Source organism: Neolamprologus brichardi, chromosome 13 (genome assembly GCF_056152115.1).
Source record: "Neolamprologus brichardi isolate AB-2024 chromosome 13, ASM5615211v1, whole genome shotgun sequence".
Lineage (NCBI taxonomy): Eukaryota > Metazoa > Chordata > Actinopteri > Cichliformes > Cichlidae > Neolamprologus > Neolamprologus brichardi.
In genome coordinates, this window is record NC_142116.1 from 14589593 (window position 1) to 14731488 (window position 141896).

At 40.1% G+C, this 141896-nt stretch overlaps 12 protein-coding genes across 17 annotated transcripts in view; 7 read left to right on the top strand and 5 right to left on the bottom strand.

Moving 5' to 3' along the window:
• rps24 (ribosomal protein S24) overlaps nt 1–3574 on the bottom strand; it is a 4436-nt gene extending 862 nt beyond the window's left edge. For 2 of the 3 annotated variants that reach the window (XM_006783812.3, XM_006783811.3), the window contains exons 1-4: nt 3395–3574; nt 2685–2750; nt 2383–2592; nt 655–768 (exon numbers count right to left, since the gene is read on the bottom strand). In XM_006783812.3, the coding sequence (XP_006783875.2) occupies nt 655–768; nt 2383–2592; nt 2685–2750; nt 3395–3574 (570 nt within the window). Of the gene's footprint in view, nt 1–645; nt 769–2382; nt 2593–2684; nt 2751–3394 lie in introns of those variants that run through there. The other variant, XM_087850199.1, reaches the window with a different exon arrangement.
• Nucleotides 3575–4878: 1304 nt separating this feature from the next.
• On the bottom strand, nt 4879–9702 carry eif4ebp2 (eukaryotic translation initiation factor 4E binding protein 2). The gene is made up of 3 exons (XM_006783813.3): nt 9380–9702; nt 7048–7227; nt 4879–6930 (listed from the first exon to the last, which is right to left on the bottom strand). The coding sequence occupies exons 1-3, from the start codon at nt 9510–9512 to the stop codon at nt 6899–6901; spliced, it is 345 nt and encodes a 114-aa protein (XP_006783876.1). The 5' UTR covers nt 9513–9702; the 3' UTR covers nt 4879–6898.
• A 2362-nt stretch (nt 9703–12064) lies between these two features.
• Nucleotides 12065–16884, top strand: ppa1b (inorganic pyrophosphatase 1b). Its single transcript, XM_006783814.3, has 11 exons — nt 12065–12224; nt 12991–13055; nt 13424–13477; nt 15073–15192; nt 15282–15368; nt 15489–15615; nt 15699–15826; nt 16037–16122; nt 16238–16313; nt 16405–16444; nt 16523–16884. The coding sequence occupies exons 1-11, from the start codon at nt 12164–12166 to the stop codon at nt 16552–16554; spliced, it is 876 nt and encodes a 291-aa protein (XP_006783877.1). The 5' UTR covers nt 12065–12163; the 3' UTR covers nt 16555–16884.
• A 6019-nt stretch (nt 16885–22903) lies between these two features.
• On the top strand, nt 22904–28191 carry sar1ab (secretion associated, Ras related GTPase 1Ab). Its single transcript, XM_006783815.3, has 7 exons — nt 22904–23004; nt 23880–23950; nt 25105–25224; nt 25309–25374; nt 25490–25593; nt 25695–25826; nt 27049–28191. The coding sequence occupies exons 2-7, from the start codon at nt 23893–23895 to the stop codon at nt 27163–27165; spliced, it is 597 nt and encodes a 198-aa protein (XP_006783878.1). The 5' UTR covers nt 22904–23004; nt 23880–23892; the 3' UTR covers nt 27166–28191.
• A 1381-nt stretch (nt 28192–29572) lies between these two features.
• Nucleotides 29573–34412, top strand: tysnd1 (trypsin like peroxisomal matrix peptidase 1). Its single transcript, XM_006783816.3, has 4 exons — nt 29573–30830; nt 31351–31481; nt 31604–31789; nt 31971–34412. Exons 1-4 carry the CDS (start codon nt 29761–29763, stop codon nt 32171–32173), a joined length of 1590 nt encoding a protein of 529 aa, XP_006783879.2. The 5' UTR covers nt 29573–29760; the 3' UTR covers nt 32174–34412.
• A 3278-nt stretch (nt 34413–37690) lies between these two features.
• On the bottom strand, nt 37691–75564 carry spock2 (SPARC (osteonectin), cwcv and kazal like domains proteoglycan 2). Its single transcript, XM_006783818.3, has 10 exons — nt 75200–75564; nt 56788–56833; nt 43494–43608; nt 43013–43118; nt 41906–42014; nt 41639–41773; nt 40704–40922; nt 40196–40258; nt 39373–39504; nt 37691–38711 (listed from the first exon to the last, which is right to left on the bottom strand). The coding sequence occupies exons 1-10, from the start codon at nt 75386–75388 to the stop codon at nt 38572–38574; spliced, it is 1254 nt and encodes a 417-aa protein (XP_006783881.1). The 5' UTR covers nt 75389–75564; the 3' UTR covers nt 37691–38571.
• A 9535-nt stretch (nt 75565–85099) lies between these two features.
• On the top strand, nt 85100–86417 carry LOC102783073 (DNA damage-inducible transcript 4 protein-like). Its single transcript, XM_006783819.3, has 2 exons — nt 85100–85348; nt 85591–86417. Exons 1-2 carry the CDS (start codon nt 85189–85191, stop codon nt 86097–86099), a joined length of 669 nt encoding a protein of 222 aa, XP_006783882.1. The 5' UTR covers nt 85100–85188; the 3' UTR covers nt 86100–86417.
• A 2271-nt stretch (nt 86418–88688) lies between these two features.
• Nucleotides 88689–95624, bottom strand: dnajb12a (DnaJ heat shock protein family (Hsp40) member B12a). Its single transcript, XM_006783820.3, has 9 exons — nt 95460–95624; nt 94937–95114; nt 93082–93227; nt 92825–92995; nt 91428–91507; nt 91195–91304; nt 90941–91113; nt 90053–90195; nt 88689–89292 (listed from the first exon to the last, which is right to left on the bottom strand). Exons 1-8 carry the CDS (start codon nt 95590–95592, stop codon nt 90074–90076), a joined length of 1113 nt encoding a protein of 370 aa, XP_006783883.1. The 5' UTR covers nt 95593–95624; the 3' UTR covers nt 88689–89292; nt 90053–90073.
• Nucleotides 94926–98835, top strand: trmt2b (tRNA methyltransferase 2B). The gene is made up of 2 exons (XM_006783821.3): nt 94926–96668; nt 98110–98835. The coding sequence occupies exons 1-2, from the start codon at nt 95814–95816 to the stop codon at nt 98728–98730; spliced, it is 1476 nt and encodes a 491-aa protein (XP_006783884.1). The 5' UTR covers nt 94926–95813; the 3' UTR covers nt 98731–98835.
• A 9605-nt stretch (nt 98836–108440) lies between these two features.
• On the top strand, nt 108441–113129 carry wnt8b (wingless-type MMTV integration site family, member 8b). The gene is made up of 6 exons (XM_006783822.3): nt 108441–108612; nt 109141–109174; nt 110023–110161; nt 110697–110822; nt 110916–111058; nt 112236–113129. Exons 1-6 carry the CDS (start codon nt 108542–108544, stop codon nt 112803–112805), a joined length of 1083 nt encoding a protein of 360 aa, XP_006783885.1. The 5' UTR covers nt 108441–108541; the 3' UTR covers nt 112806–113129.
• A 5556-nt stretch (nt 113130–118685) lies between these two features.
• hif1an (hypoxia inducible factor 1 subunit alpha inhibitor) lies at nt 118686–131729 on the top strand. The gene is made up of 8 exons (XM_006783823.3): nt 118686–119073; nt 122920–123170; nt 124115–124263; nt 124350–124495; nt 127168–127274; nt 130446–130509; nt 130593–130703; nt 131018–131729. The coding sequence occupies exons 1-8, from the start codon at nt 118894–118896 to the stop codon at nt 131072–131074; spliced, it is 1065 nt and encodes a 354-aa protein (XP_006783886.2). The 5' UTR covers nt 118686–118893; the 3' UTR covers nt 131075–131729.
• A 1508-nt stretch (nt 131730–133237) lies between these two features.
• On the bottom strand, nt 133238–137779 carry cuedc2 (CUE domain containing 2). Of its 4 annotated transcripts, none has more exons than XM_087850202.1 (10): nt 137662–137779; nt 137015–137072; nt 136850–136935; nt 136621–136764; nt 136467–136528; nt 136238–136368; nt 135953–136120; nt 135803–135867; nt 135658–135718; nt 133238–135576 (listed from the first exon to the last, which is right to left on the bottom strand). In XM_087850202.1, the coding sequence occupies exons 3-10, from the start codon at nt 136921–136923 to the stop codon at nt 135430–135432; spliced, it is 852 nt and encodes a 283-aa protein (XP_087706328.1). In that variant the 5' UTR covers nt 136924–136935; nt 137015–137072; nt 137662–137779; the 3' UTR covers nt 133238–135429. The 4 variants fall into 4 exon arrangements, with proteins under 4 accessions (XP_087706328.1, XP_087706330.1, XP_087706331.1 ...); XM_087850204.1 differs by lacking the exon at nt 137662–137779 and adding an exon at nt 137222–137634; XM_087850205.1 differs by lacking the exon at nt 137015–137072 and having other exon boundaries at nt 136850–136932.
• Nucleotides 137780–141896: the final 4117 nt, after the last annotated feature.

Consider the following 141896-nt stretch of genomic DNA (forward strand, 5'->3'; position numbering starts at 1 on the left):
GCTATTCCAGATGCAGTGAATTGGGCTAAAACACCATCCAGCTGGGCTGTGACATTCAGAGATCTATTCTATGTGACTGATGCCAAAGAGGGTACAGAAGTATGCAGGGTTTCAAGAGATTACATAATCATTTAAGCACTACTTTGATTTATTGTTTGGGCGATTTCCTGGCTATGTTAACAGGTTTATAAAACTACAACACTATTAGTTTACAGTAGTACTTGTTAGTAATAGGAGAAGGGATGGGTAGTATTACGTATTAACCGGTGGGGTCAGATCCTTTCATATTGGATGAGTGTACATCCAAAGACAAAAGCACTACAGCTTTGGTGAAAAGATGGATCAGGGGTGGTGCAAAAGCAGGAGTTACTGAGCCACTGAATGTAACTCCTGGATTATCTGCACACTGCACTTAAGTCTATTTCTGGAAAGCATTTACCTTCTACAGTTTCCGAAGACAATGAGATATGATTGGAAAGATGACAAAGGAAATTAAAACAACAGAAGAGTTGTGGAGAAACAAAGATTAGCAGGGTAGAATAAAAGGACAGGTGTGTAATGAAAATCAAGAAATACAGAGATTTCACATGGATAATGGTCAAAACTATTTCCCTGTGGAAAACTATGAGGTTGGTCAATGAGTGCTCACGATACCTTTTTGCCAGCAGCGCCAACACTGGCCTTCTTGACGCCTCGTACTTTCTTCATTCTGTTCTTGCGTTCCTTGCGCTGTTTTCTGGAGGTCTTCTTTTTCTCATAGAGACCGTGCTGAGAACACAAAGACAAATGCATTTTATTTTACAGACTGTAAAAAACATGGGAAACCTCCAGACTGTGACAGGCTTTTAAAATGACCTGTCAGAGTCAGAGCTATTAACGATTTATATTTATTATAATTTTCTCATTCGTAAGTTTAATTTAGTTTCTAGAGTGGATTTTCTTGTTTCATCGTTCTTGTTTTTATTAGTTCAAGTGTTCGTTTTTGTCTCTTTAAATACTACTGTATGACAATCACATGTCACAGGCAAAGTTTAGGAAACTCAGTGCAAGTATAAGAACTTAAAAAAAAAAAAGACTCAATAGACACATCCTTTTTAATAACAATGTTATCAAACTAAGAAAGGACATTTCCTCTATATTCAAGGGCTGCTCTGCTAGAGTTCCACCAAAAACTTAAAATCAATCAAATGTAAAACTGTGTTCAGTATCTAGTTTACAGGAGGGCTGAACCAATTCACCGTTAGCACTTCTTTATCAGAGATACTATCATTATTACTAACAGGAACTCATTTTCTTCTTTTAAACACAGGCTACTGCAAAAAATGAATTAGTGGTAGTTCAAGGCATCATTAAACTATATGTCCACCCAATGGCTCTGACCCCACTGTTAATACTCTCTGCTCCACTGCATGCCATATGATGGAGACGTCCTCAGAACTCATTCTGAAAATGCAACAGTGTTTTGCTGCTGTAGATCTTTTTTAGGCAGCATGTGTACTGAAGCTCGACTATCCTTACATGCTGAAAAGGACAGGAAACATCACACACACACAGGGCACAGCAAAAAACTAAGTGGAAGAGTGGGACTAGTGCAACTAGTTGGGGGTACGGAAGTACTTTGCGATGCTTCCTTGAAATACTGGTTGCCATTTAATTTGAGACAGCTTGCCACTGTAAAATCAGCTATGGTCCATGGTATATGGATCGTTAGCCTAATGCAATGTAGCCAACATTATACCTGTACATCGATTAGGAGGCCACTCAACAACCATCCTAATAGTTCAGTGTGTTTTAACAGACTGTTAAAATGTTTCAATAAATGGTCTGCTACAATCAAATCAGCAAACATCTTGATTTAAATACATGGGATAACCTTTTTCCTCCTCCACGGTGCCATATTGGGTACAGAGAATTCGGTACTTCTCGTGATATTAGTTTCCTGAATCTCTGGCATCATGACTCAAGCAGGGTCTTCATAGCAAGGTGCTAAGTATTTTGAAAAACACGTATCCCGATAAGTCAATAGAAGCCCCATCATTTTCCCTTTCTATATCTCTCCAACATACCGCATGTTTATATGCATCTACATGCAGAATATCAGCCAATATCCCCGTCAGATTTTACTCCGTAAAAACATCAAATCTGGTACTAATCTGGCTCTAGTTCAAGATAATAAATACTACTTCCTAATGTCATCAAAAGCTCTTCTCGGGTAAAATAATATTCCATAACATTACACTGGAGGTCCAGACTCGTGCAGAATTTGTGAGATGGCTGAGAGAACATGCATCTCCTGCTCATATATACCAATTTCAACAGACAGCTCTCTGATTTTTGTATAGCCACTCGTGTTGACACTTGGCAAAGTTATTCAAAACTCACCCTGGCCAGTCTGTGCTTGGGCTCATTCTTCTTGGCATAATCTAGGGAGTCGTACACCATGGCAAAGCCTGTTGTCTTGCCACCACCAAACTGAGTCCTGAAGCCAAAGACAAAGACGACATCAGGGGTGGTCTTGTACATCTTGGCGAGCTTCTCCCTGATTTCAGTCTTTGGGACTGTGGCCTTGCCGGGATGGAGGACATCGACGACCTACAGAGAGGAAGGGCAGGCGATAAATGTGCTGCTTCAGGACTAGAGCTTAAGCTCGAGATGTGATCAACTATGAACATGAGAGCCCTTACCATTTGCTTCCTCTGAAGCAGTCGGTTCGTCATGAACTTGCGGGTCCTGACTGTTACAGTGTCGTTCTGAAGACGAAAGGAAATTATGCATTAGCATTAGCGAGAAAACTGCTGTACTTGTAAGAGTCTCATAACAGTGAAGACAGAGGCTAACCTGTCTCATCCTACCTACCTGCCCCTATGTTGACATAACCGTTAAGTCATCGACTCTCCTAACGTTTACACGGTGTGTTAACTTAGAAATAAAACAACTAATTGCTGTAAAGCCTATTTCTGCCCGTTACTGAAGTGTTCCTGTGGTACTTTAACAAACATGCTAGCCTAACGTGTGGGCCGCCATTAGTGTGATTATGCTAACGTTAGCTGCCATAGGTAGGACTGTAAACTGCGCTATTTTTTTTTTATTTTCTAAATTAACGGATTATCTAAGCGTGTTAATGTGGCCATGTTGTGCACAGAAAACAATTTACAACGACTGGAAAGACAAGTGTAGCCGCTGGTGTGTGCAATATGCGGATCGACCTCAGTCAAACTAGCATCCTGACGGTATCTCTGAAATTTGTCTAAGACCGTTTCACACTACAACAATATCAACATTTTATTATAAAGCAGCTCTAAAGGATCACTTGGTCTGAGAGAAATGTGTGTTGGTGAACGGATGGCCTAGATGACCGACAGATTTTACTCGCAATTTTCACCACAAGACTCACCATCTTGACGCCGGCCTCGCTCAGGGACGTAGAAAAGGAGGAAGGACCAGCAGGCAACCGGATTAATGCCTGCACAAAATTGAGCGGGCATGTTACTCGTACTGCCTGATGGAAAAGATGATATCGGCGAAATTTAATTTTATTTCGGTTTCTAACAATATGTAATAAATGTGAAAACATCTTAATTACGCTACAAAGAAATATAGCCTATTATATGATACTTTTAAAGCAAAAATCAGAACTTTCCTCACCATAAAAAAAATTTGGCATTTGAGGTAAAAACTGTGGACGTTTGTTTCTGCCACTTAAAAAATTGTTTTTCATCGGAAAAAAGACTTTTTTTCCATTTACAAATCAAAATTCTTGTTGCTATACAAAATATCGGGTTATTTTTAAAAAAACAAACAAACAGGTTCTTATCTCAAACGCTTAGATCATTAGCTCAAAAATTTTGACTTCATTTACATTTTAGATTCTCCGAGTTTTTAGTAATTTTCGCATTGGTTTAAGTAAGTCAGTCCAACAAAACTTGTTTTCAGTGGAGGAAACAAACTTCCAGAGTAAAATGACATAATGAACAACACTTCTGGCAGTTCTTCAGTTCACTAGACATCAATTCTCATTTTATAGTCTCATTAATTTTAAGAGATGGACAGAAAACACAACACAGCTAACAACATAATACATTTTTTAATACTGTAACATACTGGGCTGAACCTTTTAGGTAGGACCAAATTGCTTTTTGATGAAAACATTTCCAAACTGCGCTGGAAAAAAAGGACACTATAAGTGCAGGTTTTTGTCAGGGTAACTCAAAACACACACCTCTTTTGGAGCTTGAAGATCCATCCACATTAACAATGCCCACCCCTTTAAAAAATATAAAAAAGTAGGGAGATGACTATATAGTTTTTGCATATTCATATGTGGAGTCAAATTAGGGAATAGACTAAGCGTAGAGCTCAATTTCCAAACAGTTTAAAAAGTTGTTTTTTTTTTGTTTTTTTTTTTTAAACCAAGTATATGTCAGATTTGTTTCTACATGTGCATATATATGTAGTTATTGAAGAGATTATGAAATAGCAGTAACAGGGATAGGATTAAGTACATCATCCTGCCCTTTTCCAAACATGTAAAGTGAGTGGTGCAGTGTTGTTGGTGGTAATTCAGTATCCTCCCTCTTATTTATTATGCGCTTTTGAAATAGAGCAATCGATTTACTTATGAACGTAAATACCAACAAGGCACCAAACACCATTTCTTTTTTTTAAGAAAGTACGTTACATGCACTATTGAGTTAGATGGTAATAGGTGGTTGGCTAAACAACACTCAATGAATAAAAGACATAGGAAAATGTTTACAAGGGTAGTCAGATGAGAAGAAACATCAACTTCAGCACACCTGTTTGCACGAGTGCGATTCTGCCTCTCAAAGTTGCCAAAACCACACACAAAGAAGAAAAATAAAGCCCCCAAAATCTTGTTTTTCCTTTGTTACAGAATTTTATTGATCTTGCAGCAACAGTGTCCACTGGCATTGGAGTCTCATTTAAAATAAACGTCATTTAAAAATCAGAACAAAAGATTACAGTAAAGTTGGTTTCAAATTTGTCTCTCAAAGCATAATATTAAGCCCTCTTTGTGAAACTGAAGTCACTGGAAAGAAATCTGCCGTGTAAATTATAATGCCGTAATGTAAAGACTTATCACGAAACATGGCCAGAATTAATAACGGCAAAAAGAAGAAAAAAATAAAATAATCTGACAGACATCAGAGGTTCCAGTCTTACTGAGAAACAAACATCATGTTGAGTCATTTACCGAATTCAGAGCTGCTACTTGGACAGAGTACAGTTAGCAGGTATGAATATGATTTTTGGTGTTAAAAAGAAAAAATATTATTTGAACATAATGAGTGTGCGGTACTCTCACATTGCCAACTTCAATATCCCATATTTACCATTGCACTTCCAAACTTCACAGCTGTTGGAGGATAGAAAGATGGCAAAGAAAATAAAAAGTATTCCTTTTGCTCAATTGCCAAGTACAATGTTACCTGTTCAATGTTGCAGTGAAAAAATAAACATCTGTTGGAAAGTACAAATTGATGACCAGGTACCCAGTTACTGCATTTCATGTAAAGTAAGGCATGGGCAGGCGTGACTCATGAGATGAACAAAGGTAATCTAAAATGGGTTAAGGACACTGGGGGACAGATTTGTTGATTACAGCATCCATCAAGCCTGATGTAAACAGTTTGTTCTGGCTGCTTAACAATTCAACAGGCTTGACAGTGCCCATATCCAAACAAATTCACTCAGTACTAAGAAACCGTATTAAAAAATAAAATGCATATAAAAACATCTGGACTATTTCAAGTTTTCCAAAATCTTGTATCGCACCAAAAACATCAGCGGGATATTAACCGTTTCCATGTTCTTCTAAATGTTTTTATCTGGTTTGGAAAGCTCCCAGCACATGGTGCCAAGTATCCTTCGATTTTATCAAATTATGAATGCAGAGCACCTGCCAACACAACAAGATCAAAGTGTGGTAAAAAAAAAGAAAAAAAAAAAAAAGAATTTTTGGCAGATGAGAAACATGAAAATAAAAATCACAGCGAGGCCACGGTTGTGATGAATTGAGTGGCTTTATATTGTTATACTGAAATGTAACTAAAATCAAAAGCTCGTTTGTCAGTTGCCAGGTTGAAACCTTACATAAGTGGGAAGTACAATCATTTTTTGATTAAAAACAGCTCAATCGCAGGCTAAAATTCATTAAAAAAAAACAAAAATAAAAAACAAAACCATAAAAGCCAAACAAACAAAAAACAAAACATATCTTGGAAATTGGAAACTTGTGCACCCTTGTGTTGGTAATGAAGAGTGAAGTCTTGGAATGGCATGAAATCTTCACCTAATTGAAAACACAGCATCCCTTTACAAACCATCACTGGAAACTAAAGAGTCCAACTGATAATAATAATAGACTGTGGGGCTTTTCAAGTAGTTTCAAAACAATTAAACAAAAATCACTGAAATATCATGCTAACAAGGGTCCTCAAAACCAAAGACTGTGTGGAATTTCATGTTTCGATTGATTCAGAGGCAAAGACTAAAAAAAAATAAATAAAAAAATAACCACTTCCTCTCCCAATTAACGTGTATCATTTCCTGTTTTACGTCTCTGCTGGGGGAATCCCGAGAAATTGGACTAATTTGTTTGGGCATTCTGGGAGATGCTCCCGTGTTGTGAAGTTAATTTGTACTGCAACTGGTAACCATGGAAATCTATTCAAATAAACCGAGTTTCCAGCAATGACCAAACTGTACCTGTATGATAGACTGAATCCCCATGGTTTACACACATTACATCCAGCAGTGAGACAAAGAGCTAAAGAAGATGGCTGCCATGAGGGCTCACGACATTGGTTTCTACAAGCCAAGCCACTGGCACGCGTGTTGCCAGGTTATTTCCTTTTGCTGGTGTGGTTCCAGTCGGTTAGATGTCCATTTCGAACTGAGCATCATCACCTTTAAAGCACAAAGAAAGGGGAACAAGACAAGTAGGTATTGAGATGTGTCTAGAAGAGGCAGCTTGATTAATCAATATGTGGAACGGTGAATAATGAATAGGCTACTATCTTTTACCAGTTGCAGGCTTGCCATCGTGGTTGTTGACGTGGTTGTTGGCTTCATTCTTCTGGTTCTCAGTCAGAACATTTAGACTGGTCACGCCAGGGATGACAGGCAGGTGAGCCGGTGGAGTCTGGGCAATGGGAGAATTGCGCCGATCCAGGAGGAACTTGCGGTCGTAGATGATCCGGGTTCCTGAAATGGGAAACATCAAGTTTCTGCTACTTTTCAAAGAGAGCGTGAATATGGGTGCAGCCTAATTTGTTTAAAGGCAAAAGGTCTTCATCCAGAGGGGCCAGATTCAGGCCAACTTAACTATATGAAATAACATTAGTGAAGCCAACTTCCTGCACATGTTTCCCCATTAGGTTCTGTGTGGTCTCTGAGTACCAGAAAGATACACGTCTCTCTTGCTTAAAGAGTTTTCCTGTACACACTATTGTCTAATCATTTCTGAATAAACGTACTAAAATCTGCAGTCTTGATGGCCATGGTGACATCACAGTATTTGCATTCTTGGCTGACTCAAGATGCGGTTTGACCTTTTTCCTCTTCTCCATAGCAGGCAAACACAGGTGAAACTAATAACATTAACATCAGCTTGTTCACAATAACGGCAGCACAGGTCAAGTTGATTTCATCAGCAGCACCTGTGTGACTGATCAAATCAGCTGAGCTTCTTCAAATTTTAGTTTCACTTCTTCCTCTCAGGCATTTTCTTCCTCCTCCTAAGAAACCCCATCTATTCATTATTCTAGCCTAAAACTAAATGTGCATTTAGAGTGTAGTTGAGCAGTTTCATTTCACTGTAAACTGACTGTCCTTCTGTGGTTGTAATGCTTAATACAGACATTTCCTGTACAAACCGTTTGCTGATAATGAAAGAAAAACAGTGCTGTGTAATACTGCGCACTGTTTTTTTGGAGACCTATAATGTAAATGTTCCTCTCTTTGCCCGTATCTGTGCTAAAGTCCATAAATGCAATAAATGTTACAGTCTACATAAAAAGGTCCAGATATAGTTTTGTAGTGCATCTTTGAGGTATTTTTGTTCATTTCCCCAAAAATAATTAACACAGCAGCTACATACTGAACATAGAATATAGAAACAAAGTATCCAATATTGATAATATTGATATTAGGATCAATCCACCCACTTCTAGAAATGAATGCTTTAACAGAAAGTCTCTATGTAAGTACTATTACTATGCAGAATAAAGCATATCAGTGATGCCAGTCAGGCAGGAAAATTGTGTAAGAATGTCCTTATTGGAAAGGATCCTTTAGTGCGGGGATGTCAAACTCATTTTACATTGTGGGCCTCATTACAGCCCTTTCAGCAACTGAAAACAGTTCAACTACACATTTAATCTGCATTTAAATATGAGAAAAATAAACAAATGCTCATTCTCAACAATACTTCTCTGTTTCTCTGCATGGTAAAGAAATGTTGCTGTAGTAAATGAAAGAAATCTGTCAGCACAACTCTTTGGGCTTAAATTGTAACAAATAAACGTGGAAATTTACAGAAGGTTCTGGTAGGTCATTGCTCATACTGTGCTATAATTACAAAACCAAGTTTCTGTTCATTTACAGGACTTTTTTTACTGCAGACCTATTGTCAAAACATTTAATTCGTTGTTTATCTGTTACTTAATCAATTGTACGTATACACTAACAAAGTGGAGATCTTTATGTACAGAAAAAAAACGTATAAAACTTATTAAAATACATTTAAAAGTCCAAAATTTATGCCCTCTTTCACATTTTCCATCGCCATCCAGTGGGCTGGATTGGACTCTTTGCGGGGCAAATTCTGGCCCCTGGGCCTTATGTTTGGCAACCCTGCTTGAGTCCTTGTAGAAATCACATATCCAGTATTATGAACTGAAGCTAAAACATATGGAAGCTTGTTTCTGCCACTGAAAAACTAAATTTCTTGCGATCCATAAGTCAAAATATCGACTTAATAACTCATTTTGAAGTTAGTAAGTTAATAAGTCAAAACTTCGACTTCCACAGAGACACGCCTTTACCTGTAATCTAACGATCATCAGATTTCTGCTCACCACCGCTGGCAAACGTAACACGTACACCTTTATACACAGTTTCAGGTAACAATGCACTAATGGAATCTCTGCGTTGCCAACGAGCCAATTAGGCAGCAGCTAGAGCGCACGGGGGCGGGGCTAAGCTTTGTTTTTGTTTTCATCTGGATGACAAGGCAGCCTAGGCCAACACTGCCAGGCACAGTTGAAGCTTAGCTGAGACCACAAGCACCACCTCACTCCAAAAGTCCCCTCTTTCCCTACAAATCGACGACAAAGCAGGCGAGCTGCCCTCTCACCTCCAGGAGTGGTAGAGAATAAAGTGCCTCCGGGGGTGGTACAATAGTCATGAGGTAGCTGCGTTGTGTCGTTGATCAACACCGTCTTGGTCGGGATGGCCCTGCTCTCGCTAAGCTGACGACTGGTCGACATTTTTGTTTAGCGCTGATTTGGTGACAAATCCAGCAGCTACAGAAAACTGGGGTGTTTGTTTCCCGACGGACGGTGGAAACCCGGGCCGTTCCCCACTCTCGTATGTCTTCCCTAAAGCTTTCTTGTCTCTCCTTTCGTCCTCCCAGCCGTCAGCACCGTCCCCTCCCTCAGCAAGGCAGGAAGCACGACAAGCTGCGGCCGGATGTGAGGTCAGCCGTGCGAGGCGTCACTGTCAGTTAAAACCTTATTTATACGTTAACGGGGAAACCTGTATGTTCTTCGGAAATCATGCATGCTGGCAAGAAAAGGATGGACTTGTAGGTGTTTCTGTCATGCAACATAAAAAAAACAAACAAATGGGGGGACATGGCTGTACATGCATGTATAGTTTCCTCTTTCCTTGCTAAAAGTGAAAACATTAGCTTTTATTTTATGAAAAAGGGTTTAATAGCAGAATAGGAAACGGTTATAATTAAAATGTATTAAATAATTATAATAATTCTTAAAACTGAGTTTGGTGTTGCTATAAAATGTACGCATCCACGTTAATTTCTATTTTTAAGGTTTCTGAAGAGACAAGCATGAGAAGGATGGCAGCAAACGTGAAAGGGAAGGTTTCTAAGATGGTAGTGAGACATGCTATAATGTATGATTTGGAGATGTTAGCACTGAGAAAAATATATATATTGGACAATAGGATGTTTACGGTGGAGCTGGCAGGCAAGAGGAAAAGAGGACATCCATGAATCTTGTCCTCAGAAAAGATTCATGGATGTAGGGAAGGGGGACATGCAGAGGGTTGGTGTGATAGAGGGGGGTGTGAGGGAGATGATCTCCAAAACGAGCCACTGGAAGCTTTCTCATAGATGATCACTTTGGGATCATCAGAATTGAAGTGTAGTCGGAAGAGGCATTTTAAATCACACAGATATACCTTAATGTTTCTGCGAGAATAGAAATAGAGAATAAAAGCTAGTAAAAGCAGTGTTTCTGGGTGCATCACTTGTTGGATAGAGGGCAGCTGGCAGCTGTATCTGGTCATAATAGGTCTGCTGTGTTAACCTCCTGGAGCTCAAAGCAGTGCAGAAGGTGTAGCATGGTGAGCTGATCCAATGTGAATATGATTGTAAGGTCACCTCTGAGCACTTATGTTGGCAGTTAGCTGAAAGCATTATCTACAGATCAAAACAAGTATAATGGCAAGGCACTTGGATCCAAAAAAGAACGGGCAGAAGATGAATTGGACAGCAACAAGAGCAGGAAGCTGAAGCATGATTGACAACTGACAAGAAATAGTGGAAGGACCTAAGAGTAGTTTGTAGTTATTCATGCAGTTTAGAGCTCCATGCCCAATCCTTTTGCTTAACTATGCACATTCTTGTATGATTCTTTTTCAAAAGAAAAGATGATTCTCTATGTGTGTGTGTGTGAGATGCCAAGAGTTTCCATGTTTGAGAGTGTGTAATTTTGTGTTGTATTGTGTTATAATTTTTGTCAACAGAGACTGGATGTCCACAACAAACTATAAATTCACCAACTATGCATTTGACAAGCCAGACTAAAATCAATGTACTGGCAAAATGCTTCTTGCATGGGTCTGCAGAGCGAGGCCATCTTGTTCCAGTTTGTCACCTGTAGATGGCATTACATGGATTCTCTGTTTCCCCCTTCCAGCAGGTTTATTGGAGAGGAGGCATGAAGTGAAAGTAGGAGATATATGATCATTAGAGCCTGAGGTCATCAGTTCTTCCTGCAGGAGGCAATCAGCTAAAGACATTTTTCCATCTCCTGACAGCAGAGAGGAAGAGTGGTGCCTTCAGACACTGCGCAGGTGTTTTTGTTCAACGTTGACCTGTTTGTAAATTTATGCATGGCGAGGGATCCCCTGCTGTCTGCTTACTGGATTTGAGGCTATCACTTGCACTCCTGTTGCAACTTCAATTTTTTGTGCATATATTTGCATATTGTTATATTTGTTCAACCTGTGCTGTTCCTGCTTTGTTTGAGTTTGTTGATGGGCCTTTTTTTCACATTCCACATTAATTCCACATTTAAGTGGAATTTGGAATACATATATTGAGAATCCAGATTTACACCCTGTTATCAGGACTGTTCTGTCAGGGAACATTTTTTTAAACCACGAAAACAGACAGCTGACATCATTTAAACGCTTAAGTAAGTAACTAAAGCTTGCAAATGAGAAGAAAACCCTTAAGTTAGCAGGACTGTTTAAATATTTTAAATGAATTTGAGATGAACCCCATTTTCTTATCTTTATTTTTTGCACAATTTGAATATATTATGTCAATTTGTGAATCATAATGTCTCATATATGTTTTTTTTCCTCTTATTTTTTGTATAAACGCTCAACCTTTAGTATACATGTATCGTGGATAATGGATAATATTATTAGCACTGATGTTCACAAATAAAGTTCTAGCTTGGTGGTTATTACTAGTAATGAAGTTCAATGGGGGAATTTTTTTTTCTGTTGAAGCTAATATTTCCAATCGCCTATGAAGGCATCATTGGCTAAGTACGCATGCGCGGTGCCCTCGGTGACTGACCACGCAGCGCGAAAGCCCTGCGCAGACTCTTCTGACGCCATCCTTCACCCAAATCCAGCGTGAAACAGAAAGCCAAACGACAACATGAGCTTCTCGGTAGAAGAGAGGGGAAACCCGAACTCCCTGAGCTACCGCTTGTTTTTCAGTAAGTAGGAAATAAGCATAAGTAATAACGTTTCGTCTTTATTCTCTACTTTTAGGACTTTCTTCAAACGCCACCGGCTAGCCGCAACCTCCCACGTGTCACTTATCATTTGTTTTGCATGTTCCCTTCAGTCATATCAGTGAAGTGTGTGTATTTACATATATCCTTGCAGTAGGAATTAATAGAATGTTTTAAAACCGATAGTAAATCTCCTCTCGAGTCCAATAACCTGGCCTAACCGGTCCTTTAGCTTTTGCCCTGTGAAATAATTATGGATCTGACATCAAGTTGCTATACCTGATCGGCGACCTACCTGTTTGTACATGGGAGAAGGAAGTTGTTTTTGGCTAACTTTCGCACGATGCTAAATTACCTGCAGACATCATAAATCCTTGGAGATGGTGGGACTACGCCCTCATTGATTTATTACAACCCCCGTTCTTATTTATTGTGGGTCAAAGTGTATTTAGTAATTTCAGCAAGGGCTTTGACTATCATCACATTATAATCTAGTGTTGTTGTTGTCTCACAGTTTACAGTTTTTATGGCTAGATTACTGCAGGTTTTTCATTAAAGCACGTTCATACCAGCTGCAGTAAAGAAGTAAGGGCAAAAATAAGCTCCGGTTAACTATGCACGGCACAGTCCAGCCTTTGCAAGCAGGGGCCTCCGAGCACGATATGAATGACTTCATTCAGCTGAATGCTGTCATTGAGCAGTTTGTATTTGCCTGCCGTATTCATACAATGTTTAATCTTTGTTGCAGAAAATGCTGAAGGGAAGTACATCTCACCATTTCATGACATACCTATGTATGCTGACGAAGGCCAGGTAAGCCACCTTTACCCTGTTACGTGTGTAAATATGTGTGCATTTATAAGATCAGCCCTCAAGATAAATTTCCCCTGCAGCACAGGCAGTGATGTTCAGCTGCTTTTTTTTCTGTAGTAGCGAGCCAATAATCGATTTGCAAGGCAGTGGCCTTTACCCCATGTTCTCAGTGCTGTGTCAATACCTTTTGTGATTACTGTAGATTATTTATCTTATCTGCCAGCAGCAGTTAATTGAAGCAATACCTGAGCATGAGCTTGAATGCATGATAAAAAGTTTAGAATTGTCTCGCTTAAGTATGAATGAAAAAAACAAACTTAAAATAACTTAAAGACAGTTCAATAGATTTCTTTCTCTCTGTTTTTCAGAACATCTTTCACATGGTTGTTGAAGTGCCAAGATGGACAAATGCAAAAATGGAGGTAAGACTGGTGCTGCGCAAAATGCATTCTTTCTGAAGGTGCAGTTGATTGACGGAAGAAGGAAAACAAACAAAAAATATATATACTTTTGAGGTGTTTTCACTTACTGAGTGCAGCCCTGACATCGGTGTGCGTGAGAATGCAGATAAGATATTACATGCTTTTTAATCTAGTACAAAGTCTGTGCAATACCTGTTGGAACCAATAGGAGAATAGTACAGGTAATAGTACATCTGATATAATTTTTCCATTAGTAGACTCCTGTTCTTGTTGAACCCTGAATTGGTTCAACAATACAAAAAAAAAGAGAGATGAGGTAAAAATGGCATCTATGGCAGAGTTCAAGGAGAAAAGCACAAAAAAACGTGCCTGGATAACTTGCTGTAATTGATGGAACTGTGATTTCAGCTCTCAAACAGACAATCCCGAAGAAGAATGCCTCCATCAGTCAAATACACCACCAAGTATCCCAAAGAGTTGACTTCGTTCATCGTTTTCAGTGGGAGAAATATTTTGTCACTCAAGTCTCGAGACTGAAGATTTCTCCATAGCGATATTTAGGGCTCATTACCAGTTATCACAATCATTTGATTGCAGTTCTTGTTACCAATGGTGGCACGATCAGTTATGAGGTTTAGGTGGTGATTACTTTTTCTCACAGGGCCTTAATAGATGAAATCATTCAAAAACTGCATTTTGTAATTACTCAGCTTATCTCAGCTTTGTCTAATAATCACATTTATTTGATGATCTGAAAAATGGAGATGTGACAAATATGCAAAAGGAGAAAAAAAAATCAGGAAAGAGTTTTTTTCACTGCATCACTTGTAGTTTACGTGTTAATTTCCTGTGCTAGTCATTTCAATACAGTAATGAGCTGCTTCATAGTATGAGACTGTGACAGTGTCTGTGATGTAGTCTGTGACAGTGCTGTAAATGTTTGTGCGCTCACTCCACTGTGACAGTGTGAAGTCATTGTCGCTGCACTGTTATATTCTTCCACTTGCCAAATGTTTGAGCGTTACGATCGCTGTAATTTCTGCCGTTAAAGCGTTTTTCCCTTGGGCTAGAGATGTGAGCGCATCTCTAATGAGCTCCACCGCGGACATTATCTGTGCACCAGTTAATCTGTAGCATTTCATTAACTTGCTGTCATTCAGCATTTACAGAATATTTCCCCTACATCTTTATTTGCCAGCTGCTTTCTTCTGTTCCCTGCTGAAGAATCTCCTAAGCCTCTTGAAAGTCATTACTCCAGATTTTCACCACAGGAACTCTGGTTGCAAACATCTTTACCAGAATCTTGTCTTAGCATTTAAGATTAAATTTTCCCTGAGTTTTGTCATCATTAGTTACTTTTTGCACTGTGATCAACTCTCTGAATTCTGCATCAGATCTTGGAAGATTTGGTTTGAGTTTATTCCACAGTGTATTTACTGTGGCTAATGTATTGTTTCCCAATTTTGATAGCTGTATGAAGAATTATTGTTTCTAGCTGTTAATGTTACATGTGCATGTAACATTAAGTTACAAGTGCATGCCATTTGCCAGGAATGAACTTAATATTAACTGCATTAAAAACGAATTTCTTTCAGATTGCTACAAAAGACCTCTTGAATCCAATAAAGCAGGACGTTAAGAAGGGCAAGCTGCGCTACGTTGCCAATGTTTTCCCACATAAAGGCTACATATGGAACTACGGAGCCATTCCTCAGGTCGGTATTTTGTTCAAAAGAGCTGAAGTATCCACATTAGTAGATTGCTTGAACAGTGAGTGATTTAACTTCCTGCTTTCATGTCTTAGACGTGGGAAGATCCGTCACATAAAGATGGAGACACTGGCTGCTGCGGTGACAATGATCCCATAGATGTCTGTGAGATCGGCAGTAAGGTGCAGTGCACGCTGATGATTTTGTGATTGTGTCTTATCTCATAAATGGATAATACTGCCAATTATGTGATTTCTTCTTTGTTACTGAAAATTAACCATGAGCTGGAATGTCCTGTGTAGGTGTGCTCCCGTGGTGAAGTTATCAAAGTGAAAGTCCTCGGCATCCTGGCCATGATCGACGAGGGTGAAACAGATTGGAAAGTGATTGCAATCAATGTTGATGACCCCGAGGCCAGCGAGTTTAACAGTAAGTGCCTCAGATTTCTCAGTTTTAGTTTTTCTGCATTAGCGTCATGAACTTATGATGATGATGATGTTGTCCATCATTAGACATCAGTGATGTCCGGCGCCTGAAACCTGGCTACCTGGAGGCCACAGTCGACTGGTTCAGGAGGTACAAAGTACCAGATGGGAAACCAGAAAACCAGTTTGCTTTCAATGAGGAGTTCAAAGACAAGGTCTCCACCTAACATCTCATTTAGTCAACCAGTCATTTTTTTAAACACTTTGTCAGCATTTCCTTCTTTGCCAAACTCAGCCTTCAGTTATAAAACAGTTCAAGGAACTATCAAATTAGTTCCTGCATGTTCAGTTATAAAAGCTTTTATTACTTTATAATTACTATTAAAAGTCCTACACTCATATGTAGTTGCTGTTTTATGTTTCAGGACTTTGCCATTGAAGTAATCAAGAACACTCACAACTTCTGGAAAGCCCTCATTTCCCAAAAGGCTAGCGCTGGTGAACTGAACTGGTAAACTGTGACTTTTATCAGCTGCTTTTAGAACACATGCAAACTTGCAGCCATTAATTTCTTGAATATAAGTTGTCATACTTACTATAAATCTCTATATTATCAAACAAAACAGCAAAAACACATGTGTCTCAGCTGGCGACAGCCCTTTCTGCTGCTCTGCAGATGAGGCCACTGCTGCTGTTGGTGAGGTAAGACTTCTATCCCTGCCAGATTTTGCAATATAACATCAGAAATTTCAACTTTGGGCCTCTTTGATGGATGTTTTTTTTCTTTCTAAAGACGTGCCCGTGTGGAAAAGAAGAGCCTGTCCCGTCGTCAGGTAACATTTCATATAATTGTTATGATTCTGAGGTTGAGTGTTCAAATGTGAGATTTACACGGTTGTTTTCATTCGCAGTTGATAAATGGTTCTACTATGAGAGGAAGTAAAAGAGGACCTTCTTCAAGTGGACCAGGAGGAAAGCTCATCTCTCACAGGAATACTTGAAGACAGACTTGGATTAGGAACCAATGGGATGATGGGTGGTGGGGTCTGGGTTTACCTATCTCCTTGTAGATGGAGAAGAATAGCGATACTATTGATCAATAGTAATGATACTGTAGAGAAAGAGAGCACTTATGTCATGACCAACGATTTTTCGCTTATTTAAAAAATCTCTTTGGAGATGTGCTGTAATGAACAAAGTGCAGGTACTGTGCCTAGTAGATGCGTGTGTCCTGTCTGAGACAGAACTGCTTTAATAAAGCTTCTCTGGTTAACTTATCGTGAACGTGTGAGTTTAGTTTAGACCAGTGGTTCTCAAACTGTAAGGTGTTATAGTCACCTGATGATCATGGAAAGATGGAGCTGACACGATCAGTTTTTTTTAAATTTTCATTTATTTTTTAAGAGCACTGCTTTATTTTTATTTTTAATAAATTGGGATCTGGCTTCTCAAGCGATGTAACAGAAAAGATTGAGAACGACTGGTTTAGAACATGGGCTTTATTGTTATTTATGTTTATATGCAATAACTGGGCACGCCACCACATCACATAGGTGTTCTATTGGATTGAAATCAGTTGGTCGTGGAGTTAACTCATTTTCGTGTTTAAGATTATTTGAACTTTGTGATGTGGTGGGTTATCCCGTTGGAAGCATCAGAAGATGGCAGCTTCCAACAAGGTACACCGTGGTCTTTAAAGGATGGATGTGGTCAGCTACAATATTCAGGTAGGTTGTGGTGTTTCAATGATGCTCAATTGGCATGAAATAGCCGCACCCTTTTTTACATCACAGCCAAAAACCTGATGCTTTGACACCAGGGAGAACAGATCCATGCTTTCATATTTATGCCAAATTGTGACCCTAAAATCCAAATGTTGCAGCAGAAATTGAGGTAGAAAGCAAAGTAAAAGCCCAAACTTACAGTGGCTTGCAAAAGTCTTCGGCCCCCTTGAACTTACCCACATTTTGTCACATTGCAGCCACAAACATGAATCAATTTTGTTGGAATTCCACGTGAAAGACCAACACAAAGTGCTGTGCACGTGAGAAGTGGAACAAAAATCATACATAATTCCAAACATTTTTTACAAATAAATAACTGCAAAGTGGAATGTGTGTAATTATTCAGCCCCCTTTGCTCTCAGTGCAGTCAGTTGCCCATAGACATTGCCTGATGAGTGCTAATGACTAAGTAGAGTGCACCTGTGTGTAATCTAATGTAAGTACAAATACAGCTGCTCTGTGACGGCCTCAGAGGTTGTCTAAGAGAATATTGGGAGCAACAACACCATGAAGTCCAAAGAACACACCAGACAGGTCAGGGATAAAGTTATTGAGAAATTTAAAGCAGGCTTAGGCTACAAAAAGATTTCCCAAGCCTTGAATATCCCACGGAGCACTGTTCAAGTGATTATTCAGAAATGGAAGGAGTATGGCACAACTGTAAACCTACCAAGACAAGGCCGTCCACCTAAACTCACAGGCCGAACAAGGAGAGCACTGATCAGAAATGCAGCCAAGAAGCCCATGGTGACTCTGGAAGAGCTGCAGAGATCTACAGCTCAGGTGGGGGGGAATCTGTCCATAGGACAACTATTAGTCGTGCACTGCACAAAGTTGGCCTTTATGGAAGAGTGGCAAGAAGAAAGCCATTGTTAACAGGAAACCATAAGAAGTCCTGTTTGCAGTTTGCCACAAGCCATGTGGGGGACACAGCAAACATGTGGAAGAAGGTGCTCTGGTCAGATGAGACCAAAATGGAACTTTTGGCCAAAATGCAAAACGCTATGTGTGGCAGAAAACTAACACTGCACATCACTCTGAACACACCATCCCCACTGTCAAATATGGTGGTGGCAGCATCATGTTCTGGGGGTGTTTCTCTTCAGCAGGGACAGGGAAGCTGGTCAGAGTTGATAGGAAGATGGATGGAGCCAAATACAGGGCAGTCTTGGAAGAAAACCTCTTGGAGTCTGCAAAAGACTTGAGACTGGGGCGGAGGTTCACCTTCCAGCAGGACAACGACCCTAAACATAAAGCCAGGGCAACAATGGGATGGTTTAAAACAAAACATATCCATGTGTTAGAATGGCCCAGTCAAAATCCAATCGAGAATCTGTGGCAAGATCTGAAACCTGCTGTTCACAAACGCTGTCCATCTAATCTGACTGAGCTGGAGCTGTTTTGCAAAGAAGAATGGGCAAGGATTTCAGTCTCCAGATGTGCAAAGGTGGTAGAGGTGTACCCTAAAAGACTGACAACTGTAATTGTAGCAAAAGGTGGTTCTACAAAGTATTTACTCAGGGGGCTGAATAATTATGCACACCCCACTTTTCAGTTATTTAGGACAATTGACCTACTGTATGCTAATGTGAGAGATGCATATAGAGCCACCCCCCTCCCCTCACTAGGGAAGTCAGACCACAACCTGGTTTACCTACAGCCACAATACACACCCCTCGTCCAAAGGAAGCCTGTCACAACACGCTCCATCAGGAGATGGACCCCAGAAAAGGAGGATGCTCTGAGAGACTGTTATGACACCACAGACTGGAACGTGCTTCTGAGCCCACATGGTGAGGACATAGAGGGGGCGACACACTGTCTTACAGGCTACCTCAACTTTTGTGTGGACACAGTCGCCCCTGCTAAGATGGTACGGTGTTACCCTAATAACAAACCGTGGGTAACACAGGAAGTCAAAGCTGTCCTCAACATGAAGAAGAAGGCTTTCAGGAGCAAAGTGAAGGAGGAGATGAAAGCGGCACAGCGGGAGGTGAAACGCTGTCTGAGGGAAGCAAAGGACACCTACATGAGGAAGGTGGAGCAGAAGTTGGAGAGGAACAATATGAGGGAGGTCTGGAATGGTGTGAAAACCATCACAGGCCACAACACCAAGAAAAGCACAGTGGGGGGGACTGTGGAGAAGGCAAACGAACTCAACAACTTCTTCAACAGGTTTGACCAGCCCACAACCCCCCCACCCTCACCCTCACCTTTACTACAGAGCCCTCTCCCCACTCTCCTACCTCCCTCGCTTCCCCCCCTTCCTGACACTATGATGACACCCCCCTCCTCCAATCCCTCTCTCAGCAGCAGGACATCTCCCCCCCCCTCCTTCCAATCATCTCCCAGTGTCGCAGTGGATCAGGTCAGGAGACAACTGAGGAAGCTTCGCCCCAGAAAGGCAGAAAAGCAGGTCCAGACAAGGTGTGTCCTAGGATGCTAAAGGCGTGTGTTGCTGAACTTAGGGAGCCGCTACAACGAGTCTTCAATCTCAGTCTGCAACTGGGGAGAGTGCCCGCCCTATGGAAGACATCCTGCATCGTCCCGGTCCCCAAAAGGAACCGGGACGATGAGCTGAATGACTTCCGACTGGTGGCACTGACGTCACATCTTATGAAGACTCTAGAGCGGCTCTTCCTCAACCTCCTCCGACCACAGGTACAACATGCCCAGGACCCACTACAGTTCGCCTACAAGGCGGGTGTCGGAGTGGAGGATGCCATCCTGTACCTCCTGCATAGAGCCCACTCACACCTGGATGGGGGAAAAGGCACGGTCAGGATCCTGTTTCTTGACTTTTCCAGTGCCTTTAATACCATCCGGCCCTGTCTGCTTCAGGAAAAACTGAACAGGATGGAGGTGGACCCCTGCCTGGTTGCTTGGATCTCCAACTACCTCACCGACAGGCCACAGTATGTCAGGCTGAAGGACATCACGTCTGACACTGTGGTCAGCAGCACAGGAGCACCACAGGGAACTGTGCTGTCCCCTCTTCTCTTCACCCTGTACACCTCTGACTTCTGCTACAACTCTGAATTATGCCACATTCAGAAGTTTGCAGACGACACAGCCATCGGGGTGGCTGTAGCTCAGGTGGTAGAGCAGGTCATCTACTGATCGGAAGGTTGGTGGTTCGATTCCTGGCTTCCCCCAGTCTGCATGCCAAATATCCTTGGGCAAGATACTAACCCCAAATTGCTCTCCGATGCATCCATCGGAGTATGAATGTGTGTGAATGTTACTTAGAAAGCACTTAGAAAAATGTGCTTGTGCGAATGGGTGTGAATGGGTGAATGTACAAGTTGTGTACAGCGCTTTGAGTGCTCAGAAAGAGTAGAAAAGCGCTATATAAGAACCAGTCCATTTACCATTTACCATCATGGGGTGTATCTGGGATAATCAGGATCAGAATCAGTACAGAAGTCTGGTGAGGAACCTTGTCGCATGGAGTCACACAAACCACCTGCAACTCAACACCTCAAAGACTAAGGAACTGGTTGTGGACTTTGGGAGGTCCAGAACAGGTCCACTGCCGGTTCAGATAGAGGGGGAGGAGGTGCAGCTGGTCAACAAGTACAAGTACCTCGGGCTGTGGGTGGACAACAAACTGGACTGGTCATGCAACACAGAGCACCTGTACAAAAAAGCCCAAAGCCGACTGTACTTCCACAGGAGGCTGAGGTCTTTTAACATCTGCAGGAAGCTCCTGAGGATGTTTTATCAGTCGGTGGTTGCTGGAGTACTTTTCTATGCTGTGGTGTGCTGGGGGAGCAGCACAGCAAAGAAGGACTCATCCAGGCTGGAAAAACTGATCAGAAAGGCTGGCTCTGTGGTCGGCATGAAGCTGGACACTCTGGTGTCAGTGGCAGAGAAAAGAACACTAAAGAAACTGCTGGACATTATGGACAATGCTGGGCATCCTCTGCACACGGCCATAAACAACCAGAAGAGTCTGTTCAGTGACAGGTTGCTTCTCCCAAAGACAAGAACCAACAGACTTAAAAACTCCTTTGTCCCACACGCCATCAGACTGTTTAACTCCTCTCTGGAGGGGAGAGGGAGGGGAAACAGGAGGACAAAGGAGGGGGGAACAACTAAGCTGTAGTGCCTCTTCACTTCACTGTGCAATTACCTTTTGTGCAATACTTTTTGTTAATAGTCAACGATGCAATAGACTCCATACTTGAAATGTGCAATTCACTTGTATTTTTATTTTTATTCCTATTTATTCTATTTATCCCCTTTGTATATTTTATCTATATATGTCTTTGTATTTATATATGTATGTGTATATATATATATATATATATATATATATATATATATATATATATATATTATTCTGTAACTTCTGTTGGTGCTGTGCTTTTTTGGAAACCAAATTTCCCAGAGGAACCCACCCGAGGGATTAATAAAGTTTTATCTTATCTTATCTCTTATCTTATTTGTGAAAAATGTTTGGAATCACGTATAATTTTGGTTCCACTTCTCACGTGTACACCGCTTTGTATTGGTCTTTCAGTGGCTGTAATGTGACAAAATGTGGAAAAGTCCAAGGGGGCCGAATACTTTTGCAAGCCACTGTACATGTACCGAACAAAATAGCCAGTGAGTTTAAAAAAAAAAGGGTAACTAAGTTGGATCAATATATTAGTTTTAAGGGAAATGACGTTTGCTGATACTTTGGAACTGGACTTATCTTTGATTACTTTAATTTCTTTCATTTAAAGAATGTATTAGTGATTTTAAGAAAAATTTTGAGAACTAGTTCAGAGCAGAATAAACTCTCATGATTGTAATGCTGCCACCTAGTGATCACAGCCCTCATCGCCTTCATTTTTTGCTTCAACTACTAGATATCCTCTGAGAACCGAGGAAAAATGAATCTTCCCATTGAACTTTTTTGTAATTTCCTTCCTCTTTAGCGTTAAAAGAGGCCACCCAAACACATGAGATATCAATGGAAAGCCCTCTATTTAGTACATCGGGACTTAGTAGGGTAGCTCAAATAAGTAAAAAGATATTGATCAAAACAAATGTCCATTACAGAGGACATAAAATAATAAGCTGGTTCTATATATTAAATTTAGATCCCGAGGCCCAGTTTTTGTAGCCCAAAGTTATACTAAGAGGCGATTGTGTCTCCTTTATTTTTCTGTTCCTAGTAGGAAAACTGTATAATGTCTGGGTAATTTCATTTTTTTTTAAATAGAATTAATTATTAAAATTTAATCACGTTGATACTATGTATGTCGGAAAGTTACACCGAAAATGTACAAAGATAGTGGCATGACCCCCCCCCCCCCCCCCGCAAACTAAAAGTAAACTACAGTCAGTAGTGCTAAAAAGCAAATTAAGTTCTAAGTTCTTAAAACATATTTTAAATTAATGTTTTCAGGACCGTTTGAAGTGTACTTTTTTATTATTATTTTTTATTGTTATTAAAAAACTAACAAACAAAAAACCCAGCATGCGCACTTCTTACCTTGGTGTGTTAGTAGCTATCCCGGTGACGTACTTCCGGTTAACTGTCAAAGTTAGAGGCTTTGAGAAGGAAAAAAACAACAACAACGGACGAGTTCAGTTCACTAACACTGCTGACCAAGGTAACGCCGCAAATGATGTATTAAGTTGGCTTTGTTGGGGTTTAAACTTTTCCATTCAAGTCTGCTTGTTGAAACCATTTGTCGACATCATGAAGTTCGAGGACTGGACACTGTGGACCCCTCCGCGCGCTCGTGTTTATTAAATTTACCGTTGTTTATTAAAGCTGACGTTGGTACCGCGGAGCTGCACGTGATAAGCTAGACAGTAGTAGTGATTTCACTAGAACGAGCGTTTATAAAGAGTAGTGAGCTAGTCGTGATTTCTGCTTTTAGCCGTGTTTACTTGTTTCGGAGTGCTGATTTGGTCATTTCATCACTAAAACGGCAAACCAAAGTTTGTGAGCAGTGCCTACAGTGCCACAGCTTTAAATCCACAGATGAAGCAGTTAAGTGCCACGCTGACATTTAAGTGACCCTGTGAAAACATTGTATAATAAAGGCATTAACAATTGGGTAATTTCTCAGAGCCCACAGGCCACACTATTCACTTTAAGTTCACCCAGTGACAGGTGTTTGTGTGTCATTGAGCGAAGGCAGGGGGGGGGACTACCAAGATCAAGTGTCCTTGTCGCAACCCTCACAAAAATAGTCAGGGGAAGATCACTGTGAGCGAGTGAGACAGCTCTCAGATCAAACCAGCATCTGAAAAATCACTGAAGGCTGTTTGTTGCCTTGCTTAGCTCCTTTCCTTTCAAGCTTTAAAACTCGTGTGATTACACGGAGCTTACACATACCAGCAGAGTAATCCACGCAGGGTCAGGAATAATGATTAACAATGCGTTCTTTTTTTTTCATTTACAGACTTTATGACTGGTATCTTATGTACATCACCGTCCTTGATGTGTCATAATTAACTTCAGCTTTCTGTCTTTCAGGAAGCCATCAGAAATGTCTTTTCTATTTGATTGGATCTACAGGGGCTTCAGCAGTGTCTTGCAACTATTAGGTATTGAAATAAATATCCACATTTTCATCCATTATCATCCAATATTTGCCATTTATCTGAGTCTGAATTGTGGGTGTGGTAGGCTAAGTAGAGACCTCCCTCTCTCTTGCCACTTCCACCTGCTTTTCCTGAAAGGACTCTAAGGTGGCCTGAAGCCAGACTGGGTCTGCCCCTGGGTTTCCTCATAGAACATACCCTGAACACCTCACCTAGGACGCACCTGGGAGACATTCTGGTCAAATTTCTGAACCACCCCAACTGTCTTTTTTCAATATGGCGGTGTAGCAGCTCTACTCTGAGACACCTTTCGGAGGAAGCCAATTTCTGCCGAGTCTCGAGCTGAGTGTCATCCCAGCTGCTTCACACTCATCTGCAAACTGCTTCAAAGTAAGGTGGAGGTCATGGCTCTATGTTCAGATGAGATCCTGAGACCACCAAACCCTCCACCCCTTGGCTAGATATCCCATAAAAATAAGTCCATAAAAAATCATTAACATACCTGATAAGGGCAGCCCTAGTGGAGTCCAGTATCTGCATATAGCTGGCAATGGAAACCATAATACAAAGACCCTGTAACAACAAGGACCCAGTCCTCCTGTGCCCCCACCACAGGAAACCCAGAGAGAAGCAGCTAAATACAAGTCTCAAGTCTTCAAGTCCAGTCTAAAGTCCATGTAAACTAGTTTGGTCCCATGCACGCACCCTCAAATATCCTTGAGAGGATATAAAGCTGGTCCTGTGTTCCAGAATATCAGATCTCAGCAAAAACTTAGTGTGGGAAAAAAAAAACAGTGCAATTTTCTATGCCTCCAGTTTTCTCAGGTCAAGGACGAAATGCTAAACAATACCTGAATCAAAGCAAAAGAAAAAGGACAAAACAGCTTGACACCGATATTGTTGTTTTAGTGTTGTTTTACAAAATGGTAACTTGGAGGTAGTAACTAGACAGTTTGAAGTAAATTCCAACCTCAGTACTAATAAATATCCAGATTTTCACTTTGTTTTTGGCATTCGCTCTATTTCTATAGAACATATACCAACCAGTTCTCATATAAATATATGTCTTACAGATATTTCTATGACTATTCTGGCTCCCAGTTCTTCTGCCCAAGACTTCTTTTAAACCCATCAATTTGACTTCTTTCTGCTATCAGGGTTGTACAAGAAGACTGGGAAGATGGTTTTTCTTGGACTAGACAATGCTGGAAAAACAACGCTCCTGCAGATGCTCAGGGATGACAGGCTGGGACAGCACATGCCGACACTATACCCAAGTAGATTTTTACTTGTCACATCAGGAATTAGCCATGTGTGTCTTGCTTCACTGCTTATCCTAAAATCAAACCCCTCTTCCCCAGCATCCGAGGAGCTGACAATAGCTGGAATGACTTTTACGACATTTGACCTTGGAGGTCATACGCAAGGTGGGAGTAAAAAAAAAAGAAGTGATTCTCAATCTTATTTTTGAGCTTTTTAAAATATTATTGATGTATTTGTTGAGGTGTTGCATAAAAATACTGAAAATGTGTGTCTTTACAGCACGAAGGATCTGGAAGAACTACTTCCCAGCCATAAACGGTATCGTGTACATGGTGGATTGTGCTGACCATATGCGACTAGCAGAAGCAAAAGTTGAACTGGATGTGAGTTAATTGTACTGATGTCAACACAGAAAGCTGCCCATAGCTGCCACTGATAGGAATGATCTGTATGATATGTCTGATATGATACTTCTTTTGTGTAGGCCATGTTAACAGATGAAACCATTGCAAACATCCCCGTTCTAATCCTGGGCAATAAGATAGACCGTCCAGAGGCCATCAGTGAGGATGCACTCAGGGCAGTACTTGGTCTTCAGGGGCATACAACTGGAAAGGTTTGTACAAGAAATGTGGGATTAAATGATGATGTGATGTCTGGCAGGAGCATTAGAGTCATATGGTGTTCATATTTTCCAAACCATAAACTGTATTTAAAAGGTTAACGTAGCCTCTGGAAAAGTGAAACCTGTTACTTCAAATCTGCATTCTTTTTAATGGCCAGCAGGAGGCGACACCTCTGGTGGGAAAAAAGCAGTCAGATTGTATAGACATATATGAGAAAGTGCTCCTCACTTGATCTTTGACCTCACTAAATACTTTCCTGGTGTCTTTACAGACTGAGTTCTCATTTCATAACTTACTGAATAGAACATGACGTTTTTTTGTAAAGTATGGTCCCTTTTGGAATAAAATACAAGATAAAGCTGGCTACGCTCTAGTAGCAGCCTAGTGTTTCGCAGTCAAATCTAACTTTTGCTTGTTACATCTAGTTTAAAAAAAAAAATCAAGATGTGGCAGCCAGAATGTCAAACGGAAGGCTTCAAAACAGCACTTAAAAGAAAATAAAAGGCGATGTCACAATGCCCGTATCAATTTCTTACTGTTTGTACACGTTACTGTGTTGGAAAGACTAAAACAATCATAGCAACAGTACTTAGAGACAGTCTTCTTACTAGGCTTTTAAGACTTCAATAAATAGTACCGAGCTATTTGACATGGTGTGTTATCCTGCTGGAAGCTGCCGTCAGAAGCTGGGTATACTGTGGTCACAGAGGCTACCCACTTACTTTTGAGGAGCCAGATCGCAGATGGTTGGACTCGGCAGTCAGCCAGCCAACAATATAAAATCTGGTGATGACCTGCTCGGTCTCAGTGTATGCATTGAGTGGCGATCACATTATAAATATATAGATATTTGGATTACTGAGCAGTTCAGGGATACCTAACAAAGTGGCTGGTTAGTCTATGTGCATTCTGTTTAGTTGTCTGTGCAACAAGCCCAAATCGACCTAAAGAAGAAAAGGCTGCCCCACAATGATATTTTACTGCACTTAAATTTTTTGTATAAATCTGAGACATCATTTCTGGTTCAAGACCTAAGTGTCGGTTTATTGATCCATGCTGACGAGTCAGGGAAAACCTTTTCTAATAGAGCTTAAAGCACGGTTAAAGTTTAAGATGTGCGGTGTATTTGTTCAGTGTTCATGGGCTAGGTTGCTGGATGGAGTTGTAGATTTAAAGTTGTTCTTTTTGATGTGTATTTTTGTTTCTTTTCAGGGCAAAGTGCCGCTGAAGGAGCTGAATTTGAGGCCAATGGAGGTGTTCATGTGCAGTGTGCTGAAGCGACAGGGATATGGAGACGGTTTTCGCTGGCTTGCCCAGTATATCGATTGATTGACATTCTTTTAATAGCCTTAACCAGATTTGTTCCACACAAAACTACCTGCAGTAGAGAGAGATTTTATTAAATATGCTAGTACAAAATGTGTTTTGTATTTAAAAGCCCAGCATTATTCATCTGTTTGAAGAATCCTGTATTTTATCTCAGTCGTACCGCTGCAAGTCAAAGATAGGTTATGAATCATTGGCCTGTATTATTCAGACTGAGTGTGGAGAAAAGCTCCATGCTGTGGTTCTTCTACCTTTACCTAAAGCCTGTAGGGAATTGTTTCTGCCGTGTAGGACATGCCATGGCTGTGAACTTGTTTCAGACCCGGGTGTATTTTTGGCTGCTGGTGTTGGCTTACAGCGAAGGTCAGTGTAGTTAACACTGTGTGCTTAGAGCAGCTCTTCTTTGATTGAGGATGAAACATTTTTGTTGGCACGTATGCACATTATTTATTCTGTTTTATTTTTTTTTTCTTTCAATTGATCGTTTTCAAAAACAACTTTTTTTTCCCTAGAAAATGCTGCAAAAATGTGTTGCTGTAATTGTTAAAGTCAATTTGCAAGCCTACCTCGAAGGATGCTGACAGTTCTTGTGATAGTATGTTTATTTTAAGGTTTACATTTAGGTTTACAAACACGGCCACTAACATTAATGTTACCACAAGTGCACTGACTGACTTTTTGCCTCTACTAGATATCTACGCCAGCCAAACACACCGACAGGTGACTGCACTGAAAAGACTTGAGTACTTTGTGATTGGTTGCTGCTAACAGTACGCAGTGATTTATGAGAGTACTTGGGTGGTGCTTAGCAAAAAAAAAAAAGCTTATACAGTATCTTTGGATAAAATTATCTTAAAACATTATAAAATATTTTATAAGAGTGTATTTATATTTTGCAATAAAAACTGGCCTGTCTGTTAATTTGCATTCTTAATGCTTGATATATCTCATACAAAAAAGATGTCATATTCTTGTTGGGTGTGTTGTGCAATATTTTAGCAAAATAAATATGTTTGGTAACTCTTTAAACCTTGTTTAAGAGATTTTAATTCATTTTTGGTTCATCCACCAAAGGAACATCCATCCATCTATTTATCCATTCACATTCACAACACTTATTAGTCCTCCTTGAACAGGAATGTCATACTTATTGAGCTTTAGTGGGGTGGACCGGTGAAAGGCTCCTTTCTGTCAGTGTAAAGAACTACACACTTAATACTGTATAATTATGGAAGGTTCCTGTGGTGGAACTTCAAGGTTTCTGTTATTTAATTGTTTTTCTATTACTTTGGTAATAAAGAGGTCGTTATTAGTGGGGACAGCTGTAAAACCTATAAAAATACAGTTAAAAATCTAAAATCCGAACCTTATGATATTGTGGAAGAATTTCTTAAATTTATGTATTATTCACATTATTTTATTGTATAATGCCTTTCTGCAACTAGATTTTAGCATGTCTCAGTGTCTCTCACACTCATACTCTGATGATCTTCTGCCCTGTGATGATGGCTGCTCTCACCAAGCTTCGTTCTGTTTGTTTTTATTAAATCCAGTTCTAGAGCATTAAGGGCTAACACAGACAGACGACCCATCACATTCACATCGGTCAGCTTAGAATCACCAATGATCCTAAATGAAAACTTTTGGGCTACAAAAGTACCTGAGGAGAAAAATGCCTCACCTTTGATTTGAACCCAGGGCCACAAACCACTGTACTACTTTTCCACAGAAATTAGCAAGCATTCGGTAGAATAAAAACACAATATGGTATTCCATATGTGATAAAATGCTTTAAAATAAAATATTTGATCTGCTAAGTAATGGTGTTAAAAAAGTGGTTGCTGGTATTTAAACTTGTAAAAACAATCCAACATGTCTCTTATGAGCGATATCAAGTCATTTTCCGCAGGATAAAGTATTCACTCCTGTCACAACGTAGAAGCTGCAGTCAGTTTTTAGAAGAGTCACTTTTATATCTTTTATTTATCCAGGTAAAGACCCCCCCCCCCCCCCCCCCCCCCCAACACACGCAAAACAAACAAAAACAAAACAAATCTGGTCAGCCCGATTAAAAATGTCTTTGTCTTTTCCAAGTGTGATAGAATAGAAAGGATATTTTAAGTGACCAAAATGGACTGGATTGATTACACAGTAGAACACAGAGTCATAAACAGGCAAAAAAGCTTTTTTATTTATTTTATATAAAACTCCATAGAAAATGCAGTTGACTTCAGCCTATATGCTGATATCAGCAAAGATATTATACATAAAAACACACATAAAACATCGTAAAACGTAAATAAACTTCTAATCGGGATATAGGAACTCCCTCTAGTTTCCTTGTTTACCATTGGCTACAAGGTGTTTGCTTTCAGACCAATCAGGTGCAGGAACGAAGCAGAACCAGGAAGTTACGAACAGGGCGAAGAAGTTAGACGACACTGTGGGAAATATTTGCGATAAATAGTTTAAACTTAAGGTAACAGTGACTTATCTGAAGGTTTCTTCTCACTCCTGGAATGTACACATTTTTAATGAGCTGCTTTTTCGAGTGTTTTAAACGCCGTTAAAACATTTGTTGATTTGCTTTGCTAGAGCATGGAGTTAAAGGACGTGGAGAGGCGCTGCTGTGTTGTCAAGGTGTCAGAGGCGTCTTCTGCAAAGAAACCGGTGAGCTGCAGCGGAGTTGTTGTCCACCCTCGCACAGGAATCATCATATGTACCGGACTCCCGTTTTCACGTTTTATCATCGACGGAGACCCCCTCTACTGGGACCACGACTTCTTGCCACCTCACAGCTTCAGTGCCAAACTTCAAATCCGCGTCAGCTTTCCAACTGACACCAAGCAGAGCGCACAGAGAGCAACAATCACACCCACCAGAAGCAAAACAGCAGCAGGGCAGAGGGAGGCTGCAGCCGAGCTGCTGATGCTGGTCAACTGCGTGGAGTTTAAACAGGCTTTCCAGGCAGTGTTCCAGGAGGCCGACCAGTGGCGTTTCCATTGTGATGAGGATGAGGAGCTGCTCAGAGATTTCCACTTCCTCAGCTGGTTTGCTGTACTCAGGGCAGGTGTGGTGCTAGACAGCAGCCAGGATTCAGGCACCATCCCCTGGCAGAGCAGTGCGCCTCTCCAGAAAGGCTGCCCTGTTGTTGCCTGCGGCTCACCTTTTGGCTCCCTCTGCTTGGATCTCTTCATCAGCACCCTCAGCAGAGGCATCATCAGTAACCTCGCTGGAGAAGATAACGCTGTCATCCTCACAGACGCCCGCTGCCTGCCAGGCACAGAAGGTGGAGGGTTGTTTGTGGTGAAAGGTGCAGGCAGCGTGCATCTCATCGGGCTGATTGTGTCTCCATTTGGCTGGAAGGCTAATGAGTGGATTGGCCTCACTCTGGTCTGCTCTGCCCAGTTGGTCTTCAGGAATCTCATCAGCTGCCTGAGTGTCCAGGATCCCCTCAGAAATGTTTGGCTTCATCCAGGAGAGTCGGACATCCAGATGTCCACCGCTGCTCACGAGTCAAAATCTGTTAAATACCCCACTGTTTGCTTTGTGGACAGCGGGCAGTTCTGGGGTTCAGGGGTAGTTGTTGGCTCTCGACTGGTTGTGACGTGCAGGCATGTTGTCAACAGGAAGTCTAAAGTCCGCTTGAAGTTCCACCATAGGGACAGGTGATGGCACATTTACTATCTTAAACCCCCTCCTAATTGAAGCAGAAATTAATTCAAACCTTATTAAACACTAAAATGTGTTAATCCACTAATCTTAGTCTTCTTTTCAAACCTAACACAGTTTTGGGTAGAAAAAAAACAAGCATAAACAAGTACTAGGAGCTTGCCTGCAGATTGACCTGGTTTGGATGAGAGAAAATCAAAAATATATTCAAATTTGTGCATCAAATTCTTGATTTTTAACGCCATTAAAGATGTATTCGGTACTATTATTCCAGCCTGGAAAAAAATGAGTGCAATTTATAGGCAGTAATAAACTTCTGAATGTATGGACAGTCCTATAAGCTGACATGGACTTGCTGCATCAAAGACAAAGCTTTCTGTATGGATCTACACCATATGGGACTATGGTCTTTTCCTGTTTATTTAGCAACTTCACCACATTTTGGAAGTATGTTTTGTGATCACAGAATGTGTAAGACTAATAATCCTCACTTTTTTGGCGATTTTCTTTTCTCAGAGTCCATGATTCAGTGGGTGATGTCCTTTTTTCCACTAAGGCATCTTCACCCTATGACCTCGCTTTGGTGCAGCTCAGAGACGCTGTCCCAGAAGCTGTGGTCTCACGGATGTGTCAGAGTTTCATTCCAGGTTTGATTTCAGTCTTGTGCAGCAGAAACAGTAGAATTATTGTTATTTTCTTATAAGCAGTTCCAGAAGAGATTTCCTGCTTCTTTACGCTTAAAAACCGTAATGGCCTTTTCTAACTTCAGGTGAATCTGTAGTTGTCGTCGGATACGGTGGGCTGGGTCGGAGCTGCGGTCCGTCCCTGACCTGCGGCGTCCTGTCCAAAGCCATTAGCTGGAATTGCCAGCCTGTCATGCTCCAGACCACATGTGCAGTACAAGCGGGGACCAGCGGGGGTGCTGTGGTGCAGAGATGCTCAGGAGAGCTGCTGGGTAAGGAGGTCCTGCAGGAAGAAAGCCATGTGCACCTTTTGAACAGAGGGGGGCACATGATAACCACAGAAAACGTCTCTGTGCAGGGAAAAGTCAGCTGTGCTTATATCAGTGGTTCAGTCAGCACTGCTGTATTTGCGGCTTTGAATTCACAAAAAAATGTTTCTTTGTTGTGTTGCAGGGATCGTTTCCAGCAACACGCGAGACATGGCCACTAAAGTGACTTACCCACATCTGAACTTCAGCGTCCCAGTGACTGTTTTCCAGAGATTGTTGCAGCACTTTGAGCAGACAAAGGATGTTAATGTATTCAGGGAGCTGGACAGTACAGAAAAAGAAATCAGGAGGGTGTGGAGACTACAAGGTGCTCAGAGCAAACTGTAACCGAGGACCCCTGCACTACACTGACACGTGGTAGAGATGACAAATCAGAATGAATTAGATGAGACATTTGCAACTGAAAGAATAATTACTGCTTAATTGTCATCTCAGAGTCATGTGGTTAACCAGAAAATCTTTATAAGGGTACTAATGTTTACAGGCACTTTAAGTACATTTATACCTGTTTAATTGCACAATAATTACATTAAATTAATCTTTTTTTAGCTAATGTTTAGTGTTTTCTTGGTGTGCTGCTGGATTCCCAAGGTTTTAAAAATACATTTATCCATTTATAAAATAACAAAAAAAAGATCACATAAACTGCTGGGATAAAAAAAGTGAATCATCCAACTTTTGATCCTTATTTATGTTACAGTTATAGCATCAAAGACACATTTCTCAGAGCACGTGTTAGGATTTACACCTGCGTCTGGTGCATACAGTTTGTTTTTTTACCAGGCGGGGAGGAATATTCAGCATAATAGGCTGACAGGCTGCTGAAAATGATTGGTCCCTTTGGGTAGCCAGAGGACTGCTGTCGGTTTCAGGTATTCAGACATCTGTTGGCAGACGTACCCACTCACAGTGAACACATTTGAGGTTTCACCCACTGGGAAGCTACTGGTTCTGATTTCCATTATCACAGAAACGTGAAACTGAGAAATGACATTTCAGAGGATTGGTTGCCGTCAGTTTTTACAATGCTAAGACAAGCTTTCTGGGCCTGAACTCCTGAGGATGTGCATACGCTCTAACATGCTGAAAGGTTTCTATTTCACTGTTCCCAGGCTGAATAGTTCACAGTGGAGTTTTCAGCAGTGTCCCGAGGAGGCTGAGGAGAGAGTTTTCTAAAGGCATTGTGCTGTTCGAAGTGCTGATATGCAGACTTGTGTCTGTATCTCATTTCTGCTGGTTTCCCATAGCTACAAGCCACACTTCACTGCAGAATGAGGTGCAGTAGGGGTAGATACGAGCTGAGAAGAACATTGAATCCTTAAGGAGCATTTCGCACAGAGACGCATGTGTTGTTTTTTTTTTAAAATAGCATCTTATTATAGGTGCAGTGTTCGTCCATGCTGCACTGCTCATTAAAATAAGGCAAATATATAGATTTTAATTTGCTATCTGTAATCACAAATATGGCTAGCCTGTCTGTGCACCAGTAACCAACTTTGCTAGAGGGGAATTTTTATTTTAGAAGATGTAGTAATATTCTGAGCAGTTTACACGCTACTGGAAAAACTCAAAGGAGCACTTTTAATTAAGAGTATAGCATCAAGTCAGTTAAACTTCTGGGATCTTGATCTGGTCAGTTAAGTAGCAGAGGGTTGTTAATCAGTTTCAGCTGCTTGGGTGGTAATGAAATTAACAACAGGTGCAGAAGAGAAGCAACGTTGAGACAACCTTTCTCACTAGTTTTGCATTTAGCCAGGGTCAGAGCCTCTAATAGCATGAGGTGATACTTGGATTCTACAGACATTACACAGGTAGTTTAAGTCTTCCAGGATACCAGGTTTGCTGTGTCTCCCAGCACAGTCTCTCGAGCATGGAGGAGATTCCAGGAGATGGGCAGAGAGCCTGACAAGGCCCTGTTGAAGGGCCTGAACCCATTAGCAGGACTGGTGTTTGCTTCTTTGTAGAAGAAGGATGAACACTACCAGAGCTACAAAATGAGTTCCAGCAGGCCACTGGTGTGAATGTCTCTGACCAAACAATCAGAAACAGACTGAGGGTGGCCTGAGGGCCTGACATCATTTAGCAGTCCCTGCGCTCACTTCCCAGCACCATTGAGCCCGATTGACATTCGACATTGAATACCAAAATTGGCAGGCCCACCACTGGCACCCTGTGCTTTTCTTAGTTAAAAGCAGGTTCACCCTGAGCACATGCGACTATGTGAAAGGATCTGGAGAAGTTGTGGAGACTCAAGACTGTCCAGGACCTCAGTGATGGCCTGGCCCACATCTGGGAAGAGATTCCCCAGGACACTGTCTTCTCATTAGGAGCATGCCCCAACAATGTCAGGTATTCATACAAGCACGTGGGGGCCATAGAAACTGATTACCATTTTGAGTTGCTCCAATCAAATTTAATAATTTTTTTCCATTTGATTTTAAGGATTTCTTTGATTTCAGCCCTGTATAGTAGGGGTGCAACGATGCACAAAATTCACGGTTCGGTTCGATATTTTTTCGATACAAAAAAATGTTCATGCCTTTTTAATTTGTCATTTATTAAAATTATAACTATATATTTTAACTCAAAAGTACAGTTTTTACATGTAATGTTGCTGAAACAACAAAATAATTAAAATAAATAAATCTATCTGATCGAGAAATCACTCATCTTTGGAAAAGAGAGTTTATTACAGAGAAATGGCTCTTTCCAAAATAAAAGCTATACTATACGCTTTTTCTGGGGTATACTCTCAGCAGCATATTAAACATCAGGTCCCCATCAGGAGAATCATGTGCTAACGGCTGTCTAAATGACTCAGGTAGTTTGTAGCATGCGTGCTTGTTGTTTTTGTCTGCTTCCACTTGTCTTTGCACTAGGATGATGTCGGTGTAAATGTGCAGTCATATTCGTTGTGTTCCCACTAGTGCTGTCAGCGTTAATCTCGTTAAAATGACATTAACGCCATAACGCCGCAAATCTCCGTTAACAAGTTACCGCGGATCGACAGGCTGGACAGCGTCAACACATTAACGAGCTAACTGCGCTAACGCACTAGTTCCTACAAATGTAATTGAGCATTGCGTGGCACATCCGACATACTGTTTTACTTTTGTCCATGGCGCGCTTACCATCAGGGTCATGCTCACATGAAAACCAAAATTGTTCCAAACGCCAGATCTGAATGAGGGTGGGGGAGATTCAAGCTAGCGTTGAGGCAGTTGCCATGTTGCAACGAGCTTAGCTTCTGTTTTGCTAGCTTGCGCTGCGCTCAGTGGATCTGCGCTTGACAGTGCAGCCTAGGCGGAGTAGTGGAACGCAGATCCACTGAGCTCTCAACACAGACAGCATGTTTAGAAGAAAAGTTGATAAAATAAATTAAAAAATTTGTATTGTTCGATACATATGCATACCGAAAGCACTGTATCGAACGGTTCAATATCATACGAATATTGTTGCACCCCTACTGTATATGTTGCTAACTTTAATTTTCATCAAAAGATGTGACATCCTTTTTTCCCCTAACACATTACCCAGTCCACATCAGTACAGGTATCCAGCATTGTTTTCCCACTGGGATCTGATGTGTTTTCAATGTGTTCCAGCAATTTTTTTGAGTAATGTAGTATCTAACAGTTTCAACTTATCGATGTTATATGGGTATTGGAGCACACATGTAGGTCAGTATTATGAAACGACAACAACAAAAAAAGTAAAACAAAAAATAAAAGCAGTTCATCCAAACACAGTCTTAGGTAAATTTGTTTATCAGAGAATTCTGGCAAAATCATGAACCCATGCAAGGTAACTTTGCTGAGTAAGCTTCATCCTCTTGACGTCAGTCATGCACGTAAGCACCTTTCTGTCTGCCAGATTGACTCGCTGATATCCTGGCCAAAAATGAGATGTTCTTTTACAAACACAAACACTTATTGTAAGAGTGCTGTAGGACTTTTTTGTAAAGGATCCCTTACATTTATCAAATTTGACTTCTTCTTTTAGTGTCTCAATCAAAATTTCCCTTTGTCCAAAACTCTGGTTCATGACTAACCGTTTGCCTAATTAATCATGCCCATCGGCTGTACTTATGTTGTGCTTATTTGCCATTTTTTTCACACTAACAAGGTGCAAAGGAATACAATCAACTTTCTAAACCAGCATGTTATTTTTGTTTTTTATTGTAATGTTCAAAGAGCAGATTTAGAGACAAACAGCAGAAAATGACAGACTTGAGTACTGCTTTTCAATGTTCCAGGAAAAAAGGAACAAATGTCAAAGCTATGCATCAGAAAGTCGGCTTTCTTAGCTGACGTGTCATTTCAAAATATATTTGCAGTGTTTTTTCATTGTATTTAGTGGTCTCAGTCAATAGTTCTCCAGGCTTTCTTAAGGTCTTTCTCTGGACACTGGCTGTTTTTGTTTCCCGCCCCCATCATTGTCAATCCTCAATCCAGTCCTTGTACCTGAATATTTTCAGAAGAATGTTTTTTGTCAAGATACTTAATGCTAACCTATGAATCATTTAAGCATAAGCAAAAACTGGTACCTTGTTAACACACTCAGTATAATGTCTTTTATTGAATCAGATGTGTTCAAGTCAGACATTATTTTAGATGAGTAGCTGCTCAGTGTTGCACTCACTCCCCACCTCCTCTCTCACACACACATAGAGCCTCCAAGGGCATCTCCACACAAGCTCTCAGTGAGCGGCCTGCCACTAGAATCATTACTATATTTTCTCACTTGTTACATCAATTAAACTTATACCTGATTAACTATCAGCAAATTCGCATATGTCCTCTTTTTTATATTATTTGTCACATTTTAAATATAAACTTTAAACCTGTAGGTTCGCTTTTTTAATTTAGAAACTGCATTTACTTGCCTTGTCTTTGTCTAATATTTAAATTGATTTGATCTGAAACATTTAAGTGTGACAAACATACATAAAATTGTACTATCATACCATTTCTCTTATTCAGAATCATGTATAATGATGGGCTGGAGACACATTTCTTTTCACATTCCTGTAGACACACACAGACACTAATCTATCAAGGTTACAGCTGTCTACACACACAAAATCCAGACATTAGAACAGACATTCATCATCTTAATTAGATGTATATTTTGATTATATCGTTAAGAATAAAGATGATTTACTATTAGCAAAAGCAAATACAGATAAACTCTGTCATAGCATTTTGTATCTCTGTAAATATAAAATGCTGGATCTTAAGACCTTGTACTCTCTTTCAATCACACCTTTCTTGACAGCAGCCAACAACCAAAGAAGAGCTTTGAATATCCTTCAAGAAGCCTGGTGAACTATTCCTGAAGACTACTTGCCCAAGAGAGTTTAGGCTGTGTTGAAGATTAAAAGTGGTCATAGTAATTATTCACTTTTAAGCTCATTAAAATTGTGCAAACTCCTCTTATGCCTTATACACTCTATTTCCCTGTTCCCAGCTTCCTGGGAAATTAAAGGAATGAAAAGCGGTTCAAGACTTTTGCACAGTGCTATAGATATTTAGTATATATGTTATATAGGATAGCCCAATATTTGCTTACCGGTGAATTTAAAGTCCCTCCGTTCTGTTAATGAGTTGATATTAAAACGCTAAATAAAACGAGCTATGTGGCTGGTTCAAGGGTTCCAGTGGTGCTAAGCTCCAAAGTTCAATCTCCTGGTAACCCACATTAACACTCCTAATGTGTTCAGGTCAACCCTAATGCATGTTATGTCATTTTCAGCAAATGGAGAGCTGGGCTCCCCTTGTGCAGCCGGGGAACAAGGTGCTTTGGCTCCAGTTTAGACATGAAAAGAAAAGAGAACACACTCAGTTGTACGGTGGCCACTGGAGCCACATAGATACGTTTATTTTATTCCATTTTTTTATTAAACACAATAACCAATCCACACTATGATACGATGTACACTTGTCAACTAAGCAGCATGTTCTGCTAGTCTTTCAAGGCATTGATTACGGGACTAATAGGTGACATTCTGCCTTCTGATACACACAATATATACAAGCTAAAGAGTGACGCATGAGAAACCTTTTCTTAAGTCATGAATGAGACAGAGCACTACTGTCACATAAGAGCTGAAGCATAAGAGATGAAAATGGCAAAGTCAAAAGGTGCTTTTCAATATTCTAATGTGGCTTTCTCTCTTTTCTTTTCTTTTTTTTTTTTTTTTGCCAGATTTCTGCCTTAAAGCAAAACTGGTTATCTAAATGTTGTTAATCTGCAAACATGATCGATGAAAGACGCCAATTTGGACTACTGAAGTGCACCCGATCTTGCTTTGTTTATTTTATTCATTTTAATGCAAAGCACCTGCAGCTTCTTAAAGTCTCCGTTATGCATCAGCTAAAAACTGCTCAAAGATAGTTTAAAGGACAGACAACAGAAGAGAACAAAGATTCACAAGTATGAAGGACAAAATTCATGACACCAGACCCATAATTTGTTAACTGTGATCCCCCCCACCCCTCCCTTGCTCTTTATCATCCTGTAACGAGAATTACTTCCATAGCATCTGTATCTTCACCCTCCCAACTTGTGCCACTTCCCCCCCCCCCCTTTGCTGTTTTTATAATCCAGTGTTGTTCTGAGTGTGAGCGCTTGATCCCGTCCATCTCTTTGCAGGATTTGTGTGTATAAGTGTGTGTGTAAGTTTGGGACCACTGGGATGCTCCTTTAGAGATTGGTTGGCCCGTTTACCAGATATATCCCCCGTCATCCACCTCTCCCACCTCCTCTTCTTCAGCCTCCTCTGCAGTCTCCTCAGCTTCTTTCTCCTCCTCGTCTTCCCATCCAACCCCACTTCCAAAATCACCTGAATATGCCATTTCGTAATCTGCGGGAAGATGGAGAGAAAACATACGGGGCATGGGAGGGGGGGGGATGCAGAGAAATCGAATTATCCGCTGTGGCCATCTTGCACATTGCAATATATTCTGTTCATGCCTTCCTCTCAGTTTTGATGGAGTCCTTTCTGTGCCAGTGAGAAATGCTAAAATCAATTTAAAAACACTGACTGCAATGGCAAAAAAAATAGGGGTGGGGTGGGGGTGGGGGTGGGGGGGGTGGCGTGTGTTTGACTTTGTCTGGATTTTAATAGCTATTTCTAAACCTTGCCAAGGGACCTATTCTTATCAGGCACAGGTTCAGTCCAACCAGTCCTCATTTATCTTGAAAGACTTTTCTCACAGCGACAAGCGGCGCTTTAGAATGCAAATGACTCCGGACACATGAATGTGGCACTTGGTCCCTACTGTGAGTTATGCTGCAGTGGGCCTCGGTCCCTTAACATAAAGAAAGCCTTGTGCAGAATGCATGCAGCGGGGACACGTGCAGAATTGCGCTGATCTGCACTGATCTCTCACTGCATTCAGCTTTCAAGTTCAAAAAATCTGTTTTTTATCGGCATCTGAAACCTTTTGACACTCACCACAATCTGGCTTGCCACGAATCCTCGATCTGTTTTTTATCGGCATCTGAAACCTTTTGACACTCACCGCAATCTGGCTTGCCACGAATCCTCGATCCGGCCACTTCTCCTCCGTTTTGGTTGACACACCAACACTCCCCCCTGTCACACTGCTGCTTCCTGTAGAAGCCGTCTTCGTCACAGCTAGGAATGAATCGACCTGCCATTTACACGCACACACATAAATAAATAAGAGCCGAGTAAGGTAAAGCGGCCTCGCCTTCAATCTCGCACAATTTCTCAGTGCGGCTCATCACACATGAGCCCAAGTGACAATATAATGCATGCAGCATATGTGGAGGCTAATTCTATATTCCATGAAAACAATATGTTCATGGAGGAATACCCAGAGGAAGTCAGCATGCTGCAGCTTACTGAGGTGATGTGGGGGTGGCTGGCTATCGTGATGTTATAAGGGAGGACGTATAAAAAGCAGCCTGTGGTCACACTTAAGTGTAGCTGTGTTTATCGGTGAGGCAAAAATTTGCCTGATTGTAAACTTCAGAGTTGGGCGGATCTGTTGTGTCGCTTAATTGTGTTTTGATACATTTGTAAATGTAATGAAAAATAATAATTAGGGACGGCTGAACTGTCTATCCAGTCTTTCGGGGGAACGTCAGCGCGTCAGGCTGGCAGACTGTCCCCTGCTCACCGCTCTGTGTCCTTGGAGAGTCTTGACTCAGAGCCCAGTCAGCAAGCCAAAATCAAAATCTGCAGTGCACACATGCACACTCACACATAATCACACACTGCTCCTCTTTACTTCTTAACATGCCGTAAGACAAACACAAAGATGCCCGTATCATGTTATAATCCACAGAAGGGATCAGAGACTAACCCCCTGCACCTACCAAACTTCCTCTTCCCGCCGTCTAATACTTGGATCCTCTCGAGTTCAGCAAGGCAGGGGGGTTCTTAAAAGAAGTGGAAATAAAGGCACAATTAGTCACAGAAGAGAGAAAATAACAAAAATCTTAGAGAGCTGCAACTGTAATCCATGTATTTTAGGACCCTTTCTTCCCAAATAAATAACTGCACATTCCTGGGACCTAGTTTCTGCTCAGCTGCTTGGCTGACACGCTCAATCTCCGAGAGCTGTGGGAGAATCAGGCTGTCAACAAGCAGCAGAAATGTTTTTAGTGCCTTGCGGTGACCGTTTCGGCCCATAGGGGGACTGAAGGATGAGGAGAAAGACAAACACTGATGGGCCAGCGCACAACACAGACGCAGCCACACCTCGAGGGCAGCCGAGCGCCTTGAAGTTTGATTGCATGTGCCAGAAGGGAAAATGTCAGCATACAGACAAGTGAGTGCGAACCCACAAGCCTGCAGACCTCACATAATCCCCCGAACACTCACTCTCTCTCCAGAAGCAGAGGCACCATTCGGCAGTGGAGACCTTGCCGTCCCTGTAGGAATCGCAGGAGTTGAAGAAGGGCCGAATGCAGACCTCATACTTGTCTAGGTTGATGGCAGCCAGCTCGGCCTGATCCAGGTACAGGTCGCTATTGGTGTCCAGCTTGGAGAACATCCAGCCTATGGAGTCCTTACAGCTGGCCACCAGGCTCCTGTCCAGCACTGCCAACACACAGAGGCAGACAAACAAACATAGACTTTTTTCAGGGGGACAGCTGCACAAACGGAAAAAATCACGCCAGCATGCTCAGAAACATCTCCTGTTTCCAACGCAAATCAACTGCATTTATCATCCTCCTAATGCCTTCCAGTGCTGCCAGTTTCAACATTAAAAAAAAGAAAAAGTTTTGCATATGAAAATGGCATTATAACGTATTGTTCTCCCAGCTTTACAACACCGGTTGATGCTTGCAACTTTCTGACTGTACCCTGAAGCATAAACATCCTCCCGTATGTGATGCAGCGTTATGTTACACTATCCATCCAAGATAGTTTCAGGCAAATGGTTGCAAGTGGCACCAACAGGACAATTTGATTTTCCTGCTGTACTTCTTTTTACTATTTTAATTATAGTGATTGGCTGATACGATTACTGATTACAAATCCTTGAACCAGAAAATAGCTTGTGGAAGGCATCCAGTTTATTTCTTTATGAGGCATCAATTATTTTTTGTGAATCTAGAGATCCAGAGATGTACAGTGTTAAACAGCCAAGAGCTACAGTGTCGACTGTCAGCAGCAGAAACAAACTTTGTCTTAAATGAGACATGAAAAATAGATTTAATGGCTTTCTTAGATATTTTATAGTACGCTACCCTGCATCTAAAGCATTGAAATGCCATCTTCATGCAATGAGTTTATTAAGTAGTAGTGCTAACCTGATGTGGTGCTGACTGCAGTGGCTTTGGCCCCGGGTTTGCTGTTGTTGTTCTGGTTGGCATTACTCTGCAGTAGCTGGAACCAGTCCCTCAGACGCTCCCCGAGATCAGCCAGATCCTGCCCGGTGCAGCCCTCTGTGTAATTACAGGAGAGAAAAATATTTGCTGCACCTATTTATGCAGTTATGATGGCTGTTATGCTTGAGTAGATGTGTGAGAATAAAACAAAACAAAACATGAGTTGTATGTCATGTATGTTGCTCTCACCATGTTTACTCTCCTTGGTTGTAGGAGCAGTAGTTGGACAAGGACACAGACCAGAACACTTCAGGGTAAGATCCTTCCCCGTAAGACACGCCTGCTGCTCCAGCTTGCACTGCAACACACATACAGTCATTAAACACACGCGCGTACACACCGATGACATCGACAAGGGGACACAAAGGTGAAGTGAAATGAGTTATTGCCGCAACGCAGATCAAATATTCATGAGGTGACCGACTGTAAGCCTTAATTCAAAATCAGAGTCCTGCTCTTGAATGCGCTTCCCAACCTTTACTTGCACACAAGGTCAGAAATAGTGATTCAAAAGACAAAGCATTAATCAATAAACACATGGGATTCTGTCACCGCAAGCCACCAATTGGTTCCTCTGAGGCCATACATCACGGCTCTTTGTCTCAGCTTTGTGTCCCTTGAGATTCTCCTCACACTGCTTAGCTCTGAATGTGCAAAGGTGTGTGTTGGTTCTTACCAAACGACGCAGAGCACGTACAGCAGGTACCACGGATTTCAAGATGCGTGTAAAAGTATGTGTACATCTGTATGACCTAAATTTGCAAGAGTTGTCAAGGCTATTTAGCAACGTAGCATATAGTAGTGGAATTTATGTGTTGAATCAGCATGTAATAATGTTCACCGAGGGGAACGAGCTACATTAGAGGAGCTCAAGTGCACATCACAGTCACAGCACTGCTAATATACGTAAAACCACATGGAAAAATTTAAGTGGTGCTCAGTGCAGTCAACTTTGTACTGTTGCTTTGCTATATGTATAAAATTCAACCATAAATCTCACTTTTTAACCATTTAACCACTCATTAATCATATTTGATATGTACAATATGGTTAGGTTTTGTCAGTTTTGGAGTATTCCACATCATGGGTGTGATTTTCCCCTCCCAAAAAACCCAGAATAAAAGCCAGACACAGCAAATATGATGCAAATTAAAACTATTTTTAATTATTATTTAATGTTTTTAATTTGTCAGGCAGTTTAGCAAACACTCCATTTTCAAAAAATGTTAAATTTCTGGCAATTATTTAATTGTTTAGACATTAACAGGTTAATTAAAGTGGGGGGTGGAGGTGTACCTTTGAGGCATAGTTGTGTCCATCAGATCCACACACAGGCCCAGTGGAGGAGATGGGACAGGGGTGACAGTTTCCATCAGGAGACCTGAGAGCGGGCTGCTTCAGCCTGCAGGACAAGGGGACAACACAACCATGTCAGCCTGGATAAGTCCAGCTTAGACAGCAACTGCTGCGTTAATTCAGAGTACACACACAGCAGCACCAAAACACAAACGCGAAGCTAACAGGCCTCCTCTGTGTTGTCCAAATGCATTAGCTTATCATTAAACAGCAGGCAGTCGTACTTACACTGGTGCACAAACAAGCTTTAATACTACGAGTGTGTCCGACAGGGATAAACACTCCAGTTTGCAGCAAACTATGGAGTGCGTGCTTGGTTGAGTTGAACTCATGTTAGTGTACGTAAAGAAGATTTTTTTTTTTGACAATTTTTCTGTTTTGGGAATTAGTCAATTCTTGCCCAGGGGCTACACACACTCACCTGTGTTCAAGTTTCTTGCGGTTGACGCACACAGCTCTCTGGTAGCCCTGGGCGATACACACCTTGTGTCGGCTGCACTTAACCTTTTGACAAGGGTCCTTGGTGGTGTCTACATCTGGGGAGAAAAAAGAAAATGAGACATGTACTTTAGCTTCCACACTGCTTCACTTTTCCTCCCTCCCTTTCCCCCTTTTCTGTCTTTTTCTGCCCCCTACTTGCTCAGCATAACCCGAGAGTCAGTCTAAATAAATTCGAGCTGTGCTGGTGTTGCACTATTTTAAATATGCACTCTGAGGCACTTTTATTTATTGGGAGGAAAAATCTTATTCTTGAACATAAAATTACAAGAGCTTCTTTAGTTTGCTTTTGATCCAATTTAGCTCCTCAGCTGATATTTAAAAAAAAAAAAAAAAAAGCGTTAAATAACTTACAGATTTCTTCTACTTACATATTTACATTCTCTACTACACTTAAATAATTCCTGCAATCTGGGCTAAAGCCAGGATGTCTAACTCAGGTTGCCACATCCATCAAACTCTCTGCTAGCAGCACCTCACACATGCTCATATGCAGTGTTGGGAAGGTTACTTTTAAAATGTATTCCATTACAGAATACAGAATACATGCCCCAAAATGTATTCTGTAACGTATTCCGTTACGTTACTCAATGAGAGTAACGTATTCTGAATACTTTGGATTACTTAATATATTATCATGCTGTTTACAACTACATGAATGTACTATTGCTGTGATTTATTACTGTTACTGAAGGTCCGCGGCTCCGAACCGTAGTAAAGGGACCTCTGGCTAATACGGTGGGTTCTGTGTCGGGCTCGTAGCCGAAAACTAGCTTTACTTTGTTGTCTGGGTCACTTTGCTTGCGAGAGACAGAGAGAGGCGTTGAAAGGCTGCTCCAACAGAACTTATTGTTTTTGGAGGAAAACACGAACACGGTGTACAGTCGAGTCTTAATAGCTTACTTACAACTGGGCTCGTCAGGCTCTCTTCTTGGCTGCAGTGGTTATTATTATATTTACATGCTTCCAGCTCCCGTTTTTGCTCGATGACAGCTCGTACTTTTCCTTTTTCTCCCTCCCTCGCTCACAGACACATAACGTGTATGGCAGTCCATTCTCCCTGCAGCACGGACTACACTGCCTATGATGCTACATTCTTTAGAGCTATACCTGTAGCATTCTGCCTATTAGCTTAGCACAACAACAACAGGCGCTCTCTCACCCAGGAAACACGCAGAGAGAGAGCGTCACCCTGTAACCATGGCAACCGTAACGCTGCCGCCTGGAACAACAGAACGTAGCTGTCAAACAAAACCCAAACAGTCCTGACCCGCCACAATATGAAACAGGGAAGTACCGCCGTGTAATCCATTTATTTCAACAAAGTAACTGTATTCTAAATACCACCTTTTTAAACGGTAACTGTAACGGAATACAGTTACTCATATTTTGTATTTTAAATACGTAACGGCGGTACATGTATTCCGTTACTCCCCAACACTGCTCATATGTCATATCTGTTTCTTCCCAGCAGGCCTCCTGGAGCCTGACCTGGATGTCACCCTCAATTCTCTTTAACTACTTCAGCCTATATTCACCTGCACTATCCATGAGCACAGCTACACAGGAATAGAGTTTATTTTCACACTGCTATCACAGACTTCATATGTAGGACTGAGGTTTGCCTTGAATCCTTACTGTATCCTGTTTTATGGCAGTTAGCAGGCAGGCTTAGGATCTCCTCTCTTGTCCTTTCTGGTTGCAGAATACATTAATTCTGCCTACATCACAGGATTATTGAAGCGAACTGACAGAGATCTGATTTGAGTAGCAAATCCAAAACAATACAACCCCCCCCCCCCCCCCCCCCCCCCCAATCCTGCTATGGCTGAGCTGGTTGTATAACTGATTGACTGACTGCTCTGCTGCTGGGGAGAAGGCTTGGAGGCATTAATGCCCAGATGCAGACTCCCCATCCATTTAAACTGTCAGCAGTGCAGCCTTATTCTCTGGTTGCTCCTTATCCCAGTTGGCATTGATTGTGTACACTATCTCAGTACACAATATCACAGACGTCTCCCAGCTTTTCTTACTCGACTCTGTCCTCTTTTGCTGCCGCCTGCCTTTCTTTTCCTCGCAGGTTTGATGTTTCACCACCCGCCCTGTCCAATTCACACCAGCGCATCAGCAGAATCACGGTGCATCAGCCAATTCCACCCTTTGGGTACCCTCTCTCTGACATGAAGGAGAAGGCGATTAAGTGTAGTAGGTAAAGGGCCACGCACGCAAAAGGCTATATGTTTTGCAATCCATTGAACCAAAGAAAGCAAAGGAAGGAGAGAAGGAAAACCATAAATACAAATAAGATGATCCTGATTTTTCTAATAGCAAAAACATTTGTAAATAAATCTTGTCTGTAGCGAGTGGCTACAATGCTGGCACGGCGTTGTGTTGTGAGTACAGAAGCATAAGGTGGCTGCCTGAGCCTCATGTTAACTTAACAGGCTTCCACGGATTAAAGCAGTGCCTGCAATGATGACGTTTCCATAGCAACAGGCTCTCCGTGGTCTGGGAATCATTTCTGGGTTGACTGTGATTTGCAGCTCAATCTGGTGTTTCTAAGAACTCTCTCCCTCTCCGTGTCTCAAACCCCCTGTTGTGCAATCATGTTTATCAAGCCACCTTTCTTCCCTCTTTTCACATTCCTTTGTCTTCTCCTCACATCAGACATCCTTGCTGTGTGCCCTCACTCTTGGCCTACCTGTTTTGCTTATTATTTTCCACCTCGCATTCCACTATTTTTCCATCTATTCCCCAGTGCACCTACTTTAATTCTTTTTACTTTTAAAAAGCCTCTCCTATGGTTTTAAACTAATGCCTGTAGCAGTAAACCTCTCCTAATTAGGCTCCCCGTGCTTCAGTCTAATCCAATCGAGATTTGCATGAGGTTTATCCCTGCAGATTGGGGATAACGGAAGCAGTGCTCAGGCCACATCCTCATCATCAGCTCTTTTATCTAGTATTTACACACCCAGTCTCTAATGTCATTGGTGCTATGTTGTTTTCTAGGTAGGAGTGTTCTCAGGTGTGCCTGCACTTCGTGCAAAAATAGTCCTGCCTGGATCAAGATGAGTAAATTATTGCTGCTAAATATGATGCTATAACTCCAGGCAACTTGGCAACATTACATTACATATATTTTTATTTTTTATAAAATAAACAGTTAAGATCTACTGTGTTAATTCCAGCTTTTGTGCTAGGATAAGCTACTGGCTTTAATTATACATTTAGTAGATGATCATATTTCTGTTCCATTTAAAAATGCTGATTAGTGGCAGCTTTATACCATCTAAAACCTTTACACATTCACCAGACCTATATGGAAGAAGTAGCAGTGAAATGACTGAGATTTAACACAATTTATTAAATTAAATTATTACATTTCCTCAGAAAATATTAAATAGAAGAGCCTCAGGACCAAAAACATAATTTGTTTCATGTGCAAGGCAAACAGGACAAAAGAGTCTCTCTTTTGCCTCTACCTTGTTTTAAACAGGTTGGATCTCACAACATCTATCAATAGTCCTCATAGAGAGTGGACTCAGCACATTCACCCATTTTCATTGACCCCCCTCCAAAGTTGGAATAACAGGCTGTTTCCTTTACAGCCTTATATAGTTTGAAATTACTGGATAGAAGGAACCCCAGGCAGGCCTAAAAAGGATGCTCAGGAAGAGGTGATGGTGAGAAGGACAAAGGGAAATTCCCCAGGGAACTTAATTGGGTGTTTTTCTGTTTTCTGAGACTTAGAGTTGGAGTAGTGTGCATACAGTGCATACAGTACATGATGTGTGCACTGTGTGCAAAGAGCTGGGCAAAGTCCCTGGTAGGGGGAGCGCCAGAAGCGCTGGTTGTTGTAAAGTAAAAACAAGGTAATAGCAGTGGAGATATTTTGCAAAGGGCAAGATTTTCCCAGCAAAACAAAACGGTCTATCCATTGTCTTTATCTTGTTTAAACAGATTATCCCTTACATTTATTAATACCTTCTAGAGCAGCGATGTCATATACATATACATATACATACAGCTCACTTTCATCATAAGTGGGCCGGAAAGACTTGTTTACTTTGGTGCCGCATGAACGGCCATGGATGAGGTTTTATTAGCAGGAAAAGCTACAAAACGTATTATAATTGAAAAACCCTAAATATGTGCCCTTCTTATGCTTTTTTTATGCTTGATGCATCGCTTGTGTCGTGCGCCGATTTTGACAAACGCTTGTCTTCTTTCTAGTTTTGTCACAGTTCTGGATCGGTTCGACCCAGCATTTTGAGTTTTTTATGTCTTGGTTTATTTTTGAATGATCGTCTTGTTCTCTGGTGGCTTGTTTATTATTATTATTATTATTGGTCTTTTGTTCAGTGGTTCTGGTTTATTTGCTGGTTTTGTGTTCTCATGTTTTGAGTGGGTTTAGTTCTTTGTCCAGTCTGCGTCTTTGTGTAGTGATCTCTTGTTTCCTGTTTTATTGTGAAGGTCTGCGTCTCATGTGAGTGTATTCAGTTTTACCTTCCTTGTCTCGTCTCGTTAATTACTTCCAGCTGTGTCCCCCACCTGTGTGTAATCTCCCTGTGTTTCTCTGAGTGTATTTCAGTCGTGTCTCCTGTCATTGTAGTCGCTGGTCCGTCTGTGTATTCACTGTGCTTCATCTGTGTGTTATCTTACAGATAGCCTTCTGTCCCATTTGCCGTTTCTCTATTTGCTTTGTGTTCAATAAACCACCTTCTCACCTTCACGACTGCCTGCGATTGGATCCTCCTTTATCATCTCCAGTGTTGGTCAAGTTACTTGAAAAAAGTAATCAGTAACTAATTAGTGATTACTTCCCCCAAAAAGTAATCCCGTTACTTTACTGATTACTTATTTTCAAAAGCAATAAATCACTTAGTTAGTTACTTAGTTACTTTTTAAAAGCACAATTTACAACCTGAATAGGTAAACTGCCAGAGGGGCCGATGGCGCGATATGGCAGCCTCGCCTCTGTCAGTCTGCCCCACGGCAGCTGTGGCTACAACCGTAGCTTGCCTCCACCAGTGTGTGAATGCGAGAGTGAATGAATAGTGGCATTGTAAAGCGCTTTGGGTGCCTTGAAAAGCGCTATATAAATCCAATCTATTATTATTATTATTATAGCAGTACTTTAGCAGTGATGTTATCTGAATGGCAACACCGATCCTTCAGGACAATACTGCAATGGCTTCCTGTGCCGTAACAGTGGGTATGAATTCAAGTTTCTGTGAAACATTGTTGTGGGTGTGAGTGAAGTGGCCATTACAGCGGGTATATCGCGGCCTTTATTTTTCAAAGCCATCCAGTGGAGACTTTGCTGGGCCGATTTAGGCCCCCGTGCCTTATATTTGAATCCCTGCTCTAGAGGAACAGTCCTTGTAAAGTGTGGGTTCAGCAAAATTCACCATGCTGTTTGCCTTTAATATATCCAGAAAATGTCCATTTACCATTTATTGGCCTCTCTATCTTAGATCAGCATATCTAAATCCAGTGTACACTTAAAGGTATACTTAAAAACATCAGTGCTCTACACATGCACTTAATTGTTAGGGTGTGTGTGCTTGATTACTCTTGCAACCTTACATTACAACAGTTTGTCTACCACAATTTAATGTCTTTAAGTATGCCAATTTAGTCATTTGTGGGGCTGCACAAATCAACTGTAGATTTCCTGGAGCTGTTTTTACAGCAACAAAGAGAGATCACTGCAGTGCAGCTTTAGACAATGGAAACAGCAAAACATAAGGAAATTAATGACAAATACTCATTCATTTTGCAACACATGTACTGCAGATCCTACTCACAAATATATACACTTCACTGAGGCCAACATTAGTCAAACAAATGTATAGATTAGTTTTGCTAGAGCAGCTGCAAGACCCACAGCACATGACAGAGCAGGCAGAGCAGATGCAGCGGTTGCGTCAGGTTGCAAAGTGGCTTGTAGGGCCAACAGCAAAGTGGAGAAAAGGTATCAACTGAGCCATCTGATGATATTAAGATTGGGATTAACTATTTGTTTTGGTTCTGAGTCTTTCACCCAGCCTTTTATGTTTTGGACTTCAGAGTTCTGTTGATTCCTGGCTATAGTCAGCTTGTTTCTTAGTTTGTTATTGTGTTTTTAGCTTTGTGTTTTTGTTCCACTTACTGTTGAGTTCTTCCAGTTTTCCCTGCCTCTCTTGTGTTCCCCATGTATAGTCTCCATCAGTGATATTCCCTTTGGTCAGTTCTTCCTGTTGTATTTTGGAAGTCTCCTACCAATCCTTCACTGATAGAAAACTGAAAATGCTATGTCCAGAGGAACAGAATCAACTTTATGGGATCTCCTGCCTTGTGTACGCTGCATTTGTAGTACTTTCTCTTGTTTCTCAGATAAATTTCTGTTGTGTTCCCTGCTATTCCACTTCTCATCAATTATCTTGTGTGTTTATATAGCCCTTATCTCCCCATAGATCTTTGTTGTCTCACCCTGTTTCATGTTCATGCTACTATTCATCCCAGTCTGTAGTGTTCCTGTGTTTACTGATTGATTTTGGTTTGCCTTAAATAAAATGTTCTTTTCACTTGACACCTGCTCATGAGTCTGAATTTGGGGTCCTTTTCCATCACTAAATTTCACACAATTATCTGCTAAAGTACCAGGACACAAAAAACACACCGCAAGTCAAACAAAGACAATGCAAATGAAACATTTCCCATCAGAGATATTCACAGCGTACTTAGTTGTGCTTTGCATGTAATGTTAAATAAATGAAGACAATTCCATAATTGGCTTGTGTCTTATCTATCTGTCCTTTAATAAGCTGCGGTGAGCTCTCTTGGCCACCCTCATTCGGGACAGCATCGACTAAAGTGGAGTCAGCTACTACGATTCCTGAATGCAAATTTCCACCTCAGTCTATTGACGGCTTTGGCTCTCTTGTCTGTTGACATTTCTAAAGCTCTGTCTTCCTCTGCAAAGCAGTGTAGCAGTCTGGGCAGCCCGGCTGAGAAATGAGGCCTATAGGCTCAGAGCTTCGGAGTAAAGACATCACACTGATTTAGTGATGTCTCAGAGGGACAAATCTTCTCTTTTCACTCTTTTGCTTCATTAGGCCAGTCATAAAGGAAGGCAGATCAATGGAGGGAGATAACACACTTGCGTCAGAATGAGAGAAAGGGAAATAGATGAAGGGTTTTATGCTGTGTGAAATGAAAGATGTGGAATACTACTCATCTGACAACCTATGGCAAGCATTTTAAAGTTTCATAAAAGCTGAAGACGCAAATGCCACTTGTGAAGTTGATCCACAGTATCCTGGTATGTTTGACTGCAAAATAGATAAGACGAGAGCCTCAAAACCTCAGGATTAGGTTCAAAGATGACATTTCATTTTTTAATGTTTGCCATGGCAACAAGTTAAATGAGAATTAAAACCTGACTATTAGCGTGGCTTTATGTGGACACTTGTGTACTACTGGAAATCTTTGCTTGTCGTGCAAGGTAGTGACTGAAGAACTAGTGGTTCCAAATTGACTGTAGCTATAGATGTGAGTGCCTTGTACCGTCTCAACATCATCCCTTAGAGTTTGGATGTACACTCATCAGCCACTGTGATTGGCATTCCTACTCAACTGCTCTGATAAACCAATCACATGGCAGTAACTGAATTCATTTAGGCATGGAGACATGGTAAAGCCAGCTCACTGAAGTTCAAACCAAGCATAAGAATGGGAATAAAAAATATGATTTTGACGACTTTGAACGTGCCATGGTTGCTGTCCAAGTAATGGACAAACAGTATCCCACAATTCTTGATTTTTAGTTCACAAACACTTCTTATACTGAAATGTTGGCAATGTTAGCTCTTTATACAGTAAAGTTACAGTGGGATACAAATAATATCAGGCTGATCCTGCCACAATTTGTTCCCCCGGTTCAAATCACGGACAAACAGTATCTGCATTAAGGTATGCAGAAGACCATCTCTGAACACACAACATGTTGAAGTTACTCTGAAGCTACTCTGTTGGAGTAGGGATGCATCTAAAAGCTGCAGGACAGTAGCTCTCGAGGACTGGAGTTGCACACCCCTGTCTTATTCCAACAGAGCAATTTCACATCACGGATGTGCAACCAACAAATCTGCAGCAAGTATGTGAGACTGTCATGTCAATGGGGAACAATAGCTTGGGAATGGTTCCAGCACCTTGTTGAATTGATGCCATAAAGCATTAAGACAGTTCTAAAGACAAAAAAAAAGGGGGGGGGGGGGGGGGTCCAACCTAGTATGTGCAAGTTGTAACTAACAAAGTGAGTGTGTAATGTTTTGTGCATTTTTCAGTAAATGTTCTCGTCCTTGCTTTCTTCCTTTTGAATAAAATATTTCCTCTTTACAGATGAACAGAGCATAAGATATTTCTATTAGCATCCTATCACACTCTCATACATCTGCCAACTTGCCTTCACCCACAGTCCACAATTTCCTGATAATCGGAGTGCCTTAGAGCTGGCAAGAATAAAGCTGATGTCAGTCATTTTACACTAAATCAAGGCATATTAGCTTCACACCTCTGCCTCACTGTCTTCTCATGCTTTTATACCTCTCACCCATTGGGAACAATAATTAGTCCTTCATTAAGTCCTTGGAAATTCCGCTAATGGACTCAGCTATTCAGCTGACTTCATTTAGGCTGCAAATCTAGTGACAGTGGTTAAGGACAAAACTCCGTGTCATGACTTCATCTGGCACCGGCTCAATTAAGGCTGGAGTTGCAGCAGGAGTTGTGGAGGAGACCTCAGATGTTCTGCCTCCACTCGCGGCTCCTGCTGGAGTGTAGATGGAGGAAAAAGGAGGAAGCAGAGCGAAGTGATGATGGGTGGAAGTCGAGCCAATGTTTAGCATTTCCTGTGGGAGTCACATCAGATCCGCTCAAGCGGAGTGCAAACATCTTTCAGCATCTTCGCCAAGGAATCAGTGCAGCTGTGGACAGTGCACGTCTGACCCCGGAATAAAAATAAAAACACAAAAACATAGGCAACACTGTCTAATATGGTGAACCGGTGACCATCTGGAAAGCGCTACAGTTCAAATACAGGCCACGGATCGTGCAGCAGCACAGCCATATAATAACATTCAGTTTCAATCAATCTTGCAGCTTTGCTTTCACTGCAAAAGCATCCATCGCAGGGATTTCTTCATTTTGCATGGATTTATATTCATGCCTGAATAATGAATGCATTATGACACATCTTGAGTACAGAAAAAGGTTTTTTACATGCACATACATTACTGTATTATACAAAGCCTGAGAGGTTTCATGAATATAGTTTTACTTTGAGATAATTGGATATACTTTGGATTCTGGTGGGTAATATGTGTGCGTTTTGGGTTATCATTAAGATCATAAATAAATCTTACAGGGTAATAGCCTGTTTCACTGGGGCCTGGACATTTACGCATTAACAGAAGATGTTCTCTTTGAGCAAATAAAGTATCGGGTTGTGTCAGGGTTACAGAAAAAGGATTAAAGGGGTGTTTTGCTTTGGACTGCCTCATTTGTAACCTTAATGATACTAGTCCAGAGTTGCCTGTTTTTCCTTTAACACATACAGAAAAAAATGCAATCCTGTCTAGTAGGTTTCTTTTTCTTCATTTTATTTGTTGCAACATTATTTACCAATGTTACTATTTGATTCATTGCAGAATAGTTAGCCTAAGGCTTGTTTTCTTCCACTGTGACCAGGCAGGCCAACAATTAAAATGTCCACAGAGCGATACAACAACAGCAAGTGAGACGAAACTAACCTGACAAAACATAGACAAATTACACACACTCACACATACACACTTTGTCTTAAACGTATCAGACAAATTATAAGCAAGAATATTTGAATACCAGTCCAAACAAATATAACACAGGTCAATATAGAGCCAGGAGTGGGCAGATTTTATAGTGATGATGTTAAATTGGCTTCTTTCCATTTTTTTTTTTTTGAGCAAAGATTCTAGTGGTTTGCTTTGGCTTTTATTTTGTTGAGAAAGAGCCAAGTTACCTTTAGTGGCTATTTTAATTTGACATGTTTCTTAAAATTAGCATTTGAGCCAGGGATATGTCAATTTAGAAACCACATCAATCTTCTCACCCTTAATTAAAAGCAACTTTACTGTCCTTTTGATAGCATTAGTTAACTTCTTTAGCTCAGCACACATTATTAAATCTACTCCATGACACCATAACGGAAGGCAGAGTTTTCATAAGGAGGCCAGTTGGCTGACTACTTGTCCAGCAGACTATTTTATTACAAAAAATGTTGAGTTTTGATTTACAAGCGCAGATTAGCTCTGTGCTTATTACTGTCACGGTACTAGGTCTGCGATCCAGGATTTGTGTTTCTGTTCTGTTATTATAATCTTTGATTATTGTTGTTGGTTTTTTAAGTTCTCAGTTATCTTAGTTCTTCCTCTCTTAGTGTTTATCCCAGCCTGTGTTTAATCTCTGTGTTAGTTCATCTCCTGTGTCTCCCCAGTCAGTCGTGTCTCCTTGTCAAATCCACGTCTCCATGCCTGTCTCATGTTTCCTGTTTTATTTTGATAGTCCTGTCCTGTGTGTGGTGTATTCTGCTTTGCTTCCTTGGTCTCTTTATGTCTAATTAAACCCAGCTGTTCTCTCCTCCTGTGTCTTGTTCCCTTGCTATTCCTGTCCCTCTGTCCGTTGTTGCGTCGTACCACTCCCATGTGCTCTGTGGTGTGTGTGTTTCCTCCATGTTCCTCGTCATTCTCGCTCCTAGTTTAAAGTTTCTAGTTTCCCAGTGTCTTAGTTCCTTGTCCTTAGTTTCTAGTTCTCTGGTTTTTGATTTTTGTTTCTAGTGTATTTTTTGCTACAGCACAATTAAAGCTGCCTCTTTGAGTGTGTGATGAGTGAGATGAACATTTGGGTCCACATCCTGCCTGCCACTCAGCAGATTGTGAAAATTACACTTTTTGATCTTTCAATATCTGCCCTGCCTCTCTGCACTTTTTTAGAATGTCAGTACGCAAATTTAGGCTTTGACGGCCAAAACTCAACTAAACCCTAAAGATCATAGATATACAGACATATTAGTAAGGGGGCCTAGCACTGATCCTTGAGGAACACCTACTATGCTCAAGATGCATAAGTCTAAAGAAGTAAGTCAGTGAAATAGTGTGAAAAGATGGTTTGAAGCTGAGATGGTTTACATGTAAAATGTCGTTAAAGAAAATTAAGATAATGGGAAACTCAAACTACACCTTTCCATAGTTTGTTTTTAAAGTAAGCACTTCATTTGAAGACAATTTTAATTGAATATCCCTGTTACAGAGCCAAAGCATACGTGATGCAAACCCGAAATGCTGATATTAAGTTGTTCAAAGATGCCATGAACCAGGGCTTTCTACCTGGGGTTTTATTAGTATTTGAAATTTAGGAGTTGTGAGTTATTGTCTTGGTTTTGATTTCCATTCTTTCTTCAGAGCTTCTGGTTCTTCGTGTTGTTTTCAGGCCATTCTGGTTTCACACGTTTTCATTAGTGTTCGGTTGTTCTTATGTTCCAGGTATATCCTCTGTTAGCACAGTTTGTTTTCTCACTGTTCCCTTTCCACAGTTCTTCATTTTTATCCATTCACTAAAGTTCTTGTCTCTGTGTCTCCTTGTTCCAGTTTTCGGTTTTTATTTGTTCTGTGCCTTGTTTCCCCAGCTGTGTCTGATTCCCCTGATTAGCCCTCGGTGTGTGCATTAGTGTATATATTGTTCTGCCATTCCTTCAGTTCATTCAGTTTGCCTTAAGATATATGCTGATGCATTTGTAAAAACATTTGTATGAGTAACTGCAATATTTCTTGCAGTCATGGTTAAATTATGATCGGATAAGCCAGTAATCAAATTGAATTAGCTTCTCTTTCTATAGAAATATTACGTCTAACTAGGTACTTCAGAGCTTCACAATACTTGCTGAGGCTTTTATAAAATGAGCTGAAAGCAGCTCTACTGCAGAAAAGGCCTGAGCATGGAATCATGTTTCAGAGAAACACAGACATAATAGAGTTCCACAATGGAAAGCCAAAAAATGACTAATTACTAAAGTTAAACATGAGACCGTGCGACTGATACAAATGCAACAAGGAAGCACTCGGTATATATTTAGTAACATTGTGTAGCAAGTTACAAAGCTGTGGTTTTACATTTAGCTTTAATGAAAGTAGTTCATCTTTTCTTGAACTGTAAAAGCATTAAGAACCTTATTTGAGCCTAAATACATCTATAGGAAACTCTCAATAAGACCATCAAAAGGGCTTTTTCACCCAAATAAGCATTTTCATAATATTTATGTTCCACATAATCTTAAAAACAGCATACCCTTTGAGCATAGTCATACATGTTGGTCCATCTTATATATTATTATCACACAGAAAGTGATCACTAAGTATAAGTTATTTATTGTTTTCTCTAATTAAGCAAGCACACTCACAGGCCACCTTGTTAGGTAAACCTCTTCAACTGCTCTTTAATATAACTAATAAAGCAGATGACATTTAGGCATATAAAGTTCAGACTTAGCATTGGAATAGCAAAGAAAGACAATTTTGGTGACTTTGAACGTAGCATGGCACAAGATAGGCTGGTCTGAGTATTTCAGAAATTGCTCATCGGGATTTTCCCACACAGAAAACTCTCTGGGTTCTCTGGGTGAAAATGCCTTGTTGATCCCAGAGGTCAGAGGAGAATGGCCAGACTGCTAAAAGCTGTCAGAAAGGCAACACTAACTTAAATAACTACTCATTACAACCAGTATATGTAGAACACACATCAAACCTTGAAGGTGGTGGGCTACAGCAGCAGAAGACAACACTGGGTGCACCTCCTGTCAGCTACGAACAGGAAACTGAGGCTAAGATTCGCGCAGCCTAATCAAAATTGGACAAAAACATTGCCTGGTCTGATGAGTCTTGACATGTGCTGCAACATTTTGATGATAGGGCCTGAATTTAGTATAAACAACATTAAAGCATGGGGCAACCTCGGTCTCTGAGGAGGGTTTCCAGCACCTTGGTGAATCTATGCTGCCAAGAATTAAGGCATCTATGAAAGCAAAACTTGGTCCTAAAACGTCTATGAGCCATTTGTAAGCTATCAAAATTCAACAAGATGCTTTTATGTTCAGCATCTCTCAGCAGCACACACAGAAAGGAACAAGATGTTGTGAAACTTACTGTCATTAGAACCTTGATTTTCATCCCAGGTACGCACGTAGTCATCCTGCAGAAAGAGGAAGAAAACACTACTTTACCATCTGCTGCCAAGACAAGAGAGTCAGGTAATTCACAGTGAGTGCACAGTGCTGCTGATATTATAAAATACAGCATGGACACTGCTATCATCACAGTGGAGAAGTGATGTAGTTTACATTATCACTGGACACTGATTATAATGTGAACACTGGCATGATAATTAGCTAAGTGAGTCACACAAGAGACTGTGGCTGTACATTCTTTATGGAAATGAGCTCAACAAATCTGCACACTCTGCCTATATTTGAGACATATGGTATCAGGGGTGAGCTGCCTTTTAAGAGCTCTGCCTTTTTACCCCTGTTTAATTAGAACATTAATCGCTCTAATTAAAATGGGCAAATTGAAAGAGATTTTGCAAAAAAGGGAGAAAAGATGGATGGTGAGGCAAAGATAAAGACACACAAAGAGACAAGGAAATTACTCATGAATGCAAAAGACACTGGACAAAGGCGGCTATAAGAGAGCTGTACAAAGTGAAGAGAACTGACCTCTACCTCCTGGTGAAATGACAGCAAAAGGAGAGAAAAGAGTCGATATTAGTCAAGAAGAAAAGTGCAATTTTGGACAGAGCGTATTAAGCTGTATTCAAGACATCATGAGGACACAAAAAAGACTTTGTAAGTTCATTTTTAAATCACTTAGAGCCTGATTTTATAATAATATATGTAACAAAGTCTTTTGTTGCTTAATTTTGTTTATTACCACAAATTTAGAAGATCAGATCAGATTAGATTTGACTGAGAGAGGCCCACCAACATTAGGAAAGTGGTTTCACCTTATCACTAAATGTAACTGAATGAAGGCTGGTGCATAAAAACACACAATATTAAATTTTCCCAACACTGCTTCACCACAAACCTAAACAAGGTAAAAAAAGGTGGAAAAGAAGGGTAATGAGTATCGTAAGAATACAAGGTGACAGATGTCTCAACCTGTAGTTGGTGGCATTTCAGTTTTCTACCTGTTTCATCTTCAGGTTTGGGACACCTGTCAGTACTTTCCTGATGCAATTTATGTCCTGATATAAATACACAGTGGCAAACTGCATTAAAAATACAGTAAATTTTGTACACTGAATCGCTGAAACAGAATGCCTCTGTACATTTTTATGGTATTAAACTGCATTTCTTTTCTGGCATGACTCATCAGAATATACAGGTTTATTTGTGATTTACAATGTTTGCATGTTACTGACTGACGTGTCGCGGTTTACCTACATACAGCAGCATTCCCTTTGTGGTGTAGTGCAAAGCTAATAGCTCAAAGAAATTGAATGACAGATAAAGATGCAAGAATATAAAGTGGTACCTGGGTGTCTCTGGGTGACAGCTGCACTGAAAACCCCCTGTCATTGCTTTAGCCCCTCATAGTTTGCACGGAAGATGCTAACTGGTTTGCAAACACTTGCCAACTCCTCACCAAGCAGCAGCAGTGAAACTGTGAAATGACTTCACCAACAGAGTTGCTGAGGATACCCTGAGCTTTTCTGCTGGTCTGCTGTTTTTACCGCTGTTAGCTGCTGTTAGCCTCTGTTAGCCAGTGTTAGTGAAACTTTCGTCTAAGTGGATCTAATATTGTTAGACTCTGCTGCTGAGTGAATAAACTCTAATACAATGTAAGAATGTCAAACAAAACAAAAGAAAACAAATGTTTATCAAAGGGAATGTTTGATTTTTTTTGGATGTTTAAGCCTAACATTAGCTAGACTAACATTAGCTTATATCCAGCTACTGTTGCTGTTGTTAAGCCAGTTGTCTGGAGACGGGAAGATTGCATGTTTAACCTGTTAACAATAAGTAACTGTGACAATATTGGAGGTGAATAGTTATGTTTTTGCATGTCTGTATGTGTTAGAGCCCTGACTTCCATTCAGGAGATGAGGCTTCAGGTAATGAGGAAGAGGAAGAGGTGGAAATAAGGGAGGAGAGAGACATAGTGACAAAGAGATGATGAAAATATAGATGTGCAGGTGTTAAATGTCATATATAGTTTGAAGGAGCTATTTGTGATGCTTAAATTAAAAGTAACTTATAAGGTGTGCTACATATGAGGCCAGTCTCTAGCCACATAGATGTGATTAGGGGGAACTATTAGGCGGGCCACCATGGCAGCATCTACCTGCTCCTATGCATTTTTAATGGATTAATACTAAGTTTATGAGAATGCATCAATTTTCTAAATAACCTGAAGAAATTACTAACTGTACCTTTAAAAATTGTTATTTAACATCTTGATTGACATGGGGAAAAATGAATTTTTAAAACACTTCAGCTTGTATTTTGGGGCTCTTCATCATCTGCCTGCAGGAGCTCCTACTTAGGATGGAGGATATGCAACATGTCTGACAGAAACCTCTGTGTCTGTCTGAGTACAGACTGCTCAGAAATGGACTGAACCAGATGCAACGGCTTAGATTTTGCCTGTACACATAAGCTGCCATAACCACAACGTCTCATATTTCATGAATTGTCGTGTGTTCTCCGAGACTTTCAGCCTGCGTAAAAAAAAAAAACAGCCTTTGCTGCAAAGGAGAACTCAAATTACCAGTGTGGTCATTCCAACTCAAAAGGTAATTTAGATGAATACCAAGATACCTAGAGGATTTAACTTGGCAGGTTATCATGAGGAAGTTGGTATGTGGAGGACACTGTTTGTGTTCATCTGAAGACAACCAGTGTCCTCCAGCCACCACTTGCCAACCAGCCAGGGAATACATATTTTTCCCCAGTGATCAGGGGATGCCACTCATTCTCCAGTGGGTCTTTAGTCCTGTGTGACAACGGAATAATACTTTATGGCAAAAAGCCGTTTATACAGATTACAATATAACTGCCAAAGTAACAGTAAAATTCTGCAAAGCTTCTACTTTTGTGTACACACACAGTATGATAAGTTGTTGTTATTGTAGATTAGTTCAGGCACACGGTTAACCCTTTAAACCCTGACCTAATTTACCCTTTAAACCAGTGGAAGGAAACTCCAGGCCTCAAGGGCCGGTGTCCTGCAGGTTTTAGATGTGTCCTTGATCTAACACAGCTGATTTAAATTGCTATATGACCTTCTCAACATGTCTTGAAGTTCTCCAGAGGCCTGGTCATGAACTAATTATTTGATTCAGGTGTGTTGACCCAGGGTGAGATCCAAAACCTGCAGGACACCGGCCCTCGAGGCCTGGAGTTGCCCACTCTTGCTAAAAATGCTAACCGTCACCGGTGACGGGTTAGGGTTTAAAGGGTTAAAGAGTTTAATGTTAGCAAAACAAGTGTTTGGAGCATATTGCCATGTCTGAAATAATAAATATGAGTCATTTTAGGATATTTACAATCGGCCACCATCCCTCCTTAGCGACGACTGACTCATAACTGTAAACATTTACTGTACTGGGAGAATGTGTCAAACCGCTCCCCTGAAGGTGATATATCCCAACACAACAAGAGAGAAAAGCAGCCGTTGTGAAAGCCAGGATCGTCTTTTTTGACCCTCACCACTGCAACACAGAGAAGTAAGTATTTTCATCACTAGCAAAGGCTCCACTTGTGATTTAAAATCTACCCCAGTGCAGCTCAGATGCTCTGCTCATCCTCTGCTCGCTGCAGTGCCAAGCTTATTCCCCCTCCTTTGGTAACCTGGCTCGCGTCTAAATCTTAACTCAACACTACAGATGAGCTTTATGGACGATTCCTGGTTATGCAGTTTAACCTTGTCTGGTCTGATGGAGTCACACATTTAGAGTGTAGACATCAAAGAGTTTACAACCTGGGCATTAATCTGATGCCTCCCATGCCTCTCTTATTGATGCTACAGCTCCTGCATTATTTAGCAGCCTTTCTGTATTTGTGATTCTGCCAGGACTGATGAGGAAACCGTCCTGCTGCGCTGACAGGACTGGAAATCAATGATTTCATAGAAGAGAGACAGCAGAAAATGTATTCGGGGAAAATAAATTCTCCTGAGTGCAAACTGAAAGTGAGCATGAAACGCGGAACAAGACGACAAGTTTGGCAAGCAGCGGAGAAATTACATCACCTCAAATATGATTCACAGACCAGTACTCTGATGAAAACACTGCTGGCTTTTACACAGAAGTGATTAGAGGTAGCAGGCAGCGAGAGATGAAAACACTCAGGTGCATCCAGGAGTTCTGTGATCTAACTGATAACATCAGAAAGATCTCCTCTTGTTAAACAGAGCGGGAAAGCTTACCCTCCACATCAAACACGGCAGAGTGTTCGTCCTGCTGCCGGGCTACAATACTGATTGACAGATCACAATCCCTCATATCTGTCGGGGGAGGATCACAACCCTGTGAGCCTGTCCACCGAAAGATTGGGTTCAACTCGGGAGGAACTGCACAGAGTCGCAAAGATCTCTTGACAGACTGAGGTCGTGCTTGTTTGCTGGATTGAAAAGAACAAACAAGAAAGCGTTTGAAATGAATGTGGGGGTGTATGTCCCCCACACGTGTGACTGACAAGTGTTTTTGGGTAAATGTCAGCTGTCAGATGCACTCTGCTCACCACGGTTATCCTGAGGGGTATGTTCATGGTAACTGCAGAGTGCATCACGGGCTCATCAGTAACAAAGGATACAGTAATAACACTCTCTGGAGGAGATGCGTACAAGCCTGGATGGGGCTTTATTGACCTTTTGCTGCAATTTCTGTTAATATCGGCCTTCAGTGGATTCATCACATTCGTGCTAAACCTCACAGAGCTCCGGCATATCCACAACATCAAAAGAGACCAGGGGCCACACAATTCACACAATACCAAAATTATTTAAGCATGACAGCGGCCAAAACCCTTTTGTGAGGGAGGTGAAGTGCCTCAGAGCTGTTGCATACTAAACACAAACGTGTAAATGTGAGCCACTTACAAACATATAATTTATGCTGATGCAAAATATTCATTTCTGTGTCCCTGTTTCCTGAAAAACAGCAGATGACTGTTTCTGGTTTAATCGTAGCAAGTAAGTACATGTCTAATTCTACAATCTCTAATTAAGGAAAAAAAAAACTTCTGAATGTAGATCATGAAAAAAATACAAATTGTCAACTTTAAAATACAAAATATAATCTTTGTCCATGCATTTTTAAAATAAAACTGATTTAATATTTGGCCTTAACACCGTGATGCTTAATTTACAGCATCGTGTTAAATCTACGGCGTGCTGTAGCCTGATGTGGTCCATCCCAGAAATGTAACTACATTCCTGTGATAGCTTGGTTTGGTACTAATACGTGGTTTGAGTGCAGTATAGATTATAGGAGGATAATACCTCAGTGAAACCAAATGTAATAGGCTGTAATTGTTGCTTATTGTGTTAATAAAACAGATTGTATTCTGCCCATAAAGACACAAGCCATTTATCATTCCCCTAGCCTTGACAACACATGTATTAAACTCAAGAATCAAAGTCCCTCCTTACTTCGTTTCAGTAAGAGTAACTGTTGTTTTGCAGGTAGCTCCAAGTGCAGGATGAACAAATCAGCTTCATTTGCGATGGTAGACCAATGGAGACCCACCAGTGCATGAATATATATACATCTGTAATGCCTAAGTATCAAATCAAATCAAATTTATTTATATAGCACATTTAAAGACCAAAGTACAACAAAGTGCTTTCCAGTAAACCAAGATACAGATAAAAATCACAATATAAAATATAAATTACGGATATAAAATATAAAATAATTACATATTCTAAATGCAGAGCCAGATGTAAGTACTAACTAGTGTAATAATTTTTTGCACTTGCTGAAAAAAAAAAAATCGATGCTGATGCTTTTTCTTCAAGGCTAGTGAGGATGTGAACAGACTGCTACCTGGACCTGCAGGATCTTCACTCTTAAGCTTACTTTACACCAAGGTCATACTAATGTAACATAATCTTCCTTCAGAGTTCACAGACAGATGGGCTTCATGCCCAAAGTCAGAGGGACTGAAGGATGAGGGCACAAAGAAGCTCATAATGTACAATAAGAATTTCTGTCTGGTGGAAATAGTAATTAGCTAAGTGACAAGCAAAAAAATCAACCCAGTTTCACCTTAAAATGCTGGAAAATGAGGCTTGCAGCGTCTAGTGCAATCTTTATAAGACATATTTATGCACTGATGTTTTATTTATTATCAATGAAATTTTTGTGGAAGCACACTGATATAAACTTGGTCGGGTAACAGCTGTACAACCCTCTCCAGATCTGCTAAATGCAATTATATTGCCTTGAGGTTGCTGAAGAAAACCTCAAGGCAATGTAAATTTAATATATTATGCTACATACAGAACTGTACCACTTCGTCCTACCTCATAAAAACTTGCTTGTTGTTCACATGCTTCTCGGCTTTAGTTTACAGATCACATACCAGAGATGAAACAAAACCCCCTCAACATTATTCATATTCTATATCCTTTCTTCTGATCTTATGCGTGTTTGGTTACAGGGCATGAGAAGCAAGCCTGCAGATTCCTATCTCTGCATGCACCAAGCCAGGACTGCAAAGCAGAGGCAGAGCAGAGGCACGGCATCAAATGCTGAGAGGCTTGTGCGCTTACAGGACACAGAGAGGCTTATGTAAGAGTGCTCCAAAGACCGGGTAAGTAAAAGAAGAAACAGAGTTTAGTACTTTTTGAGAATTCAATCAATGGTCAAAATGTGGGTGAGGGCAAGAGGGCAAAGTAATAATCTACAGCACTGTGCAAATGTATTGATCCACCTCTCATTTTGCTTCTGATGAGCCAAACTTTCTTGTATTTTTTAAAAGTGGTCTGGAGCAATAGTTATCCAGCCTTTTTGAAGGCCTTTCATAGTTTATCTTTGGACGTTGGCTGCTTTTTTATTCTTTTTCAGTTGAGACCTTGCATTTGCTCGTTTTAAGATGAATGTTGTTTTTTGTTTGTTAAGCTGCTTAACACTGACCTGTTAGCTGAAAACCTGGTACATCTCAGCATGGTGTGCAGCGTGTCCTTAACCCTTTAAGACCTAGCATAGAACCAAGTCCGCCAGAGCTTATATTATATTTTTACATGCTGTGGAGCCATTTTTGGGAGCATTTCAAGTCGCTATACATCAATACAACCATTAAAGCCCAAATGATACATATTTAATAATATGTATGCATTAAGTGCATAGTAATTACATAAATTGCAAAAAATGCAATAAACTACAAAAAAAATTGAAAATCGTTTTTTGTTTTTTTAACATATATTTCTAGTTAGAGAAATTTAAGAGGCTTATCCCTCAAAACTGTAAATACAAAAAAGTTGCACAAAATGGTTTCCCACCACAGGCAATTTATTTTAAGTGTCTTCATAGTTTTATTTTTGAAATACACCAATTTTTATATACTGCAGGAAAAACGAAAATAAATCTTACAATGCAAATTTGCAAAAAAAACAGCATATGCATCAAAATAAACTATTTCCAGCAGTGCAATATGAGTCCTAAGCATCCCAGAATCGACACAGAAAGTCATAAAGTCAAACATAACTTTTAAAAACACAAGGCTCATAAGGCCCTGATGGTAAAAAACTAACTTTCTGCAAAATGACATCACTTCCGGTTTCGGGCAGGTCATGGCGGACATGTTACGCAAAATGGAGTGTGCCCGCTCTGACCGGGTTTAAAGGGTTAAAAGATTTAAGGAAACTGGACAAGTTGAGGACAAAAGATTAGGTGGCAAGGCTAAAAAGCTATACAGAGAAGATGGAAGAAGCTGTTCTCAAAGACGGCTGAGGTACGCCAAATTACCATGGACTGGACTGAAAATCAGACAGTCTTATAACAACAGATCTTATAGAGCAGTGAATCAAAATGGTTTATTATTTTAATTTTCTAATTTTTCTAATTTTCTAATTATTTTCTGTGGGTTTTTTTTAAAGCTTTTATGGTTTTGAAGATGCAAAATTGAAACCTGCATTTGTAGAGCAAGTCTCTGGATGTTTAGAGAAGCACCAACAGAACTAGTGCTATTTTAAAAATGTATTTTACAAGAGGGAGGCATCAAACCAAAAGACACAAATAGAAAACACTACACAAAGAATGATTGGAGAGGTTTGAGTCAAGTCGTTTCAGTCTGGAGAACATTGAGGGTTTTCTTGTGCGTTTCATTACGGTTTACTGTGCGAGCATTTGAGCAGTGTAAAGGTGCACAGATTTGTGTCTATAAAGAACTAATATCAAAGAAAAGCACAAAAAATATAGGCAGATGTGGAAAGATTCTACCTCGAATAAACAGACATGACCCCCTTCCTTACTTTTTCCTGAATGAGTAATCACCTTCACTCTGCAAGTGGTGGATAAAAAGCCTTCACTCACATCTGCACTAAACAGTGAGGTACTTCGCTAATATGGTCATTGTGCATTATACATAATTCTCATTCAAGAAAGGCTCTAATGACACTCTTCACGCTCAAGTAGGGACAAATGACGTCAGAAATACTGTGAGAGCAAAGAATGGATAAAAGGTCAAATATAAAGCCTGACTGAAAACTGCATCTAATTAGACAAACGGTAAATTGGTTTTTCCATTTGAGTGAATACACATTAAAATGTACAAAAAACCCCAACAAAACTAAAAGGACGGGCTACATTGAATTAGAAAAGACATTTTCATGCAGTTCTAATCATCCATGTTGTTTGGCAATACATGAAGCATATACACAACAGGCATGCAGACATGCACAGATCTGGTTATGAAAAAACAAACAAAATGAAAATCACACTTAGTCCACAAAACCTCTGTGCACTCATGCCAGCCCTGTACTCACTATCTATAAATAAAATCAGCCCTTGTGCCTTTCAGGGCCCTGTGGGGAATAAGAAAACAGTGTGCAATTCACAGGAGAATCTGGTGCACACAGCAAGAAGCTTCACACTTTGCAGAAAACACAGAGCTCAACTGAAAAACAGGCTCATACGACAATGGAAAATCAATGAAGCTGCCTAGGTAAGGGTTTCAAAAGGGATAAGAATTGGCCGATGTTCTGAGACAGGGGAGTCTAAAACAGTGTAATCGGACAAGAGTCACATCCACGTTAACACAACAGGACTGAAACCTGGCTCATCTCATGGGAAAAGCAGATATGGGGGTCTATTAATTTCAGTCTTAGATCCTGCTAAAATTCACAAATTCCTATTTTGACTAAAATACATATATATTTTTTTAAATTCATACATATATTCCTTTTTCCTTGTTTGGGATACTGTTAAGAAATGTCAGTATATAAATATTCATAATCAGTAGGTAAGAGATAAGAATTTTAGGACCAAAGCTTCCTTGGTTCAGCTTGAAGTCTGCTTGAAGTTCCCTTTGCTGAAATGTTATCTTGAAACAAATGGGTCTTGTGACAAACGAGCTCTTCTTTTTGGTGTTTCAAATACTGTCAGGCAGACAGATCAAGATATTCAGAAGCCCCCCAAAATTCTTAATTTCCACCAGAGACTAACCTGAATTTTGGGGTGAATCTATGTGCAAGTTACGCCCATGTGGACTGTTTCAACAGCGATGTTGCTGCATTTCTCGGGAGGTACACATCATGTTACGACGTAGGGTTATGACTTATCTAAAGCATAGAATTAACACAGACCCAATCAGTCAAAATCAAGTTCATTTTTAGTTGGTTGTGAAGCGATAGGTCCTTAATTTCTCACATAAATAATGTCCACTTGGTGACTCACTGCTCAGTTAAGCTGATGTCATCTTACGTAAGTACAATACTGCTTGGAAACTTAATCTGCACAAAAATAACAAATTATGAAATGTCAAGTACTCATAGTCTCTATATTAAAGGTGGACGTAGCCCACCATCAGCCAGTAGTTTGTCGACTACAGTTTGGAGGCATCATGTCTGGCAACACAACCACTGTCATATTGTTTTTTGGAGCCAGAAATGACCATACTGCTTTGTTCATTGTTTATCAAGAAAAAACTGGGCCTAATTAAAACATACCAGTTTGCCCTGCTTGACTTTTATTGTTTAATCTATGCTGACAGTCTTCTGCAATTTGCTGCACTCTTCCTGGATGTCTTCACCTTTCTGCACAAAAACTGTAAAATGTTATTACTTTTATAGTTAAATAAATATTTAATATATTACTAAATATTTACTATTAGTTGAAAAGTGGTGGAGATTTTTTAAACCATTCCTTTTGCCAATAATAATAATAATAATAATAATAATAATAATAATAATAATAATAATAATAATAATAATAATAAACACTATAAAAAATCACATCTAAACTCTATTCTTGTCAAACTGCACATAAATGATCAAAATAATGATAACAAATAAAAGTACCTTCCCAAATGATGTTATTTTTGCCAATATTAATGCTGAAGATTACTAATCTTTTTTATTGAGCTACTTTTAAATACTTTTCTGTTTAATTCCTAGTAATGCACCCTATTCTATAAAATCACATTTCTTTATTAGCTACCATGCAAGGATTACATATCTCTGAAAAACAGGACAGAAAAACAGGCCTTGACTTTGAAAAGTGTAATAAATATATTCATAATAAATAAAAGGACAGCTGAAATACAAGACTTCGGGGCTGCGGGACATGGTTAAGTGTTTATATCTTCAGGGGGATTAAGAATATTCAGAAAAATGAAGGCGGTGTGTTGGCGAAACAGCTGGTTAGTTTGTACGCTCATTCTACCAAGTTACTTCTAAGAGTTGCTAATTTAAAAGTGATGGTTGACTTTAACTTGCATGTTTTATTAAATTAGATTCAATTTCTTTTCTCCATCACTGAAGCTTTCTTTGCTAATGCGCTAAAAGAATTATTACACTCCATCTCCTCTACATCACATTTGTTGGCAAGATAACCACAGAAGGTAGTTTACTTACTAATGCTACCTCTGTTTCCACAAACGTACATATAGTAACTGATCTCAATGCAGTGAAAGCATAGACAGTGGCAGCTTTATTCTGACTTCACAGACTATGCACAAACAACAAGAAAGAAGCTCTCAGCTTGGCAAGCTCATGCCTCTGTTAATGAGAAACTGAAATGACCATGAAAGACACCCTACGATTTCATTGGAATCAATGTCAAACCTGCTTCCTGTGACAATAGACAGTTGTGGCAACATGATCACAGTAATGTAAAGGATGAATGCAAAGAGGTAAGCTTTATGATAAAACACAGTTTCAGATAAAAGCAGAGGGATTGTTTCACTTTGTTATGTTTGAATTATTGTCAGTCTTTAGATTCCACTGGGCAAGCACAGCTTGCCTTGCTTGTCCTGACAGAACTCCAGTACTATACCGGGCTCAAGAGGGTGGAAAGCTAATTTTTCAGTTAAAGCTAGTCAGCTTGGTTTGTCATATTGATACAAATACCTGCTCATAATTCCTAGCCAAAATTATATAGTCTTTCCCTCAGTAAAAAAACCAAAAAACAAAACCTGACCTCAGACTTTTCGATCAGTCTCTTAATACAATTAACCTCACAGCAAGCCACATTATTTGTATCCATATAAAAAAAGGTCCTGTTCAGTGACTTAAATAACCACAGTACTTTCTCAGTATTCAAAAAATTAGTGCTTAAATACAATTAAACAGCTTTTATTTTAAAAAAAAAAAACATACCCAGCCCATACAGTTGTCATAAGGTGGGAAATTAACTAATCTTATGAGTGTATATTTGACTCATCAAAGCTCTTTTGCTCATGTGTTTTTAGTTTTAAAGACAGCAGTGTTATGAACACTGCTTTATCAATTAAAACTTAAATCTGAAGGACCAGACTCGCTAACCTCCTTTCAAAACAAGAATCACAGCTCCATACACTGGATTTATATGTGCACATGACATATTTGCGTGTGTGTTTATGTTTTTCTCAGTTTGATTACAACAAACAGTTTTTCCTCTCAGGGTTTCCCAGGTGCTAAAACATCTGGATACGTAGTTATTTCTAACCACTTCTAACAATTTCTCCACAGCGCTAATCAAAATCCTTGGTATCCGCTCCTGTACCCACAGGGCCTGATCTCACACTGGCTGTGAATCAGCCTGGCTCAAGACCAACTGCATTTACTGTGGAGACAGCTACTGGCACTTAAAGTTATTGTTAGCTTTAAAAGGGGCAAAGTTAGATTTACTGAACCTGCTGTAAAGAACCTCAAAAGGCTCACTGGGTCTTAGATTGCTGCACTGTTCTTTTTCGAATGAGATTCATGAAACAAATATATATATAGAACGTTGTTTTGCACCAGAATTCACATAAACACGTCATACTGATATGCAATTAGAATTAATTTAGAGTGTTTTTCAGTTGATAATCCATCCATCCATCTTGCTCTATCCAGGTGTGGGTCAAGGGGGCAACAGTATAAAAAGAGATGCCCAGACCTCCTTGTGGCCAGGCATGGCTGCAGGGTTGGCCCCAAGTAACTATTTCCTGGCAGAGTAGCCATGTACCTCTATTTTCTATGATATCATCACTCTTGTCTGTCTTCTCACCCCCAGGAACAATTTGGCTTGGGAGACCCTACGCTGCCCCTAACAACATATCACCTCTAACCATGCATAATCATGCGTGGTTGATATTTTAAGTCTAACCAAATCACAACTTAAATCACCTCAGAGAAAAACCAAACAACTCCAAAAAACAGTAAATGGGATCTTTACTAACTTTGTCGTCTACCTTTAGGAAACTGGCAGTATCCCATAAAGAGCTCTTTATTGGTAGTTTTTGGGATATTAGGTGTTTCCGCAGGAAATTTGGCAAACAGACTTCCAAAGTAGGTGTGGGAAATGCAGTAGAAGGTCACTTAGAAATCGAGGCAGGCAGGGATTGCTGGCAACTGGAAGGAAAATGGCTGTTTTAAAGCCCCAAGTGTTGTTAAGCAGGCATTAGTCACACCTGTATGAAGACTTCTGAATTGTGATGCACTTATTCCATTTTGTAAACAACTGAATCTTCCAAGAAAATTGAAATTAATCACCCTCTTAACTCTTTAGCAAATTTGTCTTTGTGACACCTGTTCCCTTCAGCTGTGGCTATTGTACCACTGTAGGAAGCAGCTGTAGCCTGGCACGATGAAAGGCTATTTCTTTTTTTTTCTTCTTCTACTCAATTACTGCCCACCTAGGCCTCTGGTAACCAGCCAAGACACCCCACAGTGCACCAGTACTCTATCTAAACTCTGAACAAGCAGACCCTCTCTCCCAAAACAGTTGGAGGCGATCAAGATGCACTCCGTGTGCGTTGCCTCAGAGCTTTGGATGCTTACAGCCTCGAGGAGAATCTGGTGAGCGATAAGCACCGACTCATGCCAGAACAAAGCATGACTAGATAGATTAATGGTTTTCTGATAAGCCGCTATCATCATTCATAGCATTAATGCATCAGTAGCAGTCTATTTTAACATCAGACAGCATGTGCAGTGGGAATAACAGACTGAGCGTCGGGCTAGTGATGATAATTTACTGTTCGTCTGGATAGCCTTTAATGGAGAGTTTGGCTCCAGCTTTACAGACGATTTATCCACAATCATTTCTGTATGCCATGGTGAAATAATAAAAGAAGCAACTGAGAGTGCGCCCACAGTTCTGCTGCACTGTAGCCAGATAAATGTCACGAGAGACTAAAAACAGACAGGTGAGAACAGGTAGTAAAGGTAAACCTGCTAGTGTTTTGGAGCAAAAGAATACAACATCACATCTCAATAAGAACTGTCAGAGTCTACTCCAAGTGCTTCCACCATTCTGCATATTTAATTCACTGACATCGACGAGGGATCTGATGTTTTTGTGCAGGCCGACGAGTTTCTGTTCATTAAAAATGAAGTGAATGGATAACAGGTGCAGGCAAGATTGCTACTGGGTGGTCCTGAAATGCTTGACTGGAGACGTGCATGTTTTTAAGATAAGGATTTATGGCACAGACAGTGCAGGATAGGAAGGGGGAAAGCACAAAAAATATATACAGTACACTGAAAAATCCAGTTTTAAACACTGAGCTATTTCTGACAAGTACATGCTGCCATGTTTGACTGAGGCTAACAATAAAGAGCATCCTTCGGTATGAAGTTGAATTGCTGACTCTTTATTATCATCAATTTCTAGATACATATATATGGTCATATTACTTCAACAGAAATAAAGGACCAGAACAATTTCATGCCCGTGTGATTTCATGGACGCTATTATTTTTTACAAGGTAAGTTGAGAATAAAATGGAATCTACTGTTGATCTGCTTTTATAACATAAAAGTGGATCTGCAATGCACAAAATTACAGCAGACTCCCATCATGTAGTACACTGTCTATACATAGTGCTGTGAAAACGTATTTGGCCCTTTCCTGATCTTTCCTTGGGGGATATTTATCAGATTTAAATGTTTTAGATCATCAAAGAAATTTTAGTCTTTGAAAAAGATAACCTGAGTTAAAATGATTTTTTTTAGATGATTATTTCATTCATTAAGAGATAAAAGCTATTCAAACCTGCTTGGCCCTGTGTGAAAAAAGTAAATGCGCGCTAAACCTAATAACTGATTGTGCCATCCTTGGCAAGAAGAACTGCAATCATGTGTTTGTGATAGCTGCCAATGAGTCTTTCACATCACTGCGGAGGGATTTTGGCCCACTCTTCTTTGCAGTGTTGTTTTAATTCAGCCACACTGGAGGATTTTCAAATATAAATGGCTTGTTCAAGGTCACGCCAAAGATCAGATCAGACTTTGACTCAGTCACTCCATAACCTTCATTTGTTTTTTGTTTTTTTAAGCCATTCAGAGGTGGACTTACTGGTGTGTTCTAGATCACTTTCCTGCTACATAACCCGAATGTGTTTGAGATTCAGGGGACAGATTGATGGTCCGACATTCTTCTTCAGGATTTTTGTGGAAGAAAGCAAATTTCTTGGTTCCATCAGTCATCCTGAAACAGCAAAGCAGCCCCAGACCATCACATTACCACTATCATGTTTGACTGTTGGTATGATGCTCTTTTTATAAGATGCTGTTTTAGTTTTATGCCAGATGTAACGGGACTCAACCCTTCCAAAAAGGTTCCAGCTTTCGTCATGTCAGTTCATAGAATATTTCCCCCAAAGTCTTGGGTATCATCAAGATGTTTTTTGTAAAATGCGAGATGAGTCTTTGCAATCTTTTTCATCAGCAGTGGTTTTCTCCTTGAAAATCTCCCATGGATGTTTGCCCAGTCTCTATCTTATTGTTGAATCATGAACTCTGACCTTGACTGAGACAAGTGAGTCCTGCATTTCTTTAGATGTTCTGAGTTCTTTTGTGACCTTCTGGATAAGTGGTTGATGTACTCTTGGAGTGATTTAGGTTGGACGGCGACTCCTGGCAAGGTTCACCGCCGTTCCAAGTTCTCCCCATTTGTGTATAATGGCTGTGACTGTGTTCGGTGGAGTCCCAAAGCCTTAGAAATGGCTATGCAACCATTTCCACACGGACTGATGTCAGTGACTTGTTTCTCACCTGTTCTGGAGATTCTTTAGATTGTAGCATGTACATGTTGATTTTAGTCTGCTTCACTTTGTCCAACAAGTTCTATTTAGGGTATTTCTTAATTGAACAGGTCTGACAGTAATCAAGCCTGGGTGTGGTGAGCGAACTTGAACTCAGCTTTCAATATGTGGTTAATCCCAGTTAATTAATAGTGTAACAAGATGGGGCAATTACTTTGGTAGGATTATGTTTGGATAACTTTTTTCCCTTAAAAATTGCCTTTAATATTTACTCGAGTTGTCTTTGTCTGATATAAAAATGTAAAAAATGTCAGTGTAACCCTTAATTGATTGTCATTTAAGCTAAAAAGTGACCAATTCTTCATAAAAATCGAAAAATTGACAAAAGTTGTTCATGTTTGAGGTAATGTAACAAATCTGCACCCAGTTACCATGATTGTCTTCCCTGTTCCCATGTTTGTCTTATAGTTTTTTCCAGGATTTGGTGCATTAGTGGAATGAAATGTTGAGTGCACCTGTCAGATTAAAGGATTGAAGGTATCCCATTCTATTATTTGTTGACTGTATCTGTTAAATCTATCTGCCTCGGATGCCAAATAGATTGAAGTGTGGGAGCCGTTTGTATTGGAAGTGAAAGAGCCTCTTATCCTGATCCTGCTTTTAAAAACCTGCAAAAGAATAAATATAAAATATTTACGGTGCATTTTCTGCAGCCTATGTATCCAGTGTGTTTTCGTGGGGGGAGGTTTGGTGTGCATCTGTGTGCATTTCCGTACATGCCAAAGCAAGAGTGGAAGAGCTCCTCTTTCATGTTGTGCTGCTTTGATTATTGCTTTCCAGCGTTGGATTAATATTTAGCATTTGGCTCTCGGAGGACTGTGCAAGTGAATTTGCGTAATCTCAATACCTATAACTGTGTCATTGGCAGTCATTTATACACTAACCAAAATATTCCCAGGGACTGAACTGCTCCAGTTTTTGTCTTTTTTTTAACTCAAAGACCATCATGGGGCAACTATTAAGAAAAACCCCCAGCACTATTTGGTTGCGAAATTTGTATTTCAGCTGTGAACGTTTACAGTTTTAATTACTGAGAAACCCTAATAAAAGAATTTTCCATTTATTCCCACACCCTGAAGCAAGACTTGTGAGTGGATAGAGTCATCAAATTCCCAGTGATACGTGCTTCATCCAGAGACTGCAGTTGCTACAGCAGCAAGCTGAAATCAAAGCAGTTTCTACTGGCGATTCCCTCTGGATGTTCACTGGTTACTTCCTCTGATGTTTTCTCCTGTCATCATCATCATTAACAAAGACACCGCCATGCACACGGGCGTTAAGACTTCCCAAAATCAAGAGCACATCTGTATGCCTGTATGCATGCACGCATATGCACTAACACACTGAGACAATCACCTTCGAGAATAATGATCATGAAAGAGATTCAGTGTGTAAAAGTAGGGGCCGTTTGTGTTGCACAGCAGCTTTGATGTTAAATTAAGGGAAAAGGGGGAGCAGAGAAAGTGACATCTTTATATTAGAAGCTCTATCGTGAAGCAAACTGTTTATATCTTGGGATACTCGTCACATTCCTGTCATGTTTGTGAAAAGTGATGTTTCTGTATAGCTAATCACGAAGTGCCGAATTCATAATGACATCGCTGCTGTAACAAACATTCTGCATCAAATATGGAGCCACGACCAGTGAGTTATAATCCCACCATAATTCTGACTTAATCTTTCCATGCCCACAATTTCATTACTTCCCTAAGTACAGTTCCAGAGGACACACTCTTTAAGTAATCACAGTCAAACTAATCCGTCCCCGAGAGGGGATGCTGACAGTTTTCACACACGTTCACGTCCTCTCCGGGGACCACGACCCGTGTTTTAAGGAGGAGGATCAGAAATGACACCGCAATCTCATCGGGAAAGGTTATTACTTCGAAAGGCTCATCTTTTCTTCCAGAACAGATAAGCCATTGTTCTCACAATAGATGCTCAAGCTGAAGCAAACCGCTCACATTTCAGATCCAATAATGATACCTATCATTCAGTGCAGTTACCACATAGGATCAATTAAAACCCAATTAACAGGAGTCATATGGAACCTAATCCAACTGCACTATTGCCCAAATCCTGTTGGGATCATTACTAATTATTTCACAGAGAAGCAAAGGAAGGCAAAACTATGGCTATGCAGCCCCAGACACGGCAATATATCACAGTGCTCTGAGAGCTTTAATCAATCCCTGCAGCCCAGTTTAGTGTGTTTAGTAGGTGAAAATGCTCATCAATCAATCACTGGCTCTGCTCTAATTGCTAAATTCCCTTGTTTGTGAAATCTCTTCGAACACGTCTGGTAGCACATCTGGGGCAACCAGTAGTCAGGTCAGTGTGATGGAATAGGTTTATGCCTCTGTGCAAGTGGGGCTGAAACTTAATTGCTTAGAATGAGCAAAGGGCTCATAAGCGAAAAGTAGGAAGAACAGCAGTCGATACACTATGGACTGTGCTTGCAAATGTGGCTTTTTTTTCTTGGGTTCTATTGTGGAAGTTTACTGAATCAATAGTTATAAAATCACCCGAATTCAATATAATACACAATACCATGTTCTGTCACTTATATGTATTTCCCATTTCATTCTACTATAAAAGCCCTTCTGTGTAAAATAGCTCTTATGGTGCTTAATTTTCTATGTTTTTTCACATTTTGAAACGTGTTATGTGTTAAAACTACCAGCACCAAGTTTCTGTGCTTTAACCCGCTTCGAAAGTGTGTGATAATAACTATTAGGCTACACTTCCGAAATGTGGAGTGCGTGTTTCCCCATCAGCGCATCTCATACCGCATTACAGCGGATCTCCCAATCAACACTTACATCTCTGAAGCGATTCCAGTGCTTGATCTTGCGGCTGTACTGTGAAATGGTGGACAGCCACTGCTCGTCTTCCATGAAATTCCCCGTCTTTTCCGCCTCTTTGACGCTCTTCACTTCGGTTTGGAGGGTTGACCCCGCCAGCATCACCAGCGGGACGAGAAGGCACACGATATCCGTATTTCCCACCATGGTAGCGGACAAACAAAAACACCTCGCGCACACCGACTGTCGGCAGCAGGAGGAGGATACCGAGGCTGGACTGAAAGTACCACCTGATTAGCCTATAGGATGCGCCTTCTGCTCGAGGAGAGAGAGAGAAAAGGAGAGGGAGGGAGAGAAAGATTTTCAGGGTGTGTTTCCGTGAACACGCCACACATTTATTTGCATCTTCCTGGGTGCTGTTGGTGTTTACAAGCAACGAATTCAAATGTCACGTGACGCCATTCATTGACTCCTCTCCGCTCTGGGCTTTTTCAGGTGGGACACTTTTGTTTGGTTTGTGGGGCAGGCTAAATAAAGGCTATAATAATGTATTATTAACTCCTCATTTAATTCTTTTAGGATTGTGAGGGGAAACATATTTAGATCACCTTTATTTCTGATGAGATAAGTAAAACCTTCCACCTGAAAGGCTGGGATTAGACAGGTTTTAGTTTTTATTTGAGAAATTTTGGCATCGGGATAGTCGTAGATTGGATTTCCTGATCATTCCAGCTCATGTCTATGTTTAAAAAAGCCTTCAGTCAGTAAATAGCCCACTCTGACACACACTCAGCCAGCAGTTCTGCTGCAGCACGGTAAGATGTCTTTTTCATTAAAATTTCACTGCAACAGGGAAACCCTTTGCGACCCTTTATCTACAAAAGAGCTATGCAAATGTACTTAGCCATGTTAGTTTGGAAAAAGAATACCAATTGGGTCCACTTAGAGCTTTTTCCAGAGGCTTCAATCATATCACACGACTTTCATCAATGAATGCGGCTCTCTCTTGGTTGTCATGGAGATTAATCACTTGGCAGGGATATTTTTGGTTTTTTTTGTTTTTTGTTTTTTTTACAATTTATTAATTTAAAATTAATCAAACTTTTCAGGTATCAACAGCACCTATTAGGCGATTCACTTTACCCCCCCCCCCCCTTTTTTTTTTTTTCTAAAGTGACTGGATTTTTCTTTTTATTTATACTTATCTTGTTAGTTATCTTTTATTCATCCAGATATATTCATCCAAAATAGTGTCCTTGAGATTAAGATATCTATTCCAAGAGAGACCGTGTAGTTATTATTTATAATACATAATCAATTACTGTGGCTGTTGCATTTGTTGTAGTTGTTGAAAGTAAGGCTATGAATCTGCTCCGCATAATTCATTTAATTATCTAGTAAGTGCCTGCACTCACTCAGTTCAAGAGTACATTTGTTTACAAAGTTGAGACTTTATAATAAATACAGTACGATATGACATATAATATAAAGTTCGGATCCAATTGCATATAGACAAAATCTAATCATCTATTTAATATAAAATAGTAAATGTAAGTATTTTCAGAAGAATAACACAAGTATTTAGAAATTATCATTTGGTTTCATGGTCCAGCAGCTTTTATGAAAATTTAAAACAATTTAGGTGTGATACTGCCCAAACAGACCCTTAAAAAATCAATGAACCATAAAGATAATAAAATAAAATTTATTTGTATAGCACTTAGCATTTACAAAGTGCTTCTCGAAAAAACACGCAATAAACAAACAATAAACGTAATTTTTTTTAAAAGCCCCCTAGGAATAAATTATAAAAACAATTTTCCATATCAATTATAAAAAACCACACCAGACTCAAGTGCAAGAGACAATAAAATATAATGTGACTCCATAGGAAATAATAAATTTAACATAAAATGTAAAAGTTTAAAGAATGAAATGGAGATAAGCTAAGAATGTCAAAGATATAAAATCTATAATAAAAGCGCTACCAAGTGCTATAAATTAGCACTGATGAAGACACTGAGGAAGCGAGTTGGACTTCCTTGGGCAGGTCATTTCACAGCTGAAGAGCCCTAACAGCAAATGCTCGATCGCCTTTTCTCTTTAAGTGTGAGCGTGATGGGAAAAGTAAACAGGTTTCTGGGAAGATCTCAGGCAGCCAGGCCATGAATGTTTTTTAAAATAATAAGTTGAATATTAAAACCAGTTCTTAAAGTAAAGGGCAGCCAGTGTAAACAGTGTAGCAGCGCCAGTTTCTTATGTGCCACTGCTGTAGCAGCAGGACTCGTTAACCTTGCTTATGTGTTTCTCAAGCACACCCAGGTTTCTGACAACTGATTGTACATGAACTGATAAAGGACCAAGGGAGGACTTGATGAGTAAATGGAGCGTTTCTGGACCAATGATAGGATTTTCTGTTTAATTTTAAACAGTTTAATTTTTTAGAAATGTAAGTCTGTGGATTTTACCATTCATTTAATACTAAGCTGTTAGCACAGTAGTGGAACAAAATATAATTTCTCTGTATAATGTAGCCAAGAGACAGCATGTATATATATTTTTTTAAAAAACAAGGTAGGACCTAGTATAGACCCCTGGGGGACTCCAGATTTTAGAATAGGGAGAGCTGTGGTCACCAGTAAAAAAACAAAACAAAAATAAAACCGTAGAGCTGTTCCAGATATACCAACCTGATGCTGCAGCCTCTCAGTCAAAAAAGTTTTATGGACTGTTGCATCAAATGTTGCACTTAAGTCAAGAAGAACAAGGACAGAACATTCATCAGTGTCAGCAGTTTTTAAAATATCATTTGTGCCTCTAAAAGGCACCGTCTCAGTTCTGTGATGTTGTTTAAAACTGGACTGACATTTTGAAAAGATTTTGTTCTCATGTAACTTTTAAAGATGCAGTGGACAACAAATTTTCTCCTGCGGCATCCAAAAAGGTGTTAACTAAGGTGTAAACTCACACGACTCTGCTAAGTGTCCCAGTAAGGGGCAGCATACATGACACCAGGCCCTAGAAATGGGATACCTAAGTGCAACACACCTACAACAAATGTTATGAATTATTCAAATTGTACTGTTCATGCTGTCAGAACTCATTATTGTATGTGAACTTAATCAAAACCTCTCAGTCTTAATAAAAATGAAACAAATTACCACAGTGCTGTCTGATTTCATGTGATTTTCTTATGGAATAAAGTTAAAGCAATAGTTAATTACATTGTTATATCTTGATTGACAAACTGACAACCTTGCATTTTGCCCTTGTATCTACATTATAACAATGAAACAAAGTTGGCTAAAATAGAAAAAAAAATACAGAAAAGAGTCAATGTTGATTGTTATCTGGATTAATGACAACACAAAAAGAGGTATGCGATGTGGTTATGTTGACTGTAGTTCTATGATACGTCTCGGTTGCGTTGTATAAAATGTTTTGATGCATTTTTTGGGGAAGTACAGCATTTGCACTTTGCCAGGCTATAGCGTTTGACTATATCTGCATAGCCTGCTGCAGTCTCAGCCCTAGAGAGGAGCAGTGAATGACAGCTTTTAAATGAAATGCTGGATTAACTGATGCCATCTTTATCTCATCCTGAAAGAAGTGTATTTGAGACCTTAAGAAAGGCAGGCGTAAAGACAGGAAGTTGTTCAAACTGAACATGGACTCGTGCATGGAAATTATGTGATGTGATACAGTCAAGTGCGTGAAAGCAGCTGAGCTTAATCCACATATAGTTAAGCATACAGCAAGCATGCAAATGCTTTTTTTTAATGCTACACACTCAAGCTGAATAAAATATTCATGTGTGCAAACAACAAATTTTCTAGCTGGTTGGACTCTGCTTAGTTTGTACTTCCTGCGTTCAACTAAAGCTAACTGTAGCCAGACACGAATACATGCAATCTCCCTGCTTTAATCTCAGTAACATTAATCAAACTGAAAGCAATGAACAGCATGAAGCAAAATTACAGTGTGATTAACTTCTCTCTTGTAAGTCACATATTAGGGGGAAAAACTGAAGCTACTGCAGCAGGAATCGCGCAAAGGCCTGGCCGTGAACCCAGACAGATGTGATATGACAGTCACGGAGCAATGAAGCAGAAAGCGAAAGGAAGGAACACGGGAACCGACAATTTTCATCTCGTTCTTTGGAGACAGAAAAGGAAATAAATGGCTGAGAAATCCTAGAGTCATAGTACTATAGGCTGTAATGTAATCTTATAAAAGCACTGTGAATATACTCCTCTGTCATGTGAGTGTGTTTTCCCCGGGTCTGATGCTTTGTGACTCAGAGGAAGAGATGTAATTGTGACAACCGCACAGATCAAATGAAGTTCATTAACGAAACATTTTGGATTCTGTCATCCAGAACAGCTGTGTGTATCCACGAGCCAGTCTTGGAGCCTAAGTTAATTGTCAGCTTATTAATTAATACTTTTTTAATGAATGTGTGCCATTACTAATGACTTTCTAGCAGTCTGTTTAAGGGGTCAGTCAATTGGTTCAGGTCTCCCTACAGATATCATTATATTAATGATGTTATTTAACTTTGGGCTGGAAAAAAGCAAACTGCAGAACCTTTCCCTTAAACTGTAACGTCCATTCAAGACTAATAGGTGGTATTAGTCCAGTAAACACGGACGATATCCAGGATACTTTAAGATTCAAAGAGCAGTCACAACAGCCGAGGAAGGCTGTGTTTGGCAGGATTGCTAAATAATGCACATGCTTCTAAAATGAGAGACAGAGAGAGAGAGCTTCACTCTGGGACAAGTCACACTAAGAGTACTTATAAATAATGATTGGGATCCTTTTCTCTGTCTTAAGTCATCATGCATGCAGTGACTTTTTTGCTCTGCTACCTATCACTTAGCAATGCAGCCTCTGTGCCAAATTACACCCGATCAATATCAATAATGAAACTCGTTCACAAACTCAGCAACCAAAGCTGGAAAATGCAAATAATCCACCTCCTTTGGGTGCTTTATGTCAAGTTGGCAGTCAGTGAAAGGAAACGATAACACCTTTTTGTTTTGTTGCTCATGTTCCGTGACCAACAACAATAATAAATGAATGACACAGGGCTTATTACACCTCTGTAAATGTATTTAAAGCAGATAGTGGTAAAATGTTCCTTACTAGGCCTCTTTTTTTTCTTCTTTCTTTTTTCAAATCTATCATCTTTGAACAGAAAGGCCCAGCAGATCCACCCTCTGGAGTGTTGTGTAACGTGTTAATGCTTTAATAAAGAAGAGTGTATCTTCACAAACAAAGAGAGAGAGAGAGAAAAAAGCTAAACATCACATTTTCCCCTCCCCTGAGAGTGTGGGTCTGTTTCTGCTTCTTCCAGCAATAAATCAAAACCTGTCCCAGGTCCAGCGTCAGGTGATGCAGCCTCGCCGAGCCAAACAGCCGATCCTGCATTCACTGCAAAAGCCTTTTCAGATAAACACGAGGGGGCCTGAGATGGAAAGGTTATTCTTCTTCAGTTGGAAGTGTCTCCTCAGAGTGACAGACACCACCTCATTTTTCGTGCCACGAGGAGTGATAAACAGCAATAAAGTACTTCTGCTCACAACGGCATGCCGTTGCTATAGTCACAGCCTCCCAAACACAATCCAGGGACCCTTTCACCTCTTACTGAATTCATTAACATAAGCGTATGCAAAAGAGCGTGAAGAAGAAGGCGGTATCTGAGCACATTCTGGTTAAGTGCATCGTAATTGCTCGGGTTATTTTCACACCAGTTACTGAAACAAGTAGTTTGCTGGGATGAAAAAAATACAGGTAGGATTTTCTTTGTGGATCGCTCCAATGATCCTCTGATTAAAGGAAGTACTTCCAGAAAACAACAACAACAAAAAAAAGCACTCTCAACAAGCCACTTGGTAATAGATTTATTATACATGAATTAGCCCGAGGCTGGCCAGCTTAACAGCCCTCTCAGGCCTGTTTGAATTGTAAAACACACTGCCTGTCACGCTTTACTTTTCTTCCATGACAATGTACAAATAATGTTTTCCCCCAAACAGTGTAGTCTGCCGGCTTAAGCTCAGGAAAACGGCACCGGCGCTGTGTGCGGAGAAACATTAATGGAGCAGAATAAAACACACTTGCTACAGTTGAAACGCCCGTGAAAAAGATACGTCAGACAGCCTGCTGTGTGTTCACGGGCACAAACAATAGATGCAACCGGGCATAAACATTTCCCATGCAAACATAAGCACTTTCACCACACTGGCTGCAGCTTCTTCGTCGTGTGAAACTTAAAGCTTGTACAGTGACGCCACTATCTGGTTATGCAGTGCATTACATCAATCGGGGGCCGACTCTGGAATTTCACCACTAGGTTAAGTGCGATTAAACACACAAACTGCACTATGAAATGAACGTAGCTTAAATAGTTTTGGCATTAGTTTATTGTTAGGTAGTTCAGCTTTTTTATTTTTTTGTGTAGTCAGCTACTGAAATTTTTCTGTTTTACCTTTCCTTGTTTACTACCTCTTTACTACAACTATTAGGGTAACACCAAAAATATATGTTTTTGTTCATTTTCAGAATAAAGTTGAAATGTGGAGAATAAAGTCGTCGTTTAAATTCAAACAACTGCTACAGCTGCCTTGTGTAGGTGAATTAGTGAAGGAACCTGATCAGCGATCTTATTGTGTCTTGCGATACATCATACATCCTCTTTACTGCACGAGGGTCTAACCATCGGTATCCTTGCATGTGCCATTTCAGTTATCACAAATGTGGTGTTTTCTTTTTAACCAAATGAGGCTTTCTGCCAACACATTCTGCACCATCTCTGCAGCGTTCTTAGTCTTATCACAACACTGTTTATGTGCTAAATAAAAGGTAAACTTTAAAAAAAAAGTTTAGCGCTCACAAAACTATACTTGCGTAAAGCTGCAGAGAAAAAAAAAGAGAGTTTTAGTCTTAGTCAGTGAGGTCAAATGTGTCATCACAACCAGTATCAGGTGGTTCTTGTGCGTACATATTATGAGACTGGGATGACTACGTGACTGACTGTGAGTCAGTTTTTGATATGACTTGCAATAATGGACTTTTGAAATCTTGCTCAGATTATATATATATATATATATATATATATATATATATATATATATATATATATATATATATATACACAAACTAACTCACAGCAACCATTTCTTAGGGCTCACACATTAGCAGCTGTAGTAATGATGAGATCATCAACAAATGTCAAACAGGATTATTTCCTGCTTGTTGCAACACTTAGGCTATCTGGGCTTTCTGATATTGCAAATGTAAAATCATAGCAATTTATCATATGAGTGCTGTAAAGCTGTTTTAGTTTGTAAGACTGTTAAACAAGGACCAGTCAGGTAAACTGAATCAGATATCAACTTTTTTTTGTATTGTATTGTTATAATTTCCTCAAATGTTCATTCATATAGTCAATTTGAATGTATATTTTACATCTAATATACTTTTGCTTTTACATAGTTTTAATCAACTAAGCTTCAACTTCAGTTTAAAGCAAGTGGTAGTTTTCAAAATTATACTAGTACTTTTCTGTGCTTCTTTGGGTTTTTATTCCAACAAACCAAGTCAAAGAGAAGGTCAGTCCCCAGAATGGGATGTAAGTAACCTACAATCCCCATAAAAATAAGAGGCATGAATGGACACAGAGGCTTAAGACTTTAAGTTGGAGAGCAAATACCTGCTATTGTAAACAGGTCTGGAGGCATTTGCAGCAGTGGGGGATGGTAAAGCCTCCCTGTTAGAAATCATGAGCCAGAATTGTGCAAGATTTTTCTTAAACTTTGGGTCTCTGAGAATAGCACACGTTCTAGTCATTTATTAAAGCATTTAAATGAACAACATGGTCATAAAGTTGTGACACCAATCTGTCACTAAAGCTTATTGACTGACTGGAAAAAACTAACATTTAAAAAGGAAAAACTAGCATGTGTAAGCTGTGTAAAATGTAAATAAAAACAGAATGATTTTCAGATCTCATACACCCATATTTTATTCACAGAAGAGCACAGGGACGTATCAGCTGGTTAAACTGAGAAAATGGCAGCAACAAATGTGAAAACAGGTGGGACAGGGCCATGTTTTAGGCTGTGTAGCACCCCCTCCCCTTTTAACAGCACTCCATAAATGTCTAGGAACTGGGGAGAGGAGCTGCTGGACTTCTGGGAAAGGACTGTTCTTCCAATCTTGCCTGATATAAATTCCATGTGCTTAACAGTCCTGGATCTTCTTGTATTTTTGTTGTATTGAACTGAAGGCAGTTCCGCACCCGGACTCTTCTACTTCAAAGCCATGCTGTTGTAATAGATCTAGGATGTGTGGGTCCTGGAAAGGACATCAGCTGGATGGAGCAAATGTTGCTAAAACCTGTGTATAACTTTAAACTTGTCTAAACCACAGAACAGTTTTCCACTTTCCCATTTTTTAGCTTTGGCTCAGATTGGGCAGTGGCATTTCCAGATCATGTTGGCACATGGCTTCCTCTTTGCATGACAAAGCTTTAACCTAGATTTGGGAATAGCATGACATGTGGTCACAGATAATGATTTCTGGAAGTGTCTCTGAGCTGATGCAATAACTTCCATGACAGAATCATGTCTGTTTTTAATGCAATACTGCCTGAATGCCCAAAGACTAGCATCCAATACTGATTTCACACAGAGATTCCTCCAGATTTTAAGAATCTTTTGATGATAATGTTTTTTATTTAGATGATATTTAAAATCTTTACAATTTTACCTTCAGGAATATTGTTCTGAAATCGTTCCACAATTTGTAAATGCAGATTTTTTTATTTACAGATTAGTGAACCTCTGCCCATCTTTACTTCAGACAAACTCTTTTAAATATCCAATCTATTGTTGACTTATTGCCAATTAACTTAATTAGTTAAAAATATTTCACCACCTGTTTCTTTCACAACTTTTTTTTAAACAATTGTTGCTGCCATCAAATTCAGAATGAGATAAAATAGTAAATTATTAAATGATTTCTGTGTTTTATTATGAATAATATATGGTTTTAAGAGTTTTGACTTTGATTGCATTCTGTTTTACACAGTGCTTTTTTGGTAATGGAAAGACCTGAGAGACCTTCTTTAAACCAACTTTAACTTTAAAACAAAATTATCATTAAAGAAAAAGGAGAATGAAACTATGAGGATGTGCAGAGGGGAAAATAAAACTCATTAAAAATAATAAGATCTAGGCTATGATCACTACAACGCCCCCTTTAAAAAAAATCTGGTATTCATAGGCTGTTTTTTGTGCCATTATTGTCGACTGGGCTTACTTCATGCCTGAGAAACTGCCTGTTGAAGTTTAGTTTGAGTTGGCAGTTTGAGTTTAGGTTTGGCCCCTGCTGAAGAGACTTTTAAACGTTTATAAATTATTCCCAGGGGGGGTGTTTAAAACAAAAGCTGTAAAGTTAATGGTCAGCACTCTTTCTGACCATTTGACGGAAACGACAAACGAGGTCTACGTGCGAGACGTGTCCCCCATGTGATTCACAGGAATCGATCTTTCAACAACTGTACAGTCATCGTCTTTTCCTCTGGGCTTTCGTGTGAAATTTCTGTTGGGCTGATCTTTCTTTATCGTTTAGTGGGATTTGTGTGGCAATCTTTACTTTACCTTTAAAATGACCAACAAATAGAGCAGTAAAAAAATAAAGAGTAAAAAGAGCAGGAACTTCTGCGCGTATGCAGGATGGGGGTCGGGCTGTTGCTGCAATACCGGCAGAGGGGGCTTTGCCTAATCATCAAAGGGATCAGCAGTGTTACCAGGCAAGGCAGAGGACTGAGGACGTGAGCTGAATCGTCATTGGTGGAAAAATACGATGGGCGGGGTGTTCTTTTCGTGGGTATTTAAGGCTTTGTTCCATTGTTGCAGAGGTCTTCCAGCTGGTCTGGTTCAAGGGACGGGGCCACCATCCGGGGATACAATAGCACTTTAATTTTTTTGTTTTTAAGGATGTCTTGCAATCAGTCTCTGGACGGTAGTTTTCCTCCATCTCCATCGGAGGACAGGGGCTCACAGCGGCTGTCCTGGAGCAGTTTGCTTCACAAGCTGACAGAGCTGAAGGGCCACAATCAGAGGGTGACAGACAATCAGTACTGCAGGAGTGAATCTGGTGAGTGTCATTTGATCAAACTAACGCTGTTCAAGAATATATATGTATAATTTCTGATTGTTTAAATGCATTTTGGAAAGAGAAACAGAGAACAAGAGAGAATGAAGTCTTAAAGTACAAAGAAAATATGCTTTTCAGTCTTTCTTCCACCTTGTTTAATGATTAGAAAACTTAAAAAAAGAAAGGTGAATCCCACACTGCTATATATTCCTTACTAACTTGTAGCTACTCCTTTGTTTCAGGATCTATGACAGATCTGTCAGAGTTAGACATCAGCTCCTTCTTCTATCCTCTGGAGGAGACCTTGGCTGCAGACGTTGTGACTGCCATTGCACATAGTCTCAGTGATGCATCGCACACCAGCTTGGATTGCTCCAAACTCATGCTCCCTGACTGCCTGCTACACAATATCAGCCAGGAGCTGCTCCACTTGGCCGCGATAGAGCCTTGTGGTCTCAGGGGAGCACTCATCGACCTGTGCGTTGACATGGGGGAACAGGACTCCCCATGTACTGTGGATCAAATAGCAGTAGATCCATCCCTTGTCCCAACTTTCCATGTGACACTGGTGATGAGGGTGGAGTCCAGTGGACTGTGGCCAAAAGTTCAGAAGCTCTTCAAAAGTAGCAAACCAGCACAGACATCCTCACCGTCTCCGAAGCACCACAACACCCTGAAGCTGAGCACGAGTTTCAGGGCTATCAAGAGGAAACTGTACAGTTCAGCCGCACTGCTGGTTGAGGAGTGCTGATCGCTGAGCACTCCTGTCTCCGATAAGCTGAACTCTAAAGAAACTGTAACGAAGCTGCTAATTAATGCAAAGTCTTAACAAAAGCACTGTCGAGACATAACAATGATGACCTGTCTGTGATGATGTATGACGGGGTTAATACTGAACTACCTTTGTCTCATAGCAGCTACTCATGTGGGTGCAGTGAAGATTAGTGTTTGCACATGGGTCAGTTTCATTCCTGTGAATGTGAAGCCACACCTATAAGGGAATGCCTTATGTATGTGACATTTAAATATACCAACGGACACTCGTTTTGTATTTTTTTTTTTAACATGAGAGAATAAATTATTTTTTTTATTAACTTTTTGTGTGAGTTTTATCTGGCTGTGTCCCATATCCACACAAATTCATACATGCTATGTACTGCAGTGCTGAGACAAAACAGTAAAGCAGCAGTATGTTGTATTTTATTTCTCTTGCACCAACCATTCAGTTATGTTACTGCTGTAAACAGATACTTCCTGCAGTTTTCTTAGAGTAGTCAGTACTTAATGACTTGACATCAGGGGTGTTAAACATGAAGCCCGGAGTCCAGTACTGCCCACCAAAGACTCCACTCTGCCCTTTGGATGGTATGGGAAATGTAAAGGAAGATATCAATTTTAGACTCTACCTCCCCTTTGGCCATTATACACCAAAATAATTAAGTACATAAATCACAGAAAGTGGGAAAGGGGGGAAACTGGCAGACAGCAGTAAAATTAAAGTGAGATAGTACTGTCTGATAACGGTTATCATAGGAAATGTGTGAATGTTCAACAGTAATATTCAAAAGTCTTGAGGAACGCATCAGTTTTAAAAATATTTTGCTTCCAACAACTTTATACATTTTAAAAAGGTCTTAAGCATTAGCTCGCCAGGTTTACTAAAAATCTTTGACATCGTTCAAGCATAAGAAAGGCACTTAACAGAATGACAAACCTTTAGTTGAACCTACAAAAAAAAAAAGTTACCATAGTTTGAAGTGCATAAAACTGTATTTTTGTAACAACAAGATGATTCCCAAAGAGCTATTAGCCAAATTCCTGGCGTAGCACAGCGTGGTGTGAAGTGTGGCCTTAAAAAAAATTAAAAATCTGGAAAAGTAACAGGCCTGAAAAAGCTGCAGCAGATGAACAGCATCTGAAAGACCTGAGAGACCTTCAATTAGTTATTAATCAGTCAGCGACTTCATTTTTCAGCATGACAATGATCCCAAACACATCGCCAATACAGAAAAAGCATACTATTCCACACAATGGAGCACTCCATCAATCATTCATGGATTGGCCTCCCCAGATACTGGGCTTCAACTTTGCTGAAGCAGTTTGGGATCATTTTGACAGAGAACATAACAAAAAAGCAGTCAACAACCAAGGAAGAGCTTTGAACTACTTAAAGAAATGACAAGAAAGTTTGGTAAGAGCTCAGGCTGTGTTTAGGTTTAAAAGTGGCCACATCAAAAATTGACTTTGAAGCTTGTTAGAAATGTACAAACTGTTTTTGCTTATATATATATATATATATATATATATATATATCATATTTCCATGTGTGTTTGCATCAGTTTCCCTGGAAAAATATGAAGAAATGAGGAGAGGCTCAATACTTTTACGCAGCACTGTACATCATAATTAAACTCTCATTGGAACCAACTTATCTTGTGTGTGTCTCAACCTAAAGCCAACATTAGACAAGGTGTAAACCGGTGGTTCAAAGTGTGATGATTCACATGAAGCGAATGCGTCACGAAGCAGATGTGTCACCTTTTCTTACACATGTGAGAATTTTTCCTTCAGGCCATCCAAATCCCAAAAAAGCTTTCTTAGGAACAGTAAACATGGAAAAAAACCAAACCACAGTTGTTTCCAAATGCTAGCCGAAGTGCAACTGAAACCTTAAAGTATAATGAAGCAAGACGTCTAAAATAAAATTTAACACTGACTTTTTTTCCTTTTTTAAAAAAAACAAAAAACAAAACCAAAACCACAAAACACAGAGGACACAAATCTCTACTTTCCCAGAGCGAAACTCGTCCGTTCACCCACCACAACCAGCTGAAGGCCGGTTACTGACTCCCGAAGGCCTTTTACGTCCAGCTTTTAAGTGTTTCTGTGGCATTTTTTCCAGATTTCCCACCAAAGTCACAAACATATGACACAAACACCATGACTGATCAGTTGCAGTGATGGTCCTAGAATAACATTATGCCACCAGAGAAACAGCAAATACCAAAACGGGGATATTGTGACGCTATAGGTCATCATTCTCACCCCCATATCTACTACATACACTGCAGCACACAGTTTAAGCAGCTAGAAAATCCAACGAGGACGTCAAAACTGTAAACTTGAAGAAATAACTGAAAATTAAAAATTTAAAGCTTTTGAACTGTGATTCCAGTTTCCTGTGAACGCTGCATTTAGGCACACTCAGAAACCCTCTTTTATACCCTGACTTACATAGTGTAATTTAATTTGGGACACAAAAACTGACTTACTATTGAAGCACATAAGCGAGTGTGTGTACGTGTATGTATGATGAAAAACAAAAGGCGTGCACCAGTCAATCATTGGACAATTTTAATTCAAAGAAACTTTTATACAATTTTAGCATGTTAATTTAATAAATATGGTTTACTTTCATTTGTGCAACAGTTTACAGTAATTATGATCCAACAGGCTACAAGCAAATCCACTTAACAATGTAAATGACTTCAATAACCCCTGCACTGTTAAAAGTAAAATGAATATTTACATTGGTAAAACTACAAAAATTACACGCTTTCCTTGTGAGTGGCTCAGACATCCGTCTATGAGAAGGCCATCGGGTTTCTCAAAATATTTAAGAAAAAGAAAACGATTGGGACAGAGGAAGCTAATCTTAGTAGCTTTGCGTACCGACAACAATGCTCTTACTTTTCAGCACGACTACCCGGCCGCCTCTCACCACTGTAAAGATTCTAGTAAGACAATGTCAGCAGTGAACTCAAAGCTTCTCACAGTTCTACAGGAAGTCAATCTACACCGAGGCGCAGAGAGGTTCCCTGATGAGGTCTGCTGCCCACTACACGTAAGGCATTTTTTGATTCTCTTGGTTTGCTGCAGAAATGTGGTCAAATTTGAGTGGGCTCCGACCGATTTCTTCTAATTAGATTCAAGTACTGACGAACCTGAGAAAACCAAGAGAATAAATCACAGTTATACAGCCATTCATATGACAGGATAATCACTTCAATGTTATATATATTTAAGTTTCTTAAAAATATCATTCATTATCACTATTACTCAGTAACATTCACCATGAGTGGAAAGGTTAAATTATACAGATAATTTTGCATGTTTTCACCAAACCAGCTACTGTTACTTTACACCTGGTCACTCTTTTTGAATTGTAGTTCCTACTTTAAAAGGTGGAAAGTTAATTTATAGGGATGTTTCCTTAGCTCAATATGGCTAAACAATCACAGTCAAAGACAGATTTCTTTCATTTACTGCAGGAGCTTTTTTTTAACCATGCAGAAAAACTGTGACACATTGTTTAAATTGCACTTGTTTTCCTTATATTAAGACATCTTAGGGAATAAAGGGGTAGTTAAACTCCTTTACACTGACAGGAAGAAGAGTGTCACTCATCCGGCCCACTTAAGATCAAAGTGGGCTGTATGTGGCCTGCGATGTAAATTGAGTTTGACATCCCTTCTCTTGAATATCTGGTATCAGTCCCTGACACAGCTCGATTATCAAGCCACGCAAAAACAAGGTGTACTGACTGATTCTTGTAAGATATTAAAAATAAATTTAAAACAGCATTCTGAGTGGCTGGAGTAATGGGGGATGTGTCAGATAAAACATGCAAAAACTCTGAATTCTTTCCAGTCCATATACGGCATCCTGTAGCACTCATACTGTATGCCACAGACAGCAACGTACCCATATGTGCAGAAGTGTTTTCTAGCCATCCAATATGACTTGAATCTCAGATAGTCTGGAACAGCTGGGAGTCCCCATCCTCTGTGCTCTCTGGTACAACTCAGAATCCCCGAAGTAACGAGCACGATACAGTAAGCCTTCCTCTGAAAGTACAAGAAGAGAATTTGTCAGTACAATTCACATTAACTGGTTCAAAATCAGGCAGAACTTAAGTGTTAAACATAGAATAAAATATGGATTTAGGCTCCTGGTTTGAAGCGCGAAGCCAACTCCCAACAGCCAGCAGGGGGAGCTTTCCTCCAGGTCTGGTTCTGCTCTGTCATCCCAGTAAATACTTTCCTGACGACTTGATTACCTCAATTGCTAGGCTAAAATCTAACTGAATAAATCCTGAAGTTCATTTTGTAAACTATGATCCCACTCGGAGTTAAAAAAGATAATACAAGGTCGTGGTGTCCTTGGTTTCACACGGGACGTGCCCGGTTTCAAAACACCAAGGCAGCAATAACTGCTCAACCCAAGGCTGCAAAACAGGAATCCTCCGACCTCCAGGTGACATCATGGTGGCTACATCTATTTTTTATACTGGTGTTAAATTGCTCAGTTGGACGTTGTTTTAAAGAACTTGGGATGTTAACCAAACAAGCTCAAGCACTACAAGGTGACATAAAATATTCAATGAAGAAAAGAAAATGAAATGTAAACAATAAGAGTTAATCTTTAAAGCCAAATTTGAAGAAAAAAAGAATAATTCCACCCTAAAAATGTAAAAATTTTCCAGTTATCTTCTTGTTTTGCATCAGATCTTGAATCAAATTATTACTTCAAATATTTAAACTCCAGTAATGTAAAACTCAATAATAATCATAGCTAATGCTGTAAACTCACTCTGCTGCTTCTCCTTCCAACAGTTGTTTCTTAGATTGGAGATGTAGTCTTCTTCTACACTTCTCTCCACAGTCTTCAGCATATTTCCAGAATATTCCTCATTGAAACGTTCTCCCACATAAAAAGGCACCTTCAGGCTTGATGTATGCCTTTTGTGGATATGTCCTGCTGACCTGGTATAGAAAAATGCATAACTGAGGGTGTGACAGATGTTCAGACACTTGCACAACCTCATTAACCAATGCACCACTTACGGGCGGTAGCTAAGGCTGTATGGAGGCTGGGTGACCATCATCTGACTGAGAGCTGAAACAATGATGAGTATTAAGATGGGCATCAGCTGGACAAACAGAGCCAGACCTCCCTGTGAAGAGAGAAAAAAAACAATAATGGACTGATTAGTTTTTAACCACAGATCAGACACTAAATCAGGTGGTATAAATATCAAGTGTATTGAAGGTCTTACAAGGTTTAAGCTTGTACTCACATCTCTCTGTTGTTCTCGTCTTTCTTGCCTATTATGGTGTGCAAAGTGCATTCTTCCATTTCTGTAAACATGTACATTACCTGCAAAATTTGAACACATCACGATTATGAAACTGCGCCTCTTGGATATGTAAAATTCAGTCCAAAGCATACTCAAACTTTCTGCCTAATCACTTATGGCATTCTCATGCTCAACCACAGAGAAGGATGTTCTGTTATTTTTAACAAAAATTGGTCCAAGGAATCATGTTATTTGGTGAAACCGGTCTGGTGTTTATGACACCATCTCTCCTAATTATACTGCAACACAACTTGAGCAACAGTTACAGAGAAAGTCAGAGAAAGCATCTCAACTACCACATAACTAAACATTACAGAGGACCCGACCACATTTATGGAGAAGTGATGAATCAGTAGCGGTAGCTTGTTGGCAGTCTGCGGGCAGTTATGGAAGCCCGCTACCTGCAGAAAGCGTCTGTTGACAGATGAGGGCAGTGTCAAAAATATGTGGTACAACCAGTCTGGGGGCTACTCTTGCTTGTGCTCTTCTTGGTCTGTAAGCAAGCTGAAGTAACAACACACAAAGAGCTGATGGGAATCCGAGTGTCCACTGGAGCTGCTGTTTGTGCTTTTTGTGCTGTGCTTTGTGGCCTTTGATGGCTTTTTTGCAATTCCCATTCCTCATGAATGCTGCTGTCTCCCCCTTCCTTGTTACAGCCCACTCAACACAGCGTCATCTACATCAAGCACAGTGCAGTTGGGATTTTGGAGAACTAAACATGAACACGTTTGTCCTGGTTTTTTAAAAAAAACCCTCCCAGGAGGGTCTCTGAAGGCAAAAACCTCCCCAAACTCCAAACTCTTCATATGCTAAATGATAAAGCAGCAGTGCTATAAAGATGTACCCAGGTCCGTTTGTGCTGGTGTCAGCCTGCATTTTCTTGTTGTGGAGGATGAAAATGATGCATGGTCAGCAAATGCCTAGATTCACACGATAAGCTGGTTTGCAGGTTCCTCCTTCACTGCCTCCATACAGACACTTTGGTGGTAAGGACAGACAATGGTGAAGGCGACATGTTCCTCGATGATTACCAAGAGTTTTTCAAACCTTTTAACTCAACTCATTTCTAACACATGTAAGCATCTAAAACCAGCTGAATATGCTGGCTTTCAGTCTGGAGTGATTATCTTTCTGCATTTAGAAAGGTAATCTGGGAAGCTGCTTTGTAAAATTGTCAGATATGAGAGAAGATTACATATTATGGTTATGTAATAACCACTAGCTGACTCTCGTGTTGTGCAGAATTTCTAAGATCCCTTGCTTGCTTTGATAAGAGTGTATCAAAACACGCCAAACATCTTTACTGGGATGTTATTATTCCTTTGAGCTCTACTTACTTGTTGGAAAGCCTCCACCAAAGAACATGTTAAAGAGGTCCTCGGGTGAGATATCTGCTTCAAACTCATGATGGTGTCTGTGTCTGCTCGGGTGCGTTCTCTCCTCGCCATACTGGTCGTACTGCCTTCGTTTCTCAGTGTTACTCAGAACAGCATATGCATTACCAATAGCTGCGAGACACACAGAAGATCACCACCGTTATGCACTTTCTAAATCTTTGTGTCCATGTCTTTCCCATAAATAACTTTTCATTTACCTTTAAATGCTTCTGTGGCTCCTGGTGCGTGATTTTTATCTGGGTGAAATTTCAGAGCGAGCTTTCTGTAAGCCTTTTTAAGGTCCTCCTCAGAGGCAGTCTTTTCCACTCCTAGGATTTGATAGTAATCTTTACAGCTCTTAATCCTGCAGGAAAAAAAAAAGAGATTGTTAGCAGACTACACATGATAAATAAAATAAAACACTATAAACACAATATGTAGTTAGAGCTACAGAGATGTGACTCTGAGTCTTACACTATGTCGATTTTATGATGCTTATTTTTTTAATTTCCGCAAATAATAAAATATATATATATATTTACAACATTCACATCCCCAGTTTGAGCTCTCTCTCTCTTCAGATCTAACTACTTTAACTTTACATGAACCATCATTTCTACCTGCTTTGCCATCTTTAGGGACTGATATTGACACCGGTGCAACTACTGACACTGCTTATGGGTCCGATACTTTTATCACTTCTCTTATTGATTCTAGATCAATTTTCTGTAGAGGGGGGAAACAGATTTGCACATCACTTGGGTGTGTAGAAGACGTCTGTTTGACGTCACTGTTTTGCAACTGTAAAAAAAACAAAACATGTCAGCATTGATAAAAGGAACTAATAAGTCTGGAGCCATGAGATATAGATGGATTAGATAATGTGGTCATCACATCCCAGTAGTAATGATATCTTGTCATCCTAAACCTAAACCTGTTGACCTGTTGGTCAACTAAATCTGCTGGACTGAGTGATGTGTGAAATACAGTCACTGCACACTTTATGAGGGCCACCTTGCTGAATGGGATGTCTTTTTGCCTTCAGAGGTGCCTTAATTCTTTTACGGCATGGGTTCAACAAAGTATTGGAAAACATTCCTCATGATTTTGTTCCATATTTACATGACAGCATCAAAGTTGCTGCAGATCTGCTGGCTGTACATCCATGATGTGACTCTCCCGTTTCTCCACATCCCAAAAGTGCTCTATCGGATAGAGAGCTGGCGATCATTTGAGTACAGTGAACTCACTGTGAGACTACTTTGAGATGATGTGAGCTTTGTGGTCTGAGGTCATAAAAGCATGGGCATGGTTAGCAACAACACTCAGGCAGGGTGTGGCATTTAAAGGATGCTCAGTTGGTTCGAAGGAGGCCAGAGCATGCCATAAAAATATCCCCCACAAAATTTCACTACAATGAAGAGCCTGAACTGTTGATACAAGGCAGGTTAAATCCATGCAGTTTATGCCAAATTTTGACCATCCAAATGCTGAGATTCATCACACCAAACAGCATTTTTACCAATTTTCTTCTGGCCAATTTTGGTGAGACTGTGTGAATCTTGGCCTCAGTTTGCTGTTCTTAGCTGACAGGAGTGACACCTCGATGGTTTCGGTTCGATGCGTTCTGCCTATAGAAATGCTCTTCAGCATACCTTGATTTTAATGAGAGGTTATTTGAGTTACTGCTGGAAGAAGTCTAGCCAATCTCAATCACACTCAAGCTCAGCGGATCAGCAGTTTCTGAAATACTGAGACCAGCCTGCCTGGCACCTATAACCACTCCACATTCAAAGTCCCTTGAACCACACGTCTTCCCTATTCTCCTGCTCAGGTTGCACTTAAAGGGGTCGTCTTGGACATGTCTTAATAACTAAATGCACTAGGTTGCTGCCATGTCATTGGCTGTTGAAATCCTTGCATTTGCCAGCAAGTGTACCTAATAAACTGGTCAGGTAGCGTATATTCACTATAATCACACTGACTTTTTGACAAACGTCTAGTGACATCGACGTCAGCCAGCTCTACCAGCATTTTCACTGCAACAAAGGGAGCACATAAACGCGAACTGACTTTTTAACGGCCTCCAGCTGCTCGGCTGTGTAGGACTTTCCCGAGTCCGCTGTCGCTTGTGCGGACACTTCGGGCTCCTCTCTGCCGCCGCGGTGTCTCATAGCGGGTCCTTCTCCGTTCACATGACTGCCGTTCTCCTCCGGAGGCTTTCCATTCTGCGCTAAAGACTCCAGTAAGTCTGTGAAAAGACAGAGGAGACATTATCGACGGTTGCCACCTGAGTTCACGTTTCCTATCTCGTTAATCCTACCACAGTTAGCTACTTGTTAGCATCCCAGCTGCTACGAAGACCACTCTATAAGGGATAAAACTGCGAATACCGACTAATCGTCCACTATGTTGAAGAAACCAAACGTGTTAGAGAAACGCGACTCTAGGCTGAAAAACTACAAATACCAGTGTCGGCTAGCAGCTGGTGTAACGTTAATGCTAGCGTTAGCTGCTTCGGTTTCACAGCGACGGCCTAGCACCCATGATTTAAAAACCCCCAATCACTTCCCAAACAGGCGTTTATTCGACGTACTTTTGGCTTGCTCTGTCGGAAACAGGCGTTGTGCCTTCTCTAGGAACTTTCTGGCTTTATCCGGCTGATTGTTACTGACTGCATTTAGGGCTATTTTAATGCACCGCTCCGCTTCGTCCTTGTTTGAGTCCATCGCGACACAGCGGAAATGTTTACTTGCCCTGGGACGCAGGGGGATGTCGACAGCAAGCTTATCTGTCCGGTAAATAAGACGTCAGAGGAGTTTCTTTGAACCTCCAGCATGTGCTTCATGAACACCCGGTAAAGTCTTTTGCCATGTACCTTATATGTTACAATGCGCTAATCCTCCTGCAGGACCCTCGGCCATAGTAGCAAGTTTTTCAAAAGTAGAAAATGGCCTTGGTAGCTGCACGCAGCAAGTCAGTTATATTTGTCAAACGTGACCTTTTGCGTTACTTGAGGAAAACCTTTCCGCGGTTTCTAGCGAATGGCACTATTGTAACCGAACAGGGGAACCCACCATCAAAGAAGCGATGGAGGAAAGGTAAGGAGAAGAAACCACCCTCATGGACCGATGATGTGTCGTGGGAGGAGAGGCTGGCAGATGTGGTCACCCCTCTGTGGAGGCTGAGTTATGATAAGCAGCTTGAGCTCAAGCTACAGAATCAGGAGAAGATCCTGTCCCAGCTCTCTGGGCATCTTTCTGGTGACTCACCTGTCAGGGATAAACTCAGCTTTCCTGTGCTGCCTGTTCTGCCCTCACCAGTGAGAGATGGCTACCGCAACAAGTCCACATTTTCAGTCAACAGAGGAGTGGATGGCAATCCGAAGACGGTTGGATTTTATGTGGGCACAGGCAGGAAGGGGAACATCGTCTGTGTCAGCGGAGACCACCTGCTCAACATGCCACAGAAGCACAAACTGGTGGCCAGGTGCTACCAAGACTTCATCCGCCTGTCCTCACTGGAGCCCTGCCTGCTGTTCCACACCGGGGGTCACTGGAGAGAGATCACAGTGAGGACCAATAAAGAGGGCTGCACCATGGCCATCGTGTACTTTCACCCACAGAGCCTCACCCCAGCAGAAGTGGCCGTCCATAAGGCGGAACTGGTGGATTACTTCACACAGGGTCCTGGATCGGTCTGTCAGCTGGATTCACTGTACTTCCAGGAGAGCAGCATGACTCGGTGCACCCATGAGCAATCTCCCTATCAGCTTCTGTATGGTCAGCCACACATATATGAGGAGGTAACCTCACAGAGATTTAATAATCCCCTGTCCAGCTGCACAGACACTGTTCAAGTGCTTGCTCTCATGAATAATTTCATGTACATTTTAATTCAGATTCACTGCCAAAATAGGAAACAAAAATAGGTAAATGTGCGCGTTTAAACACTTAAATTTAATTAAAGTGTTTGAAATCTGTTATTCTTTTATTCTCTTGGCTATATAATGGCTTAACATGATCCATTCCCGCACAAAAGAATCGGAGAATATTGGAAAAACATTACTGAAAGCTGGTGTCAGTTGCCTCATGCAGAGCTGCGCATCATTCAGTACTTGCACGTTTATAACCACACGAGTTTATGTTTGTGCATGTTTTAGTAAGTCGCTGCACATATTTTCCTAGCAAAATATGAAGAAATTAGGGTTGGCTTGAGACTTTTGCACGGTAATGTATACTAAGGCTATTTAGAATAAATACAGATGGATCTAAGGACATGTAAATGAGGCATATATGAGCATTATTTGTAATAGCAAAGTTATCATAGCAAGGCAATAGGGAGAAGCAGAAGGGAAGAAATAATATTTTTGAGGTTAAGAATAGGCCATGCAGGAAATTCAGCTTATTTACAGCTGTGGAAGTACTGGGAAAACCCCCCACAAGATACATCACGGAAGCAGTGGAACATGTATGACTAAAATGTAAGTGTACTGTGTCTCATAAACACCAGAAAATCCAACGGAGCCCATCAAGCCCTGAATCTTCGCCCAAATTAAAATACAAGAGAAAGAGATGTATTTCCTTGACAACTTTATTAAATAACATAAACAACACAGACTGTTGTCTATAAATTTCTAATGTTACGCAGTCATACACAAGGTGTTAAGGCCGGTGTGTGACCCGAAGACAGAAATGTCAATACAAGAGCTGTAACTTTAGGTCAGAGTAATGACTAATATCACAACTTAACCACCTAATATTACCAGTTTTGTTTCACTTTTTATATAAATAAGTATATTTTCATACATTTGTAATAAACTTAGTATACTTGAATATACTAAAACTGAGCTTCTGTTATTACTGTGGCCCACCTGCAGTATCTTCGTGGCCCACCAGGGGGAACTGTCTCTTTAAAAAAGACAGGAGTCATTATTCAAACTTAGCAATAAAATATAAAACTGTGTGTTTTTGTGTGTACAGCCATTGCTCCCTTTCATTGCATCCCTTGCAGGCTTGCATTTTGGAGTCTTGTACCACTACTTTAGCCAAGCAGGTGGCAGTAAAACACCTTCATGTTGGTTGTCAGCTGCCATAAAACAATAACATTAGCTTTACTTATAAAACCATCCTTATAAACATTGAATTCATGTAGGCAATAGAGAAGAGTGGATAGCTACTGTTTAATGTGTTTTTACCTTATGATTGTTTTTTTTCATTGCTCCTCTGTCATCTTGTGATTCTCAGATACTGGGCTTCAAGTTCCGCATCTCGGCCGACGCCTTTTTCCAGGTGAACCAGGCAGCTGCTGAAGTCCTCTATGCCACAGTGAGAGACCTTTGTGTCCCAAACACTGAGGAGGATGGAGGGCAAACAAAAGCCGGCGGCACTCTTCTAGATGTGTGCTGTGGGACGGGTGCCATGGGAATCACTATTTCTCCCAGAGTGGACAAAATTATCGGTATAGAGCTCACAGAACAGGCAGTGGAAGACGCTAAACACAACGCAGCTCTCAATAATGTGTTAAACTGTGAGTTTATATCTGGGAAGGCAGAAGCTGTGCTTCCTGGCCTTATATCTCAGCTGAGCTTCGCAGGCAGAGGCCTTACAGTCGTGGTAAATCCTGCTCGAGCCGGCCTCCACCACAGGGTTGTCCGGGCTTTGCGAAACCAACCGGCTATCCGTAGGCTGGTCTACGTTTCTTGTAAACCAGACGGAGAAGCTATGAGGAACTTCAAGGAACTTTGCTGTGATCCTAACTCACAGAAGAAACTCACAGGAGAAGCATTTTCACCAACTCTGGCTGTGCCCGTTGACATGTTCCCACATACTCCTCATTGTGAAGTGGTGATACTTTTCGAGAGGTAGCAAATAGTTTTTGTTCAAAGGTTGGCCTTAACCCTGAAAGCTTGTAAGCAGAGGAATAATGATGTACTGTATTCTAGATGATAAAATAAATCGTTGCGCATCCTATACTCATGTTTGACCCACGTGTTCTCACTTGTTTGCTTTCAGGACTCTGTACTACCAGTGCAACAAGTTACTGTTTAGACTATTAATCAGCTAATGTGCCATTGTTTTGGAGTAATTATTGGTTTATAAAATATTAGAAAGATGAATATCCAACAGTCAGTCCCCAGATATATTCACGTTAAATACTGAAAACTAAAAAATGGAAAAATCCTAATTTTAATGGTGATCGACATTGTTGATTTCACATTATCAGACTAAGCAGACCTAGAGTGACATAAAACACCTCTGAATACAGCACTGGGGGGTTTATTACTCTGCTCTGACAGATTGTGCTTTACCAAAGTCCTTATAGGAGGAGGTCTTGCAGCTCTCCTGACAGGCGTCTGGGCCCTTTTATTATCACTGTTCTTATAGACAAAAGACCACCTTCTGTTGCGTGTTTCCATTTGCAGCCTAACAGCCATACTCACATCAGAAGCTGAACTTTTGCTTCAAGAAACAACCAAATATTTACTTGTTCTATTCCTAGTTGGTGTCCAGCTCAATATAGACCAAAAGACACACACATAATCTCCATTGATACTGTGCCATGTTACAAATATTGGTATCAATTGGACATCAAGTACAGAACATGCAGTGCCAGTATTGCCAATATCAGTACTGATACTTTGAAAGTATAAAAGCATCAGTATCACTGATACTATTTAATGTAGGGGAGAGCAATGTGTCATCATCACGATGAATCATCAATTTGCACATTCTTATGCATTTTAATGACAGTAAATCACTATGATTTTTTTTTTAAAAACTTTCCAAAATAATTAATCAATGCAGCAAAGTACACTTTCAAAGTATTTTGAAACTGTTTTTTGTAGACTCCAAATGCAAATGTCCATGTCTTTGAAGCACTTTGAATCAACTTCTGTTAATGTGTGCTACAGCCTATAAAGTAGATGTGATAATGAGCACAAAAAGGTTCAGACATTTTTCACAGTGCATGTTTGAGGTACCCCCCCCAATTAATTAATTCATTCTATTAATTAATTATGGAATTAATTAATAATTTCCATCCATCCATCCATCCATCTTCATCCGCTTTATCCGGGGCCGGGTCGCGGGGGCAGCAGCCTAAGCAAAGAGGCCCAGACCTCCCTCTCCCCAGCCACCTCCTCCAGCTCATCCGGGGGAACACCAAGGCGTTCCCAGGCCAGCCGAGAGATATAATCTCTCCAGCGTGTCCTGGGTCTGCCCCGGGGCCTCCTCCCGGTGGGACATGCCTGGAACACCTCACCCAGGAGGCGCCCAGGGGGCATCCTTGTCAGATGCCCAAACCACCTCAGCTGGCTCCTTTCGACGTGGAGCAGCAGCGGCTCTACTCTGAGCCCCTCCCGGATGGCCGAACTTCTCACCCTATCTCTAAGGGAGATGCCAGCCACCCTTCGGAGGAAGCTCATTTCCGCCGCTTGTATCCGCGATCTCGTCCTTTCGGTCACTACCCACAGCTCGTGGCCATAGGTGAGGGTAGGGACGTAGATCGACCGGTAAATTGAGAGCTTCGCTTTTACATTCAGCTCCCTCTTCACCACGACGGACCGGTGCAGCGTCTGCATTACTGCAGCTGCAGCCCCAATCCATTAATTAATTAATTAATCCCATTAATTAATTAATGGAAAGTAACACACATACAGTAACACACACAAATCCATGGACTTTGGTATTTACTCAAATAAATAAAGTAATACCTTTCAATCCTTTAATTTCATGAGCAGCATCAAGACAGTTAAACATCTGGGAGACAGATCTGGTCAGATAAGTAGCAGAGGGGGTTGTTATAACAGAACGGCAACAATGAGATAACCCCCAAAACAGGTATGGTTTTACAGGTGGAAATTATGTGCGCTGGCATTTTTTTAATTTTTTTTTTTTTTTTTTTTTTTTTTACTAGTATTGCATTTTGACTGATCAGTGTGGTAACATGAGGCGATACTTAGACCCTGCATTAGGGGTGAAAAACTCCAGGCCTCAAGGGCCGGTGTCCTGCAGGTTTTAGATATCACCCTGGGTTAACACACCTGAATTAGTTCATTACCAGGCCTCTGGAGAACCTCAAAACATTTTGATGGTGTCACGAAGTGGGATGGACTCAAGCGCAGACAAGGCAGCTAGAATACAGTTCCGTTTATTACTATACAACACCAGGTGCAAATATATACAAGTGAGAGGGCGGGGGGAATCCAGGGCACAGGGGAATCCGGGAAAGGAGCTCTTCACACATGAGGGACTTCACAAAAAACACAGCACACCAGCAAGCCCGCACACCAAGGGTTCCAGGGAAACGGAATTCCTGTTTACAGACAACAAGTGATTAATCCAATCAGTCAGCGATACGAAAAGGCAACAAGAGACTAGTACTCCGGAGCTTACTACCGAGGTTACTCAATAGTCCAGCGACGAGATGTTTCCAGCCACTGCCTTAAGTAGTGGATGAGTTTAGGCGATGAGCCACAGTTGTGTGATTAACCTCAGGTGCGAGGGCCAGGGGCGGGAGCCCGCAATGAGCTCCGCCCCGGCGAGACACGGCAAGCGTGAGAGAGGTAGATGTAAATAAGAAACATATGTAGCCAACCTGAGTCAGCCGGGCAGACACGGGGACCATGACAGAGGGGGTAATTTAGCCATTTAAATCAGCTGTGTTGGATCAAGGACACATCTAAAACCTGGAGGAGACAGGCCGTTGAGGCCCGGAGTACACCCACCCCTGCCCTGCAGAGATTGCACAGTCTCACAGGCAGGCTTCAAATACAGCTAACAGGCATCCAGCCTCCCCTATCACTGTCCCAACCCACGCAGATGGCAACAATCCAGTCAAGGGGACCTCGATCACCTTAGTCTAACGTGGACTCTCCCCTCTCATCATCATAATAAGTTACTAATTAAAATGACTAGTGTAACCTAAGCGGTGAACGACAAACAAAATAATAAGAGTGTCTGCAGACACGATCGGAGACTGTGTGCGCGTTTTACTGATCACATCTGTCTGTCTAGTTTTCGAGGTGCTATTACAGGGTCCTCTTTGCAAAAAATAAAAAATGACTGACAAGAAGCAAAACGGAGATGCGAGGACAGACTCAAGTACGGTAGAAGATACTATTGACTTTACCTATAAAGAGAAACCATGGAAACTGCCGACAGTCTTAAGATGGAGAAATATCATAGCATTTATCCTCCTACATCTGGGAGCACTTTACGGACTGATTCTCATTTCCTCCACATCGCCTTCAACTCTTGCATGGAGTGAGTATTCAGGAAATCCAGGGGCATGCTTGGTTGTACGCTTACATATGGGAAAAATGGATCCTCTGATCCTCTCTAGCTTTATAAATTTCAGAGGTTACTTTTAAAAGTAACCTCTGGCACATGATAAAAAGACAATATCTGCATATCTTCAAACTAAATATCATAAAAAAGGAAGCCAACCTGACACGTTTTAAATAACTGAATGGCCATTTAAAACGAGAAAAGTATTTGGCTACTGCTTTTACAGAGGTGTTCACACTGGCTGATCTGTTAATCAAGTGCTTTTTAAATTTCTAACCAATCTCAACTTTGTTGACCTACATAAGTTTACCCTCCCTTTGCAATGGTGAGTCGAACATGTTTTCCGCTATGGAAGATGAAGGTAATCAGTGTTCAAAAGGGGCATCTGATTGTAAACGGTGTGGCATTCATTAGTTTTAGAACAAAAAAAGTGTGAGGGTAGGCCTGCACGTTTTTATAAAAAGAACACACTTTACCCCTAACTCTGCTCTCATGAATCAAATTAATCTTCCTTTCCAGCTGCATTTTGCTACATCTTCAGTGGTCTTGGTGTGCTGGCGCACACAGATTATGGAGCCACAGATCCTACAAGGTCTCCTTTCCCCTTTCCTACCTTTGCCAATTCCATGGCATTTCAGGTAAAGAAGATTTAAGCGCGTTACATGTTCTCCCCGTTTATAGCTCGGCTGCAGGTACACTTTTGAAATAAGATGAAATATTTGCACTTTTTAATTTTGTTTTTACTGTATATTAAATTAAATACTGTAATATAGTAAGAAAATATTGGGGTTTTTTTTTTGTCATAAAACATTGATGTACCTAAATATTTAATATTAAGTTACAAAACATAATTGCGGATGTGATGCTTCTTTTGAACACTTGTACATAAAGTAAAATGCAAAGTCTGAGATGTGGTATACTTCATGCCTTCTCCCTGTCTATGTGTATGCAGAAGAACATATATGAATGGGTGAGGGACCATTACCTCCACCACAAATATGTATGCACAGATGCAGACCCTCACGATGCCTCACGGGGATTTTTCTTCTCCCACATTGGTTGGCTCCTGGTCCAAGAACATCCTGACTGCGCTGAAAAGAAACAGAAACTCAGCCTGTCTGACCTGACGACAGATAAAGTAGTTATATTCCAGAAATGGTGAGCAAACCTTAATGCAGACACTGATTTGGATCATAAAAAAAGTACAGTTATGCAAGACTCATTCAATCAACAACAAGCCACAGCGTGCAATAATGCACCTCATACTTTATTGGTAGTCCAATATTGGTTGCTTTCTTTTCAAGCTCCTCAGAGTACCAAGACTTGGATGACTGAGAACCTACACAGACATACTTTATTACTGTTTCTGAGCTTGATTTCTGCAAAACAATGTTGAAAAGTGAGTTTGGCCTTGAATTGATTTAGCAATGTTAACTTTTTGGTCACTGGTAAACATTTACACTGTTCTGGGCAAATCCTCTTCTGCTAATGATGGTCAGTGACCTGGTCAGAGGTACTGAGGAAGTTGTTGCCCTAATAATGATGATGTTGGTGCTCTTCATGCTATGTTTGATTTCTGTTCCATTTGGAGTCACTGGTAGTTCAGGAGGTAGAGCAGGTCATCTATTAATCGGAGGGTTGGTGGTTTGATCCCTATCTGCTCTAGTCTGCCTGCCTTGGGAAAGATACTAACCCAAGTATGTATGTGGATGTTACATAGAAAGCACTTAAGCATAGAAAAGTAAAAAACAAAGTGCTGAATGAATGGGTGAGACATGTTGTATAAGTGCTTTGAGTCCTCCGGGAGAGTAGAAAAGCGCTATGTAAGAATTTGTCCAATTACCATTCAGAGTTTGTGCGTCTTTGAAACTAGTCCAAAAAAATGTTTATTGCAAACCAAATTGTAGCCAAGTAAGAATGGATGTATAAGATGCTATCTGATGATTTATTTCAGACATTACGTGGTGTCTGTGCTTGTCCTCTGGTGCCCACGCTGGTTCCCTGGTACTTCTGGGGTGAATCCTTGGTTGTGGGATGCTTTGTCCCTGGGCTCCTCAGACACGTTGCAGTCCTAAATGCCACCTGGCTTGTAAACAGTGTTGCACACATGTGGGGCAACAGACCTTATGACAAGAACATCGACCCAAGGGAAAACAAGTTTGTTTCTTTCAGTGCCATAGGTAAGGTTTTCTTTTACAACTCATTAAAGTTACTATTTGCAGTCAGGTCCTTAACTGTATGGACAGTGTCACAGTTTCTTAATTTAACCTCTATATACCACAACAGCAGATTTAAAAAGACTGAAGTGCAGACTTTCAGCTTGAATTCAATGGGTTAAACAGACTATTTTTGCATTAACTGTTTGGGAATTGCAGTCATTTTTGTACACAGGCTCCCATTTTCAGAGAATCTAAATTAATTTGAGAATTGACTGATAAGGTCAGGTGAGGCCTGCTCTTATTTCATTAAAGGTTAAGCAGATAAAAGCTATGGAGTCTGATTCCAAGTGTTTAACTTCAGTTTAATATCTACTAGCTGAACCCTCAATTTAAGGTTCAAAGAGATATAGGCTGAAAAGCCAAAACTAAACCTCAGAGGAAAAAAAAATTAGGAGCGGCCAAATCAAAATCTAGCATGTTAGTAAGAACTAATGTACTAACCAGCTCGGCAACAGCGACAGGCCTGAAAGACTACAGAAGAGAGAGATGATCAAATAATTTTTTTCAAGGTGTAGACAAATGACTTTACAACATCGAAGTCAAGATCTATATATATATAGTCAAGATCTATATATATATATAGTCAAGATCTATATCTATATATATCTATATCTATATCTATATCTATATATATATATATATATATATATATATATATATATATATATATATATATATATATATATATATATATATATATATATATATGAGAAAATGTTTTCACAAGTAAGGGATTTGGAAGGATGTTAATCACAGGTGCTTAGCTTAACATACAAATGTGTGTTGTCTAATTAGCTTTTTATTTATTTATTTTTCAAGATTCTTAAATGGAAAAACGAGTGTACTCAGCATCAAATTATCCTTCACATGCTTCAGCCAGTGTCTGTCTCCCTACTGCTTTTCTGTGATGAGTTATCATCACCAGCCCTCGTCACTGAAGTTATGGTTCTGAAGTTATGGTTCTGAAGTTATGGTTCTGAAGTTAAGTTCTTTTTGCTTTTCAGGAGAAGGCTTCCATAACTACCGCCATACGTTCCCCTACGATTATGCTGCAAGTGAGTTTGGCAGCAGGCTCAACCTCACCTCTGCCTTTAGAAACCTTTTTCTTCTTTCCTATTAAAAACATAAAAAATACTTTTAGACCCTTGAGAGCAGAGTCAGTTGGACACCATGTTTGTTGTATGGATGCACGGGGTTATCAGCATCATGATTTCTACTGCTGACATTTGACTTATTGATTTCCATCAGTCCACTGGAGATTAAAGTCAACCTTACCATTTGCACATAAGGATGCTACAAAAATCAAGAGACCTTCTTCTTCTTTCCTCCAGCTGCAAACAACCAAATCAGTAGTTTGTCTCTTTTTAAGAATGACTTGCTACACTGATAAAGGCACTTTGTTCTTGATTTTCAGATACTTTTTTTATTGTTGTTTTTTGTATGTATGAATCTTAAGCATGCACCAAATTCTTTGCACACCAGAAAGGACTTCTTCTTCTTTTTTTTTTAATTTTAATTTTTTATTTTTGGAGCACTGTAAAACTATTCACATTCCAAATAAAAATAAATAAATAATGTAAATTTAAAAAATGAAATAAAAGAAAGAATCACAACCAGTGCTGTTTGTTTTTTTAATACTATCTATACTAAGAATCACTCAAGTATATGTTACTAATCAAAATGCTACTTTAGACAAGAAGATTATGCACTTCGACATTATTTAAAGAATAAAAAACAAGGTAATATGACTTGCAAAAACATGAATTGTATGAATGAATCAAACCCCCCCCCCCCCCCCCCCCCACCCTAAAAACCCTCAAAAACATTAAGTATTACATTTCACCGCCACATATTGGATTCTGTGAAAATGACCCTTATAGAAATCATTTATCTTTGCTGATAGCTGTGTGAGTTTGGATCATATCCATCTGCAGGTCACACATTTAACATGCTTTTCAGATATGGTCTGAACATTACTTGCAGCATTACGTGTCTGCTCCATTAAACTTTGACATTGTTCTTTTTTACTGTGGCAGGGTGACCAAATGCAGTGAGACAAAGGCAGCATTTGTGTGGGACACCTCTGAATTTAATCTAACTTACAAATAAAAATAAACTGTGGACTGCAAGTGTGGCAAGATTAGTATTCTTCTGTGCCTGGGATTAAATATTCATACAATGTCACACATTTTAACAATTATGACACATACATAAACAATGCCTTTTCACGCTATACTTTTATGCTGTGTGAAGCTAAAAATGTACTCAGTTTCCATCATGTTTACTGAAATCTGCAGTGCTAAATTTTTGGTGACTTGCAACTTTACCTGCTGGACAGCAACTGCACCTGACTGTAATTAAAAGCTTTTCAAGTTTTCTTTAGATGCACTGGGCAAAAATCCACAATTTAGACATCTTTTTTGTCGTCTAAATAAAGATCCCATTATTATATCCAAGTAAATGCACCCCCCCCCCTTCACATACTTAAGTCCCAGCCTATAGAAGTTTGTTTCAGGTAAGGAATAACAAACTTCTTGTCGTAGCTTATGGTCATAGCACCCTTAGCATTCTCATCTGATCTGGGAAACTAAGCAGGATTGGGCCCGTTTGGTACTTAGTTGGAAGACCACATGTGAAAATGAGGAACTCTATGTTTGAGGTGGCTGTGGCTCAGGAGGTTGAGTGGCTTGTCCATCAAATGGTTGGTGATTCAATCCCTGGATACTCGAGGCTGCATGAGACATTTTCTTTGGGCAATATACTGAACCCAGAGCTGCCCCAATCCAGTGGGGTGTATACAAACGTTAGAAAAAAATGCTTGTGTGAATGTGATTGGGTGAATATGACTTGAAGTAAAAAAAAAAACAAAAAAAAAAAAAAGGGGGGGGGGGGGGGGGCTCTTTGAGTGGTCAGAGTATGGAAATGCCAAATAAGGACCAATTCATTTACAAGAAAAATAAATGTAGTGATTTTTTTGAGAAACAAAAAAAAAAAAAGAAGCTAAGGCAACAACATGGTTCCTGATTTCATCTAATCTTACTTGTCAGTTCTTCTAAATCTTAATCCAAAAACATCCCTCAGAAGTCCCTCATGATGACCCCCCCTCCCCCGCCCCAAATCCCAATTTGCACACAAGAAGATCGCAAAAGTCCTGCCTCAGATAAAGGAAGGGACCTAAAGGTCAGACGAGGTTATTGGGGAATAACCCTTTATCCAGTGTCAGGAAAAGGCCGTCTGGATTAGCGATGCAAATGTCCTATTTCTGATCAGTGGCTTGGCCTTCACTCTGTCACAATCCACCTTTTATGTGGCTGTTGAAATATAGCAGGCAAGTAAACAAAAATGTACTCCTACTAAGATCAGTAAAATAAATAAATAGAAAATTTTAGGGGAAAACCTGCAAAACACTCAAAACAAACATCGCCGCTCCCTGCTGCACGTCATCGCACATTATTCTGAGAATGCATCTATTAAGGAAAAAAACAAACCCAAACATCATTCATTTGCAGAATTTTGCTTTAACTCTCCTATAAATAAACAAATAAATTAAAATAAATAAATAAATTTAAAAAATCAATCACTAATCACTGGAGTATTTGACCCTGTATGAAACTACACACTCGCTCGGTGCTGTTAAATTTCGTTGAGAAACAGTTTCCATCACAGATACACTGATTCAATCACACCTTTGTTGAAGTGAACCAAAGCTTTCTGTTGTCCCATCAAACTGACAAACGGCTATCCTCCAGCTAATCCCCGACAAATCAACTGCTTTTCGATAGCCTAAATAAACATTTTCTCTGCGCAGAAATTCAAGGGATCACTGTTACACTTTTCCTAAAGGATTAAACAGATCTGCCTTTGCTTTTAAAGGAAGGCAGGGAACCTACCATTGCCCGGCCCTGAAGGCCCAGGGTGCCCTTTTGATCATTTCAGTCTCTCCTTGGTGCAATACTTCTGATTGGCCAAGAGAGTAAGAAGGGGGAAAATCTTTAATTAAGCAGATAATCTCTTGTTGGGACGAGAGCAGCTCCATTTCAGAGCCCCCGCCTTGAATCCTGGAAGCCCTTGTGAAGTTTCATGTGCTGGTAGCTCAGTGTCCTCTCCATCTTCACGCCGTCTGCAGCTTTGGACGAGTTGCCGTCTCTTCCCTCCCCTCACCTGTCAGGATGTTCATGCACTGGGAGGTTTTTTATTACATTTTCATTCTCCTGACTCACATGAGGTCCACCTGCTGCTGGTAAGTTGGTTTATTATGAAATATTAGCCACTTTCTTGGCTATGACGTCCGCTCCAAATAGCCTACTGAAAAGGATTAACTGAACACACGCGGGGAACTTTTATTCATTTATTTATTCGAAAAATAAAAGCCCAATTTATTTAATAGAATTATTTAATAATGAACCTTTTATAAAGGGCTTATTGGGTTTGAAGGTGGTTAATAAGCACTTAGTGTTGGCTAAATATAAGCCGTTTATGAGGTCGATTTGCGGGTTGCCAGGTTTTGAAAATTCCCTGAGATTTCTAACAAACTAAAATTCATCAACCAGCGAGATTTTTTTTCTTGACTAAGTCAATAAAATAAACATTTCCACATCAGTTCCCACTTTTAAAAAAATCTTTCAGTAGTGTGGTTCACTAAAGTTTGAATACCCACCGGTGTCATAGTTTAACATGTTACAAAGTGCACTAATGAGAGATGAATTAGCAGAGGAATTTGTGGAGGACACTGAGCTTCCCCGGGTGAATAAGCTGTCTCCTTTTCCAGGTCAGTGAATAATTTCTTGATGACTGGACCCAAGGTAAGCCAACTTTCTTTTGATCTTCTCTCCTCTCTGTTTTTCACAAAAGAGAAAGACACTTCTTATGAGATCTTAACTCAAGTTTAGGGACAAATTCTGGTACCTGTCTGCGTTGAACAATGGTGCTACATCTGTGATATTCTTGGACTTTTGTGATTTTTTTTCTTTACCCCCCCATCCGTACACTTGACCTTATTCAAAGGCTCTGTGTAGCCGAGGGTTGAATGTGTTAAGAGGCAAGAGCAGGCACTGCTGTAGTGGGTGGTCATCATTAGTGATCCAGACCCCTGTGAAAGAGGTGGTACTCCATCTCCCTGAAGGCCACTTGAGACATATTAGTTATATTATCATTCACACAGTCCGAACAAGCAGCAGAGCGGCAGGCGAAACCCGCACAGACGGCGCTTTGAGACTTTACTGCAGCTGATGAGAGCTCCACATGCAAACTGAGCCGCTTCATAGTGTTTTTGTCACATAACTGACAGATATCATCTATTTAATCTGTCTGTTAAAGAGTATCCACTTTATACCAGCTTCTTCCGCATTTTAAACTCCACATAGTAACTTAAAATTTGCACTGATAAGAAAGTGACATGAAAGCAGTGGATTTAACACTAGCAAATGTGAAAGTCACACATCCTTGATCCAGTCCCTCATAATCTTTTAGTCCCGCAGATAGCAGCGACTGACTTTCCCTGTACTTGATCAAGCTCATTCAACCGTGTTTCCTAAAAATATAATATGATGCTTGTTAGGTAGGATGCATCCTGGTACTGAAATCACAGCAGATGCCATGTTGTGAAATCACACTGCTGTTGCTGTAAAATGTGCATTGTATTATAACGCAGGCATACCTGATCTACTCAAGCAGCGTGGCAGCAGGAGCTCAGAGTGGCATAGAGGAGTGCAAATACCAGTTTGCATGGGACCGCTGGAACTGCCCCGAGCGAGCTCTGCAGCTATCCACGCACAGCAGCCTGCGCAGTGGTAAGTCCTGACCCCCCCCCCCCCCCCCCCCCCCCCCCACAGAACAACTCAACGCCATCCCAAATATTCCCACACGCCTACGAGGCTGAGATTCCAGCCTCGTTTATTTCTAATGCTTGAGTTTTTTTGTCTTCTTTGTGTCATACAAATATTTGCTTAGTCCAAAGATTTGGGATTGTTACAGAGGCAAGTAAGACAAGAGCCAAAAAAAAGCACTCATGTCCCACTGAATCACAGCCTCTACATACAGAGATCCACAAACACAAAGAGACAGATTTGTTAGGTAATATAAAATAAAATTAGTTTAATTTAGAGAATATTTATAATAACTGTCATTGAGGGTTTTACTCTCCTGGCACGAAGGCGGGATTTATTTTCAAAATAATTTTCATTAAAAAAACATCAGCAACAACACAAAATACATAAAGTTAAACTCTCTCTGTAGTTAATTTAACTTAGTGGAAGGAAGCAACTGGAGTATAATTGTGTGAATGTATTAGACAACATAGCTAACAAGTTTCTCCGATGATGACAGCAAATCGAGAGACAGCGTTTGTCCACGCCATCAGCTCGGCTGGCGTTATGTACACCCTAACCCGGAACTGCAGCCTTGGAGACTTTGATAACTGCGGCTGTGATGACAGCAGAAATGGACAACGAGGTCAGAGAGATACACGGACGCGTACATGACATGCGAAAGGACAGTTTTCGCTTCCTAAATCGATTCCAGTATTTCATTCTTTTTGTTTTATAGGTGGTCACGGGTGGCTCTGGGGTGGCTGCAGTGACAATGTTGGCTTTGGTGAGGCCATCTCCAAACAGTTTGTTGATGCCTTAGAGACTGGACAGGATGCACGGGCAGCCATGAATCTCCATAACAATGAGGCTGGGCGCAAGGTACAGTATGCCCTCTTAATTTACCTGATCAATTTGGAAATGAAAAACTAGCATCTTGCATGAGATGCAGTACAATCATGCAATATTATGGCTTTAATTAACCACTCATTATTTAAACTGGGTGGCATCCTGGCTTAAAATGTAGGAATCTTACACGGCCCTCCGACTGATTGCAGATTGTAAAGCACCTTTTGAATCATTTTTCCCTGCGCAGAATTACGCTGAGTGTGCCACCCAAGCATCCCTTTCACGTCGCTATAAGTGAGGTGCCACTCGTCTCCAATAATAACAGCGTGTTCGGTGTACCAGAAGGGCCTATTTACCAGTGCTGAATGCTCCTTATGACAAAACCTCAACTTAAGAATCTCAGGATCACTGGTGCACGCTTAATTAGAAATCCTGGGGAGCCAGACATTGCACGGCATTCTGTATTATTCTGCTTTTTTAAAATAAGTGTTTAGTTTTATTCTTGCAATAAGGATCCCACATTTATGTTGGTCTTTGTTTGGCCCCGAGGGAGTCTGAGGGGACCACAGGCGTGCAGCTGAAGTGGTCTTTGTTTACGGTGCCTTTGCTCCCCCCTGTTGGGCCCTGGGATCCCCATGGCACCTGGAGCATCATTGTAACAGAAAAAAATGGGGATAGAAAGAGAGAGGGAAAAAACCCTCCTTTTTCATTTATCCACTCAATGGGACTCTCCATTGGGTCGTCTCACACTAGAAAACATGTTGATAATGAACATGCTAAATAAATACTTCTATTTATTCTACGAGGAACAATGCGACCCGATGTGAAACTTTGATTCAGCCTCACTTCAACAGAAAGTTCATCCCCTCTTCACGGAAAGAAAACACCGCTTTTCAATTGACAGCTGTTTTGTGTTGGTTGAAGTCAGGAAACACAATGGATGACAAGGAACTCCGCGATGGACCTCGAAGCTATCATTTCTTCCTTTTCAGCGCATTCATGCCTTTATCTGAAAAACTTTGAGAATACAATCAGTTAATTTGACCACACGTCAATCAAGAATTTGCAGGAAATGTATGCACCAACACACAATTACGGTTTTTATGTTTTGACAGTTTTTCCACTAAACTCAGAGCAAAACGCAGTTTTCTTTAATGTAGTGAACTATTCCTATTTATTTTGATAACGTGAACTGTGTCTGTGTGCCCAGGCTGTGAAGGGAACCATGCAGAGGACATGCAAGTGCCATGGCGTGTCAGGAAGCTGCACAACTCAGACCTGCTGGCTGCAGCTGCCAGAGTTCAGAGAGGTGGGGAACTACTTGAAGGAGAAGTACCACAGGGCGCTGAAAGTAGACCTTCTGAGAGGAGCGGGGAACAGCGCGGCCAGCAAGGGGGCCATCGCCGAGACCTTTAGTTCCATCTCCCGTAAGGAGCTGGTCCACCTCGAGGACTCTCCTGATTACTGCCTGGAAAATCGCACTCTGGGTTTGCCTGGCACTGAGGGCCGCGAGTGCCTAAAGAAAGGCAAGAACTTGAGCAAATGGGAGAAGCGAAGCTGCAAGAGACTATGTGGGGAGTGCGGCCTGGCTGTGGAGGAGCGTAAGGCTGAGATGGTGTCGAGCTGTAATTGTAAATTTCACTGGTGCTGTGCGGTAAAGTGCGAGCAGTGCAGAAAGACGGTGACCAAGTACTTTTGTGTGAAAAAAGGAGGTCAGAGGGGAAGAAGCGAGAGCGCCGGTAGCCGCAGGAAGAACCTCAGACTGAGGAAGAAGCACTGAGGATCTTAATGATTTCTTGCAGCTCCCCGGCAGATTCTTTTTTAGATAGTTTGTTTTGGATAAAAGGACGATCTCAGACCGTCGTCAGTGTCCACAGTGTTTTAAAAGTAAACACAACGGCCACAAGGTAGAGGAGATGAGAAGGGTTTTTAACAAATTTATAGATGGTTAGGAATAAATGTATTTAAGATATATTTTTTATATTTTTTTACAACATCTTGAAAAGTCACTTGGCATTTGAAGAGTTTTTATCTGCTTTCAAAATTCTCCACAACTTCATGTATTTATTTTCATGCAGATACACAATCTTGGTGGATGTGGCTATTGTGGCATAAATAACTTATGTGTGTGTGTATATATATATATATATATATATATATATATATATATATATATATATATTATATACACATATATAAATATATATATATATACATATATATATATATATATGTATATACACATATATATGAACCTGTCAGTAATCTTTGTATATAAAGCACCCATCAGTGTCAAGTTTTGAATTTTCTCTCCCGTCATTTGGCTTGTTGTGACCTTTGCTCCACTTCTTCATGTATTTAATTGTACATAAAATGAAGCACTTTGTACTGTACATTGTTAATTTATTGCAAAGCATTTTCTAGTTTTGCTTTATTGTTAGTTTTCTTTGTGGTTTGTTTACTATTAAAATGCCATAAAAGAATAATAAATCCATCATTCAGCCTGGAGAGAGTACTCATCCTTCTTTAACACACTCTTTATGACAGTAATACCCTGCCGTTTGGAGTAAACACAGCATTACGCTTCACATTCCTCCCACTGGGGTTCGGATACCAACAAGAATAGAAAATTTTCCAGCATACTCTTCCTTCCATCACGCCTTTCTCAATTTCGCCTCAACAAATACCTCCTATTCTCTCCCTCATCATGGTAATCCTCAAAGAGCCCCCTAACTCCTGAGCGCTTGGAAGTTTCTTCACTGTTTAATACTAGTTTAATTAACTTTGTCCAGACAGAGTAGGACCATGGGGGTGGAGGGCATGAGGCAAGTTGCCCTTAAAAATCATCCCGCCTCTAATTTTGTATGCTAATCTCCTTTTTCACGCCGCACCTCCTTAGGAGTGGGGGAAAGAAGTGTTGGGAAAACTTTGGGCTAGCTGTGCAAGGCTTCCTGTGGCTGTTTTATTTCTGGGCCCACCTATTTGGATCCTTTCACTCCTCTAGGGCCTGCCTTTGCTCGATTTAACAATGAATGCAGAGCTAATCAGCTCTCTCGGAAATGCACCACTGTCGAGGAAGGTAATCCCTTCTTCTCCACTCTCAATGGGCTGTCGCCTTCTAAAGGACTTTGGGAAAAGGCTTTGCACAGATTCACACTGTTCGCTCAAAAGAAGTTAGTTCAAGTATTGTGCCCAAACAAGTGGGTTTTATAAACACATGCTTGCCAGGATACTCACCCCACCTGCGAGTAAGAAGTGCCAGGCTCAGGCAAACTAGCACATGGCAGGCGAAGCTGAAACCCTTCAGACAAGAAGAGACATGAAAGGGGAGATTAGAGTCCCTATTGAGATGGGGGCATTCATTTCTGCACCTTCCTCCTTTTACTCAATGAAGTGTCAAGGAAACACCTTGTTGACATCTTATTTACCAAATAATGATTATAATCAAAACTCCTCTCTCCTCTGATGACCCCCGTGGGCTGGTCAGATCACTCTGACTGGCATGCAGCAAAACCCTCGCACCAACAAAAGCCCCGCGGCTTTGCAGTCCTGCAAATTTGTTGTGTTAGGGAGTACAACAGAGGCACAAAATGTTCATTCACTGCATTCAAAGGTAATGCAGAAATATAATTAGGACAAGCGTTTTGGATTAAACCTAACAAAGCCACTTTAGACTCAGTGTGCACAATGCAGTGATTCTCATTTGTGCTTTCCTCTCCATGCTGCCATCCAGTAATTCGCCATCAGCAGTCGTTTGCTGCCCACTTACACCCGCGTGTGAAAAAGCACCCCAGAGAGTGAGGAAAGCATGCTGGCACAACAATCGGTTAACGTGTGGGAAAGCTGAACACACTAAACACATTTTAACCTCCTAAGACCTGGCGTCCACATATGTGCACATCACATTTTGGGTTGTCTAGACCAAAATACTAAATTTTGCTCTACAAGGGCCTGATATCCACTTACAAGGACATTATACTGTTATATCAGAATTTAAAGCGAATGTCCTCATATGTGGATCTCATTTTTCTCAGAAAAAAAACCAAGTAAAAATAGGTTAAAAGAAATCACATAATTCTTTGTTTTTACATTCATCAGGTCCCAATCAACCCAAATAGCAAAGAGAAACTAAAAATGCATGCCATGAAAGAGTTCGGGTCTTAGGAGGTTAAAGTTGAGCAGTTTGACACATCTGTGAAATTATTCTCCTGTTCAGTGAATGAGATCTAAAATCAGGGGCTGGACTATAAGATCAGCTGAGAAGATTCACAAGGACAGAGAACATTAATGCTCACTCTAACTCTAAATTGTTGCTTTACTATAATTTTTTTTATTACTATTACATACCTTCAATATATTTGGACTACAATAAAGAAAAAAGCTGGCAGATAGACATAAAGTTTGATGCAAACACCAGCATTTTCCTCAAATGCGCTACCCCACACCCTGATGAACTGAAGAGAGCTGACCTGAATTAACCAAATATTATCACGGATGTGAGAAACAGCGCAAAGTGTTCATCGCTGAGCCGGGCACACAGTTTCCCACCACGCAGAGGTGACACGACCTCTGACCGAGTGGTCTTAACTTCCGTCTCTCGGGCCGGCCCTGCCATTGTCAATCTGCGGTAACACATGAGCCTGAGGTGACAGGGAAGCAGGTTACACCACCACCACCACCACACGGGAACTGTGGGATCTGTTTTAAAGCAGCTGCTTACTTTCACAGTTTAAATAATTAATCTGAACTTCTGAACCAAAACAGCAAGATGTATAATGTATAAAAGATTTTTTTTCTTTTACTCTGTACAGTAGCATCAGTATTAAAACCTAATTTTAAGACTTTGAGCTTTTGATGTGGAGTATTTTTGTTTGCAAACAATTAAAGTTGGGAAAATGACTTATAATGCCTCAGAGAATCCTCAGCTAATAGGATTTATGGCTTAGGGATTTTAGACCTGCAACACCTAGAGGGGAGAGGGTCAGCATGAAAGCCAACACAGATGAGTACAGATGAGTTTTACTTCCACCATGCGCTCTACTCTGCTTTATAAAACTCAATGAATGCCAAAATTTGTTGCAACTTTTGGAAGTGCTATAGATATGAACAGCTTCTATTCATCAGTAGAGATCCACTGTAACACAGAGTGATTGCTTTGTCAGCTGTTTGGGGAAAAGACAGCAGTGGTAGATTTGCTTGTATTGGTCAGCAGGATGGAGCAACAAGTTTCTTGTGACTCGCCAGGCTGTTTGATCTCCCGGCTGTGAGTAACTACTGGAAAAATAAAGCATCAGAGGGATCTGCTCAGCTCACTGATCTCCACAACAAACAACACTAAGCATGGGAACATAAATACTGAATCAGGAGAAAACACATAAAGGAAGTGCATTTGCATTATTGAACTAAAATTATGTGTAGCATTAAAAGCAGTTGTTATTTAAATAACAGAACAAGGCAGCATCAGCTAATCAGCCTGCTGAGCATAGCATAGTATGTGAGCACCTAAATATTAGAGTAAAAAAAGACTACGCTGTCCCATGTTTCAGATCCTCACTGATTAACCTTCATGAAACTTTTAATATACAGTGCTTTGTTAAGACCAGTACTGTTGTGAGCAGTTGGTCTTTTTCACGAAATAAGAGCCACACTATCGAAATACTACATCTTCCTTTATCTGAAGCAGAAAGTTTGACTTACATAGGTGACTCGTCTGGGTTACTGTGTGGTGTTACTGGGACACATAATCAAATTTAAATTAGTATTCGAAGTATGAGTCTTGAATTCAGAATATTACGGGAAAAATATTATCATTATAATCTGAAGAGTAGCCCCGCCACTATGGCTGAGAAATTAAAGCACTGAAGGGGAAATGCAATATTTCCCCCTGACATCTTATGGAGTAGAAGTACTTTAACATGGAACTACTCAACAAAAGTATTTAAAAGAGTATTTTGGTACAATACATGCTTTTTGGTTTACAGTTTCAATCCTCATGTGGAGCTTTTTAACACGTTTGTTTAATATAAAATTCCCTTCACGGAGCTTCTAACTTCATCAGTTTTGTTATTTTTTCTTACATATTTTATATAGAAGCTATTTTCAGTTGCTCCCTTATTCACACAGGGGTCACCACAGTAGATAGGGCCACATATTTGCTTTTGCAGGATCTGTGCCTCCTCCCACAGTTGAACCAGGGATATTTGGCTTCACAAACAAATGTACATACTACTACACAATGAAGCCGCTGCCATCCTTTTTTTCTGGTCCTAATTTATTGTATTTCATGTATTTAATGTGTGTGTGATTGATCTTATTTTATATCATTTTATGATTATGGTGGCATTAAATAACACGCCAATAAATGTCATTCTGTCCCTAAAGTAAGAGTTTGTGTTTCTCTACATTATTTTCAGGATGTCTTGTCATATTAAGACAGGTTTCAGTCCACTATACCAAACCACTGTGAGGTAGGTGAGGGGGGAGTCTGTCTTTTAAAACTTGCAAATATTATTATTTAACATTACATAGTTACACATTTTGTTAGGTACCCATTTTAACTGCTTATTAATGCAAATGTCTACTCAGTCAATCACCTGTCAAGAAAGAAAGACAATTTAAGTGACTTTAAGGGACATTTTTTGGTACACTTTGGGCTCCTCCTTAGTAGTTCCTCTGCGCATCATTTAAAGACCAAACACCACACCACCTTTATGAGCAGTGTGTACCCATCTTATGAAGGCTGCTACCAGCAGGATCATGTGCTATGCCTTAAATCTCAAATCATCTCAAACTGGTTTCTTAAACACAACAATGAGTTCATTGTACTCAAAAGACCTCCATAGTCACTAGATCTCAATCCAATAGAGCACCTCTGGGATGCAGTGGAGTGGGAGATTTGCACCATGGATGTGCAGTTTACAGATCTGCAGCAACTCTGTCTCTATATTGGACATGATATAGAGACAACTGACTGAATGCATGGCATGAAAAATTAAGGGAGTTCTGAAGGCAAAAAAGGGTCCAATCCAGTACTAGTAGGGTGTATTTAATAAAGTGGATGGTGGAGGTATATTTACACTGATTGAGGGTTATGATACTTTAACTATGGGAGTCAATGCCAACTCAGCCCCACCGTTTGCCCTGCCCTTGTATAGAACAATATAATTGATGTCCATTATATTAAACTATTCTAATTGTCACTGTGAATTAAAAGTCCTGTTAAAATTACACGAGCGATTCCTGTATTGAAAACCATGCAATATCGGATTTATGCAATAACATTTTGCATAACAGAGGAATAAAGTGAAGCACTTAAATAAAATATTCATATTACATGTAGGCTGAGCTCTAATTAGGACATATTTTTTCAGAAGTAACAGCATTATGTTAACAAAGTCTTCCAGCTTGTATCTGCACACTACATGATATAAGTGTGACTTTTAAACTATCACTGATGAGCTCGTTGCTTCTTTGCGATCGACTTTCTGCACAACTGTGAAAAAAGTAAGTGCGACTGCTCCCCCTTGTGGTGAAAGGAAATAGATGCAATAGTAGCATTTAGTCAGTCACAACGCTAGGAGTCGCTGTCCGATATTCTGAGCATCACATTATCAGACCAGAGTATATATGAGTTGGTGTCGTTTGTTTTCTAGCTGTCAACAAACAGTTGCACGGAGCGGAGCTGTATGCTCTCTGTGGGACTGGGCACATTTTCTTGTACTGATTAATAATTGTGAATGGAAAGGCTTGTAAGAGAGTGTCGTTGCTGACTGTGTAGCCTAGCGGGATATCGTTAGCAGCGAAAACCGGTGTATGGTTGTTTTATTCAAGGGAAGACGGAGGCGGCTAATCAGCGCTTGTCGACGACCATGGCAGCGGCGACCGTGGTGGAAGCTGATCCGGCGACGAGCGAAGGTGGTGCCGCTTTCTCTGGCGTCCAGAGCCGGGGTTGGGATGAATCCCAGCTCCGAAAGTATTCTTTCCTCACCAAGCCCATTCCCAGGCTGTCTCACACGGACCCGAGAGCAGAAATGCTAATAAACAATGAGGTAAAATTGCTAAGTTAGCTTATGGGAACTTCTAAGATTCGCTAAAATTGCACTCCGTGTTTTTCCAGAAACCAAAAAAGTAACACTGCAGCACAAACATTTTAGTAACAGCTTCATCTAAGAAAATCTGCCAACGCGGTGACAGTGAAAGATCGTGAACAATCTTAGAGTTTTGTTTAATGTCCAAGGACACATCCTGGACAGATTTAGCCTTATTTTATCACAACACTACATCAGCTCAGTGTGGTCAACATAAATCTGTATGTTGCATTTAAATTTAGCACAGAGACTTTAATTTTCAAGCTCAAATCCTCAGAGTTCCAGCTTGCCATGTAAGGATTTGGCACTGTAAATGGGTTTTCGTGACAGCACATTACACCCAAAGCAAGATGTTTTCTTTTTCTTCCACATTTGGACGCAAACGTATTAAAATAAGCAGACCCAGTATCTGTGCTTTGTGACTTTGCTTGCAGAGCTGTTTGGGGTGACCATCATTGTGGTCTACACACAGAAGTGTTTATAAGAATCAGCGTTTCTGTGGTGTCTTATCTGATACAGGTTTTTCACCTCTCCCCAACTTCTTGATGAAACAGCTGTAGGTTAATTCCAACCATAACAAATGGAAGTAAATGCATGCGTCATCTGCTTAAGGTTGAGGCTGTAATAACTTCTATCTTGAGCAAGCAAACAATATCATAATACGTCCACTGTCTTTCATTGCTCTTATTTTTGTTTAATTTAGCTGGAGCCTTTTACCAAGAGACCTCTCTACACAATAGGTACCCATTACAGGAGTTTACTGATGGGCCACTGACTAATCATGCATAGGTGCATGCCCTGCAAAGAAGTGAATGGCTTCTATGCAGGCCATTTCATTTAAAAAGAAGTGACACCTAAGTCACTCTCCATAGAAAGCTCTAATCACTTCAGTGTTGTCTCACAATAATTTAATGTGGAATATAGAGCTATAAAGGTACTGTTAACCATATTAACTTTCTTCATTTAAGATATGGTATGCATTATGAAACTTTATGGAGTAGGTGTATGTGCCCAACTATAGTCCAAAAGCATATTGCAAAATGGCACATTAATAGAGCTGACCCTTTCTCTGTTTGTAATCAGAATTGGTTTGCACAGAAGTAGACATGTGTCATCTTACTAATACTTCTCCAAATAAACCAGCTGCCTGCTCTGCTTTTTGTTATTCTTCTGCACACTAATTCATGACAGTTTTCAGCTCTTGAGACATGTTTATCTAAGAATAGTAACAGAACATGGATAGTAATATTGTCAAGCTTACTCACATTTCACACTTCATTTTGATTACCATATATGGCACAAGGGAAGTGGAAATTTCTTACACATTTTCACCCCTTTTCTTACACATTGTGTTCTTCCAACTTCCTCAAAACTGGTGCAGTTATCTGTATTTGAGCTTCAAGATTTCTACTGTGCAAATTGTGCAACAGTTGAAAAAAAAGTAATATGTATGATGGTGTAGAATATTTAGCAAAGGTGGGTTAGGGTGGGTAAATGCACTCAGAGATAATCAAATAAGTATAATTGCCCGCCGTTTATTCATTATCATAGGCATCTTTTACACTGGAATTTGTTTATTTGGTGTTGTCATATTGGAGAGACTGCTTTTAACAGCTGCAGCCATTCTGATTCAACCATTAATACATGAGTGAAAAAAAAACACATTGAGGGGTATGTGTAATGTAGATCACAGGTTGTGCTAGGAGTGACCTCTGTAGCTACCAAACACGGCTTCAAGTGTGACATGTCAATTGTGTCGCCTTATTAGCTGTTTAATGTTAACAAAAACATCCATATTAAAACTACCCGACGACCTCAGACTCTCTTTCCCAGCAGTATTAAGGCAGAGTGGCCATTATGAGATATATTTAACTATTTTAAAACGACGCACATAAAGCGCAGGCGTAAAAACTAAAGAAAAAAAGATGTATTTGAAGTAAATGGCAGTTTTCCCCCCTTATTTGCTCCCACCTGCCATCTTAATTTAAACACAGACCATAACTAAAGTGTCTATATTTCAAAACGTTACAGTTAGTTGACGGCGTCGAGGATTTACAGCATCATTTCAATCCTTTGCCACCGAAAAGTCTCCCAGTTGTCCGGTGAAAGTGAAACCGAGAACCAGTACAGTGCACAACGTACGAGACACGCGGGCGGCGGGGGCGCGCGCAGCGGTGTACGTTCAGTTAGTCACGTAGGCCTCGCAGCTCAGAGTGTGCTGCCCTATACTCCCCGTGCAGCCCACTGCGAGCTGCTGGGATATATTTATTTAAATGGCATTCAGAGCAGTTATTAAACAAATAGTTTGGGAGATTTTATGAACAATAATGCGACAAAATCAACATGGTGATACACGCAGCAACAGTTAATGTTTATTTTTTATGTTTAATTAATAATTTAATTAATTAATTATTATTTTTACTTAAAAGCTTGAAAAGTCGCCCTTGAAAGACACTTCAGGAGTCTTTTTGCATTCCTCTTAATTTATGCAGCATAGTTATGTGCTGGTCATAAAGGTGAGAAATGTAAAGTAAAACTTTACATTTTTATCCTACCATTGTACACTCGCTGTCCACTATATTAGGTATGCCATTACACCCTGGTAGTACTGGGTTGGATTTCTAATGGCAAAAAGAACACTGTAATCAAAGATTTACACTTATTAGTGTATAATTACATATTCTAACAGATTGATGCATTTTAACAACCTAGAATTAGTCCATAAAAAACAGACAGGGCACAGATTCGCAAAAGCCACCAAGTTGACCGGCCATCTTCAATACAGTAGTTGTTTGACCTGATCTTTTTTTTTTTTCAAAGTATATATGACTATTTAACAGTTTTACATGTATATTTTCATTATGTCTCTGTTTTCCCTCTTTTCCACTCATCCTCTTCCATCTCCTGAACTGAAGTCAGACCTTTGAAATATGAAAAAATGCAAAATATGCTTGTGAACTTCACTGATCCATCAACTCATATTGGACTCCTTTTATAAAATTTGACGTTGTCATTTAGAGTAAATAGATGCAGAATTTTTGGAGTCCCGCCCATGATACAAATCTCCCATTTCACTATAATGGTGATGGTCATCTATTGCATCGAGAGCTGGTGAATAGGGGGGGCATTTGAATACAGTAAACATTGTTATGTTCAAGAAACCTGTTTAAGATAATTTGCGCTTTGTGACATAGCATGTTAACCTGCTGGAAGCAGCCATCAGAAGAAGATACTGTGGTCATAAAGGGGTGGACATGGTCAGCAACAATGCTCAGGTAGGCTGTGGTGTTTAAATAATGCTCAGTTAGTCTCAGGGGGTCCAAAGTGTGCCAAGAAAATATCCTCCACATCGTTTCACCACCACCAGGAGCGTGAATGGTTGATACAAGGCGAAATGGACATGGTCCATGTTCCAGTCTGGTCTTCTCTTGCTGTATCACATCTTCAAGGTTTGACGTGTTTTGCATTCAGAGATGCTCTTATGCATTGGGTGTGATGAGTTACTTTTTCCTCCTATCAGACTGAAGTATTCTGACCTGTCTCCATAAACAATGTCATGTTCAAAGTCACTTACGTCACCTTTCTTCCACATTCTGATGCTCGGTTTGATGCTCGGTTGGCAGCTGAGTGTATAATTTATTTTAATGTAGACTATGAAAAGATAATTCCAAAAATCACAAATTCAACAGCACTCTTTAAATACTGAGTGCACTTGTTCTTAAAGTAAACACATGGATTAAAATTGCGTGAAATAAAGTTTGATTTTTCTGTTGTGTTGAAATGCTTTTTATTATTATTATTTTTCAGGAACCGGTGGTTTTGACAGACACAAACCTCGTGTACCCAGCTCTCAAATGGGATATCGCATACCTCAAGGACAACATTGGAAACGGAGACTTCTCTGTTTACATTTCAGGAAACCACAAATTCCTTTACTACGATGAGAAAAAAATGTGCAACTTTGAGAACTTTGTCCCGAAGTCTCAGCGAATGGAAATGAAGTTTAACGAATTTGTGGATCAAATGCACGAAACGGAGGAAAGGGGAGGAGATGAAAGGTAGGATGAAATGATATTTTAGTCGAAGCGGTGTATTTGTTATATAGGCGTATCGACAGGGGTGCACATAAGTGGTGCACATGTGCTGTCAAAATAAAAGACGCGCACCAGATAAGAAGTTGCAACGTGCGATTGCGTACAAAGGTACTGTTTTTGTCCACTACAGTGGGATTTTCATGGCATATTCTGCACCACATCTCTGTGCGTTCATCATTTGTTTGAAACCAGCTCGCCTCCTGCAACCACTTTTCCGAGAATACGCGCTTCTTTTGTGGTTTGGACTCCTTCTGACATTTTTTTGGAGGTGGAGGAACACCAAAGTAATTGCTTAAAGGAGCTTCTTCGACATCTTTAAGAGTTCTAAACAAATGTCTGTCCTCCTCCAGAAAATCTTATGTATGCAAACGCGCGTTGCAACTTCTTATCTGGTGCGCGTCTTTTATTTTGACAGCGCATGCGCACCCGCGGACCACTTATGTGCAACTCTAAGTATAGAAATATGGTGCATGAGGTCCTCATTGAATGTCAGGGACAAGATGTGTTTGTGCTGCAGGTGTACTTAACAGGGAAGGGTTTTTTCACTCACAGTGTAATGCAGCAGAGGAAAGTGGTGGCCATGACTAAGCATTTTCACCAGAGAACCATGGGAGAAGCTTTTTCCTGTGACCTGACTTGGCCTGGCAGCACACACACAGGCAGATCATTTACTAAAGAGAGCTGACTGTTGACTTGCCGACGCTCAAAGCGGCTTTTACCTATTTGGATTTAAACTAGCCACCTCCTTAAATGCTAAATTTCTCTTTGTGGTGTAAAGGAGATGTAGTCAGCTGAAACAGGAGCTGGTAAACAAGTTGTCATTGTACACTATAATGCCAGTGCATTTTATACCACTTTTGTCTCAGGCTCATACATTTTGCATGTGCCCTTTTCTCGTGCATTTCAAGGGTATATCTGCAGCAGACGCTGAACGACACAGTAGGAAAGAAGATCGTTGTTGACTTTCTTGGTTTCAACTGGAACTGGATCAACAAGCAGCAAGCCAAGAGAAGCTGGGGACAGCTGACATCCAACCTCCTGCTCATAGGCATGGAGGGTGAGGCTCTGGCAGCAGAAAGAAAATAAGTTCTAAGTTATTTTTGTCACCCCTGCGTTACGTTTTCTGTTACTCTGTCACTGCAGGCAATGTGACGCCAGCGCATTATGACGAGCAGCAGAATTTCTTTGCACAGATTAAAGGCCATAAGAGATGCATCCTCTTCCCGCCAGACCAGTTTGAATGTCTCTATCCATACCCTGTTCATCACCCCTGTGACAGACAGAGCCAAGTAAGTTGTACTGTAGGTGCAGAAGTTTGGTCAAATGATTAAAGAATAAGATGAATAGACTGATTCTTGTATAGCGCTTTTCTACTCTCCTGGAGTCTATACAACACGCTGGGTTCACCCATACACAGTTATCTATACTTTCTAACTGTCATTCATACACATTCATACTCCGATGGATGCATCGGCGAGCAAGTCGGGGTTAATATCTTGCCCAAGGATATTTGGCATGCAAACTGGGGGAGCCAGGGATCGAACCACCAGCCTCCTGAGCTACAGCCACCCCGAAAGTTGCTAAATTTCTTTAAACTTTCAGCAAGATGACACTGTTATTTCCATTTTTTTCTAAATTTTTAAATTTTTTACAGTTTTAAAATAACAAAAAAAGGGAAAGGATCAGTCTCTGTTTAATGACACCCTCTTTGCCAAAGCCATACATATGTTTTTTTTTCCCTCTTTCTACTGAGAGTCTCAATTCTTGTTTGGCAAGTTTTATCCTGCAAGATGTGTAGTTGTGTTATTCTCTTGTATGGGTCTTGTATGCTCTTGTCCTTTGAGGTTTATAAATATATTGTTGGTGTTCACTTTAAGGGCCTCAGGGCTGTGGTGCAATCTGTATTTTGTGTCCCTTGCTGTTATGGATTTTAAACTATCATTATGTGCTGCCAGGGGTTGGCATTTACATAAATGCGTTCTTTCCGGTTAAATGTTCCCATACTACTAGCTGCAGCACAAACCCAAAGTGCCTTTGAGCTGCCCCATTCAGAAGGGGTGTTCATGTTATTAAATCCTGCCTCCCTTTTTTTTTACTCTAAATAAAAGCCTGGCTGCTTATTGGTGTCAGTTTTATTTCAACAATATCAGTTCTGATTTACAAATTGTGTCAGGCTTGCTTAGATGTTACTTTGCAAACTTGCAGAGGTGTTGCTGCACAGTAAGACGGTGCACCACCACTCCAGAGACTGTTAAAATGTTCCCAGTCTTTTGCAGATCATCAGTGGCAGTCCGACGTGCAGTTTTCTTGCTCTTCCAGACTTGCCCTGCGGCATTTGTTTGAACTCCTTATTTGCATTACAAATTTGAAGAAACTGTTACCTTTGCTTATCATGTGATAGCCTTCTCTTCTGTAGGCTATCATCTTTTTATTTTCACAGTGCCAGTATGTGTTTGTGCCACTCTGCGTTTTCTGTTAGAGATGAAAAGATGGGTTGAAAGGTGACACTTGCCCAACATTGTATACTTACCTGTTTGACACGCACAACACACAGAAAGCTTCACATGTTTGATCTCCGCTCCAAAGCCAGCTCCATCCTGCGAAAAAGCTTTCGGTCATGCTCACGTGCAGATGCCTACGCTGTGTCCATATACGCTGCCTGGCTGAAAAGAAAAAAGGCACACAGTCTAATAGTTCATTGGACCAATTTTAGCTTTGATGACAGCATGCGTTCATTGTGGCATCATTTCTATAAACTTATGCAATGTCACAGCATTTATTTCCAGAGTTGCATTCATGGTTTACCAAGCTCTTGTGTTGACAGTGGGGGAGTTGGACCACTGCCTAATGTCTTCTCCAGCACATCCTAGAGATTCTCAGTGGGGTTAAGGTCTCGACTCGGGTGGCCAGTCCATGTGTGAAAATGTCTCATGCTCCCTGAACCACGCTTTCGCAATTTGAGCCCAATTAATCTTGGAAGCTCAGGAAAAAAAAAAGCTAAAAAACCTGGTCATTCAGTTTATACACCTCACTTTTTAAATTGTAATTCTCTTAAACCTCAACCTGACCAACCGAAGCAACCCCAGATCATAATGCTTTCTCTATATACTTTTTTTAAAACCACATTTCTAACTCAAAGATGATTGTTGAGTTGTTAAGTGATTTTCTTTGCTTGATTCAGGAGAGTAACTTGACCCTTCAGTAACAGAATATTATCTTTGCCACAACCACAGGATGCGTCTAGCTGCAGAGTTGTTTTAGAGATGAGAAGCTGCTCACTGCGTCAGCTAGGCTTAAATAATCTCTTGCTAGCACATTACACATTAACCGCTGTAGTATTTATTTAATTGAAGACTCTTAAGTATTTGCTTAATTAAATGAAGAGAGTGACTTCCTTTGGCCAGGCAGTGTTTATACACAGATATGAAAGTAAAAAGACAAAAATAATAATGCTCATTTAGTGGAATTTAGTAACATAATTATTCAAATGTGTCACACCAGGCAGTTGCATAGACAGCACATGAAAACTGGATAAGGTTTTAGTAATATTTTTATTTTTTAATTAGTTATGATTATAAAGAAGCCTTAGCTCCATTGCATTAAGGGTTAGGGTTCTATTTCATTTGCACTTTGCTCCTTTCCTTTTTTTATACTGTAAAAACTGTGAAATACAAAAATAATACAACATTGCATAATATATTGAAAAGAATATTTCATCTTTAACTTTCTAATATAATTATTTGTCACATTTTGATGAGTACTGACCAAACTTTTGTGTGCTGTATGTAGCAATACACCCAAGTTTGATTCCATGGACTTCGTTAATGTGATAAGATTAGATTTGTTTCATTAATTTAACTTAATAACTTTAATCTGCATCTTTTAAATGTCTTTTGTATTTCATGAACACAGATGAGTAATATGTTCCTGTTTCTTATATAATTTATTTATTCATTTATAGGTTGATTTTGATAACCCAGACTATGAGAAGTTTCCAAATTTTAAAAATGTTGTTGGCTATGAGGCTGTCGTGGGCCCCGGAGACGTGCTCTACATCCCAATGTACTGGTAAGAATAATATCTCTGTGATCTTTCTATCAATCTTATGTGTGCAAACATTTCTTGGGAGCCCTGTCAGCTGTTGTGTTTTCATGCTCTCTGCATGGCTTTGTTTTATTTAAGCACTTAGCAGGCTGTTGGAGGATTATCCATCAGTCGTTTGGTTTAGGTTGGCCTCATTAATTAGCCCAGAAAAAGCAAGCGTGACATTAATGTGTCATGTGATGGAGTTCTCTGAGTCGCACTTTCACATCCATGCGAGGAGGAAGTGTGCGTTGCATTCCGCCTCTGTCATTTAAGAGGTTTTAAAACATGATCTTTTCCTTTTTTAGTGTAAAAGTAGTGTCTTGTGTCACTTTATCACTCAGTACATGTCTGCTCATCGTATTATGCCTTGCTATTTTAGCTAATGTAGCCAAAGGACAAATGAGCTTGTGCCATGGGGAGGAGTCAGTTGTCTGTCCATCTGTCCACGATTCACAATCCACTACTCCGCTTTGAGCATTGGTCAGATTTTGGTGAAATTTGTGCACAGTGATCAAACCCTTTGGTCCCTTTTTTAATGAGCATTTTTCCATTTTCTCCATCATAAACTTCACGCGCACTCCTTAGTTTAACCAAATTCTTGCTCCTGATGTATATTTTTCAGTTTAAACCATTTAGTAAGGTTGTTGACATGAGTCTCTGTGTTGACGAGTGATGTCATGACTTGCTGTATGTGTTGCATAGCACTTGATTTCCTTCAGATCAGGGGTGTCAAAAATCATTTTACGTCATGTGTCACATAAAGCTCAGTTTCATCTTAAATGGGGCGGACCAGTAAAGATGTTGCCCAATATCTCATATAAGAAAATACACCTCAAAATTGTTACTTTGAGTGTGAAGAAGGTTACCTGCATATTTAATGCCAAATGTGTCTTAAGAAAAGTACAATTTCATTAATATATCTGTTTGTCAACATAATAAGGAAATGCTGCTGTAGTAAATCAAATGAACTGGTCAGCAGGGCTTGTACTGTAAAGAAATGAAAGACTGTTCCATTATTTACTTTGTAAAACCATTAAAAAAAAAACCCTAAATCCTATTGTAAATGGTTTTAAAATGATTACTAACAATAAAAAAGTTAAATTTTCTTACAGTTGGTGTTTATCTGTTGAGCTACTTGGTGTATGACAGATTATAAGTTATTACAGGTTGTGTCTTGGTGTAGACTAAAACTAATGAAAATTCAGTTGAAGGCTCAAAAGTTTTGGCCTCCTCCTTTGAAATACTACCTTTTCCAAAAGCATCCTGTGGGCTGGATTGGATCCTTTGGTGGGTTGCCTCTGGCCCACGTGTCGTACGCTTGAAACCCCTCCTGTACATGGATCATGATCTTACTGGTCTTGATCATGGAGGACGTGGTCATTAGGAAGGCAATGTAGAGGCCTTCTTGCCACCATTATGCATTAAGCGCTACATAGCACTGAAACTGCACTTTTAAAAGTTCTTAATGATCTTTTATTAATTGCTGACTCTAGTAACTCTGCCATTTTTGTGCTTTTAGATCTAAGTGTGTCATTTGATACAGTAGATTGTGGGATTCTCTTATCAAGACTGGAGAGCTGTGTGGGTATTAAAGGAACTGCATTTGAATGGTTCAGATCCTATTTAACTGATAGAAGTTTTTCTGTCAGGCTTCATCCACATCCACCTACCTTACATGTGGGGTTCCCGAAGGATCTATCCTGGGCCCAGTACTCTTTTCCCTTTACTTGCTCCCATTAGTCTCTATTTTCAGGAAACACGGAATCTCATTTCACTGTTATGCAGATGATTTTCAAATTGACTTTCCTCTTAAAAAGAATTCTACGGACTCTCTAAAAGTGTTGCTAGACCATTAAATCATGGTTTGCATTAAATTTTTTGAATGTAAAGGACAAAAAAACTGAGATTGTACTGTTTGGACCTTCTGACCCTCACTCTTCTCTTAAGGTTGACCTTGGTCCTCTGGAAAAGTCCAGAAATCCCTTTGCAAAGAATCTCGGAGTTTTCTTTGATAGCAGCTTTTCATTTGAGAAACAAATAAATTCTGTTGTAAAAGCCAGCTTCTTCTAGCTCAGGGCACTTGACTAAGTGCCCTAAACTAATGTCATTTGCTGACTACATGCATTTATTTAATCCAGGCTTGACTACTTGGCTACTGTAACAGTCTTTATTTTGGTATCAGCCAGGCTCTGCTCTCTCGTCTTCAGCTAGTTCAAAATGCTGCAGCTCGACTCCTGACAGGCACTTGTAAACATGACCATATTTCCCTAGTCTTGGCTCATTTACACTGGCTTCCAGTACGTTGTAGAATTGATTTTAAGATTTTATTGCTTGTTTTTAAATCTCTAAATGGATTAGCTCCATCATACCTCTCTGATCTGTTAACTACAAATACTCCTAGTAGAACTCTCAGGTCAGCTGATAAATTGCTTCTAGTTGTCCCTAGAAGCAGGCGAAAAAACAGAGGAGATCGGGCCTTTGCGATTGCTGCACCCAAACTTTGGAACAGCCTGCCTCTTGAAATTAGGATCTCTCCAACATGACATTTATAAAACCTGTTTGAAAACACATTTCTACTCTCTAGCTTTTAATTGTCACTGAGTTTTGTTCTGTTCTTTGTGTGTGTTTGATCTATTTTTTTTACTATGTACAACACTTTGGTCAACCTGTGTTGTTTTTAAATGTGCTTATAAATAAATTGATTGATTGATTGATGCTAACATCAGTAATATGGTCAATCCTATGAAATGCTGATGCTTTATTTTTAAAATCCTTTTTATGACCATGTTGATAACTGACAGTGGAGTCAAAATCCTGCTTAACTCAGTCACTTTTTATTTGGTGGTAAAGGAGATAAATTTGTCGCAGATATGACTGTTTACGTGAATCCTTGACTTCTCGGTGTTCGTTCGTGCTGCACAGACAACCAATGACAAGAAAACATATCGCTTACTTTGTGTACTTCACACATTACAAGAACCTGTGAATTGTGATACTGGGGTACTACACCATTGACATTCTGTTTTATTTTCACTTAGACTGCTTGTAGTTTCTTACTTGCATTTATAATTCTGGGGTTAAGTGATGGGTAATTTTGCTCTAAGACATTCAGTTCACTGGATTTAGTTGATTGTATTTTTCTTCTGTCTTCAGGTGGCATCACATTGAATCGCTGCTGAATGGTGGAGTGACAATCACTGTAAACTTCTGGTACAAAGTATGTACAGTTACTTTAAAATATGTGGTATATTGCCACCACATGTCTGTTGATGATTGCTTAGCTATTACATGTACTTCCAGGGTGCCCCCACACCTAAGAGGATAGAATACCCTCTGCGGGCTCATCAGAAAGTAGCCATCATGAGGAATATTGAAAAGATGCTGGGAGAAGCACTCGGAGATCCACATGAGGTAAAAAAAAAAAAAAAGAGCAGTTTCTAAAGTACTGGCAGTGTACATGATTGCACAAAGTTGCACATGAATGTCACATTGCCTGATTCTAGAACATCAAATAAGATCCACATTTAGGTCACCTGTTACATGAAATCACTGGGGCATGCTGACCCTTCCAGCAACCCAGTTACTGTGAATATTTATGGCTTACCTGATTTAGTACAGAGGAAAGATATATATGCAGTTCAGGACAATGCAGTGAGCATAACAGTGTAGTAAGAGTACGTGATGTAGCTTATCCTAAACAAAACCCCCTTTTTCTTTTACTGTAGGTTGGACCTTTGCTGAAAACAATGATCAAGGGGCGATACGAGCAGGATCTTAGTTAGACCCCTACCCTTAAAAACTGCTGACTAGACTGCTTCGGAAACTGTGTGCATGTGATGCTGACACTGCTGTGTGTGTAAGCACTGTCTTTGGAGCTACGCATCACTGCATGGCAATAAGCGGCCATCATGAAAACGCTGCTTCAGTCTTCGAGTGCCATTGTCATTGGAAAAATACAAAAGCAACAGAAGAAACATCGATCAAACATTCATGTTCTCGTTTTCTTTTGTCTATTCGTACCGATCTGTCAGTGCTGTATCAGTTTTACAATTCAAGCTGCTGATTGTCTGAGATTGGTACCTTTAGAGAAGCATTGTTATTTTAACCACTAATGAAAGAGTCAGAGGGGTATTATATGTACAGTGCACATCAGGATATATGTCATATACATGGAGTAACACAGTTTTGGTTTGACTAGTAAATTTCATTTCATTATGTTGTAATAATATTCTTTATTGCAATGCAAAGACAGCTTTACAGCTGAGGATTTTGGGAATATTTATCTGCGTTTTCTCTATGCCTACTTATGACTTGCTTTGGAAAGCAATCAGCAAGACTTCTTGTTTAAAAAAGAAAAGAAAAAAAAAGATATAGGCACAGATGTTAATGCAGTACAGTAATATTCAAAAAGTGTTGTTTTTTTTTTGGGGGGGGGGGGGGGGGGTCATATAGCTGAAGGAATATGTCACATTCTTTTTAGCAGTGATTTTTTTTTCCTTTGTGTGAGTTATAAACTGCTCTTTGAGTTTTTACTTCAAGGCCTTTCTTTGGGATGGGCTACTCTGCACACCAGTATCAGGAGAATTGGGTACTTGAAATGAGCCGATCAGTGCAGGTTTAGTTGCAACTCTTAAGAAAGGAAATATGAAATTTGTGGAAACCTCTTAGAACAATTACACATCATGTTGTCTTGGGTTAAAGGGTGTAAAACTGGTTTAAAATAACTCACAGAAACATGTTAAAATGCTATTAGTTTAGTGAACTAGCAGGAAAATGTGTGGAATGTTGTTCAGTATCAACCACTGCAGTGCAACTAAGAAGCACCACCTAGTGGTTAGGTTTGCATTTGCTTTTCAAGCTTGATGTGGACTATGACGCTACAGTACACTTAATCAGAATGTTATATTACATGCATCCATTTTGAAATTAAATCATTCTGTAATGTATACAAACATTTAATTCCTGGTGAAAATGCTGCATTTGCATCTGTAGATGACAAAAATGTATTTTTACTTTCACACAAACAGGTTTTTAAGATCTTGAAGCGAGAGCGACTTGAAAGATGGCTGTCATAGAAGTTTAAGCTGCTCTCTCGAGTTGTTATTAATGTGTACATTAAATAAAAGGGACACCATTTGGTACACGCTGTGTGGCCACAGTATTAAAAGCGAGCACAGTGGGGTACGGTGGCTTGTGCACGTCAAAGTAGCATCCACACGAATGCTACAGTAGGAGCATGGTTTCTCAGAACATAGCAGAACAGTTTGATTAACTTAAATATCAGTGGTTTTAATGTTGTGGCTGACTGGTGTCCTGTGCAATATGTGCCAAACCAACCAGTAGATGGTATCTTCATAATGTAACTGAATAAATCGGTGAGATGAACCCTTGAAATGGAAATATACATATATTGTCAATATTTTTTTCATTTCTTTCTGATCAAGGTTCAGCCTTTAAACTGCTGATAGTAATCATCATTTGTTCTTCTCACAAATTGTACAGTGATCAAACGTTGAGCACTAATTACTCTGTAAAAATAAGACTGATGCTTTGCTAGGGTAATTAATTACTGTGCGTGCCTTGTCTTAAATGGGCAGGGTATTAAATGTCACAAGATTTTTTTTGTTTTTTTTAAATTTTCCAATTTTATAGTAAAAATGCTTATTGTCACTCTGGCATTAAGCTGCTTTAAAGATGAGAATGACTTTATTTGCAGAGATAGAGGTGTTTTGTTTTTTTTTTTTTTCCTTTTTTATTGATGGATGCCTGTGTGGTTTCTTTTTTAAATGTCATCTCCTCGTTCTTCTAATTAAAGTTTGTTTGTTCTTCTTCTTCTTCAGAGTTGACTGATTACTGAAAGCTGTGAAATTAAATAATAAACTTAAATATTCAAATGTAGCACCTTATGTATGTACATGAATAAATAGACACAACTCATATGGTAGTCTACAAAATTAGTATTTACTATAAATTGTGCGTCAGCAATTTCTCAGAGCGAGGAAAGCTGTTTCGGTTGTCACTAAAACAGCTTCAGGGGATCCATTCCATGCTCTACAGTAACACCATCATACAGTATTTAAAGATAACATTGCTGCCGATAAGCACCAGAAACAAGACATCTTTCCAACACCCAGCTGTTACACTTACACCGAGGGGAAAACTATATACCATCCATTTAGAACAAATGCTTATAGCTGGTCCAAATGGACGCAGAAAGAAACACAAAGCGTATATCTAAAAGAAAACCCCATTTATCCTAATCTACAACTAACAAGAAATCAAAATCCAATCAGAGAAAAAAAACACATCCACAATCACATGCGAAGCAAACCTCACAGAACACAAACGAGATGAGAGGCGCTGTGACAAGAGAACCACTTCGGTAATATGTAAACAGACCCTGAAAGCACATGATCTTCTATTATCACAAATACATGATTGGAGAATTTGAAAATCTAAACATCTCTATCAAAAATAAAGGTAATCCTGTTGGAATGAAGCATTTTTTACTCTGCATTAGGGGTGTGAAAGAAAGCACACACACAACTTCGTAATATTAGAAAGTAGAGTGCTGCAATTGTTTGAACATGTCTTGAAAAATGAATTTATATAGTATACGGACATGTTTTCAGCTGGGTAAGGCCTGTGAAGTGTACATCCTCCTTTATTAGGGATGAGCTGTGAATCTGTAGGTTGTCAAATCTCACTTCTGTCAGACTTCAGATCAAGTTATTGTAATGCATTTTCTTCCCCTCTGGTTTTAAATTCAGTACTTAAACAGCTAGGTTGCAGAGTTAAAGACGCCAAGATTTTCACTGGGAGTAACCAAGATGGACAGAATTAGAAATGAGTACATCAGAGGGACAGCTCAGGTTTAGCTGTCTGGAGACAAAGAGGCAAAGCTGAGATGGTTTGAACATGTGCTGAGGAGGTGATAAAGATGGAGCTGCCAGACAGGAGAAAGAGAGTAAGACCTGAGGGGATCCAACAATGTAGGGAGATGCAGGGGGCGATAGTGTTCTGTGGCAAAACAACCAAAATACCGTAAAACTTTGCATATTAAAACATCCTTTTGCCCTAATTTTTGCCCTAAGACGTGTGTCAGAAAGTGGTTAAAGTAAACAATCAGGACCTCTTATGGACTGAACAAACTGATTTAAAATTCAAGGTCTGAACAAACATATCTGCAGCACTCCTACTGGCTATAATACACAGTTAGGTGCATAATTTGTTGGACAAAGACACAACTTTTGTAGTTTTGAGTGTGTACACAACTGAAAGACCATAGAAAAAAAACTAAAGGTCACAATGGCAATTATTTACATGGGTAAGAAAAGCAACTTCATCAGCATATCCTCCATTTTTACAAACTGCAATTAATTCATCAATTTAAATACAGCAAGTTTAAAACAAGTTGTAAACCACTGATTACGCAAGAACAAGGAGGAAGGACTTGACTTTACCAATAAACATCTAAGACTAATGTTTTAAATCATCACGATTATCTTATTTAAAATCCACCGTGGTGGAGTGCAGAGGCAAAACTCCAACAACAGTGTCCTTGTCCAACAAACTCTGGACCTAACTTTAAACTAAATGAAATTGGCCTCTTTGAATCAATATGTACATAAAACAGCTGATAATTCTAATGTCCAGAAGAAACTTTACAGCACCACTAAAACTTTACAGAAATCAATATAGGTTCATTCACAATGTCAGTACGGCTTAAAAAGAAAAATGCATAAAAAACAATAATAAAATTTTTTAAACAAACACAACCTCAATACTGTCAGAGCAACATCAGACCTGCTGAGATGGCCAAAAGTAGATAGGTTAGGCTGTTACAAACACACACAAGAACGCAAGTCACAACATCCTGACTGAAATATCTAATAAAATTAAAAAAAAAAAAGATCCTCCAATATAAAACTGAAACACTGTAATCCAACGTTTTAACCAAGGCATGAAAAGGTAACTTTTTTTTTTCCTTTTCCAAAAGAAGCTTCTGACAACACTGCCGATGTCAGCTTTTAATTGGGAAAAAAAACAAACAAAATGTAGGCTAAATGAAATTAATAAATTAAAAATAGTGTAAACAATACTGTCATTAGCTGCTCTTTCAGAACTGTGCTCGTCATCAATGGAATCTGTACTTTCGCGCTGGCTTGAGGTTGACATACGTCTTCTTCATGTCCTCTGTCTCGTCCTTCTTCACGAGCTGATACCGTTCTCCTTTTGTGGTTACCACCTGGTTACCGTGGTACCGAACTAGCTTCTTTGGAGCCTGTCACAACAGAGTGCACCTGGATTTAGAGGCATGAAACAGATTTGATGTGAAAAAACAGAAGTATAAGGGGAAACTTACATCTTTGGGAACGACGGGACGGTGTGTTTTCTTATCTTCCTCCCTGTCCACCAGCATGTACCTAGTATGATTAAGCACAGTCATAAACTCAAGAAACAAATAAATGAGGAAAGTTCTGCTGAGTCACACTAGCACTCTTACTCACTTCTCAAGGATGCTCTCTTTAAGTTTCTGGTCTGCCAGTGAGGAAATACTCTTCCCGTGGTTTACCTGAGACAAGAGGATCCCATCAAAGACTGCTAAGGAAGGTAGGAGGAACACAAAACCAACGTTTCTGTGTGTATCAGAGACTCACGTTAAGAGGTGTGGGACTGAGTTGAACATCCCCTTCTATGATAAGACGAACAGCTTCCTCCATGTCTCCTTTGGCAATAGACAGGGCGCTGCGAGCCTCAGTCAGACTACACTTGGGAAACATCTCTAGTAAGTGCTGCTCCTGGGCCTCCCACTCAGACACTGGTGGCTAACACAGACACGTGAATATTTGTTAATGGATGTAACAATATCTACAGTAGGACAAAAACACAAATGCAAATATGTAAAAAAACCCCAATGTGCTGATGTCAGGTGAATCGATAACCTTGGCAGTGGCTCCCTCTGTCTGTGATTTAAGGCACTGCGTTTCTCTTCTTGGTGGCTCACTGGGCAGGCTGGTGAGCTTCAATGAGATCTCTTCTGTCCTTGCCTTAGGGATACCATTTTCTTCACGAGCTAAATAAAAAGGAACAAATAAATTAACATTTAATAGAATAGTAGTAGTATCAGAATCACACTTTTAGAAACGCTGAGAAAATGAACATGTTTGCCACCTGAGGTCCGAGCAGTAGCTAGTTTTGAAGCCAGACTGAACATCATTTCACAGACTTTGACACTGCAGAATAAAAAGAAAAAAAATGTTATTAAAAAAATAAAATAAAATAGAAATAACATTAAAACAGTACAGATGTTATGTGGTCTGTTTACCTGTCAATTTCTGCAAAGCCAGGTATGTAAGCTTCTAGCATCTCTGCAAAGTCCTCCACATCAAAGTTCTCCTCAACACTCTGCTGGGAACCAAGATCCTCCAGGACCCCAGTGATGTAAGACAACAGGACATCATCCAGTGTGCTGCATGGCACGGTAGGAAAGGAAGTTACTTCCAAAGCCATAGAAAATTATTTTTCAGGCTTAAATGAGGCTGGGGGCTGCTTACCTGAGATCTGCATCAGTAATGTAAGTCTGAATAAATTCGTGCAGTGCACTGTGGATAATTTTGTGGAGGTCCATTACTTTCTCCTGCTGTGAGGTAGAATACGCACAAAAGTCAAAGTGCTGGATGATCACGTCAGTTATATACTGAGCAGTGGCAATTGCTTACCCTTAAATAACCTAACAGCTGTCACCATTTACCAGATTTGGTACAGAGTCAGCTCATGCTGAAATAAACACGTTACAAAACCAGTTGTTACAAAAGCTTGAGATCCAGCATCTCTAGCAGGCAGCGATGACTTTTACGCGGGACAGATCTCAAATATGGTTAGCTGTGATGCAACCATAATATTACAAACTTTGAGGAAAGACTTACCATTGCAATTAGGCAGATTAATTCAGATAGTTAAGCAACAGCTTATCTATGCAGCTAACAACGCTTTAGCACAACACACACACAACTATACAATGACCTCTCTCGTGCTTTGCAGCACAGCATTAGCACTGCAGCTGTTACTTATCCGCTAATGGTTAATTACTAGCATCCCGGCTAAGCTATCATAAGCTATGCGATATTGTATGTTGTTATTCACACACATATCACTCGTATTTTCTCAACATCACCAGTGTCTGTTGATCCATAAGGCTAACCTTCATCTGGGCATTTAGAGAAATAGCTGCAGGCTCTTGGAGAACTAGCGCTAGCAAAGTGGCTTCTCGTTAGCTGACAACAACTACAAGCAAGCTAACAGTCAACGCTGAATGCCTAAACGAATGCTGTTACATAAGAGCGAGTTTGTATTGAAGAAAACTTACTGTGAGAGAAATTATGGAGACATGAAGCTAAAGGTTTTCCCCAGATATATACGGGGAAGACAGGTCAGTACAGAGATTTCTATTCCTGATAACCGCAAACTTGCACGGCACGATTCAAAACATTAGCACGTCACTTCCTCTAAAAAATGTTTAATCCTTAATAATGTTCGTTATATTTAATTAAAATAAAAAGGAAATCTAATGCAATTCAGACTGTTTCTTTTGAATCTGCACTGTCAAGCTTAAAAACACACACAAAAAACAAAACAACCAAGAGACCATGGTAGAATAATATTTTATTTAACATATATGTTTTTTAAATATTCATATATATTCAAGGGACTATCCTGCTCCCAGTTAAAATACAAAGTTACTGTGAAAAAATATTGCTACAAATAACAAAGAACTACACTCACTGCAGCAACAAGGTGCTGAAAATATTCCTAAGAAATTTTGGTCCATATTAAAATAATATCATCACATCATTCTTGCAGATTCGTCAGCTACATATTCATAATGGGAATCTTTTATTCCACTACATCCCTAAGTTGCTCCGTTACACTGAAATCTGGTCACTGGAGGACATTTGAGTATACTGAACTCATTGCTATGTTCAAGAATCTAGTTTGACGAATAAAACACAGCAAAATCCAGTTTGAGATGATTTCAGCTTTGTGACATGGTGGGTTATCCTGGTTATCCAGTGTACCCAACATCAGTGTAAGACTTTCTCAGAGCTATTAGTGCTAATACCTACCAGTTCAAGGTCATTGTTACCTTTTTTAAAATCTCACATTTTTTTCCTTAGTGGGTAAAATAAGTATTCAATCAATCAACCAATCAATCAATCAATCAATGAATCAATCAATCATAGATACTTCTTAGACACCAACCTCTCCGCCACCATGGGCAAAACCAAAGAGCTGTCAAAAGAAGCTGGAATGAGTTACAAGACCATCAGCAAGAACTAGTGACAACTGTTGGTGACCCTCAGTCTGAAGCTCCATACAAGATCTTGGTTTATGAAGTGAGGATGATCATGAGAAAGTTGGTGGATCAGTCCAAAACTATATGTATGAGTCGATAAATGATCTGCAGGCAGTCAGGACCACAGTCAGTGAGAACACCATTGGTAACACACAATGACTGTAGAAAACAAAAATGAGCTCTTTGGCATCAACTCCCACCCTGTTTGGAGAAAGAGAAATGCTAAGTATGACCCAAAGAACATCATCCCCACAGTCAAGCACAGAGGTGTAAACATTATGATTTGGGCTGTTTCTTCTACTAAGGGTACATGCTACTTCACTGCACAAAGGGGCCTATAGACAGAGCCACGTACCGTAAAATCATAGCGGAGAGCCTCCTTCTCTAAGCTGTGGATGGATCTTCCAGCATGACAGTGGCCCCCAAAATATTTTCAAGGCAACAAAGGTGTGGGTAAAAAGGAAGCACAATAGGGTCATGGATTAACCTAGCCAGTCTCCAGCCCTCAGTCCAAGAGGGTCTGCCAAGATGCAGTAAAAGAAGACTAAAGGATTTAGAAAGTTTCTGTAAACAGGAGTGGCCCCAAAACCCTCCTGACATGAATGTAAACCTGGTTACCAACTAGAAGAAATGTCATATCACTATGGTTTCCAGTCATGTTTTGCTTGGGGATCAAATGTATATTTCACGCAGTGACATGCAAATCAATTTATAACGTTTATGTAACATGTTTTCTTCAGGATTTTTGGCTGATATTCTGTCCATCTCCATTAAAATGCAACCATAAAAATTAGAGACCGTTCATTTTCTTGCGAGCAAGCAAACTTACAAATTCAGCATGAGATCAAATAATTATTTCCCCCAAAGTATTTTCCAGCTGTCATCAAATATTTTCCTCTTAGAAAATACATTTTATCTTCCACTGCGAACCCAAGATTTACAGTTCATTTGTCTTATTGATACATGTGTAGATTTCTTTTTTTAAATTCCTGACCCAGTGTCTGAATATTGGTCTATTTACCAGCCTATGGTAGGGTGGTAAACAGTCTACTCTCACTTTGACATTATCTTATATCTTTTGCCAGATCCATACATAGTTGATGATCAAGGTGTTATCTGAGGCAACATCAATGATGTCATTAGAGCCTGCTCTCAGTTACCTCCGCCTGTGTTGGTATTATAGCAGATATGTACCTGTAAATCATTAATGCTCATTCAATTGTCTCCTTGCTCCCTTGGCAGTATCTCCTGCCGGCTGTAGTATTTCATCGGGAAATATGGTACACACCACTGATAAAACAAGCAAGAACAATTCTCGAATTGGCTGAACTCTGTTTCAACTCTGAGCTCATGGCTAGACAGGTGGGGCTGAGGTATCAGAGGAGAGCATGTAGTATCTGTATTAAAGGACAGCATGGTGTTTTTCCCCTCTTTGTGTTTTCCCGACCGACAACGAGAACAGCCTGCCAGTAGTAATACACACATTTGAAGAACATATTGTAATATTATATTGCGCATGCTCATACTTAGAAAAGCCATTGCTTATACCTTAATGCACGAAACAAGGTTTTAACTGCATTTGCACTTGTCCAAACAGAAAATAATAGTCTCAAAAGCCATCTGGAGGTCCTGTTTCTAGCTTCTTCTAGTCAAAGTTCAGTGGTTAAATCAACCTCACAGACCATGATAAAGACAAAATTAACTTTTGCCTTTGAAAGGCCAGGTGGAAAAATTTGGGAACTAAGTTAAATGACTGTTTTTTCTGCAAACCCAGAAAGGATTCCTTTTTTACTGTTGATATTTTTTTTAGCTTCCAAAAAGGGGGAAATGCCAGAGAAAGTCTGAGACCCGCTGTTTTAAATCAACAGATGTGCTGACACTGGGTGGCAGCATTGAGTTATTAGTGACAAGAGGACCTCTTCTAATTTTTGAAAAGATAGCATTCTCATGAGACCTTTCAGTTGGAGAAAAATAAAATAAAATAAATAAAAGCAAGAAAATAATTTTAGAATATCTTTGTGTATTTTCCACAACCTCCTGGGATGGCGAGATGCTCCCAATGTTACGTTTTTAAATGCAAAAATGAATTATGTAAAAAACAGAAAAACAGACAGAAAAGTATAATTTAAGAGTGCATATTTGGATTATTAACAGTTGTGTGGGTGATTTTGGGGTTGGAAGTTGTTAAAAGTCACCTATAATTTTGTCCTATCTGAAAGCATTAACCCATGCTGATGTACAAATTTAGGTTTCTTTGATTTGGTTTTATGAGTGAAGACTTTCTCTGTGCATACAGTGGCTACAGTGCATTCAGTGTGAGTGGGAGACATGTTTGGACTGCTTGTACTGGGTTGACCTCAGCCTGTGCTGTGAGCAGAATTGTTAAATTTTGACTTGAGTGAAAGAAAATGGAATAGAATATACCAATGATGTGAATGTACAGCTGAGGGTTAGTGCAGTTATTTTCCTGCTATTGCTGCAGGCCTTTTTAAGGTTCAGAAGAAAACATTTACCTCTATAAAACATGTGGAGCATTTAAAACAAGTCATATTAATGCTTACAGATGGCTAACACTGTAAGTAATTACAAAGATTGTATTAGACTTTTAGTTTTAACCTAAAGACATGGAAGAGCAGGTTGATTAAGTTAAAGTGGTGTGGCAAAACTGTATCCTTTTGATTGTTTTGTGCATGCGTGTGGCGGAATGATAATTCAACATAATTGCGTAGTTTTCTTTTTTCGAAATTTAATTGTAAAAGTTTAAAATTGACCGCTTAAGCATGTCCAAAGACATAACAAATAGGAAATAAATGCCTTTCTTCTGCATTTAAATACAATCAAAAGCGTTGTACAAAATGTCTAAAGTGGTGAATTTTATTCAGAAAATACAAAAAAATTAATAAATGAACTTAAAAACTTACCTTTTACACAATAATGTGAGTGGGAGATAAATTTAATATGTGCTAATGGTATGTTTATACATTTCTGTTCTTATATGCCTGGGTACAATCAAGCATGTCATGCAACAATGTCGAGGCAGGGCACATAATGTGGATATTGTACTGGTGGCACAGATTTCCATTTTCACACAGACAATGGGGGCTGGGGGTTGGCTGAGGCAGTGTCTGAGAAAAAAAAGAAAAGAAGGTATTTTACAGTTCTCATCAGACTCACCAAAACACTGAATGATTTAATGCCAAATTAATTACCCCTTACCCAACTTTAGACAATAATGCTCGGAGCCGTCT

Coding starts and splice junctions, on each gene's coding strand:
- eif4ebp2 (XM_006783813.3), bottom strand. CDS start 9,512: ATGTCGACCAGTCGTCAGCTTAGCGAGAGCAGGGCCATCCCGACCAAG. Junction 7,228..9,379: donor ATTCTCTACCACTCCTGGAG/GTGAGAGGGCAG, acceptor TTCCCATTTCAG/GAACCCGGATCATCTACGAC. Junction 6,931..7,047: donor CGATGGCAAGCCTGCAACTG/GTAAAAGATAGT, acceptor TGTGCTTTAAAG/GTGATGATGCTCAGTTCGAA.
- ppa1b (XM_006783814.3), top strand. CDS start 12,164: ATGAGCTTCTCGGTAGAAGAGAGGGGAAACCCGAACTCCCTGAGCTAC. Junction 13,478..15,072: donor GGACAAATGCAAAAATGGAG/GTAAGACTGGTG, acceptor AATTTCTTTCAG/ATTGCTACAAAAGACCTCTT. Junction 16,445..16,522: donor AGAGCCTGTCCCGTCGTCAG/GTAACATTTCAT, acceptor TTTCATTCGCAG/TTGATAAATGGTTCTACTAT.
- sar1ab (XM_006783815.3), top strand. CDS start 23,893: ATGTCTTTTCTATTTGATTGGATCTACAGGGGCTTCAGCAGTGTCTTG. Junction 25,225..25,308: donor CATGCCGACACTATACCCAA/GTAGATTTTTAC, acceptor CCTCTTCCCCAG/CATCCGAGGAGCTGACAATA. Junction 25,375..25,489: donor CCTTGGAGGTCATACGCAAG/GTGGGAGTAAAA, acceptor GTGTCTTTACAG/CACGAAGGATCTGGAAGAAC.
- tysnd1 (XM_006783816.3), top strand. CDS start 29,761: ATGGAGTTAAAGGACGTGGAGAGGCGCTGCTGTGTTGTCAAGGTGTCA. Junction 30,831..31,350: donor AAGTTCCACCATAGGGACAG/GTGATGGCACAT, acceptor TTCTTTTCTCAG/AGTCCATGATTCAGTGGGTG. Junction 31,790..31,970: donor ATGCTCAGGAGAGCTGCTGG/GTAAGGAGGTCC, acceptor GTTGTGTTGCAG/GGATCGTTTCCAGCAACACG.
- spock2 (XM_006783818.3), bottom strand. CDS start 75,388: ATGGTGGGAAATACGGATATCGTGTGCCTTCTCGTCCCGCTGGTGATG. Junction 39,505..40,195: donor CGGCGGGAAGAGGAAGTTTG/GTAGGTGCAGGG, acceptor TGTAAATGGCAG/GTCGATTCATTCCTAGCTGT. Junction 38,712..39,372: donor TCGTGGCAAGCCAGATTGCG/GTGAGTGTCAAA, acceptor ATCTTCCCGCAG/ATTACGAAATGGCATATTCA.
- LOC102783073 (XM_006783819.3), top strand. CDS start 85,189: ATGTCTTGCAATCAGTCTCTGGACGGTAGTTTTCCTCCATCTCCATCG. Junction 85,349..85,590: donor GTACTGCAGGAGTGAATCTG/GTGAGTGTCATT, acceptor CCTTTGTTTCAG/GATCTATGACAGATCTGTCA.
- dnajb12a (XM_006783820.3), bottom strand. CDS start 95,592: ATGGACTCAAACAAGGACGAAGCGGAGCGGTGCATTAAAATAGCCCTA. Junction 91,508..92,824: donor TGGTGGAGGCTTTCCAACAA/GTAAGTAGAGCT, acceptor CAAATTTTGCAG/GTAATGTACATGTTTACAGA. Junction 91,114..91,194: donor TACAGCCTTAGCTACCGCCC/GTAAGTGGTGCA, acceptor TTTCTATACCAG/GTCAGCAGGACATATCCACA.
- trmt2b (XM_006783821.3), top strand. CDS start 95,814: ATGGCCTTGGTAGCTGCACGCAGCAAGTCAGTTATATTTGTCAAACGT. Junction 96,669..98,109: donor AGCCACACATATATGAGGAG/GTAACCTCACAG, acceptor TGTGATTCTCAG/ATACTGGGCTTCAAGTTCCG.
- wnt8b (XM_006783822.3), top strand. CDS start 108,542: ATGTTCATGCACTGGGAGGTTTTTTATTACATTTTCATTCTCCTGACT. Junction 109,175..110,022: donor TCTTGATGACTGGACCCAAG/GTAAGCCAACTT, acceptor ATTATAACGCAG/GCATACCTGATCTACTCAAG. Junction 110,823..110,915: donor CAGCAGAAATGGACAACGAG/GTCAGAGAGATA, acceptor TTTGTTTTATAG/GTGGTCACGGGTGGCTCTGG.
- hif1an (XM_006783823.3), top strand. CDS start 118,894: ATGGCAGCGGCGACCGTGGTGGAAGCTGATCCGGCGACGAGCGAAGGT. Junction 123,171..124,114: donor GAAAGGGGAGGAGATGAAAG/GTAGGATGAAAT, acceptor GTGCATTTCAAG/GGTATATCTGCAGCAGACGC. Junction 124,496..127,167: donor CCTGTGACAGACAGAGCCAA/GTAAGTTGTACT, acceptor ATTCATTTATAG/GTTGATTTTGATAACCCAGA.
- cuedc2 (XM_087850205.1), bottom strand. CDS start 136,923: ATGGACCTCCACAAAATTATCCACAGTGCACTGCACGAATTTATTCAG. Junction 136,765..136,849: donor ATTACTGATGCAGATCTCAG/GTAAGCAGCCCC, acceptor CGTGCCATGCAG/CACACTGGATGATGTCCTGT. Junction 136,121..136,237: donor CAGAGGGAGCCACTGCCAAG/GTTATCGATTCA, acceptor TGTCTGTGTTAG/CCACCAGTGTCTGAGTGGGA.